Here is a 144179-nt window from a genome sequence, read left to right as displayed (position 1 = left end):
ATACCCTACCTCTAAGCACTTTAAATTATTATTTTAGTGTTTCACTGAGTTTTCCCCATGTGTAGGTGTGCGAGATGTGTGTGTGGTATGTGTGGGGTGTCTCTGTGGGATATTTGTGTGTATGTGCATGTGTGTGTGTGTGTGGTGGAAGGGGGGTGAGGTATGTGTTTGAGTGTGGGTGTGTGGGATGTGGGTGTGGGTGTGGATGTGTAAGGTGTCGATGTGGGGCTGTGGGGTGTTTGAGTGAGGATGGAAGTGTGCGTGTGTGAAGTGTGTGTGGGGAGTGTGTGGGTGTGTGGGTGTGGGGTTGTGTGCATGTGGGTGTGTGTGGGACACACTTGTAGGTACCTAAACAGCCACAGAACCCAAAAACTCTTTTCATAGATACCCTACCTGTAATCACTCAAAAGGATTATTTTACACTATTTTTTTCACTATTTTTCACCTAAGTACGCTCCCTGGTACGCTCCCCGGTGCGCGTACCAGGCGCTCCCCCCGCGAAAATCGAAAAAAAACAATTTTTTTTTTGGCCCACGGGACCCTTTTATGGCCCCCACATCAAACCTAGGGGTTCAGGGGGGTGTACCCTGCCCCCTTTTGCTCATTTCCCCCTTTGATTTTTGCCACCTCTTGTATCTCAATCCTACCGAGACACAAGATGGCGGCCGCTGCTGACTGTTTCAAATGTTTACAGTCACCCGAGAACCAATCAGCTTGCCGTGCGCAAGTCGCGTGGCGCGCCCGGAGCGCTCCCCGGTACGCGTACCGGGGCGCGCTTACAGATATATAATTTTTTTTAAACCTAAATTACTCAAAATCCACTGGAGCACATATCTTGAGACATAGCAAAGGCACATCGGGCTATCAGTCCCTACAATTTTACCAAGTTTGGTGCAAATCCATTCAGCCGTTCGAGCTAAAACTGCGACAGACCGCCCTACGGAAATTAACATGGGGAAAACACGTTTTGGGACCCCCCTTTTATCTCAGCCCCCGCTTGACGAATCCCCCCCAAACTTTCAGGGAAGGAGCGGAGAGCCGCGAGGCAAAGTTGCTAAAAAAATTCAGCCTGATTGCTCAACCGGCGCCAAAGTTATTCCAAATAGAATGTTGCGATTTCCCTATGGAAATCGATCCTAACTATATATACCTACTGGCGACCGCCAGTAGGTAATATATATATATTTTGTGACCAAGAGCCCGTGAGCTCGAAACGCGTCGTTTATGCCCGAATAAACAACCTTCTGAAGTACCTGATGGTGTGGCTTGTCATCCTTGATCGAAAACGAGAGGATTCTTTGGATATATATATATATATATATATAAAATTATAATTATATATTTACACATATTCAGTGCTCTTAGACGTAGATTCTATAATAGTACATCTATACTTACCTATATATACTTGCTTTAGCAATCTTTTAGTTTTCAATATTTAGGCTATGATATTTTCGAAGGAAGATATTGCTGTCCTTATTATTCTGCTAACATAAAAACTTTGCAAGTATATCAAGATTAATTCTTTCAGGTGAAAGGAATGTTCTTGATATTTTTACTGAAGTTTAGATTATCCATAATCCTTTCTCTGACAGCTTGTCTTGATTTCACATCCTGCTGGTCCTTGTTGTACTTATGTCTAACATAGGCTGGGAGTAATTTGGCGGTAGTACAGAAGTGCTGTATTTTGAAATTGTTACTCATAGTCAAGCATGCTTTTAAGTTTGGGCTCTTACAGTGGCCTGCTAACCCGGTGGGTAGATGTAAATTGTGCAGCAAGTCAAGTGACACAGTGGCACTGTGGTCTAGGAGGCATTGAAGCCTGATTATTGCCGTAATATGCTGCCCATCAAACAATCAGATCTATATCTGTACTCGAGCCACAAAAAACTTGCTACACCACTGCTGCTTACTGGGAGAACTATATTAATTTGTTAGAATGTTTTACTGAGAGCTGTTTAGGAATCTACTGTAGGACTTGTGCTTTTGGATTAAGAAGGTCCAGGCATAACATGCTGATGATACTTCTTTAGGGTCAGGCATCCAGTTCATTTCATGTGGGAGTGAGCATTGAGTTTTCTGTTAGGCAAGTGGGAGAGGTGATTGGATTCCCCATGCAGAACATTTCCCACAGCTTTCCCCATCTGTTTTTCTCAACCCTGTGATGCTTCTCCACTCAACAAACTGGTAAGGCTGAGCACAGGAGCAACAGGATACCGCTGTATATAGCTTTACTTGTGCCTGAGCACCAGTGCAGACTAACAGGAAACATTAGGCACCAGCCAGGAATAACACTGGGTAATATGTAAGCGATCCCCCTTGCACAAACAAAAATAATTAAAAAACGAAGCCCTCTGCAGAAGCAACCAGAGGCAAGATTGAATTCAGGCGGAGAGTTCACAGTGGACTGCTTATCCTTCGCACTGAAGACTTAGCATAGACCCACAACCACACCTGCACACCTGAATGGGGATGAATCTCGAACTTGGAATGTGCTGGGTGAGAAGAGTGGGAAAGGATGCTGTTTATTTTGTGATTTGTGGTGCTGAAGGCCAACAACAGACTGCCCTTATCTTACTGGGCTATAATATTTTTCTCAAACATAGTTTGTGTGTCATTTCTTACATTAGGCAAGGATTGCAATCGCTTGCTCTGCCAATTTTTCACACTGCTAAATATTATGGGCCTTATTTATGAAGGCCCTGCGCCGCCGGTGCGTCACTTTTTCCCATTTTAAAAGTGGCGCACCGGCGTCGCAAGGCCTTCATAAATAAGGCCCTATGTATCTTTTCTTTCCATTTGATTTTGGAAGCAGACTTGATGATTAATTAAATAGTTTGTCTGCTTTATTCTAGCATTGCCTTTCCGCCCTGCATCCTTCATGTATTTACCTTGGTCACTAATGGCTTTCTTGTCTCATTCTTTTGCATTCTTTTTTGTTTCCTTGCAAGTTCTGTTTGAGAATTTGATGCCTGTGATTAGGCCTGGACAGAGTTTGCAACAAAAATCTCCTCAAAGCTATGTTGAGTTCCGCGAGCGGCATAGTGCGTTACCTCATGCTGTTCGCACTAATTTTTTACCACCGGGTGTCAGTGGCGGCTGGTGAAATTTGAAAGTTGCAGGGCGTAAAATTATTGGTGGAACACACCGCGGCGTGCGAGCGTAGCGAGTGAGCCTGAACGAACTAAGGAGGGTTCGGGGGGGGTCTACCCCCGAGAACATTTTGAAAAATGAATGGGCAAATGGTGCATTTTCAAGACTTTCGGAAGCCACTGTGCTAAACAGAAACAGGCCACTGCCTCCCCTCAAATTATTGTCAGGTCCAAGGCCTCATGAATGAGCCATTCTAAATTGCAATAAACCACAATTAAAAAATGAGGCTTCTTTTTTAATTCAAAAACAAGTTATTGAAAACATATATCCTTTATTGGCATGAGCACTGACTGCTTATATTCGAACCCCATTGCCAGTGACCCCAGACAGCCCACCCCCACAACCTGTACCAGTAAAATAGATTGTGCAAAAGTTAGAAAACTCCTAGGAATCACAGGAAATCCATGCAGTGCGACATACAGCTAGCTAATCATTAACATTCTTTTGAAATGCTTCTTTTGAAATCTAATGTTTTGGTCCTTTGCCATTTAAAAATAATTACTGTTTACTTGAATAGCTTCACTTGGTCCCAACAGGCGTTTAACACATAGTGAACTTCACAGCACACACAAGCCATCTGTTGTGTGACCTGTGCTTTTATCATTCTGTGTACTGTTAGAAGTTTTTGGGCTGTGAGCTGTTAACATCTAAATAGTGACTGCAGTTTTGTATAAACTCCATGTATGCAATAACTTGAAAGTGGATAAATCAATTTCGGGCTATTGAAGAGCAAGAAAAGCATGAAGAGCATCAACGTAGGAACCACTATATCAATGCCATACAGTGCAAAACAATTGTGAATAATTTACAGCTGTACACTAAAAGAGCCAAGGGCCATACAACTATAACAATGCTTCATTCGAAGTTTAAAAAACAAATTGACTCAATTTAATTTGTCCCTCAAAACTAGCGCCAGTATGGATTTGCCTTGGTGATGCATGCCTTTGTGCACTCATTTTCCATCAGAAAACTAAAGAAGTTGTTTCCCTGCATTAGCACTAAAACTGCAAATCTGCCCTTTCAAAGCACAGGAAATAAATAACAGATGTTGCCAGTACTCAATCTATGGTGCTCAAATAACTATACTTGAAAAGACTGGGATGCTGAGCCTGCCTTGCCTCAATCGAGAATTAAAGATCATTTCAGTTGGAAAGGGAGTGAGAGAAAAAGGCACTTTTTAATATTAGGCCTGCAAAAGAATAATCACACTGTGACACCGGAGACCTACTACTGCAGTTGAAAGCTATTTCTTACACCGAATGCAACAGCCCATAGCGCAGACGCTTAAACTTTGCACTGTGTGTCTGCCCCCTTCTCCCCACCCCGGCCAACATCCATGGCATACATGCAACCACACCCAAGAGGGCAGGATTTCCAGGCACTAGAAAGCACTCCAAAGTAAACCCTTTTTTTTATCCCGACCCTGATCTGAAGCACCAGGAAGCCAAGGCTTCCCAAAGATATTCACCCCGGTCGGAGAGGCATGAGACCATTCTTTCCACTAGGCCCCAGGTAACTCGCAAACACCCAACACAATATCATGAAGAAGGGTGTCACTCTGCCAATTTCCAACAGGCGTGATATGAAACGCCAGGTAAGCCTGCCGAAAAGACCTATATTTAATGTGGAAACCGCAGGCCCACCTGAAATTGATAGAGACAACAAAAGTCCCAGTCATGGGCCACCTGGCCCACCCTCTATAACGGGCCTGCAGCGGACCCCCAGCTGGGTGAACTCCAAAATATTCCCCCCCCATGTGACAACACTTGAGGCTCAGTTCATAAAGTACTGCATGGACAAAAGGCTTACCTCGCCCTCTTACAACAAGCATTCTGCATGAGCGGCAACTAATTTTCCACTGACTTCGCCCAATGGCCTCATTCATTTCACCCAGATATAAACAGAGCACAAAACTTTGCTAAGTTCCAGTATTTACTCTTTTTATGACAACAGCATACTGTGTTCCTATCAGAGCTTTTCTGGCTGCCTACCAGAAGTCCGCATTAGACTGGGCATGACTGAGCTGAAAGATGCAGAAGAAGCCATTGTTACGCAGGACCGAGCTTCTGCTGTAGATCTCAACTGCCACCTGCTGTGCTCACAGACCCCCATGGAGCATCCATCTCCGGTCCCACCCTTGTCCCTAGCTAGCTTCCTCCCTTCTCAATGCGGATGTTGCTTTCTCACCACAGCAGACATTTTTTACTCAGATAACCACTGCTTTCAGACCTATTCCATTAACTATACCATATGTTACTGCTAGAATTGTATAAAAAGCGGAAATAAGTACAACAATTAAATGTGGTAAATTCATGCAGACATTCAATTTGGACTAATATCTGTCGCCTACTTTACTACAGTCAACAAAGCCGGGCCCCGGCAGGCCCCCATCCACAGACTCTTTTTGTCTTATGTTTTTATGCAAAATGCATTTCTTTGCAAAATCTGTAACTGCTGTATTGTTGTAACAGTCGAACTGCACACTCCAAACACATGTTATAGATGCAAATACAACTGCTGTTCATTTTACAGGTTCAAGCTCTGGGTCAGTTATGGTAACCGTGACCCCTAACCCCATAGTGGAGAGGTGTGGCTCACTGGTTAGAGGCGGCAGACCTGTAAGCAGAGAACGGCCCGGGACCAGGGTTCAATTCCCGACGCGGCAGGGTCTTGACCAGGGTCAACGGACTCGATAATTCTCGCCTCAGTGCCTACTCTAACCAGGGAACACACTCGGTAACTCTGGGCATTAAGCTTGCCTCATCTCTACAACGGCCCCCCACAGACGCCGGGGATGCCTGGTTTCACCCTGGAGATACCCAGAAAGGGGCCATCTCACAGGGAAAACCAGGACGGGTTCCCCAGCGGTCTACAGCGCCAGGATACTCGGGTAGAGTAACAGTGCGCTTTACAAGTATCCCACATTTACATATACATTTACATATTAAAGCTCTCTGAAGCTCCTCAAACAATTAAGTTCTGCAGTGTGCACTATTCAAACAAATATAATTGAAAGTTTAAGTTTGCATGACGGCCTTAAGGAGGTCAAATAGGATGGTGCATTATATACTGGCACATTCTGCTGCTGGCACAGTGCCTACTTTGGCTGCCATTCCTGCACCACAGTCGCTTCTGAATTCCAACAGTAACACATGCTGCTGCTCAGAACCTGGAGAGCAATGACTCATAAACCTGGCTTTCTAAAACCCTTTGCCACATCATACAGCAAGGGCCTGGCGCATTAAGAGCAGTTGAGGGGTCTTTTTTGTGACTTTCCAGGAATACTGTGAGCAGGCACCATTTTCCTGAGCACTTTAATATGGAAGAGACCCGTACTTACTATGAAATGACTCACTTCAAGGTATGAATTACAATTAATTCCACTGCAGGCTGCCAGCATATGGTCTGGCCAGAGCACAAATGTACGCTTAAAGCAGATGTACAACCGCAAATATGTTTATTTTGTGCAGAACTATAAATACTACAGAGGTCAACCGGATATTGAACGAGGTTGAGTCCAGGAGCTGGGCTTCAGTCTGTGGTTTGAAAGGAGTATCTAATATCAATGTAATGTCTGATTCCTTCCTTAACCGCACAGTGTGCAGGGACTCGTTTTGTTAAAACACCTGCGCCATAGATCCACCTGAACCTTGCAGCAACACGTACCAATCCCATCCAATGTGACTGCAGGCGGCGCCTTGCCCCCACGAGCTGAATCTGCCACTTTAATCTGCAGGTTGCACACTTGAACCCAAGTAAGGTAGGCAGATTACAGATTCGAACCCCAGTAAAAGAGCTTGCCAAGTTCATGCATGCATGCACTGTTGTTTACACAGCAGGTCACGACTGAACCCTCCCATTCATTGTTCCAGCTAACAATAACGCCTCAATAAAAGAGCGAAGAAGCAATGTGCATTCTTGGTGGGTGCTAAATAAATGGCAACTATTCAACATAAAAAACGTCATCAGTGCACCCTGCCCCTGTTCGATCAGATACAACAGGAAAATAATTTACTGAAAATCGGACAACATTCCCACAATACATCATTATTACGTAGATTTTCAACTTGAAAGGAGTACATTAAATAGACATTAGAGCGAGAATGTGTGTCATTACACATGCATGATACTGCATTGCTAATCTTTGCTCTCTTTCAATTTTGGCGGGCGAGGCAGAAAACAAACTTAAAATTAACTGCTTTGTACTCCAAATGTGTACAACATTACTGGGTGGGGCTGAGCTCTGCAACCCGTTTTTCGTATCTCTGAAAGCATAGAGTAGAGGGGGACAAGCGGGGCCTGACGTCACGATGAGATGGGGAAGACGTGCAGAGAAGAGGAAGGGCAACTAGGATCTTGAAACATAACCCAAAGTGCATTCAAGGAGCTGGAGTGATAAAATACCAATAAATAAAATATTATGATGGTCTTTAGCGAACTGGTCATATAAAGTCATCATCTTTCCTACTGATAGTCACTTAGTAACGTCCTAAACGCTACTGCCAAAAATATTTTCGGGCCTAATGCACCTACTACCATCTCTATATAAACACTTTTTAATCTCAAACAGACTTTGCTTTCTACCGACTAGCATGGCATTGTACCCTAATAATTATTTGGAATTTGGAAGCGGATTTATAGAGCGCGTAGCTACCCTAGGGCGTCCCAGCGCTGTTGAAAGACCTGTGTATCCAGAGGGGAAGGAAAACTAAGGGAAGAGCCATGTTTTGAGTTGTTTACGGAAGGCCAGTAAGTTGGGTTCTCTACGGAGGGGGATTGGCAGGGAGTTCCATAACTTTGGGGCGTTGTATGAGAACAGTCTTCCTCCAGAACGGGTCTTGTGGATTCTGGGGATACTGGCCAGGGAGAGGGCGTCTGACCTCAGATGCCTATTGGACTGATGGGGTTTGACGAAAGTGCTCAAGACCGATGGACCTCTGCCGTGCATTATCTTGTGTGAGATGCAGAGGGTCTTAAAGATGATCCTTTGTTGCACTGGAAGCCAGTGCAAGCTTTTGAGGGCTGGTTTCGCTGAGCATTTTGACTCGGTCCCAGTTAGGATTCTGGCCGCCGCGTTTTGGGCGCATTGTAGTCTATGAATGACCGAGGCGGGGGCTCCCAGATAAAGGGCATTCCCATAGTCCAATCTTGAGTTTACTAGGCCCTGCATGAGCAGCTTCCTTGATTGGGGAGGGAGAAGATGGAGGATCTTCCTCGCTGTTTTAATGAGGCCAATGCATGTACCTGCAGTTTTCCTGGCCTGGGATTTGAAGTTAAGGTCTTGGTCTAGCCAGATACCAAGACTCTTAACTTCTGTTTTGGGAGGGGGATAGGGGCCCATGCAGTTTGGCCATTTGAGGGATGGCGGTAGATTGCGGGGGTTGCCCAGGAAGAGGATCTCGGACTTCTCCCCGTTGAGTTTCAGGCGAGATTCGCACATCCACTGGAAGATGTTTTCCAGGCAGGCTGCGAGGTTGTCTAGGCATTTACTAGATTGGTTGATGGACACCACTAGTTGTGTATCATCAGCATACATAACTGTTTTTATGCCGAATGGTGATGTGATGTCTTCTAGCGGGGACATGTATACGTTAAAAAGTGTGGGGCTCAGGGATGAGCCCTGGGGGACCCCACACTGAAGCGGGAGTACTTTTGAATGGGCCGTGCCATCAGACACTAGGAATGTTCTCCCTTCCAGGAAGGACTTGATCCAGGACAGGGCAGTACCGGACACCCCCACCATGCTTAGCCGATGGATAAGAATCGCATGGTCTACTGTGTCGAAGGCGGCACTCAGATCGAGGAGGATCACTGCCACTGATCCTCCTCGATCTATGATGGTTCTTGCCTCCTCGACCACGGCCAGTAGGGCAGTGTCTGTTCCCTGTCCTGGTCTGAACCCCGTCTGAGAGGGGCGCAAAAGTTTGTTGGACTCAAGGAAGAGAGACAATTGGTGGTTGACGATGCGCTCGGCCACTTTGCTGATGGCGGGGAGGAGGGAGATGGGTCTGAAGTTTGTTGGGTCCAGAGGGTCAAGGTGAGGTTTTTTTAAGAGTGCCCTAACAGTGGCTTTTTTCCAGTTATCTGGGACTATGCCCAGTGCCAGTGAGGTGTTGATGAGAGTGGTGATAGGGGGGACGATCGTATGAGCGACCAGTTTGAGTTTACTCGTAGGGGCTGGGTCAGAAGGAGCCCCACTCTTAACAGATTGCAGAGTGGACGAGCAAAGATCGATTGTAATCTGATCGAAGGTTTGCAGGCAGGGGGCAATTGGACCGGTGGGGGGAGTGGTGGGAGGCATGGGAGGGATGGATGGGGGGAGTGAATTAAGAATTTTAAGGATTTTTGTGGAGAAGAACTCAGCTAGCTGGTTGCATCTCGCGCCGGATGGATCTGGCATAGGTGGGGGGACTGGGGTTTTGGTCAAGAGACGAACTATGTGGTACGTTTCTTTGGCCGAGTTGGCAGCAGCAGAGATTTTTTTCTCGAAAAAGGAAGCCTGGGTGTCTTTTACACATGTCTTATATTGTCTGAGGGCGGTCCTATACTCGTTCTTGCTTTCGGTAGCCCAATCTCTTCTCCAGAGACGTTCGAGTCTTTTACATTGTTTTCTTAGTCTGCGCAGTTCCTGTGTGTACCAGGGGGACTCCGGAGTTCCCTTTTTTCTGGGGAGGGGTTTGACTGGAAGGATGTTATCAAGGGAATGATTAATCCAGTCGCAGAGTTGGGTGTCAGCTCTGGAAGGGTCTGGGTCAAGACTCGGGGTAGTAGAGATGAGAGCTTGAGTCCAAGCAGTTGTGTCCAGTCTATGCCACGGACGGGCTGGTTCTTGGGGGGGAACTTTGGCCAGTGATTCAGGAGGCAGTAGCAGCGTGAACGGGATAACGAAGTGGTCTGACCACGGAACCGGGAGGGGGATACTCGCTACTAGGCTCGCCATGTTGGTAAAAACTGGGTCTAGTAGATGTCCCTTGGAGTGAGTGGGCAGATCATTTATCAAGCGGAGGTCAAGGGAGGCTAGGTCATTTTTTAAGTCTGCGGCGGTGTTTTCCAAGGGGTCATCGAAATGGAGGTTTAGATCTCCTAGGATCGTAAAATTAGGGAGTGCACATGAGAGAGAGGAGGTTGAGTCCAAGAGGGATTTGCAGAAAAGTTTCTGCTGCCCAGGGGGACGATAGACTAGGATCCCTGATATAGTTGTGGATGGGGGCAGGTGGATGGAAAACAAGATGTTTTCGCAGTCCTGGATTGGGCTGTCCTTGAGATGACAGGTTAGGTAGTCACGATAAATGATCGCTAGTCCACCTCCGATTCCGGAGGGTCTGTCATGATGTTTGATGAGATAGCCCGGAGGCAGAGCATGCACCATGTCTGGGTTTGAGTTAGGGTTGATCCAAGTTTCAGTTAGGAAGAGGACCTCATACTCCGAGTTTAGCAGCATCATGTTAATTTCCGTTTGATGTTTGGGCAGTGATCTGCAGTTATGGAGGGCCATCTTGATCCGGCGTGGTTTGGGGGGGAGACGAGGTGTTAACCTGTAGGGGCGGAGTCGACAGCAAAATTGCCCAACCTTTAGTGGGGTCGTACTAAGGCAAGGAATGGGGATAGAATCCTTGATATTGAGGAGGGCTTCTCGGGTATACCTGAGAAGTGTGGGAGTGGCAGAGTCAGGGGCCCTGGGCCTCGGGCTCGGTCTGGCGCGGACGGGCGCAGACGGGCTTGCCTTAGGCGCGCAAACGGCGCTCCCGCTGCGCTCGTCCGCTGCGCTTCCTCCAGTGGCACATTTATGGTGAGGTAGAGGCAGGGGGGCGTGGCCAGAGAGGGGGCGTGGCCTCGTTGCACGCCGTCAATGGCGGCGGCCAGAGGGCGTTTGTCGGGGATAGGGAGGCGCTGCTCGCTTTCAGCAGGCTCCCAAGCTGAAATGACAACGCTCTATCAGGTAGGCTGGTTTTGCTCCAAACACAATGTAATCACACTCAAATGTTAAAAAGTATTTTTAAAACAGTCTTTGCAAACAATAAAATCAGGGCTGCACCTCCCGGCTTTCCGCCTCAGGAGTGACAGTCTTTCAAGCTTTCAAGAGCGCTCGCGTTCATCGCCTTATAAGCTGGGCAGGGGGCGTGGCCAGAGAGGGGGCGTGGCCTCGTTGCACGCCGTCAATGGCGGCAGCCAGAGGGCGTTTGTCGGGGATAGAGAGGCGCTGCTCGCTTTCAGCAGGCTCCCAAGCTGAAATGACAACGCTCTATCAGGTAGGCTGGTTTTGCTCCAAACACAATATAATCACACTCAAATGTTAAAAAGTATTTTTAAAACAGTCTTTGCAAACAATAAAATCAGGGCTGCATCTCCCGGCTTTCCGCCTCAGGAGTGACAGTCTTTCAAGCTTTCAAGAGCGCTCGCGTTCAGCGCCTTATAAGCTGGGCAGGGGGGCGTGGCCAGAGAGGGGGCGTGGCCTCGTTGCACGCCGTCAATGGCGGCGGCCAGAGGGCGTTTGTCGGGGATAGGGAGGCGCTGCTCGCTTTCAGCAGGCTCCCAAGCTGAAATGACAACGCTCTATCAGGTAGGCTGGTTTTGCTCCAAACACAATGTAATCACACTCAAATGTTAAAAAGTATTTTTAAAACAGTCTTTGCAAACAATAAAATCAGGGCTGCACCTCCCGGCTTTCCGCCTCAGGAGTGACAGTCTTTCAAGCTTTCAAGAGCGCTCGCGTTCAGCGCCTTATAAGCTGGGCAGGGGGCGTGGCCAGAGAGGGGGCGTGGCCTAGTTGCACGCCGTCAATGGCGGCAGCCAGAGGGCGTTTGTCGGGGATAGGGAGGCGCTGCTCGCTTTCAGCAGGCTCCCAAGCTGAAATGACAACGCTCTATCAGGTAGGCTGGTTTTGCTCCAAACACAATATAATCACACTCAAATGTTAAAAAGTATTTTTAAAACAGTCTTTGCAAACAATAAAATCAGGGCTGCACCTCCCGGCTTTCCGCCTCAGGAGTGACAGTCTTTCAAGCTTTCAATTATAGCACTTGAGTAAAATGTACAGACAAACTGTCACGTGGGGTTCTAAAGGAGAAGTTCGCTCGCACCCCACTGTGAGAAGCCGGATCTGTGCGTCTTCATTTTTCTGAGTGTGGGTTTCTTTCCTAAGTGTGCTGTTGCCTCGCGGCATTCCCGAAGGCTGCGGGGAGGGTGTATTTATGTCAGGGGAGAGAGGATTAAGGGCGAGCAGTGATGTAGGGGAACGAAAGACAGGAGCAGCAGCGACGGGAATCCAACGGAACAGATGGAGGGGCAAACACGGGAGGGGGCATGTCGCATGATAAACGGGGCAGGGGTCAAATGGCACAAAAGGGGCAGATTTTAAACGGGTAAACCTAGGGTGGAGCGTGGAGGTACAGTCATACTGAGGGAGTAATTAGTTGGAAGGGGCAAATACAAGGGAGAAAGGTAGGAAGAGACGACGGGCAAAGGGCAGGACGGTGAAGAGGTTTGGAATGGGACCCAAAACAAGATGGGGCAGACCTGGGAGCGGCAAGTATTACCTCGTTACTATCAGGACGGAAGTAAAAAAATGCACTCCGACCAGCAACTGTCACTGAAGACTCATGCACGGGACGTCTAAGGTGGTCGAGTCTGCGCAGGCTCGAGTTCTGCTTTCCTTCTGCCACACCCTTTCCCAACTCGTCATGTCACAGGGAGGGTCCGGTCCCACCCACGCCCTGTAACGAGGTGGGAAAGGGTGTGGTGACAAGCTCCACTCTCTCTGATTGACGTGGAGGCTTAGCGATCCCGGGGTTGTTTTCAAAACGCCCGGGGCTAACTTAACCTCCACGCCGTCAGGGGGTGGAGACTGCTCCCTGCAGCTAGGTCTTTGCTGAGCTGATGACATCACAGCCTTCAGGGCTGTGAGGTTCTCAGCCGGCAAACACCTAGGCTTAGCGAGCAACAACAGGACAGGCAGGGTGAGTCACGTGACGCGGTGACGTGAGGTTAATTAACAATTGAATTAATACTACAGCGCTGATACAATACATATTTGTGAGTGAGTGTGTGGGGCATTCAGGGGAGCTTGTAAATCATGGGTATTTTTCTTCATAAATAACTGCTGAGCAAATCCAGCATTGTAACGGGAACGGAGCCCTAACGCCCTTATAGAGAAACCGCCACTGCCGGGTGTTTGTCCAATGCTGTAAAATTTTAAAGCGTGAACGCCATCATGCACAGCGCAAAAGTGCATTGCTTATTTCTGCCACTTTGGTAGAAGTTCTACGGAAGGTTTCTCAACTCAAGCCCGCCCGCATTGAGAACTCTCACTGGGAAGTGGTCTAACACTGGATTTTCCTCGGTCGCGTTTGCCAACTTATGTTTTCAGAACTCTGCGAGCTAAACTTGATTCCAGAAAGTTTGTACTAGTGGACATATGAACAACATGTGAAAGAAGTCAACATTTGGGGAAGAGCAGGTCCAACCAGTGTCCGGAGTGGTCGAAAAACAATTACCTAAAATGGCTGGTGTAAATAAAGTCTATTATAAACAAAAATAATATTTGCGTGGTATTTGCTGCTCTAGAGGTCTTACATAGTTTGGACCAGATGTCTTTCCAAAATAAAATTGGCCAATATACAGATACATCTTTATCCCATGCCTCTTCAATTTTTGTCTTCTGTCTATCAGTGTCAATGCCTTGTAGATGTTTGTAAATAGTAGAGGCTTTGGGTCTGGTCAATAACAAGGCGTGTAGTCGTGAAGAGGGATCTAAAGTGTTAGAGATAACTTGTGTGCCAAGTAGATGGGAATAAGCTTCCGATACAACTTGTTTAAGAATATTGTATTTATGAATAAAGGAATTTGATAGATTGAATGCCTGTATAAGTGAGGTAAAAGGCAAACATTCATAATTTGAGAATAATTGATGGACACAAATCAGACCCCTTTTTTCTCCAAGTCCTCCAATAAAAGGGTTTATTATGAACCAATAAGTCTCTATTATGCCAGATCATGGAGTTCAGAAAGGAATCCTCAGAGTCAAGAGTGGATCGAGAAGGTAAGTAAAGTAGTTTAGAAGTATGTTTCAGGATAGGAGTGGAAATGGACTGCGGCTTTCGTGAGAAAGTGAGGTATTCACAAAATGAGTAAGGGGACATAAACCGGCTTTCAATTGAGGTCCAGAGGGGACAGTCATCTGCCAAGTCAAGCAACCACAAAGAGTCTTGGCGCAATAAGAACACCTTGTGATAAGCCTGGAAATCTGGAAAATTTACTGCACCCTCCGTTTTGGGACGGATCAGTTTTAATAAAGACATACAAGATTTCTTGTTGCTCCATGAAAAAGAGGAGAGATTTGAGTTAAGTTTTTTAATTAATTTGGAAGTAATGGGAATTGGGATATTCGAAATAGTGTATAATACTATGGGTGACAACATCATCTTTATGGTATCCAAGCGACCCCACCAGGACAAATAAAGGGGATGCCAGTTAGAGGTCAGATCCTCGATCTTTTGAAGGCATTTAATTGTACATAATGTAACCGTTTCTGAAATTGAGGGAGTAAAGTGCAGACCTAAATATTTAATACTCCTAACAAGAATCTGGCGATAATGGGGTTACTTGCTTGGTCACTCTAAACAGGCAGTCTACCAAATTATCTGTTGATTACGCTCAACTCCCTTCATAGGTACCGCCAACCTCCCCACAAACAAGTTAAATTCACAAACTAGGAAGGAGCGTACTGATCATACATGCACAAGAAATATAACTGAAAATTTCACAATAAGTCTTCTCCATAGAGACGTCTTCTCAATTTTTCATTAGTTTCTTTCATTCTTTTTAGAGAGTTTTTCAAAGTTCACAATACAATTTCAACAGCCAACAGCCGACGCGTTTCGTCCTGTGATGGGACGTCCTCAGGGCTGTGAAAAAATGTATACAAACAATAATCACAAAATTGTTCTTGTTCGTTCCACAAATATACAAAGATGTGTCTTTAAATAAACTGATTAATTATAACATGTGTCCTCTCTACTTAGAGCAACATGAGCAAACTGTCCGTTGTACTTTACAAAGTGGCTATAACCATCACTACCTGCCTAATGAACAACCTAAACTACCCTAATGGGTTATACACATATTATTATCCTGTCATTTTAAACAAGCTGAATATTTCTGCATCGCTCACCTTTTAGAATTGAAATACACCCAATATAAGACTTGATGAGTCAGTATTTCTCCTCTTTTCTCTCACCTTCTTTTAATATTCCAAAAAATGCACCCTTCTTATCTCTCAGTTCACCATTTTCGTTATCCAAGTGTCCAGGCTATAAATAAAGTCTACTAGACAAAGAAAAAAGATCACTCCATTAACCCACTGCACACCACATTTACAATCTCCCTTCCTACTATACCTTATAATTATATCCTCACCTCTTCTATTGTTAGCTCGTCACCTTCCTCGACATCCTGCCTTCAGCCTGGTTCCATTTCCAATGTTACCTCAAACATGCTGTGCTTATATACCTTTTGAATCACACGTATTCTGCTAATTAGTTCATATAATGACCGCACATTGTCAGCACCTGCTTTTAACCTAGGGTTCCCTTCGTGGTCCGCCTCCTGTCTCGTTTCTTCTCTATCGCCAATCTAATGCCTCGTCTCCTCCTTTACGAGGGTGGCCTGACAGTCGATGACGTATGTTAGTATCGGGTGGTGTATTTCTATCACTGCCCGCTATTGGACCTAAGACTGGATGCAACCCTATCATTGGTTGTAATCCAGCCAATCATATTCCTTCTAACTTGATGGTCTATATACTTACTATTTTGTTTGAGTTCCCTATCGCCAATCTAACCTACGTGTCCTTAGTCCATTCCATCGGGCTTTCAATTCGCATTTGTATAACGGTTAATGCTTTCACCCATTAGCTCTCCGTCCTCCTTTACGAGGGCGGCCGACTTGCCGATACCGTGTGCTGGTATCTAGCAGTATAAATTTATTCTGGCCCGCTATTGGACCCTAGACTGGATACGGTCCTATTATTGTTTGTCATCCTAGCCACTCACAATACCTCTTACTTGCCAATCTGTGTACTTGCTATTTTCTATACTCCTCCGCAAGCAGTCGAAACCATCTATATGAACCAATCATATTAAAAGTGTTCAAGTACTCAATCATATGTCTTCTATATTGATGTTTTATACAATCGTGGATCTATCTATTCTTCGTAAGTAACAACCGTAGTACACCTACTCCAGTCCGCTATTGGACCTCACACCGAATACGACCCTGTCATAGGTTCGATACCAGCCAATTAAAACACGCCTTTTTTCGTTACCTACTATACTCGCAGAGGAAGTAACATCATCCTACCCCGTGTGGATGGTGTCACTATATATCATGAATTAATATATCCCCCAATATAAGCGCATCCACACTAACTTATAGTAAGATTAGCCTAATCCTGTCCTATTTCAATGACTGCATATCTAAAGTATATAGACCAACAATGTGCATCCTCCATGCCCTAGTAGTACACGCTTGTCCATCACTAATTTGTGACGCAATAATACAGTGTACAATAAATTCATCCCTACCATTCTTAATAAGTACACTTCATCATCCACCTATCTATTATGCACAGCACCGAATATCAAAAAACCTTGTACTGAACATCACTGTTTAGATCATTAGAAATGTCTCAAAAATGGGCTAATCCAGAAAATAATGTAACTCAGAATCCCTATTAAGCCCTTGTCGTACCAATCTACATTTACTGATCCACCTTGCTTCCAATTGCCTTATGTTAAGCTCCCAATACCCCCCTTACATTTTGGGGCACCGTCTGGATTCCGTGAAACCTGAAATTCTTTTGCATTTTGTGTTCATTTTCCATATGCACCAATAAAGGCGATTTAAGATCCCCATTTATTACCGCCCGCCTGTGCTCCTGAATTCTGAATTTCAACTGTCTCTTGGTGCTCCCAATGTATATTTTTGAACAATCACAAATGATGACATATATAACGCCCATGCTATTACAATTAATAAAATCATTAATCTGAAACTGCTTGTCGTTCCTGTATACAAAGGTCTTCATTCTATTGATCCCAAGTTCACACACATTACAGGATCCACAAACATAAAAACCTTTCGGGGGGGGGAGGCATCCAATTCCTTGTACTGGGGACCTCTGCTGGGATATAATTCCTGGATATTTTGTCCTTGATCGTCTGACATCTCTTATATGTAACCGTGGGTTTATCGCCTATCAATCCCACCAGACCTGGGACCCCCCTCAATAGGCTCCAGTTTTTATTCAAAGCCTTTCTTATCATGTCTGCTTTGGAGCAATATGTTGTTGTGAAGGATATTTTCCTGTCCCTTACATTTTTATTTCTCTGAACCAGTGTGGATTCTCTACTAATCTTTGATACTCGTTACAGGTAGACTGCCTGTTTAGTGTGACCAAGCAAGTAACCTCATTATCGCCAGATTCTTGTTAGGAGTTTAGTCACAGGGGTTGAGGCACACTAGGGTGAAGTAATGGATGACGACAGAGATAAGATAGCAGCTGAGCTCTTTCAAATGACCAAAACCAGTAGTAGCATGAGCATTAGAGACAATAAGAAAGTCCGTTTACGGGACAAATTTCTGAAATTAGAACGTTTGCGTAAATCTGAACTGTCTAAATGGTGGGACGGGGTAACTCTTAAAAATTACATGGATCAAAAGAGGATACCCAGAGGCCTACGTATTTTAATATTTCCCACCTTTGATGATTTGGAGGATGACCATCTCAAGGAATGGGAAGATAATTTGGACGCTTCATCATTTAATATGATGAATATACTCATTAAGAATGCGGACAGAAAAGTGGAGAAGTTGAGACAGCAGATTTTGAAAGTAGAAAAGGAGATACAGGACATGAATTTACCTGATTTTACTGAAAAAAACGATGCAATTCTTAAGGAGGTAATGAATAGACATCAGGTACAAATAAAGGAGAAGAAATTAAGCAAGCTGAAACGCGATGAACGCGATTATGCCCAAGGGAGAATTTTTACCTTTGCCCGCGGTTACGATGATTTGCCTAAAATGAAGATATCTCAGTCGAGTGGGACAGGGCCCGAGGGGAACTTAAGTAGCACCACCAATTATAGTAGCTCGAGTATATCCTCAGTTGAGGAAACAGTTACAGGGGCAGCAGGGGGCGCACCAACCTCAAGTTCTTCTTTTTGCGAGGAGCTGAAAAGGATAAGGAAGGGTCGGAGAAAGATCATAGGGGGTCCAGAAGGAGGAAACACCGCAAATACAAGAATGGAAACCAAGAGTCAGGACAAGAACAAGAAATAGATCAGGACAGGATTTCTAAGGGAGAACTTGAAGTAGTCAATTTGTCAGATAGGGTACTCACTGTGCATGAATTATCTGTTTTGAAAACGGGATTGTCATATTGCCCCACTAATGAATGTGACTTTGTGGGTTTGGAAATTGATTTATTTAAGTTCACGCGCAATCTGAAATTAAAAAGCTTTTTTTCAATGCTTGATGTGAATGTACAAGAAAAACTACAAAATAAAAATAATTCAGAAATAACCACGTCAGAGTTAAAAAATATTCATTTACTAATGTCGTTATCTGGTGATTCAGATTTAGATATTGATGATATAGCTAGTTTGTGCAATATTGATACTGATTACACATGCGCAAGTGGTTTGAGGCCTAAATCTAAATTTATTCCACAGGGTGATCAGTTTGCAGCCATGAATATTTATGCACACTCTAGAAGAATTTAACAAAATAGAAGATAGAGGTTATAGAAAATCCCCATATACTAACAAGAACCTATCCCACTCAGAGATGGTGGCATTTTCGGAAAATGCCACTAGGCATCAGGGATTGTTTTGGGGGCATTATTATTGTAATAGAAGTGACCCCTTGGGCAAGGGTCGCTTTCTAGAGGGGGCATTTTAGGAATGTTTTTCTGCCCCTCCCCCCCCGGGGGCAAATTGGCCCGTGTTTTCGGACGTTTGCCCCCAGGCAGGGCAGAAAAACACCACTAGGCACCAGGGATGTATTTGGGGGCATTATCATTGTAATGGAAGCGACCCCTTGGGCAAGGGTCTCTTCCTAGAGGGGGCAATTTTTAGGAATGTTTTTCTGCCCCCCCCCCCCTGGGAGCAAATCAGCCCATTTTTCAGCCGTTTTCCCCCCAGGGGGGCAGAAAATGCCACTAGGCACCAGGGACTGTAGTGTGAGTATTTAAATGTAGATGTAAGCGACCCCTTTTTCTGCTTCCCGGGGGCAAATCTGTCTGTTTTTTTGGTTGTTTTGCCCCCGGGGGGGGGGGCAGAAAACACCACTAGGCACCAGGGACTATTTTGGATGGAAGCGACCCCTTGGGCAAGGGTCGCCTCCATAGGGGGGCATTTCCTGTTGATGTTTGTGTGCCGTTCTGGCCCTAGGGATTATGTTTTGTAGTGTGTGGAAACGAGACCTTGGGCAAGGTTCGCTTCCAAAGGTGGTTATATTTTTGGATGTTTTTTTCTGGTCCTCCCCCCCTTGGTGCCTGTCGATCTTTTTTTGTCCTTACTGCCCCCGGGTGGGCGATAGAGTAAGGACAAAAAAAGACATACTGCCACCAAGGGGGGCGGACAGAAATAAACATCTAAAAATATAACCAGTGGCTTGGTGGAAATCCTCACCTATTCCCCATTGGTCTCAGCCCTATTTGAAGGCTCATCTGGCCGAATGTCCAGTTGGGTAGCGGCATTGTGTGTTATAATTTGAATTGTAATATTGTTTGTGAAATTTAATAGTAATTTTTGTAATTCTCTATTTTATTCTAGTTCAAGGCTTTTGCTGTTTGGATTGTTGTAGGTTGCGGTGATGTTACTGCTGGTTTTGCAGCTTGTGTAGTTGCATGTGCTTGGTAAGTGAATTTATTTTGTACTATTTACTCTAATTTAGTTTAATTTCACTACATGAATGTGTTTTTGTAAATGGTGCAGTAATAGCAGTTTGTTTGGCTTCTGTGTTTTGAGTGTCAAAATCTTTTTTGCATTAGTGCTTGATGTGTACTTTGTTGTCTTATGTGTAATTGATTTTGTTTTCTTTCTAGTCGGATATCGTTGCTTTTTGCTGTGTCTCTGCAGAGTAGGTGCTGGTGAGTGTAGCTATCTTTAGTAAGAGTTATATTGTTTTGGAGTGTATAGATCTTTGTGCTAAAGCCTCACTTTGTTCACTACTTACTTTGCACAGTGTTGGTTGTTGTTGATTTGTTTATGCAGTCTCCTTTCTTAGTAAGGATAATGGCTAGCTGCAGGATTACTGCTCAGCAGGTTGTTGGTATGCTTTTTGAGTTTTCCTCTGACCTTGGTTCAGAGACTGACCTCCGCCTACCATACCTCCTTGGAAGCCCCAGGGTGTCTACTTTTCAGAAATGTAGGGGTTTGGTGGGTTTCCCTAGATGGCCGTTGAGCACGGGGCCAAAAACCCAGGTGACACCCCTTGTAAAAGCAGGTGGTTTTGAGATAGGCAATTTTGATGTCACTTCCCTACGTTTTGGGCCCTTGCTTGTCGCGGGTACTTGCGCCTCCCACACAAGAGAGGCACCATTTTTATTGGGAGTCCTGGGGGAGCGCTGGGTGGTAGGACATTTGTGTGAGCCCGGTGATGCCACACTTTCCCACTCGAAAATGTGTCAAAAAACTGATATTGTTCAGCTAAAATTGAGGATTGCAAGGGATTATGGGTAAGGGAACTTTGGGGGATCCACGCAAGCCATACCTTCTTGGAAACCCCAGGGTGTCTACTTTGGGGAAATGTGAGGGTTTGGTAGGTTTCCCTAGGTGCCGGCAGAGCTAGGGTTCACAAACCACAGCTAGGCACTTTGACAGAAAAGGGTCATTTTTCACTTTGAAATTGAGGTATCACCACATTGTGTTTTGGACCGTTTCCTGTCACAGGCACTAGGCCGACCCACACAAGTGAGGTACTATTTTTCTCAGAAGACTTTGGGGAACGCAGGGTGGAAGGAAATCTGTGGATACACGCAGATTCCAGAACTTTCCACTACAGAAATGTGGGTAAAATGTGTTTTTTTTTTACAATTGTTTAGGTTTGCAAGGGATTCTGGGTAACAGAACCTGGTGGGAGGCAGTCAAGTCATCCATTCCTGGATTTCCCTGGGTGTCTAGTTTTCAAAAATGTATAGGTTTCCTAAGTTTTCATAAGTGCCGGCAGAGCTAGGGTTCAAAAACTGCAGCTTGCACTTTGCAAAAAAAGGGTAATTTTTCACTGCGAAGTTGAGGTGTGACTACATTGCATTTTGTGCCGTTTCCTGTTGCAGGCATGAGTCTGACCCACACAAGTGGGGTACCATTTATCTTGGAAAACTTTGGGGAACGTGGGGTGAAAGGAAATTTGTGGATACACGCAGATTCCTGAACTTTCCAGCACAGAAATGTGGAGAAAATTAGTTTTTTTTGACAATTTGTTAGGTTATCAAGGGTTTCTGGGTAACAGAACCTGGTGGGAGGCAGCCAAATCACCACATTCTGGATTCCCCTGGGTGTCTAGATTTCAAAAGGGTATAGTTTTTCTAGGTTTCCCTAGGTGCGGGCAGAGCTAGGGTTCAAAAACTACAGCTAGGCACTTTTCAAAAAAAGGGTCATTTTTCACTGCGAAATTGAGGTGTGCCCATGTTGCGTTTTGCGCCATTTCCTGTCACGGGCACAAGGCCGACACGCACAGGTGGGGTACCATTTTTCTCGGAAGACTTTGGGGATTGCGGGGTGGAAGGACATTTGTGGATACACGCAGATTCCAGAACTTTCTACCACAGAAAGGTGGAGAAAATGTGTTTGTTTTGACAATTTTTTAGGTTTGGAAGGGTTTCTAGGTAACAGAACCTGGTGGGAGGCAGTCAAGTCACACCATCCTAGATTCCCCTGGGTGTCTACTTTTCATAAATGTTTAGGTTTGCTAGGTTTCCCTAGGTGCTAGCAGAGCTAGGGTTCAAAAACTACATCTATGTACTTTGCAAAAAAAGGGTCATTTTTCACTGCGCAATTGAGGTGTGACCACGTTGCGTTTTGTGCCGTTTCCTGTCGCAGGCACTAGGCAGACCCACACAAGTGAGGTACCCTTTTTCCCCAAAGACTTTGGGGAACGCGGGGTGGGTAGAGATTTGTGGATCCACGCATATTTCAGACCTTTCCCCCACAGAAATGTGGAGAAAATTTGTTTTTTTTGTCAATTTTGTAGGTTTGCAAGGGATTCTGGGTAACAGAATCTGGTGGCAGGCAGTCAAGTTACCCATCCTGGATTCCCCTGCGTGACTAGTTTTCAAAAATGTATAGGTTTCCGAGCTTTTTCTTGGTTCCGCCAGGGCTAGTGTTAAAAAACTACAGCTAGGCACTTTGCCAAAAAAGGGCCATTTTTCAAGGCGAAATTGAGGTGTGACCATGATGCATTTTGCGCCGTTTTCTGTCGCGGGCACTAGGCGGACCCACACAAGTGAGGTACCATTTTTCTAGGAAGACTTTGGGGAACTCTGGGTGGTAGAAAATTTGTGTGGGCCCAGTGATGCCACACTTTCCCACACGAAATTGTGTGAAAAAATAGATTTTTTCAGCTAAAATTGAGGATTGAAAGGGATTCTGGGTAAGGGAACGTTGGGGCATCCATGCAAGCCATAACTCTTTGGAAGCCCCCGGGTGTCTACTTTTCAGAAATGTGTGGGTTTGGTGGGTTTCCCTACATGGCCATCGAGCACGGGGCTAAAAACCCAGGTGACCCCCCTTGCGAAAGCAGGTTGTTTTGAGATAGGCAATTTTGATGTCGCTCAATACATTTTGGGCCCTTGCATGTCGCGGGTACGTGGGCTTCCCACACAAGTGATGCACCATTTTTATCTAGAGTCCTGGGGGAACGCTGGGTGGTAGGATATTTGTGTGAGCCCGGTGATGCCACACTTTCCCACATAAAAATGTGTGAAAAAAATTATTTTTTCTGCTAAAATTGAGGTTTGCAAGCGATTCTGGGTGAGGGAACTTTGGGGGATACACGCAAGCCATACCTCCTTGCAAGCCCCCTGGTGTCTACTTTTCAGAAATGTGTGGGTTTGGTGGGTTTCCCCAGATGGCCGTCGAGCAAGGGGCCAAAAACCAGGTGACCCCCTTGCAAAAGCAGGAGGTTTTGAGATAGGCAATTTTGATGTCACTTCACTACGTTTTGGGCCCTTGTCTGTCGCAGGTACTTGCGCCTCCCACACAAGTGAGGCACCATTTTTTATCGAGAGACCTGGTGGAATGCTGGGTGGTAGGACATTTGTGTGAGCCTGCTGATGCCATACTTTCCCACACGAAAATGTGTGAAAAAAAAAAAATTCTGTTAAAATTGAGGTTTGCAAGGGATTCTGGGTAAAGGAACTTTGGGGGATCCATGCAAGCCGTACCTCCTTGGAAGCCCCCGAGTGTCTACTTTCTAGAAATGTGGGGGTTTATTAAGTTTCCCTAGGTGCCGGCATAGCTAGGGCTCACAAACTACAGCTAGGCACTTTGCCAGAAAAGGGTCATTTTTCACAGTGAATTTGAGGTATGGCCACGTTGCGTTTTGCACCGTTTCTTGTCACGGGCACTAGGCCGACCCAGAGAAGTGAGGTACCATTTTTCTCAGAAGACTTTGGGGAAGGCAGGGTGGAAGGAAATCTGTGTATACACACAGATTCCAGAACTTTCCACCACAGAAATGTGGGAAAATGTGTTTTTTTTTACAATTGTTTAGGTTTGCAAAGGAATCTGGGTAACAGAACCTTGTGGGAGGCAGTCAAGTCACCCCATCCTGGATTCCCCTGGGTGTCTAGTTTTAAAGAATGTATAGGTTTCCTAGCTTACCCTAGGTGCCGCCGGGGCTAGGGTTAAAAAACTACAGCTAGGCACTTTGCCAAAAAGGGTCATTTTTCACTGAGAAATTGAGGTGTGACCATGTTGTGTTTTGGGCCGCTTCCTGTCACGGGCACTAAGACGACCCACACAACTGGGGTACCATTTTTCTCGGGAGACATTGGGGATTGTGGGGTGGAAGGAAATTTGTGGATACACACATTCCAGAACTTTCCACCACAGAAATGTCGAGTAAATTTGTTTTTTTTTACAATTATTTAGGTTTGCAAGGGTTTCTGGGTAACAGAACCTGGTGGGAGGCAGTAAAGTCACCCTATCCTGGATTCCCCTGGGTGTCTAGTTTTAAAAAATGTATAGGTTTCCTAGGTTTCCATAGGTGCGGGCAGAGTAAGGGTTCAAAAACTGTAGCCAGGCACTTTGCAAAAAAAGGGTAATTTTTCACTGCAAACTTGAGGTGTGACCACGTTGAGTTTTGTGCCGTTTCCTGTTGCAGGCACTAGGCTGATCCACACAATGGGGTACCATTTTTCTTGGAACCCTTTGAAGAACGCGGGGTGGTAGGAAATTTGTGGATACAGGCAGATTCCAGAACTTTCCACCACACAAATGTGGAGAAAATGGTTTTTTTTTACAAGTTTTTAGGTTATCAAGGGTTTCTGGGTACCAGAACTTGGTGCGAGGCAGTCAAATCAACCCATCCTGGATTCCCATGGGTGTCTAGTTTTAAAAAATGTATAGGTTTTCTAGGTTTCCCTAGGTGCCGGCAGAGCTGGGGTTCAAAAACTACAGCTAGACACTTTGCAAAAAGAGGTTCATTGTTCACTGTGAAATTGAGGTGTGACCTCGTTGCGTTTTGGGCCGTTTCCTGTTGCAGGCACTAGGCAGACCCACACAAGTGAGGTACCATTTTTCTCAGAAGACTTTGTAGAATGCGGGGTGGGTAGAAATGTGTGGATCCACGCAGATTTCAGACCTTTCCACCACAGAAATGTGCAGAAATTTCGTTTTTTTCTCAATTGTTTAGGTTTGCAAGAGATTCTGGGTAACAGAACCTAGTAGGAGGCAGTCAAGTCACCCCATCCTGGATTTCAAAATCTACAGCTAGGCACTTTGCCAAAAAAGGGTAATTTTTCACTGCGAAATTGAGGTGTGACCTTGCGTTTTGCGCCGTTTCCTTTCATGGGCACTAGGCCGACCCACACAAGTGAATTACAATTTTTCTCCGAAGACTTTGGGGAACGCAGGTTGGAAGGAAATTTGTGGATCCCCACAGATTCCAGTACTATCCACCACAGAAATGTAGGAGAAATGTGTTTTTTTGGATTATTTTTTAGGTTTGCAAGGGATTCTGGGTAACAGAACCTGGTGGGAGGCAGTCAAGTCCTCCCATCCTGGATTTCCCTGGGTGTCTAGTTTTTTAAAAATGTATAGGTTTGCTTGGTTTCCCTAGGTGCCGGCAGAACTAGGGCAATAAAACTACAGCTAGGCACTTTGCCAAAAAAGGGTCATTTTTCACAGCAAGATTGAGGTGTGACCACGTTGCGTTTTGCGCCGTTTCCTGTCGCGGACACTAGGCTGACCCACACAAGTCAGGTACCATTTTTATCGTAAGACATTGGGGAACGCAGAGTCGGTAGAAATGTGTGGATCCACGCAGATTCCAAAACTTTCCACCACAGAAATGTGGGGAAAATGTGGCTTTTTTGACAATTTCTTAGGTTTGAAAGGGATTCTGGGTAACACAACCTGGTGGCAGTTTGTCAAATCACCCCGTCCTTGATTCCCCTGGGTGTTTAGTTTTAAAAAATGTATGGGTTTGCTAGGTTTCCCTAGGTGCCGGTAGAGCTAGGGTTAAAAAACGACAGCTACACACTTCGTAAAAAAAGGGTACATTTTCATCGTGAAAATGTGGTGTGTTCACGTTGGGTTTAGAGCCTTTTCCGGTCGTGGACACTATGCCTACCCACACAAGTGAGGTACCATTTTTATCGGGAGACTTAGGGTAATACAGATTTGTAAAGTAACTGTTATGACCTATTGAGTTTTGATGCATTTCTGCCTTCCAAATGAAAGACATTGTGTAAAAAAGAATTCATTTTGAAAAATGACTAATAATTCTCATGCTAGTATGAGTATTCCCAATTTTGAAAATGTGCAAATATGTACTGATTCTAAACTCTATAATTTGTACCCATTTCAGAAACACATAGGTGTCTTTCATACCGATTTTTCCATGTATACATTTTCACACAATAATTGCTATAGACCCGGTAATAATAAAAAGCCTTTGCAAATTGCTACTCTGGGTTCGTCTTGTTCTTGGTGAACCTACAAGTCCTATATATCCCCACAACAAGGAAGGTCCAGCGGATGTAATGGTATGTTGTTTTCAAAGAGCTGTCATAATTACAAGATGTTACTGGTGAAAATGTTCACACAAAAGGCTGTTTTTTTCAACTAATTTTCAATTTTTCCAATATTTAACTGTTAGTTTCTATAAAGAAACCTTGATGGATCTACACAAATGACCCCTTTCTAAATTCAGAATTTTGTCTACTTTTCTAAAATGTATAGCTTTCCAGGATCCTTTATTGCTTTCATACTCATTTTACCATTAACTGTAAGGAGGTTAAAAGCACTAAAAATAGCAAAAATAGACTATGTCCCAGAAACATGCCCAAACTATGTAAAAATATTGGTTCTCTGACTAAAGACTGTCATTCCCTAAAAGCTGGAAAAATGGTTATTTCAGCCCCACAAACCCTTTTTTGATAACATTCGCAAGGAAGAACCCAGACGCTTTCATTAGTAGCCCGTTTTTCCCATTTTTCTGAAAAAAAACAAACATTTTCATGTATTTTGGCTAATTTCTAAACCCTGGGTACCTTTAGAATCCTCATGATGTTGGGAGAAAAGGACGCAAAATTGGCGTGGATACCTTATGTGTCAAAAAGTTACAGGGGTCTAAGCGCACACTACCCCAAATAGCCAAAAAAAGGCTTAGCAAAGGAGGGAAAAAGGCCTAGCAGCGAAGGGGTTAAAACAGACATGCAAATGTTTCTGCGTCAAACTACTTATTGACAGCAGACCATTCTGACATGTGGCAGTTTTCAGAGGAAAGCCTAACACTAACATACTCTACCTGTCTACCCCATATATAATACCCAAGCAGAGACACTAACCAGACAGGCTTTTTTTTTATTTCACAACACCTCTATCAACCAAACAGGAGTTCAGTCGGATTTCAATGTGGGCCTCGTCTTCTCCACTCTCTTACCTATAGACCCCAAACCTAGATGTCCAATGGGAGGCTTCACTATACAAAACGAGTATTCACAGTTTACGAACAGTAAACAAAATAACAAGACATTTGCACTATTGACATCCAATCGAAATAAAATTAACTGTGCAGTTACTTATTATTTGTAAAATTGAGCCCCTAGGTCGATTGCTTAAACATTAGTTCTGCAGACTAACTTTAAACATTGTTTCATTGATTGGAATTTTCCCTGTGTGAATCACCTGACAGCGAATTGAGTAGACTTTCAAAAAAATGTAATTCAGAGGCAAGACGCAGAGGTGATCTGCTGGTCATGGCAGCAAACCAAACTTTTTTTTTTGTTTACTTTAGTTTCTTTTTATTTCATAACCGGTGAATAATTTTGATGTAAGCGTGTACGCAAGGTTGAATTTGCAATGCATTTTAGAAACTTAAATAATGAAGTTCATTATCAAGCAACAGAAAATCAATGAATGATTTTTAGCGTGCTTGCGTTCCTAGTTCTTCCTTTGAAGAAATTAGTTGTGAAGCCCCCTCACCGGTCAAAAAGAAGGACCTAAAAATGTAAACTAGTTTTGTTCAAAACTCCCTTGACTCAATTTCGCTAGCCTACTTTGAACAGAAAGGAAATTCTGAACGAGGTACTAAATGCAATAAAACAAAAGAAGAATACAGTAAAACGAAAATGCATACTCCAGGTTACACTACGAAGTTTAAAATATATGATCACATTGGCACAGAACAATCTAAAAATCGGTGGTGGAGAGAACATTTCAGTTCGAAAACTGTACATATAACAAACAATGGAACAACTATCATGCGATGCTAATCAATATACAAAGATAACAACTTTCAAAAATTATGCTAGTGGAAGTCTGATAATGACTGGAATTTACCGCCCAGGCCTAGTTCAGAGGCTATAAATGAAGGTGTTTTAGACCACATGTGGTCTTTTTTGTGTTCCAATATCTTTATTATTTTAAGAAACACAAGCTAATTCAATTATAATAAAATGCAATACAACTGAGAATTGTGAACCATAAATAGATGATCATTTCATAAAAACAAATATAATATATGTGAATAAATATTATATTTAAAAGATCATCAAATCTGGATAAAACTAGTTGCATTGCTTAGAAAAGTAAGACAACCCAATAAAAGAAGAAAGAAAGAGAAAAAAAAAAGTAGGCTGCACTATGGTTAGCCGCATGAAAAGTGAGCACCCCAGCCGGCAGCCAGGAAGAAAGGCATGGTTCGACCCGCAGTGGTAACAGCCAATCCCCCGCTTCACAGCTGCAGGGATTAATCAGGCCCCTGCAGGGATTAATCAGGCCCCTGCTTGCGGGCCTGGAGGTAGGACTCGTGCTGGGAGAGGCCTGGGAGAAGCAAAATGGGGGGAAAAAGCAAACAAAAGGGAGACAAAGACGGAAAGAACAATAACACTATTGCAGCCAGCCACAATCTATCAAACCAGTGGCAAATACCCTCCAGGGTCCCAAAAACCAGTAAGAACGGTGAGTCCGCCAACACAGTGCATCATTGCAGAAAGCCAACTGTATGAGGGAAATGGCAGATGAAAACAATGCTGTACCACTTCCCGGGCCACAGCAATGGCAATTCCAATAGCAGCACACAAGATGGCCGACAGGTGAGGAGATCTAGCCAGGAGCTCCCGGCCAGGGGTTGCCTTTTTGGCCCTTACTCCCCTGATATCTACCTCCTCCTTGGACCCTTTCACTCACCTGGGGTCATGTTTGAACTGCGGTCCTCATCTCTTCAATCCCCTGCATTTGGGCTCGAGATCCACGGATGAAAGCGTGATCGATCATCTGACTGCGGAGCCCGAGTAATCATGGCCAGTGCCTGGTGGAGCTGCATATACAGCTAAAGGGGCGATTGGCTCCAGTTCAGGGCCGGACTGGCTACCAGGCGTTCTGTCATGCTGTTGAGCTGGGGGCTGATGTCACTGCAGTCGGTGCTAATTCTGTTGATGGAGACCTGTGTGCTAAGAAATAAACAAAGCAAAACGAATTTCATTCAGCACACGCAGGTCCACATCAACAAAATCAGCCCCCAGCTCGGCAGCATGCCAAAACGCCCGGTAGCCAGTCCGGCCTTGCTCCGGCTCCACTACCTCGGCCGTCACCTACCCAGCCTGATATCAGACACTGTTCTCCTCAGCTCTCTGCTGTGTCTCCTTCGTCCCCCGCCTTCCTGATGAAAAACCCGATGATTTAGCAGATCAATGGTCGGCAAAATGTCTTTCTTCCTGGGTTGCTGCTGGTGAGATGACGGGGATCTCTCCTCCAGCTGCTCGCCTTCCTTCTGGACCCTAGACGCCTATCATCCCGCTGCTCAGTAACGAAAATCAACGAGAATGCAGCAAGGAGATCTTACCTTCGCCTACATGCTGGTCCTGTGCCATAGCTGCCTGGCGTTCTGCTGGCACCTTTCCAGGGCTATGACGGAAATGCGGCTGCCCGAGGCCATGCAGTGGCCATCAGGAGGGCGGCCCCTTAGACACAGAGGGCTTCACCCCGCCCCTCTCTAGCCTCTCTCCTCCCCCGGGCAGGCGGAGTCCCGAGGGGAGCTAGGAGGAGCTAAGTGGGCACGTCCGGTGCGGCAGGCAGGGCGAGGGGTACTTAACCCCCCCTCGCCATCTTCCCTGCCTCTTTGCCGCACCGGACGCGTCGTAGTGTCCTCGCGGGGTGGCACACATTTTTCTGCCAGACACGCCATCTAGAGGGATTGTGTGTCATCCCGTCTGTCGTCGTCGTTGTCTCCAGGCCTGGTCTTGCTTCGGGTCCCCTTGCGCGACATCGCATGGTGAGTGCAGCACCTCTGGGCCAGTCCCAGGTTGTACGGGGGACATGACTTGGTCTGCAAGCACGTCTGCGGGGTTGCGGGCACCTCCCTCCCCTCTGTGCCAGACGAGTGCGTTGTCCTCCTGGGCTGCCCCTGATGTTGGTAGCTTGGTTGGGGGTGATCCGGAGAGCGGTTTCCCACCACTCGAGGCGCTGTGGAGGAAGCACTAGGTATTCTGGGCATTTATCTCCATTTGTTGTATGGTGTTTCGAGTGGCCTATCCACAGCACGGTTTCCTTGGTGATTGCGCATCGGTGACGAAACACCTCGAAAAGGTGGCGGCAGTTGTACCCTAACTGAGGTGCCTTTCACTTCCTGCCTCTTACGGCTCCTCGCGGGCATGTTTGTTGGCGGGCATAGAGGGGTGAATTTTGGAGAAAGGGCGATTAAACCGCGGTTTGTGGTGGATAGCATAGTTACGTTGATTGGCTTCTTGGCATTGCGGGTGGCAATGTCATGGCAGTTGGTCAACTTTGGCTGCGGCGTCCCATTTTCCCCACACCCCCTCGACCATGCGTTGTCTGGCCTGGCCCCGCCTGGGCGATTTGCTTGTAGGAGGGGTTGGTTTGTTTGTGGCAGAAGCAGGTTGGCAGGGCTCACGCGGTCGGCCGTGACCCTTCACGCCTCTGACGACTGGGCGCATCGATGTACGGGGCAGCATAGTTCGATCATAGGCCCATTTGTTGTTTTGGGGAACAGCGAATAGCCGCAGTCCACAGTGACACGTGCAGTCAGATCCTAAAATAAAATATCCTCTGCTGCTCTTCTCTGCCTAACTGCTCGCGGGGGGAGGGATGGGAAACTGTGGATGTGTGTTTTGTTTTGTGGCCTTGGACATTTCTCCCCCTCCCCCCATGGAGGAGTAGAACGGTCAGCCATTTGTTTGCAGGTTGCACTGCACGAGATGGGGGCGGGTCGCGGTGTCACTGGGGAGGGGCATGAGGGGGGCCCATTAACATAAGACAGGACCCGACTCTGCCTCCGCAAGCGCTCCTGCTGGCCAAGCTATGGCGGCCCCTCAAACCCCTGTGTCTGCCCCTAAGCGGGTCTGATCCTCTCCGTGATCTCTACGGAGTGGCGAAATAGATAACTGAGCGGCAGAATTTTTGGTACACAGATACAAGTTCTTACTGTGACCTTAATTGCTCGAACGCAGTGCATACTTGTGTGTGTGCACAGGTACGAACAGGCGAAATAAAGGCACTCTGTCCAGCTTCTCTACACGTTACTGCCCGGCCTCCGTTGTTGGAAGGTGACCTGGGGTTGATGTCTGTCTCGTAGCCATTGGGGTACGGCGTTTCAGGTTGCATTGAGATGCTCCGAAGTTTCTGCTGTGAGATGGCTTAGTGTCCCTGGTTTCAAGTCGGTCCCGTGGTCATCGGGTGTGCAGAGGCAGGCGGGTCTCTGGGGTCCAATTTAGCTGTTATTGAAATCCGACCTGACGGGATGAGATGGTTACCAAGGATGGTGAACTTTGGCTCGTGCTGTACCACGCTTGTGCATTGGTTGAGTCTGTGTTCTGGGAGCTGTGGGGGAGTGGGGTGCGCTCCCATTCTGGATTCCCTCCCGTTCTGGATTTGGAGGATTCCACCGGGTTTGGTGGCTTCGCTGTGTTTGACGTGGTTGGCGTTTCGCCCCTGGTGGGTGCAGACCACAGAGCCCCTTTTAAGAATTCCTGCTCAGCGCAGCTGAGGATGTGGTGCGTTCTTGTTCTTTGTGGTCAGGCTACTTGCACCTTACGCGGTTCATGTACAGAACCTTGTGTGGCCGCATCTCGCTTGCAGCTTGCTCCCGAGGGATAGCAGTCCCCTTAGATTGCGGATGCTGCGCGCCAAGACTTTCGGGTCGTGCCCCATACTGTCCTTCTCTAGGTCGGAAACCAATTAGAGGGCGGATGCCGTTATGGTTGATTTAGTTACCCCCACCACGTTTAGAAGCGTGGTAAATCCACTGTTCACTTTTATCTGTGGCACAATGCGTGGTCACACCACCTGGTTTGATGAATATGAGCCGAGTGGCTCGAATTAATTGTATTTGCTTGCCCCCTTTGCGGACGGACACTTGTGCAGGTTGAGGAGGGCTTCTGTGATGCCCAGTGAACTGTCTCGAGCAGTCGGGCGGGGCGCGGTAGTCCATATAGCCAGGCCGCAGTTAGCCTGGGCACTCGTAAGGGAGTTCGGATGGGGCTCAAGAGCGTTTAATGAGGTTTCTCGCTTTAGTCGTCCGGCCATAATCTTTGAATCTTGAGGGACAGGAGGTTCCCACAGGAACGGACAATACCTGCATTAGATCCTACGTGGTAAGGGCTCGCCTAGGCTCCTGTACTTATGTATACTTGCCGCTGGGCAGCCCAGCTTTGTAAGATGTTTCGAGGCGGGTGCTTCCGGCTCGCCCCCCTCTGCTTCGCCATCAGTAATTTGGGCCACATACAGGCCATTTGGACTCTGTGCAGCTTGGGTCAACGCCTTCCCTGGCAGGGGCGCTTTGTTGCGCCATTTTGTGACCTAGGCAGCCAGTGGGCACTGCCCACGCGGCTTGGGCGGCGGGTAGCGTAACGGCCATCTTGGCGACTCGCACTGTCCCCCACCTCGGGGACGTGTGCACCATGGTCCGGCCATTTTCCCACAAGCTCCCATTGGTGGCATGAGGCACTCGTCCGAGTGCACCCACCATACAACTCTTCGTGATTTCTAGTATGCTATTTGCTGCTTTACTTGGGTGTCGATAAAAGGCTTTTCCGGTTATTTTGCTGCGGCCGAGTCTGCACTGGGGCATGTGTATGCATAAGCGGGCGTTCGCTTTTCAGCGGTTTCTCCTTCTGTGCACGCCACCTCTTACTTTAAGACGACATGGGTGTCCTACTTCATGATATCGGGTGCCCTATTATCCGTGAGCGGAGGGAGACGATTTTGCGCCTAGTCTTGGCTTTGTTTCATTGCCCTGAGAGCCGTTGCTGGTTCCATGTGTCGGGATGCCAGTATTTCTCCGCTCCCCCCCCTCTGCTGCCCATTCTGGTCGGTGGCCCTCGCGCTCTCCGATGCCCCAGCCCGCCTGCCTTTCCTTTCTTCGGTGGTGGCCCGGGGTTGCCGAATTGGGTTGTCGGTCAGCAGGATATGGCTCTCACGGTGTTGGAGGCAAGTGGGGCACGCATTGGACATCGGCGCGCTCGCCGCGTGTTTGTCCATGCTCCATTAAACACGAAGTACTTTCATTCTGGAGTTGTTTCTTGTTATGTACAACAGTGTTCACGCTTTGGTTTGTACGTCGCTTCAGTTTCCCGTTGGCGGGCGGGAGGTGGATTTTCTCCCTGTGCATGGGGGTGCCTTCACTCGCTGTGCCGCCGACGCCCGAGCTAACGCGAGGTTTCGCTACCCTGCACTGCCGCTTATTCCTTGGTCACACTCTTGCCAATTTCACGCATCTGTTTGGGGTAAGCGCTGGAACCTGCCAGTTGTGTTCTCGTCAGCCTTAGCTACTTGTCAGGCTATGCAGCAGGCCCCGCTTTTTACCTTTTGCAATACCCGAACAGGCAAGTTTTATGCGGTGCTAGCCTGGTGCTTCTTGCCCCACCAGGGGTGGAGGCTAATTTTAGCAGGGGCGGCCTGGCGGCGGCTTCCTCCTCAGATTTTAAGGAGATGCTGCCCCAGAGCAGACTAGGGAAGGAAGACAGTGCTTCAATTTCTCTTTCACGTGTAGCGCAACATCCATAACTATCATTGGCAAGAGCAATAGATCTCGCATTCGTAAACCGTGAGCTAATTTTATGTAACAATTGTTGCTTGTCTCCAGGGCGGTCCTTTGTAGCTACGATTCGAGTGCACTCATGCCGCTTACCATAAACTGGCCTGCCCACTTTTAGCACGTCGGAAGGGTTAGCACTTCCGGGGGCGCTCCTTACCAGGAGACGAGGTTTCTGCAACAAGGGTCACTCTTGTGTAGGACTACAGCAAGTAAGATTTAGGGGATTGTTGGGCCCAATAAACCCCCATGGGAGACTCTGGCTGCCTCTTTCTTTTGCAACGGGATTGCAACTGGATATTGTACTTGACAGGGGAGGGCAAAAACATACTTTCAACCCCCTTTCAGATCAAGCAAATACTCATGGTGGGGCATGCTGGGAGTAACTGCTCCCGGATAACAATTGGGTTATGCCTGGCCCGGCTGTACCAGGGGGCATCGCTACGATGGCGGATATAGCTTAGCGCACTGTAGTTTGTCGGGGCAAGTCCCTCGACTTGTACCAAGAGTGTGTGTGGCTTACAAGTTGCTAATTAGCTCAAGTGCATGCCTGGCAGGCTTCACATTGGCATCCTTGGCTTTTGGCCATTTCCTCCCATCACTTCACCAGCCAACAAGTAGTGCTTTGGCTTCCCCCAGGGAGAACAGCCTGGTTGTTTTTATGTAGTTGTTGGCCGGGTATGTGTGCCACTTCTTTAAGGGGTTCCTGGGCCGCATGGTGATCCCATTCCTCACTGCTGGCAGACAGGCACACCCAGGACCGAAGGTTACGCAGGCGTTGGTGTCTCTGGTGCTTCGCAGGTAACCATCCCATTGCAGAAGTAGCACACAGCGTGTGACACGAGATTAGTAATAGGTGCATGTTACTACGAGTTCTTAACATTGGTAGAAGATATACTGCTAGTTTACGGACTCGCTCACAGCAAGAACTCACTGGTCAGACACCTCCACACTCAAGGCAAGTAGAATTTTCTAGATTGTAGGTCTGCCATCAGATATGGGAGAGGGCAGGTAGTATCAATGGAAGTGTCTCTTTGGGGGAGTTCTTTTAGGTCAATTTCAAGGCCCACGCCGTTACCTCACCTCTTCACCAGGCGCTGGAGGTACGGAAACAATTGCCCACTTATCTCCTTGCTTGAGGGTAAGGTGGTAGCACTGGTATTGTAACTGATAATCAGGCCTGGCCTAGGTAGCGTGGGGGCACCTACGGCCCTCTTTCTGTGTTACAGATCGGTATATGAGGGGGGGACGGGGCTTCTAATGGTTTTTTTTTCTCTCCAATACAGGACCAAAGTTGGAGAACTGCCCTACCCTTGGGGGGGCCAACGGAACCACCTTCCGGTGAAGGGTTGGCTCATTGGGGGCAGCCCGCCATGGTTTGGGTCTATCTTTGGTTCCCCCCAGGTGTCATTAGGTCCATGTGGCCGGGTAAACAGGTTACACCCCTCGGGTATTACAGTAGTAGTCATCTGGCCCCGAGCTCAGAGGTAGCTCCCGTACTATATTCCTATGTATGCTCTTATAGTACATTGTATGTATCGGGGCTTGTGCTGCTTGACTGGGCCATATTGGGTCTGTGGTCGGTAAGCAGCGCAGCCTGGGGCCAAGCATGCTGACTCGGGCGGCCTCATTATGAGTAACGGAGTGTGAGGCGTCCTTGCCGCGAGCAGAATGGAGTCCAGCCTGGACCTGCGAATTCCTTTGAGGGAGGTGCAAGGGTAAACTCAGGAGATAGTTGCCCGGTCTTTCAGCATGCAAGCGGGGAACCCGGATCTATAACACCTTCGGGGGTCGGCTGCATCCCTGCACAGGGTTGGACTACAGTCCCTGCAGTTCGGTGTTGCCGTCAACTACGCTAGTGAGGTGCGGTACACAGGCCCCTTTCCCTGAGAGCTCGCACTCCTTTCAGTGTGCGTGGACCCGGTGTCCATCCCTAGGACACCACGCGGTCTCCTCCTAGGTGTACACGGAGGTTCATTATATTGCTGGATACTCCTGTGTAATTAGCTATTGGTATTGCCCTTACCAGCTATTATGCAGCCTTTACTGCAGTGCTATAATTTCCTGAGCACCTTAAATTATACAATTTACAGATTGGCTCACGGCGTTATGCCTGTTCCGCTCTTTGGGAAGTGGCCCTCACATTTTTCCCAGCTTTGGCGGGGGAGCTGATTGATCTGTCTGGTAACTTTTCACCCCTTTTGCTTGTTTCACTCAGAGGGGGGGTGGCTTTGCTCAGTGTGTTTCTTTCAGGATTGGGACGCTCGGCGTCACAAACACGTTTACGTGTGGCTGGGCTCCCCTGGACTGTGTCGGAACAGCCTCGTGAGTATACTGGAGTATCCTTAGATTCTCATGGAGCCCCTCCCAATGTGAGCTGTTGGCCTGATGTTTTGATGTCTCCAATTCCTGGAGACACCTTGTACCAGTCTAAGCTATCCCTTACTGGGCGGTTGTAAGTCAACTTTAGACAGGCTATCTTGAGGTAGCATGGACGATGCAGCCTCCGGGCGAAACTCAAGAGGGCATGTGGAGCCAGCTGTTTATTCCTTTCAATCCTGTTATATCCAATGAAGGTACACCTCACCAGTTACTTATTATAATATTTTGGTATTTATCCCTATAATAATCGCCTGTATTCTTCGAGTTTAGAAGCACAAGCTTTAAAGTAATGCACAATGTACGCCAGCCTCACCCTGAAGCAGTTGTGTCTGGGCCTTGGCCGGCAATAATGTATGTTTAACAGGAATCAAGCAAGCGTTGTGGGCAGTTGTATGTGTACGAGGCTCGAGTGCAGCAGGAGTACATGACGCCCTCGGCTCTCGTGGACTGACAGATATCTTGGGCTTTCTAATGCTGTTTGCCTTGGAATAGTGAGATGCCTGTGCAGGCATTAACGTTAAAGATATAGGGTATGCCGCATATCTCACAGTTATGTTAGAGATGACAGGGTGTGCTTCATACTTCTACCGGGGGTCAGAGTATGATCCATACGGAACTCAGCTGCATAACTTCATAGCGCAGAGGGATAGCATTAACCCTTCAGTCTTTTGTAAACTAGGCGTGCACAGCGTAGGATCTACATAGTCCTTCTATGTCAGCTTGAGTGGCTTTGGCCGGCAAGAATGTCTTGGGTAACAGCTTAGGCCTATTCTTGCGGGGATAGGTTCTCTGCCCTCTTGTGGGAGGGACCTTTCTTCTGTCCGGCAGGAAGCAGTCCGGTTATATGGATGCACTGCTAACTGAGAAAGGTTATTTGAAAGACATACATACAAAGGTTGCAGGTAGGAAGGAGGCTAAGTAGTGGGGGGCCCGTCCGGCGACGGTTGCCGCCGGCCGGGCTGTGGCAGAGTTACAGGGCAATCCGGAAGCAAAGAAGTTCAGCACTGGACCTCAGCGGGCACATAGGGGTGCCAGAGCCTAAGACCTGGGGCCTCATGGGAGGTTCTGGGAACACGTGTCGGCGCCCCATTTGTCCTTCGGGAGGTTGTGGGCCTGTGCAACCGGGGGTTTGCCTAGTACGCCCCGCAATGGGCGTGAGTATTATGTTTACCATAAGGGGCAGCACATGGTGGTTCGCCACGGTGCTGCCTGGCTCAACAGGCGGGCAGGTGGCGAGAATGCGGCCTGCCCTTGGATTGCCCGTAAGATAACCCACTATGATTACATAACGTTGTATGTAATAAAATAAACCTGCAGCAGTTTCTTCCCAAATCTAACACTGGTGTCTAGTGTGTTATTTGCGGGATGCATGCTAAGTGTGGGGTGGGGGGGTCCTGTTGCCCTGAAGTGTCTATGCGGCTGCCCGAGGCCACGCAGTGGCCATCAGGAGGGCGGCCCCTTAGACACAGAGGGCTTCCCCCCGCCCCTCTCTAGCCTCTCTCCTCCCCCGGGCAGGCGGAGTCCCGAGGGGAGCTAGGAGGAGCTAAGTGGGCACGTCCGGTGCGGCAGGCAGGGCGAGGGGTACTTAACCCCCCTCGCCATCTTCCCTACCTCTTTGCAGCACCGGACGCGTCGTAGTGTCTTCACGGGGTGGCACACATTTTCCCTCCTGACCTCTCACCCTGTGTGTCAGCTTGTGGAGGACAGTCTGAACGTTTTGATGTTCTAATTTTCGTTGCAGGCGGAGTTACAGGGCAATCCGGAAGCAGAGAAGTTCAGCACTGGACCTCAGCGGGCACATAGGGGTGCCAGAGCCTAAGACCTGGGGCCTCATGGGAGGTTCCGGGAACACGTGTCGGCGCCCCATTTGTCCTTCGGGCGGTTGTGGGCCTGTGCAACCAGGGGTTTGCCTAGTACACCCCGCAAGGGGCGTGAGTATTATGTTTACCATAAGGGGCAGCACATGGTGGTTCGCCACGGTGCTGCCTGGCTCATCAGGCGGGCAGGTGGCGAGAATGCGGCCTGCCCTTGGATTGCCCGTAAGATAACCCACTATGATTACATAACGTTGTATGTAATACAATAAACCTGCAGCAGTTTCTTCCCAAATCTAACACTGGTGTCTAGTGTGTTATTTGCGGGATGCATGCTAAGTGTGGGGTGGGGGGGTCCTGTTGCCCTGAAGTGTCTATGCGAGGGTCATGTTTTCCACAGACAGAGAAGAGTGCCGCAACGTGGCTGCCCTGATCACCGAGTTTGTTTCCCTTTTCCACAGTGACGCGCCCTCCTGACCCCGTAGCTGCCTTCCTCGTCCGAGGCTGCTGCCTGAACTCCTGCATCTTTTTGTCTTTCGCTGGATTATGATGACTCGTGAGTGATCAACGACCACCAGCCTCCTCCCTTCCAGATCCGGTGACTGCCCCCCATTCAGCCCTGCTATTGGGGTAGGTTTTCTTTTTTGGGCTTTTTTTTAACAGATTTGTGTTTGCCTGCCAATAATGGGGTCCTTGAATCTGAATCCTCCATCCTACGAGCTCGTCATACTCCCAGATTGAATGATGTAGCTGATCAGCACCTGTTCCACCTTATTGACTATCACCCTTAATCGACCCCTCTGGAGTCTCCCTCACCCCTCTCATATTGCAAGATCATGGTGGGGCACCCTTTTTGCCCCCTCCCTCGGACCCTTCCATTCCCTAATTGTGACCTGTTGCTTTGAGGAAAGCTGGCTCTAGATGTGCTTATTACGGGATTCCTACCTGTTTGTTTGACTCTGACTTTTGGTGGCCGGTCTGCTATGACCTGATCTGCATTCGCTACCCCTTTTTCTATATTCCCCTCACCCTCTATGCTCCATTAGTCTAATTTTCTATTCTATTTAATGTTCTAGTAACAGATGTAACTTGTAACTGATGTAACTTTGTAGCAATATGTAACCTCATGTAAAGGCTCTGAGACCTCCAGGTCTAGCCAGCGCTATATTAAACTCTTCAAATAAATAAATAAAATTGTGCTTCAGTCGTTTAGTGAACTTGTTGTCTCGGCTAGGCTGTGCCTAGTTGGAAGACACAGGTGAGGAGGCTCAACAACTATTTCCTCGCCACCAAGAAGATGATGGTGCAGTACAGCACTCCCTGCAGCTACCCTAAGCGGGAGAGGAGATTTATAAATGACTTGAACATCTCCCGAACACTGGAGCAGCGGATCACTACAATGCAGTGGTGAGGTCTCTCATCACGCATTTTGACCCACAGCTACATTTGGATTTAGAAAGATTCAAGCGCCACCAAGCCCACCAATGAGAGGGTGAGTCCATTGATGCTTTTTATGCATGCCTCCGCGAGCTGGAGAGCATGTGTTCGGCAGATGATCAACCAAAGCAGGTCAGGGCAAAATCATCCAAAGGTGCTGAAACAAGCCCCTGCAATGTTTAATAATGTGGCAGCTAAACATCCCCCTTGATGATATCATCATCATGGAGAGATCACACATTCTGTCAGCTGCAAGGGGGCACAGAGATAGATATGGAGATAACACAAGTGTCAATTAAGTCTCTCAATGTGAAAATGGAGCACACAGATGCTGTGTCCACAAGAGTGACAACTAACCAAACCAGGGTGTCTATATCCACTCTGGCTCAATCCAGAAACTGTGGCCGAGAGGACCACCCCATGGAGAACTTCCTGGAGCAGGGATGCATGTACTCGAGCTGTGGAAAGCTCAACCATTTCACAAAGGTGTGCAGAAATGGTCCGAGGGGTCAAGGGGCCTGCAGGGAGAGGCCACTGATGAAAGCCATTCAGCAACTGTCCTAGGAGTACCCGGAGCGCCAAGGAGTGGTCAAGCATGCTCCATAGAATTGACACAGCCTGGAAGACTTACATTTATATGAGGAGGAGGAAGTATTCCTCATCTCGTTCACAAAATACCTGAAGTGGCACAGAAGACCCCAACCCACATGGATGATAGAGATTGCTGGATCAGATGTCAAGGCCCTCATTGACACCAGGGAATGTAATGGCCATCCAACAATATTGACACCTCCATCAAAGGTCAGCTTTGTCTTTGTCCAACAGAAAAATCTATATGTACAGAGGACACACTCCATTGCCGCTCAAAGGACTCATGAGGGTGTGTGTCCGGTCCAATGACCTGGAGATCATGGCAGCTTTTCACATGATTGAAAAGAAGCAGTCATACAGCAGAAGACCTGAGCCTAGTGTTTTTTTTACCAGGAACGTTCAAGCATATCAGGTGGATGAACTATTAAATCAGTTCCCAGGGCTGTTTAAAGGTTTGGGCAACCTGCAAGCCAATCCGATCAGTGTGCACATCGACACATAAGTTAAGACAGTAGCCCTACACCATTGCCATGTACCATTTCACTTGTGGCCACTGGTGGAACAGAAGCTGGACAATCTGGAGAGTTTGATGGGTGATTGAGAAGGTGTATGGTCCGACGCTCTGGGCACCCCAATGGTGATTTCAGAGAAGCCCAAGCAGCCTGGTGAGATGCAGTTGTGCATCAATATGAACCTTACAAACAAGGCCATCAAATGGGAGAGGCACATCACTCCATGATGGATGACATCGTAGCTCACTTGAACGGGGCTAGTTGGTTTTCCAAATTGGACCTCAATGCTCAATACCCCAACTCCAGCTATTGGAAGAGAGCTGAAACACAACTTTGTTCTCCACACTCCTGTATCTGAGGAGATGCAAGTGGCTAAGCTTCAGCATATCATCTGCAGCAGAGGTATTCCAGAATGCTATAAGGGAGGTACTGTCTGGATTTCAGGGTGTCATGAATGTCAGTGATAACATTTTAATTTACTCAATAAAAGCAGAGGAATATCACCAACAGCTGTAGGCTTCCCTGAAGTGCCTAAGTAAGGAAGGCATCACCCTCAATAGGGAGAAGTGTGCTTCTTCCAGACCACCATCGAATTATTTAGATATGTCTAACCACAGGAAGAGGTGCCGGTAGACCCCCAAACATTGCATGCCATCAAGCAGGCCCCAAACAATGTCTCTGAGTTGCATAGTTTCTTAGGAAAGGCCAATTATTGTGGCAATTCATTCCCAACTTGGCGACCAGAGTGAAACTGCTAAGTGCACTGATAAAAGTGGATGCTTTTTGGATATGGGGCCCAGGTGAAGAAGAGGCTTTTCAGAGAGCAAAATCAGCACTTCTCAACAAGGCAACAATGCCATGCTTTTACATGAAGAAAAGAATGTAGCTTGTGGTTGACGCAAGCCTCCTGGGCCTCGGGTGGTGCTTATGCAGAAAGTGGAGTCAGGAAGATGGGCACCTCAGTCATTTGTAAGCAAGGCGCTCACACCAACAGAAACAAGGTATGTGCAAATTGAAATGGAAGCCATTGCCATCATATTGGCATGCGTGCATTTTCATTTGTGTCTAAGTGGGTGATCGTTCAGGGTGATCAGCGATCATCAGTCACTGCTGCCACTGTTTGGGGGCACGGCGCCCTATACATTCCTCACATCGAACAATGGGCCATCCAACTGCACCGCTACCAGTTCGAGGTTGTCTACAGGCAAGGGTCCAAAATTCCAGTGGATTTCCTGTCTCACCATCCACCCCAAAGGAATGGAATAGAGAAAGAAGCTGATTGTGCGGAGATGTACGTCCGACTGGTGTTGAAAGGAGCCTGCCCAAAGGCATTGAGCCTGCCATAAATAGAAGAAGAGACTGCTGGTGATCCAGAGCTCCTAAAGTTTCTGGGGACACTGCAGAGAGGATCATGGCATGAACAGGATGCCAACAGCTGGAGAAGCCTGTAAAGGAACATCTCACCTAGCTATGGAGGATATGGCACAAGCTCAGCGCCACCCATGAGAATGTCATTGTGTGGGGCCATAGGCTGGTCATTATTGAGTGTCTGCAACTGCAGGTAGCAGTGCTGACCCATGGTGGCTTCTATTGCTATTCTCAAGGGCGTATTATCAATCCCATTATCGCCACTTTAGCGGCAGTTTTCTGCCGCTAAAGCTGCAATAATTGTAACGCCGTTCCTTGACAATATGTCCCTGCGTTTCTCTGCGCTTCCAAGATTTAATTTAATTTGCAGCAAGTTGATTCTAATCAAGGATCGATCTTTCAGCTTCAAGCAGATCCACACTCAGAGGGTAGGAGTGTAATGCAGGCCCTTTCAACCACTGTGGTGCACAACGGCCCACGCTCATCGGTGAGTCCTCCTTTTCAGCCCAAGTCTACAAACATTGGTAAAGTATGGGAGACTCAGAGAGCCCATCACTCTAATCCACGGGGGAGGTGGGTAAGGATTTTTTCCAGAGGGATGTGATATATTTGCATTACAACACTGTCAAGGGGCTGGTGAGACTGGAGAAAATGTTTTTGGCAATCTGTTCAGTGGACTGTTTTCAGCAGTCCCAGGGACTGCATTGTAGGCAGGGGTTCAGCTAGTAATTTAGGCAGCTATCTTCTTATTTTGTCTTTTCCCCATTTAAGCTTTAATTATTGTTTCAAAAGACTTGGAGTTAAGTGATGAATATTACCTCAATTGTTCCAGTTATAGTCCTCATAGAAGAATTCATTAGACTAAACGGTCATTATTAGCTTTGATTAGTTGGGTTAATAATTATTTGCAAGACCACTTGCATTGTATCCATGCTAAGTGAAATTCGTTTATTCACGTAAGTAATTGGTAAGATGGTTTATTTTACTGACATGCTTTCAGATTCTATACAAAGGATGTATCCTTTTCTCATTTTACCTGGTGCAGCTGTAACCAGTATCCAGTAATAATAAAGGTATATGGCCTCATTTATGAAAAGTGATGCATCGCTGCGTGAAAACAGCAATGCGTCACTGTTCATTGCGCCCTCCTTGCGACACCAATGATGCGTTCTATTTACAGTATGACGCATCATTGCGCAAGGAGTTACAGATACGTCAGTATTTCTGACGTATCTGTATGGCACAAAGTGACGCATTGCTGGAGTGTGTCACAAAAGTGACGCAACTCCAGCAATGCGTCCTTTCACATGGGGCAAGCCCCATGTGAAAGCGCCTGCGTCAGTCTTACACCTGCTGTGAGGCAGGTGTAAGATATTGACGCATATCCTAGAAGTGTCTCAGTGAAATCTTATAGATTTCACTGCGTCACTTCTACGATCCTTTCTTGCGTCAATACGCCCCGCCTTGCATACATATACCTGGCGCAGGTAAAATGTGGCGCAGGGGTTTACAAAGTGACGCATCTACCTAGATGCGTCACTTTGTAAATATGGCGCAACAAGGCGCATTTTTTACGCCACTGGTGCGTCACAAAAAGTGACACACCGGTGGCGTAAAAGTGACGCACAGCCTCATAAATGAGGCACATAGAATTTCATCTTATACCCTGTTTCACATGGCTACAGTGTCCCTACTAGAAACATTGAGTTTGGTATCCCTCCAGATCCTTGCTACAGTCCTAAATGTTAAGTAAACTGCTGACCCCTTTTTTATGAGAAGTAACAAAGTGAATTTTGACACATGTTTTTGGCATTTTTGATCAAACTCTATGGTATCTGATGGTATCTATGGTGGTTTATTCAATCTTATTTCAAATATTATTATCATTCCTAGTAAAAATCTTAAAATGACTTCAAATAGAAGTGTGTGCTATAATGAAAATATGGGTTACCCTAATTGGATTTGTAAAAGTAAAATGTGTATTTTATAAGCTGCATGTTAAGTGTAGGAATTTCACCTTTCCTGCATGGTCACCTCAGACTTTTTTCCTTTCTCTGGACTCTATTTGTACTGGTTTTAGAACTCTTTGCACTTTACAACTGCTAACCAGGATTTAAGTGCTGGTGCTCTCCCTTTAAACATGCTTAAAGTGGCGCATTCTTGATTGGCACCTTTAACTTGACCATATATCCCTGGTATATGGTGTATAAGGTGTGACCAAGACACAGGGGCCAAATGCCACTTTTAGGCTTTATCATCTATTGTGCCATCCATTACAGTGGGAGTGCAAACATGGTCTCAGGCCTACCCTGTGTAGCCTGGCTGCAGCAGTGTCACCTGTCAAAATAAACCCTCCTGACAGGTAAAGACCTCTCTTTTAAATATTAGTGAATCACTCTTATGTATGCCTTGCTGCCCACAAGGCAGTGTGCTTGGTATTCAAAATTGGGACAGAGAAAATTAATATTAACATGTCCCTACAGGGACAGGGACCAAAAAGCTAATTTCACTTTGGTAGGCAAAATTTCCTATGCAAAAAGTCGCCGACTACAATGAAACTTGGAACAAATCCTGGATGCCTGCGGACCAATTGTCATCCTGGTTCACAATAGAAAGAGCCCACAGAACTCTGACCCCAGGTGCATTTCCCAGAATGGAGATTGTTCATATCCTTAACTTCAGAGGCAGAGACGCCATCCTTATGGAGGCCCACTCCTGGTCGAAGCTCTGCAGCGGGACGCCAAGGTTCTCCTCTACCCTTATTATACCCGGGAAGCTTAACAACAAAGCCTTTCTAATCTGGAGCTCAAACAGAAACTCAGGGTGCTTGGCCTCCAATATTGCCTCCTAGTTCCTGGCAGGCTTCGTGTAATCCACGCTAACAAATCCCACTTCTTTGATACCCAGAGTCTGTCTGGCATTGGTTTACAGAAGAACGCCCACTTCTTGATCTTGCAGAGAACTCAATGCGGGGTCCAGACCCACCAGGACAGCTGGAAACACCGGCGCCCAAACCTCAAATATATTTTACTTTCTCATAGAAAAGGCACCACAACAACTGCTTTGAATCCTTCTCACAGTCTCCCCAGGCACAGGGGCAATCTCCTTCTTTATTACACCTTCCCCACTCCTCTGACGCAGGGGAACACTAAATGGATCGAGAGAACCCCCTGGACATAGCATTACCACTACCTACTGATAATCACACAAACACAGACCTCTCTATGAGTCCTGCTCTATAACTATTATTATATTCACTGTTTGTGGGGCACAAAGGCATCCATACCTGAACCTTATCAAACATACTCCAATGGCTGTCCCTTTTCCTTGACTAAGGAAGGGTCCACCACTCCATTCCCTTTTTATATATTGTTTTGAATCTCAGTTTTCTTTTTCAGGGCGACTGATGCTCACTCTGTGGAAGTATGGGGGCATGGAGGGTGTTGGGGTTTGGGGATTCAGTACAAAGGCAATGTTCATTTTGTTGTTAGTTCCGATTTGTTTGTTTTTTGTGTTAACTTGACTCAAACCCACATATAAAATATACCTCATGCCGCACTAACTGAGGCATGGCTCCCTACCATGCACTAAAGGTGCACACTTCAACCCCCAGATGCTATGGGGAGACTTACTCTCCCTATTCCTGACTGCTTACAAACACCTCTACACCCTCTATGGCACCCTTTAAAATGTTGTCCTGGAATGTTAATGGTCTCCAGATCCGGTGAAACTACCACTGTCCTCAACTTTGCTCACCCACACCTCACTGAGGTCCTACTACTCCAAGAGAATCACCTCATCTGTAACCACTGCCCCATTTTTGGTGCACAAAGACTATGACAGGTTCTTTCACTCAGGTTACTGGTGACTATCCTGCTGCGGTGCACCTTCCCCCTGTCACTCTCCCGCGATGTTAGAGACTCACAGGGCAGCTTCCTTGCACTCACCAGAATAATTGAAGGCTTGACCATTGGTGCGTGTTTATGCTCCCCCAGTGGCCCTCAGCATCGTTCTACATGATCTTTTCAAGATCCTCCCACAAGATGTAACCTTAATACCTGGTGCGTGTTTATGCTCCCCCAGTGGCCCTCAGCATCTTTCTACATGATCTTTTCAAGATCCTCCCACAAGATGTAACCTTAATAGGTGGTGACTTCAATGCGGTTCCTTACCCGGAGGCTGACAACACTGGGCCGCCCACTGTATCTAGACACTCAGTAGCTTGTCATCTCTCGGATTGGGCCACCACCCTTGGCTTCTGTGACACATTGAGGATATGGAACCCACAGTGCCATCAATACACACACATCTGAGCCATACATCACACCCACTCACTTATTGACCTTGTCTTTATGCTCGCTCTTGATTGTTGAGCCATCTCTCAAGCTCAGATTCTCTCCCTGAGTATATCGGACCATGCTCCTCTCCACCTCAGCTCCCCAGGAATGGTGTATGTCCCATGTGGTGACTCAATGCATGGTATCTTAAATACAAATCCTTAGTTCAGGCACTTGTCGTTGAACTCCAAGCATACTTCCACAGTATGAAGGCTCAGTTGCCGCAGTTGGCTCCCTCTGGGTCACCAGTAAGGCGACCATCAGGGCGTTTGTTAGTGGGCACATTTGTGTGCAGGAATGCACCTGCGACATTCACATCACTCAGCTAGAGGCCCATGCCCTCCCCTTGGAAAAAAAGGTTGCTACAGACCCGTGTGGTGACACCTCGCAGCAACTGGGTCTCTTGTATGAAGAAATACGTCTTAAGTCCCTAGAAACTTCTAAACAATTTTGGCATGCCACAGCGGTCAGAGTCTACAGGTGGGGGGATGAAAACAGGGAGCTCTTGTACGGGCTTGCCTCCCCTCTACAGGCAACCAGAATTGTGCCTGAAATCACTGATGAAGAGGGCAATGTTTTCCATGCCTTCCCTGGGATAACACAAGCATTCCCCCACTTTTATGATCGCTTATACAGAGCTTCCCCAGAGGACACACAGACTCCCCCTCCCGTTCTTTAACAATATACCTCTCTCTCGACTTTCCCAGACCTATAGCCTGAATGCTGGACAAGCCTTTCACAGCCGAGGAGATCGGCGCTGCCTTGTCTGAGGTGGCTCCCATACATCTTCCTGCCCCGACTGTTTCCCTTCAGAGTACTGTACAACATTTTGTGATATCCTGACCCCTCAACTCCTGGCCTGTATAAGGAGGTAGGACAGAAAGGTTACTTTCCTCCAGAAATTGCAATTATCATGGTGATCGCAAAAACACATCCTCCTTCTACAGCATGTGCTGAGAACCATCCAATATCCCTCATCAATGGGGAATTTAAGATCTTTGTCAAACTTGTGGCCACCCGTCTAAAACAGGTCCGCAACTTACTGATAAATCAAGACCAATGTGGCTTTATGCCCGCCCATAGCACAATACATTGCCTTCAGCGCCTTCATGTGGCACTGGCCCACCGCCGTCTCCTGCCTCCTGACTTAGCCTTGTTTCTTATCGAGTTTTAAATGGTGTTTGATATGGGGTACCTACGGTTGGTGCTGATACATGCCGGAGTCGGACCCCGCTTTTGTGGAATGGTTCAGATCCTTTACTCCAATTCCACGGCACAAGCCTAGATCAACAGTGTTCTCTACCATGCCTTCCCCATCAGACAAGGCCCTAGACACGGCTGCCTCCACTCCTCTTCGCACTGCCATTTGAACCACTAGCGCAGCTCATCTGTAACTAAGCTCAGCTACGCAGATGGAGATGGAGTGAGGATCACGAAGATAGCATAGCCTTATACTCGGAAAATGTCCTTCTTTTTCTTTTTTCTTTTCTTAAACAAAAGCAGCATTTAATTTAACAAAAAAAACACAATGACTTTTATCGACAACTATTTAAAAAAAAAAAAAAGACAAAGAAGCTGTGCCACAATGGCCTCCATGACATGACAATTTACAATGGTCCTTAGAAATACCAAGGACATACCAGTTGACAACAGCCCCTCCAGAGCACCAGGGCAGAGGGATGCAATCCAGCAATTGCCCCTCCCACCCTGGGGCGCCAATACAGAGACACCAGCCAGGAAAACCCCAAGGGGAAATATTTTGTTATCGTTTATTATGAAGTTAAAAACGAGCAGTAAAAAGTAAAAATTTGAGCATACAATTGTTTTCGTCTTTAATCTCGTCTTCAACAGACGTTTAAACAAGACAGACCAGACCAGTCCAAGCAGTGGAAAATGGTGTTGTGGGATGGAGTAAGGGCATCAAGAGGATTTGTTCTTTCCAGATACCTTGTCCACGGAATGTTCCAACTCTAACTAAAAGTAGAGTTTGTTTAAAGTTTATTTTAAAAACAAAAAAAACAAAAAAATGCAGTATTAACCTGAAACTGTCCAAGTTTCAGAAAAGGGCTGACTTTTGATGTTTTGTGAGGGTCTTTCTATCTTCTACAACTGGCTCAACATGAAGGGGGGGATCCAGATTTTAGACGTCAAAAGAGTAACCAGGGTTCCTAAAATGTAAAAAAAAAAAAAAATCTCTAGATATCACCTTTTCGGACTGCTCCCATCCCACCCCAGGACTTCTCTGCAGCAGCGACCGTGCTCTCCAAAACCTCATGACTGTCACAGATGGGGAGTCGTATTCAAGTCACTGAGCCTGTTGTCCCTGTTGTGTGGGAGAGGGATGTGCAACAGGGGCACCCGGTGCTTGTTCACAGTAGGTCGCTTGTTGCCAACAGTATTCTGCCCACGCCGCACTGTAGTCTGGCTGAGCACCTGGTGGCGCCGCTGCTGGTGCTGCTGCTGCTGGAGCAGGGACCACTATTGCTGCTTGAGCTGCCGCTTGTTTCTTATAGTATTCCTCCCACGCTTTTGTGTAGTCCTGCTGGCCTGCGGGCTGTGGATCTGGCTGACCCTGCTGCTGTCCTATTTTCTTGTAGTATTCTTCCCAAGTTTTGGTGTAATCAGATTGTCCAGTTCGAAACTGCTTTGGGGGTTCTCCCTGAGCGAGTGGTGCTGCCACAACAGCAGGTGGCTGGCCTGGCAATGGTGCTGGAGGCTGTGGGTAATAGTGGGTTTAGTACGCTGCCCAAGCTGCATTTGGATCCGTTGGTTTGCCTGGGTCATGAGGAGCTGGAGGCTGTCCCCATTGTGGCTATGTGCTTCCCCAGCCTTGAGGAGGATATTGGTGTGGTGGCAGCGTCAGGGTTGTAAACAATTGCTGCGCCCTGAGGTGGACTTACAGCTGCATGCGAGGCCTGAGGAGAAGGCCCAGGCGGCCCTGGATTGTAGGGGCCTGGGTTAAAGGGGCCAATAGGACCTGCTGGATCAGGACCTCCAGGTCCTCCAGGTTTAAGAGGGCAGAGGGGTGCCTCAATCTTCTCCTCAATAAGCTTCTTAGTGCGGTCAATTTGTTGGGGTGCACTTAGATGATGAAAAGCTTAAAGTTGAGGTCACCAATGGGTGGGGGCTGCCGTGAGAGCTCCACAAACACCCCCGTTTGCTGATTTATAGCTTTAACATTCTCTCCACCTCTCCCAATGACTAGGTCACACTTGTGCGTAGGAATGGCGAAAGTCATCTCCCCTCCAGGGGGCCCCCAGCTACCTTGGCCTCGTCCTCTACCTCAACCACCAGGGGGCATCCCTGGACCTTGGGGACCAGGTGGCCCAGTCCAAAGGCTCTGTAAAAGGTCATTAATGATGTGTGCGGCATGGTCATACCTATCTGGCGGACCCATTATGTGTGCTATCTTCTCAGGGCCAGTACCATAATCTTGTTGGAACTGTATGCGCACTCCTGCATTGTTCTGTATTTTCTTAATCATTTCACCACTACGGCCAATAACCACATCAACTGAATGCCTAGGCACCGGGCCATCTATTCCTCCACCACCTCCGCCGCCGCCTCCTCCCCTTGAACCGCACTCATTTCGGTAACCGCCAGTGTGGCGGGCGCATCCTAATTGCCCCCACGGGACCGCCGCCCTTATGGCGGGCAGTCCCGTTTTATGTCGGGATGGCTTGCGGACAAAGTCCGCCCGCCATCCTAATGGGCCCCTAAGTGCTAACAAGCACGCTCTGTATGACCAGCTGTTTTATGTTTTTTGTTTGTAAAACACGTCGACAATTAAATGCTTTAAAATGAATAATTATACACCTCAGATTTATTTTTCTAGCTTTCATTTTAAAAGCCAGATATAATTAATCAGTCTTGTTAAAACATGATGTTCATCAGCTGCCGAGTCTGGGATCTTTGAATGTCCTGCATACCAAGACTTGACTCAATTAAGAAAATAGATAAGCAACTGCCAGGAGATTCCATTCAAGCTGCTGCATAAATGACACAGGTGGTCAGTGCGTAGCAAGGGTGTATACGGCCCTAATGCAAGTAAGGAAAACCATCCTCCTGCTTACAGGTTGAGTAGTCAAATGCAGCCATACTACAGTGCAGTGGGCCCATCACGCCTCTCGGCACTAGTTCACTGCACCAATATTAGCTGTACCCCTGAGCCTGGTTAAGTCTTATAGCGCTCTTACAGACGGCCTCGCATACTGCTTGTTTAAAAATGGCTTAGGCCTTCGATACATTTTTGTAAGGTCACTCCATGTCAATAGGAATGCAGTTTTCCACCTTTAATGTTCTATTTAAAACCTAAGCAATTATTAGCATTTTCTTTTATCACATCAATTAACGCTGAAAACAATGACCTGAATACACTACAAGTGCATCGCGTGCTTTGTGAAAGGGGATCAACTAGTAATTTTACCCTTTTGTGAAATTCTGAGAAAGTTTGAAGGTACTGGCATAGGTTGGCATTCAAAGAAGCATCCTGCATTTTGCTTTTTTTTGCTGTTTTAGGACCTTTCTTTAATGTGTCTTCTACTGTTACATACCCATTCTACTGGGGAAGCTGGTTTATTTGAGGTGTGTCACATCAGATTATCATACCCAGATACAGATCCCCTATGGGTAAGTAGCGTAAGAATAGCCCCCGCAGTCTCCGCGGTGCGGGGGGGGGGTCCCCTGAGGCCCAGGTACCCCCCTCTGGCATTGTGGTCTGCATCATGGGGGCCCCTTCATGTAACTTGCAGGGGGGCCCCCTCAAGTTTTCCTACGCCACTGATCATCCCTACTATCTTTTTTATAAATGGGAACTATCTCTGCACCCTTCCAGGCTTCTGGAATGGGCTGTCCCCTGACTGCTGCATTACATACTAAATTTATGCATGGAACCCACACTTCCAGGGCATGTTTTAATAAGTCCCCTGGTATCTTATCAGGTCCAGCCGCCTTTGATGACTTAGTAGCAGTTATAGCAAGTGTGGTGTCTTCAATATTAAACTGTAAGAGCGTTGTTTGTGCTAATATCAGTAGCCCCTCAGTAGCATTTAAAGGATCTGTGTCTGGCTCATTTGGGGTAGCATATAGGTCAGCAAAGTATCTCTGCAATGTACCAGGGTCTGATATATTTTCAGAAGCCGTCTTGTTTAGCTTACTGCCATGGGCAATTATTCTCCAAAACATGGATTGACCCACGGTTTTTGAAGCTATTATAAGATCTTCCCAACTAGCATCTTCCCAGTTTCTAAAGACTACCTTCTGGGTTTTTCTACATTCTGTTCTTTCACATCTGATCTCATTTATATTTTTAGGCTTTAGAGCCCTGATAAGCCGTTGCTTGGCCAATGCACATTATTTGTCAAACCAAGGATTCGACGGCTGTGCTATGGCCCTATGATTACCTGTTCCTATCTGGGGTTTAGTTAGATAGAGTTTTATGTTCTCCACCAATCTCTGGTGGATTTGTGTTATCTGTATATATTCTGGGCCTGACTCCAAATAGGAAGTTGAAAGTTCATAAAAACATTATATATATTGGTGAGGGGCTAAACTTGGTCCATTATGACGGGCCACTTGACTGACCGCCGGTTAATGCTTACCAAAGGCTGCATAGTCTTCCCCCAGATCAGTTGACAGAGTTGGGTGGATGGGTTTGGTATACATTTTAGGAAATACAATACATTATTTTACATTAATATTTAACATTAAAATATACTACTTGTTTTTAGGTTTAATGTTTTTTTTTACATTAACCTATACTTTACCATATAGAGATCTCCTCCCAGGTGGCAGAGCACTCTGCGTACATGTGAAAAGTTACTAGTAATAAATATACACTTGGACATATGGCTCCATTCCTTGGTTTCAAGGGGTGGGGATATATAAGTGAAAACTTTAGAGTAACTTTATATTCGGAAATGGTGAATTGCCAAAAGTTGTAAAGTTACTTCAAGGTGTAAGAATAAATCCATACAAGAGTCAATCTATACATGTTAATGTATCTTTGTGAATAGGGCCCTCGGCTTTGGAAACAGTCTACTGCTTTCAATGTAGCCACTATAACCATGCAGGATTCAGTATAAAACAATAACAATATTCATCTTATACACAGGGTAATTTTACTCCCCTAAACACAGTACAAATGCCGAAAAATCTAAACATTTATATTAAGCTTTTCGGATTTATCTAATGCATATCTCACTACTTATGAGTTTTCTGTTTATTTACCAAGTCCCATATTGTACATGGCAACAAACATGAACTTTTTATGTTCCTCTTTAGTAGCAAATTAACAATTTATATGTCAAGTTCAGTACACCATGCTTTTTTGTTTTGACATACGATTTGCAAACTATATACATTTATTTTGATATTTAACATGCTTACATCTGCCTCCAGCAACGTACTTTAGACTTTTTGCTCACGTACTGCCTTGCTGTTGTTTGATAAAGGACTGCTGCTATGAACGTGCAGCACATGCTCAGCTTTTTAAAGGAAATCTACCTTGTGTCTACCGATATAGCACTGACCTCGCTTGTGCTCACTAGGGAAATTCGAAAGCTTTTAGAAGTCTGAGTCTTCTTTTGCCAATTAATGACGAACATTTGTCTCACTTACTGTATTGTCCCAAAGGAAACACGGGCCTTGCAGCGTGGCAACTCTGAAGGGCAATGAGGCAGCTTTCTGCTTCTGCGACTAACCCATCATCCACGTGTCAAGCAGGGAATCAGAGCCTCTCTGTACACTCAGAAGTTATCATTTTTAAAATAAGCCTTCTGGAACTATATTAGCTTTAGAATACTGCAACATTTATTTTCTAACGTTCTTCCTCATATGCATTCGTCTATTTCAAGGAGTCACTTTATCCTTTCTCACGCATTCCTGCCTGTCAGAGGGTACACAATGCGTGAAGATTGGCGCTGACATGAAATTATTGAGATAAATGAAGTTGAACTTTAGAGCCTCTACGACAGTCACTTAGAGCTGTGCGCAGTTTGAATACCACAAAAAAAGTTTATTTGGTCGTATTCCAAAATGTTAGCACGAGTGCTCGCACAACGTGAGGCAAAGCAGTTGGGTGCAACTTTCTATTTTGCAATGCAGAGTAGTTTTTTTTTATCGAAATTTGAACGGTGCAAAAAAGCGTAGCAATGGTCTGAACCTGAAAGCTGCAAAAAAGCGTACCAATGGTCTGTGCCAGAATCGTGTTAATGTATTTGAGAGGGGTGCGGGTTTGAGGTTGAACCAGTGGCATGCGCTTTCAAAATCAACGTACTAATGTGACCCTGAGTCACGCAAAGTACCACTGACACTATGGAGAAGATTTACTAACATTTTTTGGCAGGTTTAATCGCAAAAGTGTTGCAAACCAGTGCAAAATATTATATTTGCGCTGGAAAGTAGCCTGAAAGTAACGAAAAGTAGCGCTATGTGTTGCTTTTTGTTACTTTGCATAAAAGAGGAATCCCACGGATGGTACAAGGGCATTGCCACTCAACCACTTCTCATTTTGGATGCAAACCCCTTTCGGCTTAAAATTATACATCCGGACGCCAGCGGGACTGAAATTAGGTTCACAGTGGCGAGGCGTTCCCTTTGAAATTATAAAGGGACGTGAAGAATAAGCCAAACTGAGCGTCTATGGGGCACGCTTGCTCTTCTGACAGAATGGTATCCAGTCAAAGTGCAGGATCACCGAGTGCGGGTAAAACCGCGAGTTAATCGAGGGAAGTTAGAAAGTGTAACTTTTCCTCTTTATCGTCCTAACTGTGTGGGCACTCCTTAGCGTGGGTGGAGCCCCGGAGGACGTATTTTTCTATCACAATTTTATGGTCCTGAAGAAAGCTGAGCTAAGATAGCATAACACAGCAGGAACATGTCGACCACTTACACTAGATCACCAGTGCTTTAATTTCAACCCTGTAGTGATCTCACTATTTTAATTTGAACAATTGGACCTTTGAATAAAGTTGTTGCGGTCCTGTTGTGATCTTTTAATGTCACCACTCATTCACTGTTTTTTCACATATCACAGTTGACATACCAGCTCCGCTGCAATCGCAGGCGTTGAAGCACACAGGGGGATACTTGGTCTCCCCTGTGACGAGCCCTATGATGAAGCATGTCACCACTAGGGTGAGTGAGGGTTCTTTTAGAAAATAGTTTTTTCTTTTCTTTTCTTTTTTCTTTGTCCTGTTAGTTTTTTGACCACCCATTTTTTAGGTTTAATCACTGTGTTTTTCATAACTTGGACACATTGTCTCCTTAGGAACACACATAAAGAGGCTCTCTTTTGTTGGTAAAAAAAGGCTAAAAATTGTAGACAGGGTTTTGCACCACAATTTAATACAGTTTTGACATTGGTATTTGCTTAAAAAATGCTTTTATCCATCAAAACGTTTCGGACTGTATGTGTTCTGAACTGCACAGCACGCATTTGATAGTGGGAAAGGTTTTCAAGTTTGTCTAGGCATAGTATTCTGAACTGGAAGGGTATCCTACCAGTACAAAACTGATGCTAGACATGATGCAGACACCTTTGCTCTATAGTACAAAGATACGTGCATGGCGTTAGGCAGCCTGATTGTGCATTAGTGCTAGGAAGAGAACAGGCCATAAAGATCTCTCTGCAATGCAGAGAAGCAACTTAGGTTGCCACCCTAGGTGTATTGCGTCTTTGTAAATCTAGACCACAAAGTGTACAAAATCGCGTATGCTACTTAAAGAAGATGAAAAAGTTTGAGCAAGTTCACAAATGCTCAAAAAATTAACGAGCTCAACAGTTACTTAGGGGCATATTATTAAGAATCGGCGTTAAAATTATCGCCGCTTTAGCGGCAGGAAACTGACGCTAAAGCTGCGATAATGGGCTTGATAATATGCCCTTGTGAATTACCATAAAAGCCCATGTTCCGGTGTGAACATGGGCTTCTATTGGAATTCTCCAGGGCATATTATCAAGCCCATTATCGCCACTTTAGTGGCACTCTCCTGACGCCAAAGCGGCGATAATTTTAACGTCGTTCTTGATAAGATGCCCCTTGGTTAGAAAACAAATATGGGATCATTATTTTGCAACACAGGCAGCACCTTTTGCAGTTGTCATCAGTAGAAGACAGAGGAGAAAGAAAACCTTCAGATTGAGCGTCACACTCTTTGACCACCATGATGTTCATTACAGGGCTCCGGCTCCCAGCTATGATCTGGTGAGAGAACAGTAAACAATGCGAGGTGCAAAAAGCAAGAACTGTTTTGCTCTGTTTTCCAGAACAAAATGTGTCATTCTAGTGCAAAACCACAGTAAGAGCACGCGGTTTATATTAAATTTCTTACTGTTTTTAGACTTAATGGCATATCTGGCAAACAAAAGCACATTTGGAAAACTATAAATGGCAAGAGCATTAAAAGGCATAGAAAGGTTTTCTGTGTTTGAAACTGCCCAGTGTATATTAATTCCATGAGGAAGTTATCCTGTTTCAGAATGACAAAAAAATTAAACTATTAATTTAATTAAGAGGCTGATTCACAGTTTCTTTTGTCCCTGTAAATCACATCTCAACAAAAGATAAAACTGATTGTCCTTGATGGAGCAAGGACTCATGTAAAAGGGACTTGCTTGGACACAATCTTCTCATATAACCCCGTAATGAAGTATTAATAATGTCTGTAATACTAATTTGCACAACATTCCATATATTTCTAGAAAAGGGGAAGCTTGCCTATGTGTTTTACTAACAAGTAACCCGAGTATATTCAAAGATGGCTGCTAATGCGGGAAAATTAACTGCTCTTGCGTCAGCTGCATGACATCTTAACGCTTGGTGAGAAAATTCTGCTTCTGCCCAATAGCATCTAATATGGCCGCTTGGAAATGCATGTGTTAAGCATCTGCTTTGCTGAAACTAAACCCAGTTATATACCAAGTGCTAATGCATAAATAGTTTTTTATAAGTATATGGGATTAGAGTAGAGATAGGTGGTATACAGTGAAATCATTTTATATTGAATTTAATACTTTCTCTTTTGACCTTTCTATTAGTTCGTATTTGGGCCTCTGAACGATGCTAAAGTCTGACACCCACGTGGGTTTGCCCGAATGCGTAGAAGGGGCAACTCCGGAGCAGTGAGCTCAAGTCTTGGGACTCGTCCAAGGACATTCTCCACACATGTCCTGGGAAGCAGCTGAACATCCTGAAGAATCAATGGTCAACTGTCAAATGTATACATTGTTATTGGTGAAATGTGTGAATATGGGTGGGAAATAAAGCTTGGGAGAACAAATTAATGGGCGGGAACTTGAAAAAATGGAACTTAAGAAAAGTATTAAAACTTAGCATGGTGTGATGATCATCCACTCAGCTCGTCCAATCAAAAATAAGAGTTTCAGCAGGTTGAAACATTTAGGGGTGGTCCATGCCATTAGAAAATATAATTAGGGTAGTTAGTTAGATTAGACAGAGCAGTCACAGCCAGAACGCTGGGAGATAGAGATGCTGTCCAAATGCTAATCGAATACCTGAAGAAGCAGACTGAGAATTTCCAAAAGCAAAATTAGAACTAGAAGAAGAGCGAGGAAGAATCGAGAAGGTAATAGAATCGAGGAGGAAGTTAAGATCAGAGAGGGGTGAGACGCGGGCAAATAATCCAGAACAGGTCATCGTTCCTGTCCTGAAGTACCTGTCACTTGAACTTTCTAGAGGGCCCATTTACTCGTGGCCAGAGGGTCCTGATGTTCGCACCATCTCAGGTAAATATAATTCTGTGTATTGTGTCAATGTGCTTTCTCTCTCTATCCTCTTTTTCCTATGGTACTAGTTGTTGTGAAATCATATTTTAATTTGGATAGACTGGTCTACTTCTTTTGAAAGATGGAGTTAACATTGTAATTTGTTTTGCTCTTAATATTAATAGATAAATATTTAAACCTTACCCAAGTCTATGGTTATTCAATGAGAAAATCAGTTAAATGAACTTATGTTATACTCATTAAATCCTAATCAACTAAAATGGATCCTTAGTTATAGAAAGGACTTCGAATCAGTAATAGATTAGAGAATTTATAAGCAAATGAACTTACAATTTTAGCCCTATAAACTTGATCCCCAGCGGTGTTCACCAGCCAATATGAGTGAGTGTGTTTATGGGCCCAGATTAATATATATAGTGATATATGTCCGCAGGTTGGTAGCCCGCTGGATCATCCTGGACACCACTGACCTTGCCCAAACTGATTTTATACCAGAATCTAAATGCTGGAATTGTAATTCTCTGCAATTCTATTTTACATATTGTTTGATTACCCTGATGTTCTATTTTCACAATCAGTAGAGCGAGATAAAGTTGCCCAGTGGCATTCTCCCTCGTTAACTGCTTTCACATAATAAGGCAACTGGGCAAAATAAGATAAAGGAAAGAAATAATTGAGGTAGACGGGTAGGGTCCAGAAAGGATACTGCTTCCTGTGTCAGCCTGGATATCCAAAGATATTGAAAGAGGTGCCTCACTCACTTTATTGTGACATGCTTCATCATTGGTGCCTATCCACACCATTGTAGGGTGGCATCACCAGGGCGGACTCAACCAAAAAGATTTACATTTTTAGATAGATTCTTGCTCAATAAGCAGGGATCCAGATGAAAATAGAGAATCTAAAATACGTAAAGAATTTCTTTATTGGTAGGGTACCCGGGGCATACTTAGTTTTTTTTTAAATTAGATTGGTTCAAATAACCCTAGTATATTCAAGCCAACATTTTTCGGCCCACACTGAGAGCCCATCGGGGTCTGGGCCCTTCGTCAGGGCTACATGTATTCTGTCCCTGCTATACACGCATTCCATGCACATTTGTAAGGCTTAATACTGTCACCTGTGTTCTATCTTCTGTCATTGGGGATACCTATGAGATGAAAAGTGTGTCACAGAGAAAGGAAGTGATTATCAAATAAACAATATATTTTTCCATTTGATGTCTGGCCCTCTTGCATGTTTGTGAAGTTCAAATAGTTGATGAATTCATTGTATGGGAGCAACATTTTGATCTATGGATCGTCTTGCACTCATGGAAAGGCAATGATTGCAAAACAATTCCATGCAAAAAAAGGTAGCCTTTATTGAGGAGTGAGAGGTGGGCTCCTTCCAATGCACTGTCAACTAACATGAAAACGTTTGAATTGGCCTGGGCACAGCTAATAGTGCGACCTACAATGATACACAAACTCACCAAAGAAGCAGGCTAAGGTGGATAACTTTATCCTTTCTTGAAATCCTGAAATAAACACCCTTTGCGATAAAGCAAGCATAAAAAGAAGTAATACAAGTCCTGTTTTTTTGTCATGGTGCAGTTAAACAAATGTCATATCACTGCGCAGCCATAGCTGTGCCAACTTTATACATGAGTAGGGAATGTGTTGCTCCTTAGCAGTAATGTAATTCCTGAATAACAAAGGGGTTTATTATACATGTGTCCAAATTCATATGCACTATAATGAGGTAATGCAGGGCTGGTATGGTCTAGGCAGACTGAAAGTGATATGGATGAAGTGATACAGAACACCCATAAGGACTATGAAAACTATGGGAGAGTGGGTGAGTGAGATGCTAAAAATGCAACTTGTACACCACAGAAAGATATAATGTAGTGCTCCCAGTATACCCCGAAAAACATGCAAACTGAAAAATAGGGAATTTGATACTCCAAAGTCATCAACATGTCTAAACAGATTTAGAGAAGATTGGATAAACTGGTTCAGAGTCCGCTAGGGGTCTAAGCCGATGAAGAGGCGGGTGAAACAAGAGAAGCAAAACTAGCATGTCTGCAGGCATGGAGAGTGTGAATGAGCTGATCCATAACCAAAATGATGTATGTACAGACTGAGGGAGGAACGACTAATAGTAGCGTATCTATGATGCTCATGCATACCCTCATCACTACTTGCTTTTCATTAGAGGTCACAACCTACTGCATGACGGCCAAATGGGCTTTAGGTCAGCTCATGGTACTGAGTTGATTTTGCTAACATCACAGAAGACCTCCTTTATTCACTTTAACACGTATCCATTGTCTCTTTTAGTCCTTGATATAACTGTCATTTACTGTATAGAGGAGCACAATAAACTAGGCTGACACAAAGTCTTGGCTGAAAGGCTATTGGTGAATGATATTGCTTTAACCCTTAAGTACAAATCACATCCCATCCATGTTTGAAACACTGTGGGGCATATTATTAGAACACACCCAGTAATTAAGAATAAAGTTGTGAGAGTGGTGTGCCTGTTGATTTTAAGCACTTTTTGTCACTAATGGAGTGAGATCGTCTGTCGCTCCATTGCACTTACACATTCTTTTTCTTGTTTTGGACACTTTTCTTTTTTCTTTTCTTTTCTGTGACAACAAAAATGACTGCCTAAGATGAGAAAGGTGGCCCAATCTGGTGAGTACCTGCCAGTTACCTCGAAGGTGGTGCGCCCGTGAGGGGTCATTTTTGTCCTTCACACATTTTTCTCACTTTTTGATGTACTGTTGACTATCTTTGCAGACATCGATAGTGTGCATCGTTCCTTTTGACTGTCATTTGATACTTATAGAAAAGGTTTTTTTGTCTTGAATTTTTAAAAAAAATAAAGGGCAACACACTGGAAACACCCCTATAAATTAATAATAAGAGGGGTGCTGTAGCAGAAGAAATTGATGTGATACTTCCTTCCTGCAGTAACAAAAGAGATATATTGATCGCCCATGCCACAGGGTTTTTGCATATTGATGTGCATATTATCAGGACAGGCAATAAAATTATTGCAGTTTTAGCGGCAGAAAACTGCTGCTAAAAAGGCAATAATGGGCTTGATAATATGCCCTATGGAATTCCAATTGAAGCCCATGTTAGATGTCCTTCACATTTAAAATGGGCCTTCTTCACCCTGACATTTGGTATTCTGAAAGGTAGCAAAACCAACTTGCTTCTCGTCTTGAATACTGATTTCATTCCGCAAGGTCATGGCATACTAAAATACACAAGGGCCCCATTGGGAGCACAGTGACATATTGATGGGAGACTGCAACAAATGCCTTTGCTCTATTGCAAAGTGGGCTTCATCCTCAGGAGAGATACCAATGAGGTACCAGTCAGAAGGTCAAAATCTACGCTTTTAAAACTACCTGTCCTAAATGTATTCCTGAGTGGGGATCATGGCGCAACCACAAGACGCAATTAGCAATATCTTGTAGAACAAACCAGACATTTAAAGTAGTGGCTGCAACACAACCAGCACACACACAAACTCTCTTTTCCATCCTTATCTGGTACCTCAGGGGAGCTGAAAGCTCAATAGAAGCTGGAGGTATTTACTGGAAAAACAGAAATATGGTAAGTGCTGTCCAAAGCAACCAATGCCCTTCGCCCTCAAACTACTGTTCTGGCCCCCACAATGGAGCAAAAATTACACTAGACACCAGACATGTCAGACTGACTGTTCCTCAGATGATTCTTACAGCTTAGCTCACTGGCTGTGCCACTGAGAAAGAGAGTTTGGGTCCGGTGACGTTCTGCCCTGTGCCATTCTGACGTGTTCTTTCCTAGCATTCAGAGATGGCTCTTCATTTGACCAAAGGGGGACAAGGTTGGGGAAACGTATGAGATCTGGCACATTCAGAAAGCTTGAAATGGCCTTCTGGATGCTGTAGTAACTTGTGCTTAGTAAGAAAGAGCATTAGTGTCCGTCACAATGAGTGACTCCACTTAACCCCTTCACTCATTTTGCTTTGAGCTCCCCTTTCACAGCAGATGGGGTTTTACTCACTCTATGTGAGAAAGGGAATTATTAGTTGGGATGGAAGGTAGTCCAGCACAAAATTAAGGTCACTATCTTGTTAGATCCAGTTAAAGAATTCAACATTTTTAACCTGTGCTCAACCCCTGGTAGCTATGGCGCAGCACTGACAGGCTTAACTTTAGAAGCCGATAAAAGTACCAAAACCGTTAAAAAGTCAAATACACAGCACAAGAAAAATCCACTCTAAATAATAGAAATGGAGAATAATGTAATGAACAAAATGACACTAAAATAAAAAAAAATAAGGAGAAACAAAAATATGATTTTTTTAAGTTTCAAGTAAAAATAGTACCAAAAAGTGCAAAGTGTTAATTGTAATCAATGGCTGCAGAAGACTGAGACCTAAGCATGATTTCAGGCTGACCACGAAGGACGAAAGGATGAGTACACCAACCAGGTTCGACCCAGTCAGAGGTTTTACTGTGGAACTTAGGGGCATATTAGCAAGAACCTGGTTAAAATTATCACCGTTTTAGTGGCAGGAAACTGCCGCTAAAACGGCGATAATGGGCTTGCTAATATGCGTTATAGAATTCCAATAGAAGCCCAGCTTAGATGTCCTGCACATCCAACCTGGGCTTCTATTGGAATTCTATAATGCATATTAGCAAGACCATTATCCCCGTTTTAGCGGTAGTTTCATGCCACTAGAACTGCGATAATTTTAACGAGGTTCTTGATAATATGCCCCTTAGTCTTTTTCTGGAAGTTAATATACATTAGAGGGGCCAGGCATCAGGCTGTATTTGAGAGGACGTATGATGTCAGATAGGTGTTACATTTGCTCCTTGTCAAGTCATTGGTTTTGGTGAGGAAAAACACCAAACAGGAGATATTCAAATTTCACTCTCAGGTAAGTCCTTTTGCTGGCCGTTCTGTGCCTTCACCCTGTCAAGATTTCTACCTTTGGACTCAGTTTATTTTTCGGAGCTTTGAATTCTCCAGGGAGCCAAGGGAGCAGACTCAATAACAAAAGGGCTCTACGAGTCTGGCTACCTTCTCTGTGATGTGCCACTGAATTGACCTTGCTTTTGCGGAGAAGCTCCAACCTGGGAAACTCTTTTCTTATGCCCAGCAGCAAGCCACCATGGTCAGATCATCTTGGCAGGCTTGTTCAAGTTCTCTTAAAGTCTTTGGAGCAAAAAGGTTTTTAAGTCCCAGGTTTTTAGGGATATTAGAAGGAGTACACAGGTTCCCAGGAGGTCCTCTGGAAGGGCTCTCTCGTGTCAAGATTCACTCCAGGAGAAGACCCCAGCAGGGCCGAGAGTAGGTATAGTTGAACATTTTCAGAATAAGGCTTCTTGCAGGTTGCTGTGCTCCTGCAGCTTAACAGGAGGCCTGCTATTTTAGTCTTGGTGTCCAATTCTTTGTCTTGGCTATGTGTGAAGGCAGATCTAGCCCTTTAGGGCTCTTCACAGTCCTCAATAGCAGATGCTGTCTTTCTCTGACATTCAAAGGTCCAGCAGATTCCCTTTCAAACAGCGGCAAAAGACTGGGGATACACCCCGTGCGATCCTGATTTGTCTGAGTAACTTTTTAGCAAGGGAAAAGTTATGTGATTTAGCAAGGCCGGATAGGAAAAGGCGGGGCAAGGGTTGCAATTTTGTTTGTTCGGCCAGATTTTTGTCCGGCGACAGTGGAACAGAGGTGGCAGTTCCGTCAGCTGATCGCCCCCTTTCAGGCGAAAGGGGCACAGGTTTTTTTGCTTTTCCCCTCAAAGTTAAAGGTTATTCAGCAAGGGCAAACAAAATTTTTCTCATCTGAAATTCAGGCAAAGGAATTCCTTTCTACAATTAAAAAAAAAAAAATCTTTTTCTGTGGTTCATTGGGGAGTAGCCGCCTTTTGGATCACTAACTTTTTTCTTAGGGTAAAGAGGGGGGGTTAAGAGGCAGGCGTTGGTAGGATGAGTGGTCAACAATTTTTATGTTTTTTTTTAAATCTTTGGTTCGGATTTGTGTTTCCATTTTTATTATTAGCGCTTTTGCCCTTAGTCCTCCTTCCTTTTTTTTCTTTTGGTTTGCTGTGACAGGGAGAAGGAACCCATGTGGAAGTGAGACTCCAGCTCTTTCCATCACAAGGGATGGGGTGCTGAAGGGGGGGTGGGGCTGCGTGGGGGGGGTCGGGGTAGGGAGGGGGTTTGTGTAGGGGGTGTGAGGCAGGGATAAGACTAAGAAGGCTTATGAAACATATTGCGGAATTGCAGTAAAATTTGGTCAAATGAATGCATGTGTATTTTTTTGCATATTGAAAAGGCTGGGAAAGGCACAAATTAGGCTGATCTTGGGTTGCTCAGATGGGGTAGGATAAACTTGCTATAGGCACGTGGAATGTATGTGGCCTTAAAGACGCTAAGAAGCGGACTCTATTTTCTAAAATCTTACAAATTATGCAGTTAGACATACTATGTATACAAGAGACGCATATACCATGGGGGAGGTGGGAGTGTCTCAAGTTCCCGGGTTTTGAGGTGATAGTATGCTACAAACAGTCCTCAATGATTAGAGGAATGGACATACTCATGAAGCGAGGGGTGGGGGCCTGTAAAAGGGTTTTGGAAGATCGAATGGGTAGGTGGGCCATTGCCGAATTGTCAATTGGTGGTAAATCATTAACTGTGTGTACTGTTTATGGCTCGAATATAGATGATCCTGAGGTGGTCAAGCACTTAAATGTCGAATTAGCTGCCTGGCCTAGTCCACTCCTTCTTTGCAGGGACATGAATATTAATACTTTAAGTGATTTTAATCTTGCGAAGGACTCAAATTATGTGGGTAGGAAGCCAAAAGTATTTAAAGCACTTCAGGCTCTACTTCAAGAACATGGTATTGTAGACTTATGGTTCCTGCAAAATAAATCGGATGATGGCTTCACGTATTATTCGGTCCCTCACAATAAAAATGTTAGGTTAGATTATGTTTTTCTTTATGAGCAAGTGGCAGCTGTCTCTTCTAATTTCTCTCCTCCCCGGATCCTCTCTGATCATGATCCATTGATTGCGGAATGTCCTTGGCCACGAATAAGAAGACCTCCTAGGGAGTGGACATTTGAAAGGAAATTATTATTAGAAGAGGCTTACTGTGCTCATATTAAGAAATGGTTAGTTGCATTTTTTAACTTTAATAGGGACACTGCAACAGACCAGATAGTTTGGGATACTTTTAAAGCGGGTTTACGGGGGGAGACCAAAAGTATTTCTTCATATAGGTGGAAGATAGAGCAAGAGCAGATTAAGAGCCGTATAAAAGAGTTAAGGGATGCGGAAAGAAAGCTTGCTTCCAAAATCAAGCATGGTCATGATATGGAGTTTAGTCAGCAGGAGGCAGCAATTTTGAAAGCTAGGCTGCTGGAGTCCTTCGGACAGGATCTGGCCACAAAGTATTTACAATATCTCACGGAGATATTTGAGTTCGGGGAGAACTCTGGACGAGTTCTTGCCAAGTGACTCCACCAGCGAAGCATACAGAGTCGGGTTATAAAAATTCTAGATCAAAGGGGAATAGTACATGACACTCAGGAGGGTGTTACTGAAGTGTTTATGAATTACTACACTACTTTATATAGTGAGGATACCTTTAGTCCGGATATAGAAATAGCAGCGGAGAACTTCTTTGTAGGGATTGATACTCCTAAGCTGTCTCAGGAGCAGTGTGAATTTTTTATAGCTCCTATTCAATGGGATGAGGTGGAGCTCACGGTAAAGTCTTTAGCGAATGGTAAGGTCTGTGGCCCTGATGCAGTTCCACTTGATGTTTATAAGGCATTCTTAGGGGAGATTCGGCAGGATTTGTATGAGGTACTTAGAGCTGCGCAGAGGGGAATAGTGCCCGAATCATGGCGAGATACTATCATAGTTTTGTTTAAAAAAAAGGGCAAACCTGAGCTACTTCCGTAACCTTTTTGACCGATCTCACTCGTAAATAGTGATTCTAAAATGTATTTTAAAATTATGGCAGCCAGGTTAGCCCAAGTAATTACCCCTTCGGTTTCTCTGCACCAGCACGATTTATTCTGGGGCGGGATACTGCGGACCATGTCAGGCGTATTATTGCGTTATTAGATTGGACACAGGTCACGGCTTCTCCCCTCAGGGTGATTCTGTTGGACGCCGAGAAGGCGTTCAACAGGGTCTCCTGGGGGTTCTTGTGGGCCGTGCTCAAGTGGAAGGGATTTCCTACCGAATTTGTACAGGCGATCTGTGCGATGTACTCCTCTCCAAAAGCCGCACTTCGGATTTCTGGTCAACAGGCTAGCTCTTTCTCCATCAGTAGGGGCACGCGGCAAGGGTGTCCTTGTTCACCCTTGCTGTTTGCCCTGTATATTGACCCATTTTTGAGTAAAATAGAGTGCAATCAGCGTATAGTACTGATAAGAGCAGGCAATACTATGTATAATATTTTAGCTTATGCAGACGATATAGTTGTCATAACATCTGACGTTCCATCTGCATTCAGTGCGCTTAAGGATTTAGCTGAGCAATTTGGGGTAGTTTCGGGGTATAAGTTAAATGTATCTAAAACACAGGTGGTTCAGACCCCCGATATGCCATTATCAGATGCCCCAATGGTCACAGAAGCCATGTATTTGGGGTACGCATAACTGCCGCAGTTGATACCATTCCGGAATTAAACGTTCTTCCGGCGATAGACACGGTGAATACTAAATTAGAGCGACTTGATCACCTGCATCTTTTTCTTTATGGACGATATAGTGTACTTAAAATGTTAGTACTGCCTAAGTTCTTATATTTATTTAGGACTATCCCTTTATTATTGTCTCAAAGTAGTTTGATTAAGGCAGATAAGGTCTGCTATAGGTTTCTGTGGGGGTATAGGCATTCGCGTAGGGCAGCTAAGTGGATGAGCCTTCCACGTAATCGTGGGGGCTGGTCTGTCCCAAACTTGGTTTTCTATTACTGGGCAGCGATGGCTCGATTAATGGGAGTGTTAATACTCGGAGAAAAAGCTGCGGTACCAATATGTAATCGTCCAACTATTTTTGAGATAGGTTTGGGTGCGGCGGCTAAGGGTATTCTGGTGGAGGTTTTGGAACCTAGTTACTATAAAATAACTAGATTCAAGGTCGTCATCACCGCATTCACAATTTGGCAGAAAATAAGGCGGAAATTAGTTGTTCCAAATCTCAATATATATAGTCCTTTTAAAGCCGCTCAACTTCTGCCTGGTATTTTTCAAGACCAAACTATGCTTAGATGGCAAATGCAGGGGGTGCGGGTGTTAGGCGATCTGGTTGGGGATGGGTAAGTGTTACTATTTGTTGTTATATAGGACAAATTTCAGTTGTTATCACAGGATTTTTTCAAATATTTACAGATTCAAAGTTTTTTTTATAAACATTTGAAGGTTACACCTGGTATGTTAGATAAAGTGCCTATCATAGAATTGATCCAAAAAAGAAGTAAAATAGGAATGTTTTATCAGTATATATTGTCTGTTCTTCCTGACGATTTGTCTGCTCAAAGTGCCAAATGGGAAGGTAAGCTCGGAAAGACAGGCATTGATTTAACACCAGTGTTAGAATTTGCCAGTGAGGTCATTGTGTCGGGTACACTTAGAACTCAAGCTATATGGCAATGCTGGATTTATATTACACACCTGCAAAAATTTCAAAATGTGATAGTAGAAAGGGAGACTCTTGTGCAAGGTGTGGGCTTTTCGTGGCTGACGCTATTCATATGTTTTATTCTTTTCCTTCCCTCACTAGTTTTTTAGATGATATTGAGCGCTTTATCAATACTAAACTTAAGATTAGGTGCACTCTGACCCCAGCATTAGTGATATTTGGGTTTGATATCTGCAATAATGAAGATGGTAGGAATACGCGAATTGTATCAGCTTTTATGTTTATAGCTATGTCACAGGTTCGGTTGTGTATAACACCCAATGGCTGTCCTCTGAAGCTCCTACTTTCTTGAATTGGAGAGCTAGATTGTTAGCTATACACAGGCTTGAATTCTCAGTTTTTTTCTTGTAAAGTGTTGAGGAGGAGACAAATGGCATCTAAGATCTGGGCACCGGTTGCAGAATGGATCAACTGAAATGATAAGGTATTATTTTCTTTTTAATACATATGAATTTATGTTTGTTGCAATGAATGTAAATTTACCTTTCTTATTTTGTATTAATGCCATTTCTGCACTGTATGGTTGAAAATCTCTGTCAATAAAATTAAAAAAAAAAAAGGTCCAGCGGTATTCTGAAGAGGGTGCCTAGAGGTCCCACATTTATGCCTGGCACTATCCTGTGGGCGGGGTTGACTCTTGGTCCTTCCCTAAACAAGAGGTAAAATATTCCCAGGAGTAACCCTACCCACCTTTGCAGCAGTTCATGTGTGCCCTACTGTATGGAATCCAACAGTGCCATTCTCTCTCCAAATCCAAGATGGTGACATCCTTCTATTCTTGTGCAAAGCCTATGTGCTCACCCCAGAGGTATGGCCAGAAAAGGGAGCAAACTTCAAACTAGTGCTGAGGGCTGCTTCCTTTCCACTAGGATTGGAGTCTACATGATTGGGGGAACAATGAAAGGTGACTGTCCACGTGTCATCTGACATCTGCCTGTGACAGAGCAGCCCACATTGAAATAATTATGTTCCTGGGCACTGCTCACATAGACTCCTTGCCAGTGGTAGAGAAACACACCCTGGGAGCAGTGTTTGCACCTCATGCAGGTCTGTAAATTAGCCTCTAGAGGCATTAGTAATGGAAAAAGTTAATTTATAAAAGAAGGACTTCCTTAACATTTAGGAAAAATCCAACTTCATCTGTGAATTGGGGTTTAATACATATTGCAAGGAGTCCAAGAAAGAAATATCTAGGTGGGTCCTAGTTAATGAATGCATTATTAACTTTAATAGTGATATTTAACTTACAGGCCCTGGGTACAATTTGTACCATGGACTATGGACTTATAAGTGAGTCAAATGCGCCAATTCAGAGAATAACCAATTGTGTCCTGTTTTAGAGGTTAGAGCACATGCACTGTGGCCTGGTTAACAGAGTCCCAGTACACAGAGTAAAAAAACAGCTGCATCAGTCTACAAAAAATAGGAGTAACCACACAAAAAAAGAGACACTTGCCTACACCCTCTCTCCTCATTTTACCTGTAATTTTACAGTAATAATATGGAATCACTTTTATTAAACAAAAATAAGATTTGACATAGGAAGTTGCACCTCTTGAAACATAGCTTGGCTCCCGCTGATATCAATCCACTGTTTGTATTTGACATCTGATGTGAAAGAAGGCTTTGCAGATTAGCCCCCAATTCACATCCCTCCTGAAACCTTATTTTTGTCCAGGAATCTTTTTGCAACAAAAAAAGGATTGAGGAGTGGGATTTCCATTCATAGGGCATATCTTTCCCTGACCCAAACACAACATCTATACTGCAGAAGCCTGTGTGGGTTTCCTTTTGATTCCTTCACCTCTGGATGCTCCAAAAGTATGATGCAGTACAGGGCATATTTTCAGCAAAAAAGTTTAAGAGTAGGGAGACAGGTCTTCTGGCCACCCACCCCCCATTTCCACCTTTTCAGTTCCCCATAGAAATTAAATTTGAAAAATGATATCCAGAGATACCCTCTTCAGACTAGCTGTTAATATTCTGGGCTATTGAAGAACATCTTATTTTCAAGTGAACATAATAACCATAGTGAGGAGCAGGGATTTCTGGCACCGAGAGTAGAACCCTCAGAACCAAAACTCCTATCAGACTTTCCTCTCCCTGGGAAACCACACCTTGAAATCTGCTCGGTGGTATGACCCACGTGAAACTTGAAATCCGCCGTCATACCCAGAATGATTATTTGAACAAGAAAAGAAACAGGTTTGTGAGTGGGGTATTTGTTTTTTTTTCACTTCAAAGCTCAGTTTGCATTTCTGTTTCCCTTATGAAGCAGATCAAGAGTTGTATACCTGATCTGAAATACTGAGGTAACTAAGTGATCCCAAGGAAACAAGCGAAATAAAAAAAAATAGACAGAGAATTTGCCCATCTATCACCAATGAGCAGATATAGAGGCCCAGATTTAGAAACATGTAACTGAATGCCTGGCAACACCCAAAGTTGGTGTGCTGCATTTTGTTGGAGGGAGAGAGTAGGAAAGGGTCATAACGAGTAAGATTTGGCACTGTCCTGCTCTCTCTCTAGCGCTGGCACACAATTATGCTGCAGAGCGCCACTCATACACACATATCTAGCATAGGTTCTGCACAAAAAACGTACTCTTTCCAACAGTATGCCTAGATAAACTTGAAATCTTTTACCACTTTAAATGTAGGTGGTACAGTGCAGCACAAATGCAAAGTTAGAAATGATTGAAGAATTAAAAGCATTTCTCACTTGAACATCTTCCTCAAAGTGGCTTTATGTTGGTGCAATTCCCTTTCTACTATTGTTAGTAGATAGGGTTTTGGACCAAAAACTACAGGAGGTTGCATGGGAATGCCCATCAATTACCCACAGAACCCCCTGTTGATGCACAGTAACATAAAGCAGGGCTTTGCACTGCCTTGCGTAACCTTGTGGTAACTTTCCAGAGCAAACCTAATTTTGAGTTGTAATGTAAATCCAAAAGGTTTGTGCCTGTTTGCGTAACGTTTGTTGTGATGCAAGCTGTGAGAAATTGGGTTACTGGTTGAGAGGGATGAAACTCTACTGAAGGAACAACCACAATCCCTGACAGGGTGAGGCACAAGCAAACCCCAAATTAACCTGTGCTCTACCTCCAGAAGCTTGGCACAAGGCAGTCATGATTAAATTAGAGGCAATGTGTAAAGTACTTATGCAGTCAAACAATAAAAAAGGGAAAACCCAACACAAAAAAATCCCACCGTAATTTAATAAAATAGAGCAGAATGTAAAAAATACATCAAGACCAAAATGATAAATATCAAATCAGTATATCCGGAGACATGAAGTTCTAAAGATTTAAGTAAAAATACTGCCAAACAGCCTAAAGCACCATTTACAGCTATGTGGTCTTGTGAGACGGGGAGAAAGTGACAGGTTCAATCTGACCTCGATGGAGCGTTGGTCAGATACAGGGAACAGATTAATCCTGCTGAAACGTTATCTTTTTAAGGGCCTGTGTAACAAAGGTAAACTAAGACTTTTGGTTTAAACTTAGACCAATCGTCTACGTTTACAACTTTGGGAATTCACAAAGTGAATTTTTGAGTACTATCTTTATGGCTGCACTCAGGGTAGAGATCCGGTTTGAGTGCAGACATAAAGATGATAATCATAAATGCCCTTTGTAAATTCCCAAAGTCATGAACGTAGACATTTGGTCTGAATTTAGACAAAGCGACTAGGTTAACGTTTGTGAATCAGACCCTCAGTTCGGTGCAAAGAGTCCCATTTGCAGTGGAGGGGGCAGCAGAGGAGCCATATAGGCGATCGTCGATGTACATGAAGCGCAGGCCTTGAATCACAGATGGTCGCTGCTGTAGCACAAAGATTCTATTTTTTATTGTGAGCAAGATGCCAGAGCTTCACAGTTCTGCTCTCCAGTAGTGATTGATGCTATATCGCGAAAAGTCGGGTTGACACTACATTGCGTTGGCAGGCTGTGCAAAAACATCAATGTAATGTCTCTGAGGCCACACTAAAGGTCCAGGACCTGAGGGGCACTACTTGGGATCAGGGGCTTACTCCAGAAGGATCTGGGAGCCGATGCAGGTGGTTGTGAGCCTGTAATGTCTCTGAACAAGTGGCCAGCAGACTAGCCCTGGAGTCACTCTGGGAGTCCTAGGTTCAGGTATAGTCCAATCGCTCTGACTCAGGCAGAAGAACAGCAGGGCAGCAATCCAGCAAGGCAGCAGTCCAGCAAGGCAGTTGTCCAGAAGGGCAGCAATCCAACAGTGTGGCAGTCCTTCCAGCAGCACAGCAATCTTTCTATCTGCCAGAGTGTCCACAGATGGCTGAGGTATTATATTTATGCTAAGTGCCTCCTTTGAAGTGGGAGAAGCTTCTAAAGGTTTCCCGTTTAAGTGCACAGGTTCCTGCCTTCCCTGCTCTGACTCCAGACTAACAACAGGGTTTATGCAGCCCTTTGTAAGCAGGCAAAGCACACCCTATTCAAGTGTAAGTAGGGCCATGGCCAGCTCTGCCCTCCCATCCTGCCAGTCATAGCCAAACCAGAAACACGTTAGCTCTCTGTTGTGTGTGGCTTTCTGGGAGGAATGCACAAAGCCCGACAGCCAAGTACACTCAGTAATGTGACCCAGAGACAGGCACTAAATGGCTAAAGTAGGATATGAGAACTTTCTAAAAGTGGCATTTTCAAAATTGTAATTTAAAATCTGACTTTACCATAAGAAAGGACTTTTTATTAGAATTCTAAAGATACCACCAAACATGAACTATTTGCCGGTTCCCATTGGAAGTTACAGTCTATTAAACATAATACGGTAACTGTAATGCCATCCTGTGAGAGAGGAAGGCCTTGCAGTAGTGAACAACAAATTTAAGAGTTTTTGACTACCAAGACATGTTTAAATACACTGCACCCTGCCCTCTGGGCTGTCTAGCGCCTGCCCTAGGGGTGACTTATATGTATTAAAAAGGAAGGTTTGGCCTGGTGAAAGGTTTCCTTTGCCAGGCTGAAATGGCAGTTTAAAACTGCACTCCCAGGCTACAATGGCAGACCTGAGACATGTTTAAAGAGCTACTTAAGTAGGTGGCACAATCAGTTACTTTACTAGGGAATTAAAAGTAAATTAAATGTGTCAATTGTATGGAAGCTAATTTCACCATTTGTTAAAGAGAGACAACAAACACTCTATCACTGATTAGCAGAGCTAAAATGTGCAGAGTCCTGAAAGCCAACAAAAAGGGGTTCAGAAAACAGGGGGGTGAAGGCAAAAAGTCTTGGAATAACTATGTAGGCAGGGCCACATCCAACACTAGCCCTGTGAAAAATATTTGTAAATCTGCCCTAGAGTTTCCCCCCCCCCTGAAATGTCTGCAGCAGTGGGTGAAATGCTCTGTACAAGAAGAAGAATTTTTCAATATAGTATGGGGCACAGCTCCGTTTCCCCTTCTGACTCAATGACCAACACAGATTATATCTACCCATTCATCAGAACTAATCAATAAATACACATGGTAGCCATGACTCCTAAATCAAGGGTTGGTTCTCCTTAAAATCAGCATCTGCATTTTAATTTTCCTGGAGGATCAATGGAATATGGGGCTGAATCGTCTGGCAGAAAGGCCATGTCTTCTCTGCTGGCAGAGAATCTCTTGTGGCAGAGAATGCTAGTGGATCTCTGGAATAATTCTTTTTCAAGAGAAAGAAAAGCAACAAAGAGGGAAACTGGACCTCCAGGCACAGGAATAGCTCTCTAAACCCAACCAACCTTGTTAATTTCAGCCTCCTTGGAGAGAAGATTATGAAAAATAGTACACTGATCATTACAGAAATGGACGATGGAATCCATGGATTAAACATTTTCCTTAAAAAAAAGAAGCAGAGTGGAAGGTATGACATTCTGGCACTAGGCTCTGTTATATTGACTTGTATACTACACTAATCATCTGAGAAGATATCCACGCACTTGTAGTCTTCAAGATGCTTATACGAAGAGCCAGGTCTTAAGCTTCTTGCGGAACTTAAGATGTGTTGTGGGAGGCTCTGATGTGTTGAGGTAGGTCGTTCCATGCCTTGGGTCTAGGTGCGTCTATCTTTGACACCCACCCACCATCCGCACTGTAACTGTGTGAGGGTATGGAGTGTTTTCACTGCCTTAAGAACCATCATCATATCATCTCCCATCACTGAGCAGGCCATGGGGGAAATTTTGGATATTTTAATTTTTTTCAGTCCACACCTTGATCAAATTTATTTTTGCGCCTTTTCTTATTTCATCACTCATCAGGTCAATCGCTCACAGTTCTCCTGTCAGACGCATTTGCATCATTAAAGTGTTATACTATAACCAGTCCATAAAATTATTTCTTTTGATGGGCTCTTCAGATTATTCTGAAGAGTCAATCCTGTTTACACAATGGACCAGGGCAGAAAATGATTGCACTGACAAAAATGTTGCTGCAAAGGATTTAATTATATGAACTATAAAAAGAAAAACAAAACCTGAGAAAGCTAGCCACCATCACAATGTACTTTCAGAAAATGTTTGTTTAGTTGTCCTGTAGGATGGACCATCAATGCAGTGGAGTAGCAAGGGGGGGGCACTAGTTTTGGGGGTGGTGGCATCCCTCTCCACTCTTACCTGTGGGCATCGGCGGTGCTGCACAACCACAAGCAACCCCCACTCTTACATTCTGCCACCTTGGGCAGCAAACGCAGGGGCCACCCTGAATGGCATAAGGTCTAGCTGGGCCACTGCATCAATGACTGCTTACTTATTTTATAATGTCACTGCTGTGTTAGTTATTGCAACTTTGAGATTTTCATTTTGCCAACATATTGCAACATGCAGCAGTCTCATGTTCAAGCATGATTCTTCTTCAAGCTTGAAATACGTAATGAAACAATGATGATACACGTTTGGCTGCAAAGTTAAAGCCCAGGATTGTGTCTACTTTTTGGTACACAGCATGTAAGCAAACTTGAAGGAATTGTTCCCCAGCACTTCATTAAACAATAGACTATAAATGACATTAATGAAACAGTATTAAAAATGCAAAGCCATTGTCTAATAAAGCCACATTTTAAATAATTACAGCGCAAGGAGCAAGCTTGGCCACACTGCCTACGGAACAGAGATAGAAGAAAACAATATGCAGGGAAATCATGCATGAAAGCTAATTAAAAAAATGTTGGAATAAGGACTTTCACATTTTTCATTTGTCTCTAATGGCTCACAGGATATAAGAACAGAAGCTACCAGAACTACAGAAAAAAATATGTGTCTGATTAGAATATGCAAAGGAGAGAGTGGAAAACTGTGTGCATAATAGATTTCACATCCTTTTAGAAATCAGCAGGAGAAATATTTTGCGTTTCTTTTAGTCTGCATGGGTATGCATCTCTGTTTTGGTTTCTGGCTCACAAACACAATTTAGGTATTTTTTTTAAGGTCCTTTAAGACATTATGTCCCTCATTGCGATGTCGGTTGGAGTTGCCTCGAATTGACACCGTAGCGGATTGGGAACCAACCGGCCTCATGTTGGCGGTTCCAACTGCATTATTTGGATGTGACCACACATGGTGAGGTAGAAAACGTCAATTTTTCAATGGGAGCATGTGCGATGGGCTGAGACCGCACGCATCATAATCTCCCATTGGAAAATTGATCGTTATAAACATCCCTGCACCGTGTGACAGACACCTCACAGTGCCTGCCACATGGCGCAGGGATGTTTTGTGGGGGCACCATAGCTGCCCCCAGGGCCAAATGCAGAGGGCCGGAGGGAGCCCCCAAAGTCAGTTTCAGACAATCAATGCATGTCGAAAAGGTCAACATGGATTGGCTGTTGGAAACCAGCATCATAATACCAACGGCGGAAACACCATCCTCAGGGGATTATGAGATCTTTCCGACTGCCTAATAGGCTCAAACTCCGACCACCATCATCATAATATGGCGGTCACAGTTTAAACCTACAATGTCGGTCGGAAAGCCTCTGACCACCAGAGGCTTTCTGACCGACATTGTAATGAGGCCCTATATGTCTTTCTTTTGAAACAAAGTCTGAGAGATAAAGAGTCATACAACTTTACTTTCCTAATGATTGATACCTAAGGAAAACTTTGCCTTGGGGTCAAATTTGGACCCCTGTGAAGGCACTGAAAGTTTTAGGTGGCTGCACAATAATATATTTTTTTACAAACAAACTCCCAAAGCAGGATTTTGTTTCTGAAAAAAAATGAAATGACCATCACGCCCTGAGAATCTTCTAACAGGATGAGAGGGTCATTATTTTCTTTTTGTATTTTGTTTTTAATGTCCATGACTGATAGGTTTTTTCAGGCATGGTGGACAGAAAAAAAAAACATCAGACCATTCACTATAAGTATGCAAGCAATCAGATTACCTTGCTGTAACGGCCCTGTGAGGCCTGTCATCCTTGGGTGGTAGCCCCTTAAATATTTGTCTTCCACCCTCCTGTTTGCTGAATGTTTTTTTTTTGGCTTTAGGACTTTGTGCACATTACCATTGCTAAGTTGAAGTTAAAGTTGATGTTAAAAGCATTTATTGAGCGCGCTAACACCAAGAGGTTTCATGGCGCTATGACTTGACCTAGAGAGGAAAGGGGGGTGAAAATTGAGGGAGAGGCGCGAACGGTTATTGCAAAGGAAAAGCTAAAGAAAAGAGATGAGTTTTAACAGCTTTACGGAAGTCCATATAGCTAGGCAGGGACCGGATGGTGAAAGGAAGGGCGTTCCAGAAGCTGGGGGCAAGAATGGAGAAGCGTAGGCCACCCTGTTTTTTCCTCTTAAAGCGAGGGACCACCAAGAGAGCTTGGGTTGAGGAGCGAAGGCTCCTGTTGGGAAGATAGGCCCGGATTTTGAGTTAACAAACCCAGGAGCAGTGCCTGCAAGGGCCATGCAAGTGAGGCAGCCTAGCTTAAAAAGGGAACGCTGGGAAATGGGGAGCCAGTGGAGGGATTTAAGAAGAGGGGTTACGCGATGGTACTTGGGGAGCCTATAGATGAGGCGTGCCGCCTGATTCTGGATGAGTTGGAGGTGCCGGAGCTCATACGCCGGGATCCCTACATAAAGGCTATTGCCGTAGTCCAGACGGAAGACAATCATGGCCATGATGATGAGCTGGAGGGCATCAGCAGAAAAAAAACGAGAGATTTTACCGATGATCCGGAGGGACAAAAAACAGGACGAGACAAGGGCGCTAATCTGAGGGCGCATTGTTAGGTCTTGGCTAATTAGGATACCTCGGGTTTTTGCTTTGCTGGAAGGTGAGGGAGGAGGACCAAGGGCAGGGGGCCAGAAAGCAGGAGACCAAGGGCTGGGGAGGCTACCAGTGAGTATCAGTTCTGTTTTGTCCGGATTTAATTTTAGATGGTTATAGTTCATCCAGTCAAAGATGAAAGTGAGGACAGTGCAGAGGTTGGACCTAGAGTCGTGGGAAGAGGAAAGATTGAAGATAAGCTGGAGGTCGTCCGCATAATTGTAAACTGACACCTCCATGTTTTGTAAGGCAGAAATGAGAGGGTGGATATAAAGATTAAAAAGAAGAGGGGAGAGAGAAGAACCCTCAGGGACCCCACAAGTGACCGGGCAGGGAGGGGCAGAGAAGCCATCCAGGTGGATGGCTTGTGTCCGATCTCTTAGGAAAGAAGTAAGCCAGGCCAGAGCAGTCCCCCGGATGCCGGCGCCTCCGACACGGTCGAGAAGAATGGAATGGTCGACCGTGTCGAAGGCGGCGGACAGGTCAAGGAGAACCAAGGCCTGGGAGGAGTTGGTGTCCGCACACTGCCTGAGCTCGTCCAAGACAGAGAGGACTACGGATTCCGTCGAAGGGACTTGACGGAAGCCGGCCTGATGAGAAGCCAGGAGATGGTTATCCTCAATGAAGGGCGAGGTGAGGAGGGGTGGAAGAAAGAGGGTGAGTGAAAAGCAAAGTTTTAAAATCAAAAATTAAAATGACCTACTCCCGGCTTCCGCCTCAGGAGTTGTGGAGTCTAAATCTTGTCGGCGCGCGAGATGCTGGGGCGCGACTTAAGTACAGGCGGGAGGCGGGAGGGTCTATCAGCTGCATCGCCAACCCACGACTCCCTCCCTCCAAGATGGCGGCTATTCTCGCTGTACCCGATCCCCTGCTGCAGCCCCAAATCGGCTGTGCGAGGAAACGGATCGAGGTGAGGAGGGGTGGAGGAAAGAGGGTGAGTGAAAAGCAAAGTTTTAAAATCACAAATTAAAATGACCTTCTCCCGGCTTCCGCCTCAGGAGTTGTGGAGTCTAAATCTTGTCGGCGCGCGAGATGCTGGGGCGCGACTTAAGTACAGGCGGGAGGCGGGAGGGTCTATCAGCTGCACCACCAACCCACGACTCCCTCCCTCCATTGCTAACCATTGCTAACCAATGCTAACCAGTGCTAAAGTGCTTGTGCTCTCCACTTCAAACATGGTAAAATTGGTTTATACCTGATTGATACATTTAACTTACTTGTAAGTCCCTAGTAAATGGTACAACATGCACTGAGGGCTTATAAATTAAATTCTACTATTGGAAAATAGCACTCATTACAGACCCACTTAAGTAGCCTTTCAAAACATTTCAGATTTGACACTGAAGCATCTAATTAAGTTTTAAACTGCCATTTTGGATTAGCAAAACAAATCTTTGCCAGACCTAAACCTTCCTTTTTAACACTTTAAGTCACCCCTGAGGTAGGCCCTGAAAGCTTGTAGGGCAGGATGCATGGTATTTAAAAAATAGGAAATGTGGGTTTTAGTTTTGGCAGTGAAAAACTTCTCAATTTGTTTTTCACTGTTATAAGGCTATCTCTCCCAATCAGAAAACACTGGGTTGATTTATTAGATTTTAATAAGTGCTAAATTTACATAGGGAGGAGATAAAAAAACGGTGTTTATTCTCAAATGAACTATATTTGTGTGACGGGGTCAAGAGGAATCGGCAATAAGCGGGTTTTAGTTTTAACGGGCTTTATTATATTGTACAAGTGATCAGTACATGTTCTCCTTAAGGATGTGTTCCGTCGTGGAGATCTACTTCTATTGGGCCGTCTGTGGTGACATTCAGAAGGGTCGAGTCGACGAAAGCCTTCTGGACTCCGTCGTGGCCTTTCTTCTTCCGGGTCCGTTTTGACTCTCGGATTTAAACAAATAGAAATAATCTTTCGTAAGACGGGTGCTTTACATTTATATATAAGTGAGGGGAAAAGGAGTGAGGACGCAGTAACCCGTGTAACACTCTTTTGGACGTAACGGCAAAGGTGCAAGATAGTGCTCGGGAAAAAGGTACACCGGGTCCAGGAGGTTGAGATTAATTATGCGAACCTCCCTTATGTCCCACCCAGTTCTGGATAGTTTCACGTACCTGGGTTAGCCACACACCTCCCCTGGATGTGTGGCTGGGTGACTCGTAAAGCCGTTGGCGTCCTGGCTTCTCGTCCGCTCTTGAAGCCGTAACTTCCCCGCCCTTTGAATCTTCCGTTCCTTCTGCTTCCACGTCCGTAGTCCTTCGCACCTCGTTAGTTTCTTTCCGGGTGAACAAGCACACCTGGTTCTGGCGTTCCTTCGTATAAGACGTCTCCGCCTCACCGTACAGCCCCGCCCATTCCTCTGCTGTCTCATCCTTAAAGGGCCAGTCAATCTCCTCGTTCTCCTGTGTGCTGGCTTGGGCACTGATGTTCTGTGAAGGGTAGAAGAGGGGTGTTGAGGGTGGAAAAACGTCCCGTAATATCTCTTGACCATTGACTTGGTTATCCTGTACGGCTACTCCGTTACAATTTGACAATTCATCTTCTCTTTAATGGTAAAGTCAGATTTTAGGTCCCAATTCTGAATTGGCACTTTCAGAAAGTTGGCATTTGTTTTCTCAAACCAATTGTGCCTTTCTGTCAATAAACAGAGTCACATGGTTGTTTCTTCTATGATGGTTTATCGATTCCTTCTAGGCATGGGGCCAAAGGTGGTTTCGGTATGGACAGAATGGACCAGCTTGACAGGATGACTGGGGAAGGGGATGTGCCCAGCCTCACTTACACTTCAATGAGCTTTTGTCACAATTTGCTCCCTGTGCTCTTGTGATCACCACTAAGGGCCCTAATTGTGGGACTCTCCAGTGTTCTAATCAGATTATGGACCTTCCACTGTATGCCTATACTGATTTCTAGACTCCTGGACACTATTCAGAAATACCCATCCAGTTCCGTCCATTCTGGGTTTGGGGGAAGCCAGTCTGCTCATGCTAAAAACTCAATTTCCTATAATTTCCTGCTTACTGCTTCATCTCCACGCCTACAGGCCAAGGATGTAGGTGGAGGAATTCAGCACACCTGTGGCTGCCAGCTGCTAACTTGCTCACACCTGATGCATGTGATCATTGTGAGCTCTTTTAAGCCCCATCTCCCTTCAGTCCACCGTTGGTCATTGTAGCAGTGTTCGTGTTTGGCTGACCCCTTGTTTCCTGAGCTTCTGATACCCTTGGAGCAAGAGTTCCTGAGCTAAAGTTATTGCTTTTTCCTATTCCTGAACTGTAGATATTTGTTTGTTCTCGAACTGGCACTGCCTTCAATTCTTCCTTGATTCTTGAGCTGTTGCTAATCCTTGCTCCTGAGGTAAGACGACCTACAGTGCCAAATTGAATTTTGAGCTAGCACTTTTTTAATGCACCCTTGAACTCTCTGTCCTGAATGTATTTACCTGTTTCTCCTGTGCCTGCTTTCTTTCCCTTTCCCTTTATTTCAGTTTCTAGTTTGCTAGTTTCCTATTCCTTCTGGCTTAGCTTCTAGTTTCCTTGTGTGGTTGTTACTTGCTTTCTGAGAAGTCTGCCCTTTGTTCCCCCTATTTCCTGTTAAGCACTCCTCTTTTTTTATCTTACTGTCTATTGTGGCTGTGCATTTAGTTCTACACCCTTGCTGTTACTGCCTTGCGTGTTCCTATTTGATCACCAGGATCAATGGGCAAGGCTGACAATCTAGCTGGTGTTTATTGTTCACTGTGAGTATTGTCTTTGAGTTACTTTCATAACATCACCAAAGGTATCAGCTCCACAGACTCTGAGTCTGCATGTATTTCCTATATGTAGGCATTTGCAGTCATTATCTGTAACAGCAATGTTGGGTGAGGAACTTGCTGAGTTTCAGTCTTGCCATGTGGAGCTTACTAGTAAATTACCTGACATTTCCTTTATTGTTAATGTTGTTATATCCATCTTGCAGGTCCGTCCCGGGTGTTAGCTAGTCTGAATGCCAAATTGTCTCTTGAATGCCTGTCCTTTCTGAGCATTAAATCTCTTGTTCCCTTGTCCAGAGCTTGGCCTTTGAATACCATTTCTCGTCTGACTCTCTGTGTGGTGTGATCTTTGGGCAGCCCTTACCCTGTATTATACCTACTTTGTCTTCACTGCCACCAGTCCTTGACAGAGTCCCTGCTACCTTTGCCTAGAGCACAAACAAGGGAAGCTGGCACTAGGCCCTGCCCTGTCTTTTGTCACATTAGACAGAGAGAAGAAAACCCCCCAAAAATCAGTGAAACTGGACAGAACTAGTTTTGAAAGGGGCTAGGGGTTGCCCCTTCAAAAGCTGACACTGGTGATAAAGGTAGCACTCTCAGTTCTCTCATCAGATCATTACTGGGCCCATGGTAGATTCAGAAGAAGGGCTACTATCCTGCTGGCTGCCATGCTGTTACAAGGACTGCCTCGGTGCCCTGCTGTTTGAGGTAGGAATACTGGACCTGCTTCCTTGAACACTGGACCCCAGAGTAACTACAAGGGTTAGTTGGCTGGCCTCCTCTATAAACTACACAGATAACAAAAAGCTTCCAGAGGCCTTCCTACAACTACCCAGCTGACTAGCACCAAGTGACCCTGCTTGGACTTGCCTGAGCCCTGCTGCTGGCCTCTGCTGGAATGTGTCCTGATCCACACGAGTTGCCCCCAGATCCTAGACCCTTGGTTAACATCAGTAAGACCTCCTTGTAGTAAAGAGGGACCACGCTGAAGATATTAAGTCGATACAGAAAAGGGGGTGGTGATGAACAGAGTGTCTGAATTAAGCAGACCACTCTTACCCAGTCCAAAGATCAGGGCTTGATCCATCACCGTTATTTATCTCACTGCCCCATCCCAGCTCAGAACCTGGCTATATGCAAATTAGTCTGTCCCTGGCCCAGTGCATCATGGGAACAGGGCAGACCAAACTACCAAGCCAATTCTTCACCAGAAAGGAGACAAGCTACCGGGGACCGGTTTCTGGCATTTCAGCCTCTTCACCACTGCTCACTGCACCATCAGGATTCAAGCAAGCCGGGCCGAAGACGGCTGTAATGCCAGAAACCGGTCCCCGGAAGCTTGTTTCCTTTCCAGTAAAGAATTGGCTTGGTAGTTTGGTCTGCCTTGTTCCCATGATGCACTGGGCCAGGGTCAGACTAATTTGCATGTAGCCAGGTTCTGAGCTGGGATGGTGCAGTGAGCTAAAAAACGGTGATGGATCAAGCCCTGATCTTTTGACTGGGTAGGAGTGTTCTGCTTAATTCAGATACTCTGTCCATCACCACCCCCTTTATGAATAGTTTTGGCCACCACAAGTGTGGAAGGGTATGCTCAGATGTGAGTCCCTTGCTCACTGCACCATCAGGATTCAAGCAAGCCGGGCCGAAGACGGCTGTAATGCCAGAAACCGGTCCCCGGAAGCTTGTTTCCTTTCCAGTAAAGAATTGGCTTGGTAGTTTGGTCTGCCTTGTTCCCATGATGCACTGGGCCAGGGTCAGACTAATTTGCATGTAGCCAGGTTCTGACCTGGGATGGTGCAGTGAGCTAAAAAACGGTGATGGATCAAGCCCTGATCTTTTGACTGGGTAGGAGTGTTCTGCTTAATTCAGATACTCTGTCCATCACCACCCCCTTTATGAATAGTTTTGGCCACCACAAGTGTGGAAGGGTATGCTCAGATGTGAGTCCCTTGCTCACTGCACCATCAGGATTCAAGCAAGCCGGGCCGAAGACGGCTGTAATGCCAGAAACCGGTCCCCGGAAGCTTGTTTCCTTTCCAGTAAAGAATTGGCTTGGTAGTTTGGTCTGCCTTGTTCCCATGATGCACTGGGCCAGGGTCAGACTAATTTGCATGTAGCCAGGTTCTGAGCTGGGATGGTGCAGTGAGCTAAAAAACGGTGATGGATCAAGCCCTGATCTTTTGACTGGGTAGGAGTGTTCTGCTTAATTCAGATACTCTGTCCATCACCACCCCCTTTATGAATAGTTTTGGCCACCACAAGTGTGGAAGGGTATGCTCAGATGTGAGTCCCTTGCTCACTGCACCATCAGGATTCAAGCAAGCCGGGCCGAAGACGGCTGTAATGCCAGAAACCGGTCCCCGGAAGCTTGTTTCCTTTCCAGTAAAGAATTGGCTTGGTAGTTTGGTCTGCCTTGTTCCCATGATGCACTGGGCCAGGGTCAGACTAATTTGCATGTAGCCAGGTTCTGAGCTGGGATGGTGCAGTGAGCTAAAAAACGGTGATGGATCAAGCCCTGATCTTTTGACTGGGTAGGAGTGTTCTGCTTAATTCAGATACTCTGTCCATCACCACCCCCTTTATGAATAGAAGATATTAAGTCAACATAGGTTTATTCAGGTAGCAGGTAGGCAGGTAAACAGGTAGAACAAATCCAGGTATAATGCCACAGCAGCCCCACCGGGAGCAGCCTGCTAGCTGCTCAGCCCCATCCATCAACTGGCATCCCTCATTCAGTCACCCAAGCATTCCACTCATAGCCCACACACCAAAAATTCCATTCAGAACACTCACACAGGCTGAGCAGCCAGGCAAAGGGAAACATGGGAGACGCAATCCTTAACATCAGGATACTACATACCTCTTCCCTAATGAACAGAAGAATGATGTAACGTAAACAAAGTATAAAAGATTAAAAAAAAAATATAGCTATAAACATAAAATTACAGCAACAGGACAACTCCATACCTCTACCACCAACATGAAGTTCCAGCAAGACCTTTTCTTCGCCCCAACATAGAACGTCCTTTACAACCAGTAACGTGACATCTGCACTGCACCGATAGTGACTGCCCGTGATGATCCACCCCTGAAAATGCTCCAGCCGTGACCAGATTTTCGCGCTACAGTGATGGCCATCAGCAACAGTTAACCTTCTCTTTGTGCCAGTAGCCTTCTCCTTGCATCCTCCTCCAGCGCAACTGGAACTCTTTGTGCCAGACTTGATTAGGTAACTCTTCAGCAGGCCTAACTTAGTCTCCATCACGTTCAGCCTACACTTGTGCCTTTCCAATGGTCTAGAATGACTAGGTAACTGCGAGTGGCACTTTCTGCTTCTTGATGCAATTTTCACTGAAAATGTTAGCATCAATTTCTCAGGTTCAACTGATTGCATTTGTATTTTTCTGGTTTTTATTTACTAAAATGTACCCTGCTTTTCTCAAGTAGTTTGGTATTTTTATATGTTTTATTTCTCCTTTGCTACTGTTTGTGTGCTGCATAACTACTTAACACATTGCTTTAATTAAGCCTGACTGCTTTTGTGACAAGTTACCAAAGGTTAATGTAGTGACTTGTGTGGTTGACCTTAATAAGGAGTGTGGTTGTTACGTGAGTGGGAATCATCTAATAACCACATTATTTAGGCCCTTACTCTGCAGGGCTGTAGGAGCAAGTTTTCCAATAGCAGAGGGGAACTGCGATCAGATAACTGACTCAGAATAGAGCAGACATACGGAAGGATTGGTGGAGAGAATACTTTGTCATGTTTGTGATGAAGTGCCCGGTCTGCAAAACTCAAAAATCATGCCCTTAATTCTCACATACAAAACCACTGTGTGATGTTGACATACACTTTTATTATGCTTCATTATGCAGCACTCCATGCAGGGTAATATAAATAATATGCTCAACATACTTGTCTTTCTTTATTAACGTCACAATGCATACGTCCCAAGTAGATACTGGCAGGCCTATTTATGTTATTTTGCATAATCACTTATAAAGGGTCCCAGGTGCTGAATGTGCGGCTGGATTTGACTTAATTTTAACAGGAATTCTACATGGTGTAACAAAGCAACAACATGGATTAGATATTTCTGGTGTTCTCCTTCGAGCCTTATAGTTTTAGTAATTTTTCCCAGCTTCATTGGAGCAAAGTTCAAGGAAATCAGTGAAGCACATTTTCAAGGTAATCATCATGAAATTGCGCCCTGTATGCATTCCCTGACTGTATTTCTTTATAAATCTATTTCTACATGATAAATGCAACAATTGTGTTGTCTACAGTTAAGGTCTATGCGTGTGGTAAACTAGAAAGATCTGGTTATGAAGCTCTGGCAGTGGTACAATGGGATCAGGGACTAGCTCTGGGCATAAACTATCTAAGCATCAATTTTAAACAACTTTTCTCCAAAAGAGAACATCCGAAATTAAATTGAGAAATAAATCAAATAAAATATACTGTTTTCTAAAATATTTGGTTTAGGCACTGTAGAGTTGGCGGGCGCTAGGCCCACATACTCATAGAATGATCACACAGACACCAATAGCATGGTTGGATAACTGGCCCAGTGTCCGTGCGCTCGGCCCCTTTTATTGTCAGGGTCACCTGAATGGTGACGCCTGTGGTGGGTGGGTGCTCAGTGTATGTTACAGTGTATGTTACAACATGCTGAAACACTAGAATGCTGATCGGACGATCACTACATCCCTTCCAAACTTTATTAAAGGTCAAAACAATGAAGTCCAAACCTGTGGGAGAGAATATAATAACGCAACATAATAATAACGACTTCCACGTAGTCTTCTCTGCTCCTGGCCAACCGCCTACGAGGGTATCCTTGCAGCCGGAACCACCAGTTCTCCTTGGCACAATGTCACGCTGCCTTGTGGATGCAGTCTTTCTCTGGCTTGCAACCTGGAAGTGGGATCTACAGTCTCTCTCTTCCTGTTCCACATTCAGTGAAAGTGCAGATGGAATGATGGTGGATCAGTTATGTGTTATTTCCACTGTACAGTCCTGGGTGAAGTACTTCCTCTTTCTATTGATTCTCTTATCCCAACGGGATTCACAGTTGCAGGACGTTCCTCTCACGGATGCCCCTCTCTCATGGGTGTCCTCTCTCACCGGACGACCCCGAGGCCCTCTGCTGCCAGGCTTCCACTGGACCGATGGACTGCCGCCTTGCCGCTCCAACTGTGTTGGAGGAATTGCTATGAGTCCTCTCTCCGTGTCCGAAGCTCCTCCTGAAAAGGGTGTTGTTGGCACTTGTTCCTTTGCATGCTACCTTTGTTCTCCCAGGATTTCCAGAGCAAAGCTTCAACAGTCCATCTCTCGTGTTGGGACCCGCTGCCACCGGTGTCCCAGAGGCCTCTGCCCCTTGGATTTCCGCTGTCCTGTGTCCGCTCCATCCTAGAGGTGGTTGTTATCAATGGACCGGCTTGCTTGCCTCTGTTGTCACCGGGTGATCTTGGGATTAGCAAGTAGATGTGGGCTTCCAGTGATACTGATGTTTTCCAGGTACCATGTTCTCATGTTCTTGCACCTTTGCACTTTCTTCTTCAGGTGTTCCCCTTCTGGTGTGTGTGTTGATCTGTCACGCACACCTCTTTACTCTTCTCCTCTCCTTTTCATCTTTCGCCATGGCATCTTGCCACTCAAATTCGCTTTATTTTTTTCACTATGGTCTGGTCTGCTCTCATGCCTGTTTGCTCTAACCAGGCTTCTCCGTGTAGCGTGCACTCCACATGTTTCCCCCTGGTCTTTTCCAAGCACTAGGACACTGAATTCACTTTGCTTTGTGACTGGACCTGTCATCACGACCTTCTTTCATTTGATTACTTCTGACTTCTAGTTAATGTCATAGGACTTTACTTCCGTTTCTTCCTGGTCCTCTTCGCGGACCTCTCCTTGGTCCTCTTCATGGACATCTCCTTGGTCCTTCTCTTCACAGACCTCTTCTCCATTCTTCTTGTTGGACCTCTTGTCCGATCACTTCATTCGCTGACCTCTTGTAGGTCGGTGTCATCCTTGCGACCATCTGGCCTGTCGGCTTCTTCCTCCTTGCGACCATCTGGCTGGCCGGCTTCTTCCTCCTTGTGACCATTTGGCTGGTCTGCTTCTTCCTACTTGCGACCATCTGGCTGGCCGGCTTCTTCTCCTTGCGACCATCTTGCTGGTCAGCTTCTTCCTCCTTGCGACCATCTGACCGGTCAGCTTCTTCCTTGCAGGTCTTCGTGCTTCTGGTGGTCTGCACAACCACTTCTTCTCTGTGATCGTATTGCTTTGGCGCGCTTCTGACTGCGCCCTTCGGTCCCTTTTGAGGCTTGCTGGTTTGGGCTGTTGTCTCGGCCTCTGCCCAGTGTCCGTGTGCAGTGCTCCACTGTCGTCCTTACTGCTGCACCAACCACCTATGGTTAGTAGGTGTCGCCTCATCTTGCGCAACCTTGGCAGTGGGTCCTTTCTGCGATGTCTTTACAGGCGCACTTGTGGTGTCTGCCACATCAGTGTAGGCAGTTCACAGTTTGTCCGCTTTGCTTTACTGTGCCATGGTTTTCTAAAAGCTGCTGTGCCTTGCATCTGGCACCGTTGCCTTCCTTACTTTTCCTTCACTTCAGGAGCTTAGATCTGCCTCAACCTACTCAGTGCTCCAGTGAATGCTGCCAGGGGTGCATTCACATTTTCAGTGGAACAGCAGCCTTGACTTGGCTGTGTACTGATAGTCTTCACCTGGGGATCTCTCAACACACGGGCACGGCCTGGTTACTTTTCCTGCGGTTCCACCGGCAGCCCTCAACACAGCTAAGGAGGCCCACTCGCCAAAAGCGGTACAAAAGCAGCATATCTTCCCAGCTCTTGGTAAGTTTTCTTTCTTTACTTTTTGTGTAGTTCAGTCGGTCCAGGGTGGGAGGGTGAAGCAGGCAGGCTAGCGCCAATCCTCACTGCTTGTGCGGGCCATGCACATCGTGCCCACTCTTGCTCAGTAGATGGTATGCTTCTCTCACTTCTCTCGGCACTGCAGCCATCTTTTCACCACGGGCTGCGCAGGGGGGTGCTGGCGCCGCTCCCATCGTCTTCTTTCTGCGACCCCTTCCACCCGCCGCAGCTTCATTCAGATCGCCCTCTGCGCGGGGTGGGGGTCATAGCTACAGCCTGGGCATTCCATACCCTCACAACAGTTCACCTTTTGCTGTGATGGAGCGAGATTTAGAAATATATTTATTTCAACTCTTAAAGTTAAACTTCCATGATAAATAATAATATTAACATGTGTGAAGTGAAAATTACTAATCAACTTAGATTCAAATTGTAGATCATTATAAGCGGGAAACTAATATGTGTGCTCATATATGTGCTTTATGTGCAAATGCTTGTTTGTTAAAAATAATAAACTAATACTGTCTATTGTTTTGTCAGTATTAAATACGGCTGTTTTATTAATGGCATGTGCTTATTTCTGTGTGCTCACATTTTGTCTTTCCGTTTTAAATTTTGCACAATCCTGTTTGTTGCTTTATTTGCTTCTGCTAGGTAACATTTATTAATGGGTTAAGAATTAGTAAAGGTGGGTGGGTAACAGAATGATTTCTAATTCTTGCATTAATTATTCTTTTGTGTTTGTTTGAATACTAGTTACTGAGAAAAAGGCTTGAGGCCTAGCACGTCTTTATTACGGAATTGGCAAAATCCTGCTCAGAGAAAGCAAGAGCCCAGTGTGGAAAGTTTCTGTCACGTTTTAAGAAAAATGCAAACTTAATTGAACAATGAACTATTCGTGCTCTTGGTCGGACTAGCCAAGGTCGGAAACCGGCAGAGAGATTGTCAAGCTAAGGAAGTCACGGACTCTTTTTAACAAATGTTTCAAATTGAAGGAAGCTGCGTGACTTGAAAATAAGGGACAAAAGATCTAAGTGAGAGTCGGATCTGGGCTTCGAAAATGCGATGACATATTGTGTCTGACGTTTGTCAGCCAATCAGAGTTTTGAATGACAGAGAAAAGTATTCATTTTAGTTACTTTAGTTAGTTAGAAAAGGTATATAAACTGACTCCTTTAGAGGGAGGGGGCTGCTGCTTCTCGCTTTCCAAATCCAGAAGGGCGTGACGTGCTGACGGACACTTTGGAGCACGTAGGGATCAATAGGGCTAAATGACTTTTATTCTTTATTTCTTTTAGGCAAAGTGAGTTTTAGATAGGGAAATAGGGTTTAGGTGATGGAAAAAACTGTTTATTCTTCTTTAAACATGCTATTTGATTCTGCTTGAAACTGACTGAATAATTTGCAATTCCTCAAACTATGCTGCTTGAATAAAGATTCTAATTAAAATGCACTTTTCTTTGAATAAATAGTTAATAAATAAGAATTTTGAAAATACAAGCTGGACTTGTTATTTCATGAGTTTTAGTTACCATCAGCAGATCCATTTGCCTAAGTGGCTTAATTAAATGCAATATTTACAAAAACTATGGTGAAGTCATTATACCGCAGTTGTATATAAATGTGTATATAAATTGTGAATAGGTTTTATTAATTAGGTCACATGATTCAGTTGCTCAAAAATATGTCTTGTTAGTTTATGGGCCTTGTGAGTGATTTATAATTAATGGTGAGTATTATGGAGTTGGGTAGCGTTGTTATGACATATTTTCTATAGGGGCGCTGGATCAATTTCGCTGATAGCAGAGTTACGGTTGCTATGGTAACTGACATGCTACATGGTAATTACATAGGATCGCTGTTTAACAAGTGTTGAGTTTGTTCACATGTTACATGTAGTCGAAAGGTTTTTTTCAGCAGTGTGAAAAATCCTAGCTTGCCGCGGCATTTGAGTGGTGTAACAAGAAGTGAAGTTACACAGTGCATTTGTTCTGTTTCAAAATAGTGGTATTGTTATCACTAGTGTTGTGGGCGTACAACACAAGTTTAGGGATTTTAGGTGTGATAGGTAGAATGTATAGTGAGGATTGTCTATGAAATTGTAGCTTTCGAGTATAGGGACTCACCTTGTTTTAAAACTCACTGTGAAAAGAGTAATGAATTTTATCCAAACTTGAGTGAAGGGTAAAGTAGTGTCGTCTATTTTACTGGCAAATGTGGATTTCTATGGCTGGTTAAAGTCCTGCCAGGATTTCATGTATGTGTGGTTAGGGAAACTTTCCGTTTGAAAGTGCGTAAATGATTTTGTAATTTCGTTCGAGTCAAACTTTGAATTATTACTTTATGTGCATTCAGAGGGAAACGAGTTCGATATTACCTGTTTGAAGGGTAGAGTAGTCATACTTTATCAATGATTGAATATTCTGTGAGAATAGCGTCGTCTATTCCACGCAAAAGAATACTTGTATGTCTGTAAAAGCTATCACTCATTTTAGCGAAATAGACAAATGGTTTGTTTTTCTGTTGTCATTAATAATAATTCATTGAAAAGTTTTCTTAAAATGGCGCTGTGAAAAGATTTTGTGAAGGAGGGGTAAGCGCTAGGAGTGGGATACGAGAAACTGCAGCGGCTGTGTACGTCACAGGTCCGCGCTGTGATTGGCTAGCATACGTCACAGCTAGCGCACTGATTGGTTCACGTGACTCTGACGAGCTGTTAACTGATTGGCTCTTCTGAAAAGCAGCAATTCTATTGGTTGAGCAAGGTGGTGACGTAGCTTAACCTGATTGGCTTGTTGGTGTGTTTCGCGCACGGATTGGTTGGTTTAGCGGAACAACCAGGAAACAATTACGATCATTCTAAATTAAACAAATTTGATTAAAACATGAGTTATTATTACAGAAAAGCGGAAAAGAAGCTTACTTGGCTTCAGAAATTAAAAAATATACATTCACCTGACAAGAAAATTGAAACGTGAGGTGGAAAATTACTCCATAAGTACAAAACACCTGAAGCCTATATGGAAGGTGAATATGGTTATCATACTTGCCTTTGGTTTGATGTATGAATGGATTATACAAAAAATGATGGTGTTTTAGCTTGGCCGGAGGATGGCTCATTTAATATGAGAAATTTGAAAAACTTGAGAGAAAAAATGATGGCTCTTGTGCTGAAGCCTAGACCTACACAATTTGAAGCTTTAGTTGAATGGGAGGATGAGATGTTTGAATTGCAGCGAGAAAGCTGTGGTATAAAAAGACCTCCAAAATCGAATTTTAAACAAGAAACTCAAGAAGATAGAATGCGTCGATAGAGACAGGCAGACATCTGTGATGGTCTTTACCCAGTGAGAGTAATGATTACTGAAATACCAGGTCAAAAGAATACTCAAAAGAAAAATAACATTGTAGAAAGTGAATTGGAAGATCCAGTTTTAGAAGAAATTTATATGACAAATAAAAAACAGACTCCTTTAAAACCAGCTTGTTCATGGTCTACCCCGATGGTTTCTACAGGAACCACACCAAGTGCACCTCCATTAAATGAAGAAACACCCAGATTTTACCCGAATAATACAGAAACGCCTGAAAGGTTAGAAACGAGAACTAATTCTAGTGTTTATGGTGAAAGTAGAAATTTTCCTGAAACTCCAGTTTCAAGAAATGAGATTCCTTCCAAAAGTCTAATGGGTGCTGGAAGAGATGTGGATACTCCAAACACTTCAGAATATTTACGATCAAAGGAAGAATTAATTCGACAATTAACTAAAGGCATGGAAGCAGTAACAGTTCCAGTAACGATTGATCCTGTTCAGCCTGTTTTTGATCAAGGAGAAATTAAGCAACCAGGTTTAACAATCCCATTAAATGCAGAAATTCAGAAAGTGGCTAGAAAATTTTACTCAGAATTAACTGAAATACATCGAGAGAAAACAATGATGCCTGATTTAACTTTTAATCCAGGTTCATCATGCAGAACACCAATGGATGCAGAATCAGATATTGAATCTCCAGAAAAGAGTGTTAAAAAATCAGATTCATCTTCAAAGCTTGATGTTGCAAGATTAAAAGCAGATTTAGAGGAATTAATTATTGGCACAATTGGTCCTGACAGTTTGAAGCATTATCAAGATGATGAATTGTTATTCATTTGCAAAAGTGTACAATGGAAAACGTAGAATAAATATGACCAATTAGAAGAATTGGCTGCAGAATTAGAGATTGATTTGAGTAGGCAGAAGAATTTGGGAAAACATTATAGATTGGATTTTATTGAAAAAGACATTGAAAATTTTAATACAATGGGAAGAATTGTGCATATAAAAGATTTGATTGTGTATATTAGGAAATTGGGTGACTTGAGTAAATGGAGAGTTAAGTGGACCAAGAAAAAAGAGGAAGAAAAAAAGAGAAAGGCTGGCTAATCAATACCCAATGAGAGAAATTGCAGGAGGTGGTTATGTTCATGTTCCCTGGTCCAGACAAGACATTCCATTGTTCACAAATAATTTTCCTCGGCTGAGAGAAAAGCCTGTAGAATGGTATCAACAGGTGGACAAATTTATTAAAATGTAAAAAGTTCTGTGGATTGATCTTGATGGATTCTTTGACATTGTTGTCCCATCAGATCTTTGGACAGAATGTAAAATTGCTGTAAGTTGGCCAAGAGTAGAACCAGCTCGAGATACAGTGACAGGTGCTCCATCATCAGACGTCCTGGGATTGTATGACAAAGTAATTTACTGGTTGAAAAATAAGATTCCTCCAAAAGAAGTTGATTGGGTTAAAATAGACAGAACAAATCAGGAGCCAAAAGAATCAGTTCATTCATTCTATGAAAGATTACTGTTGGTTTTCAAACAGTACAGTGGCTATGAAAAATTAAGTGAAAAGGGCATGAGCCACTTTATTTACAGATTTGTCTATGGTCTCAGACCTGAAATTGGTGAAATGATTAGAAATGGTTTTGTCGGATGGTAATCACTCTCAGTTGATGACATACTGAGAAAGGCAAAATACTGCAGTGATGAGATAGACGCCAGGCAGAAAAAGTTAAAGGAAAAAGCTATGTGGGCACAGGTGAAGGTAGCTGAACAGCAGATTGCAAATTTAGAGAACAAAAACGTAAATTTTAATCAGAATCAGAATCAGGGTCAAGGAAAATTTAAGGGTATTTATAATAAACCAAAATTTTATGTTAATATTGTAGAGCATAAACAAAAACTACCTTGCTTTAATTGTGGCAAAATTGGACACTGGAAGCGTGAGTGTAAAAATACGCCCAGAAATTTAAAAAATGCATCATTAAATCCACAGATGCAGAATGATGTAAATCTGCAGCAACAGCTACAGCGACAACTAAATGAGTTGAATCTGCAGCAACAGCTACAGCGACAGTTAGCGAATCAACAGAGTCAGATTCCACAACCTCCTCTCCCTAACTGTGTGAATGGTCAAAGGTATAATTCGGAAACAGGATTCAGCGGAGGTGAACAGGTAATCAGACCAAAAAGAGTGAATGTGCCAAATGTTTCTCAACAGTTTTTGATGACAGAAAATGGAGGAAGTGATTCAGAGGATTATTTATGACGGTGCCTGAGAGAGGGGGAAGAGTGTGTACTTGGAGCCACTCTTGAGATTGACCAGTCTGGTCCATATGTAAATGGTAAAGTGAATGATGTAGAAATCACTTTTCTTGTGGACACTGGTGCTACTCGTTCTACTGTTAGATCAGTGGAAATTGAAAACCTGCCTCTCTCTGGTGACACCATCCAAGTAGTTGGCGTAGCTAATCAGCAAATTAAAACTGATTTGACAGAGCCTGTAAAAGTAGAAATTGGCAAATTTAAAGACAAACACAGGTTTGTAGTTTGCAACAGCAGTCCTGTAAACTTGCTGGGAAGAGACGTCCTATGCAAGATGAACTGCAAAATATATTGTTCACCGGAGGGTATTGAGCTTCAGACTTTAGAGGAAGATGGGATGTATAAATTAACAATGTTGATGGTTGAAGCAGAAGAAAGTAAATTATTTCCTGCTTTTGATAAAGACAATTTACCTGAAGAATTGAAAAAGACAGTCAAAACTGAAATTTGGGATTTGGCAGGAAGTGAGATGGGCTTGATGAAACACGTTGATCCAGTTAAAATCACAGTGAAACAGGGAATAGAATTTCCAAACATTCCTCAGTACAAAATGAAAGCAGAAACAATTGAAGGTGTCATTCCTGTAATTGATAAATTTATAAAGCAAGGTGTTCCAAAAGAATTGAAAGCAGTCCTTGTAATTCACCGATCATGGGAATCAAAAAAGCCAAACGGAACGTACAGAATAGTTCAAGACCTGGGAAGGGTTAACCAAATAGTTGTTCCATGTTGTCTAGTTGTTCCAAACCCAGCAGTAATGCTTTACCAAATTCCGCATGATGCAGAATGGTATACAGTCATTGACCTTTGCAATGCGTTCTTTACTGTTCCATTGCATCCAGACAGCCAGCAAATCTTTGCGTTCCGGTTCCAAGGTCACACATTAGCATGGTGTCATATCCCTCAAGGGTATACAGAGAGTCCTATCTTTAATCAGTTGTAAAAGAAATCTTTGGAGAATTTAGATTTGCCAGGAAAGTCGACATTGGTCCAATACATTGATGACTTACTTGTAGCAGCAAAAACGCGAGATAACTGTGTCACAGATACAATTACTCTTTTGAATCATTTGGCAGATGAGGGACATAAAGTGTCACCTGCAAAATTACAGTTTTGCAAACAAGAGGTAAAATACCTTGGTCACAGAATTGCAAAGAGAATAAAAATGATTCAGGGAATGCAACCTCCAAAAACACAGAGACAGATCAGAATGTTTCTAGGAATGGTTGGCTATTGTCGCCAATGGATTAGTGGATTTTCGGTAATTGCGAAGCCTCAGCAGAGATTAACAAATTCGGATATAAAAGACCCAATTGTACTCACAGAAATTGAAATGGAAGCTTTTGAGAAGCTAAAAAGAAGCTTGTGTGAAGCTCCAGCCTTAGGCATGCCAGACTATGAAAAGGATTTTGAGCTGTATTGTAGTGAGAGAGAAGGATGTGCATTGTCCGTGCTAATTCAGAGACATGGAAAACTTAGAAAGCCAATTGCATACTTCTCAGCAGTACTTGATCCTGTTGCAAAAGCACTGCCAGGCTGCTTAAAAGCAGTAGCTGCAACTAGTGTAAGTCTTGAGCAAAGTGAGGGAATCATCATGGGATTTCCTGTAAAAGTCTATGTACCTCATTCAGTTGAAATTCTCCTTACCAGAAGTAAAACGCAGCACTTAACAAGTAACAGGCTTACCAAATACGAGAAAATTATTCTGGGATCAGATAATGTCTCAATAGCAAGGTGTGTGAATTTAAATCCTTCCACATTATTGCCTGATGGTACTGTAACAGAGATCAGAAATGAGAATGATGTCGATCAGGAGTGCTTGGATGTTTTGGAATATTGTACCAAGCCAAGGCAAGACATTAAAGATGTTCCTTTGCCTGAATCAGATTTTGTTTACTTTGTTGATGGCTCTTGTCTAAGAACAGATGAGGGTTTTCTGGGAGCAGCATATTCTGTCTGCACAGTTGCTACTGTGATCGAAGCATCATGTCTCGAAGGAATTCGTTCAGCTCAAGTAGCAGAATTGATTGCTTTGATTTGTGCTTGTGAAAAAGCAATAAATCTAAAAATCACCATAGTAACTGACAGTCAATATGGATACGGAGTTGTGCATGACTATGGACAGCTTTGGTCCCAAAGAGGTTATTTAACATCTGCAGGTACTCCCATCAGAAATGCAAAATTAATTAAAAGAGTGATCGATGGCATTCAATTACCAGAACAAATTGCTGTTGTGAAATGTTCAGCTCACAAAAAAGGTGAGGATTTTATCACCAAAGGAAATGCCTATGCAGACGAGATGGCAAGGTACTGCGCGAAAAACAATTTTTCAATTAATCTGGAAAAGAATGATGAACATATTTTGAGTTCACTTATGCTAACATCAGTAGTTGAAACATGGCAGGGAGTTAAAGATTTACAAGACGAAGCAAGTGATGAGGAGAAAAACACATGGTTGAAAGCAGAATGTAGACAGTGAGATGAGGATGTAATTTGGACTTACAAAGATGGCAGACCAGTTTTACCAAATAGCATGATTGCTGACATGGCTAGAATGTATCATGGTCAGGGTCATGTTGGAAGAGATTCTATGATCAGACTATTCAGACAGACTTGGTTCAATCCAAAGTTCAGAATTATTGCAGAGTCTCTCTGCCAAAGGTGCTTAGTTTGCCAACAAATGAACCCCAACAGAAAAACAGTTGTGAGCATGGGAACAATAGGACGGGAGGGTGGTCCTTTTACCAGGTTGCAAATGGATTTCATTGACATGCCACCACACAACAAATTACATTATATCCTTGTAATAGTCTGTCTGTTTTCAAGATGGGTTGAAGCGTTTCCCATACGTCACAATGATTCAATCACCGTGGCAAAATTGCTTTTAGGGGAGATTATACCTAGGTACGGTTTCCCGGTGACTGTGAAAAGTGATCGTGGAAGACATTTTGAAAACAGATTATTACAATTGGTTTGTGGAGCTTTAAATATAGAACAGAAGCTTCATTGTGCATACACGATACAGAAAAGGGGGTGGTGATGAACAGAGTGTCTGAACTAAGCAGACCACTCTTACCCAGTCCAAAGATCAGGGCTTGATCCATCACCGTTATTTATCTCACTGCCCCATCCCAGCTCAGAACCTGGCTATATGCAAATTAGTCTGTCCCTGGCCCAGTGCATCATGGGAACAGGGCAGACCAAACTACCAAGCCAATTCTTCACCAGAAAGGAGACAAGCTACCGGGGACCGGTTTCTGGCATTTCAGCCTCTTCGGCCCGGCTTGCTTGAATCCTGATGGAGCAGTGAGAAAGGGACTCATGTCTGAGTATACCCTGCCACACCTATAGTGGCCAAAAACGATACAAAAAAGGGGGTGGTGATGAACAGAGTGTCTGAATTAAGCAGACCACTCTTACCCAGTCCAAAGATCAGGGCTTGATCCATCACCGTTATTTATCTCACTGCCCCATCCCAGCTCAGAACCTGGCTATATGCAAATTAGTCTGTCCCTGGCCCAGTGCATCATGGGAACAGGGCAGACCAAACTACCAAGCCAATTCTTCACCAGAAAGGAGACAAGCTACCGGGGACCGGTTTCTGGCATTTCAGCCTCTTCGGCCCGGCTTGCTTGAATCCTGATGGAGCAGTGAGAAAGGGACTCATGTCTGAGTATACCCTGCCACACCTATAGTGGCCAAAAACGATACAGAAAAGGCGGTGGTGATGAACAGAGTGTCTGAATTAAGCAGACCACTCTTACCCAGTCCAAAGATCAGGGCTTGATCCATCACCGTTATTTATCTCACTGCCCCATCCCAGCTCAGAACCTGGCTATATGCAAATTAGTCTGTCCCTGGTCCAGTGCATCATGGGAACAGGGCAGACCAAACTACCAAGCCAATTCTTCACCAGAAAGGAGACAAGCTACCGGGGACCGGTTTCTGGCATTTCAGCCTCTTCGGCCCGGCTTGCTTGAATCCTGATGGAGCAGTGAGAAAGGGACTCATGTCTGAGTATACCCTGCCACACCTATAGTGGCCAAAAACGATACAGAAAAGGGGGTGGTGATGAACAGAGTGTCTGAATTAAGCAGACCACTCTTACCCAGTCCAAAGATCAGGGCTTGATCCATCACCGTTATTTATCTCACTGCCCCATCCCAGCTCAGAACCTGGCTATATGCAAATTAGTCTGTCCCTGGCCCAGTGCATCATGGGAACAGGGCAGACCAAACTACCAAGCCAATTCTTCACCAGAAAGGAGACAAGCTACCGGGGACCGGTTTCTGGCATTTCAGCCTCTTCGGCCCGGCTTGCTTGAATCCTGATGGAGCAGTGAGAAAGGGACTCATGTCTGAGTATACCCTGCCACACCTATAGTGGCCAAAAACGATACAGAAAAGGGGGTGGTGATGAACAGAGTGTCTGAATTAAGCAGACCACTCTTACCCAGTCCAAAGATCAGGGCTTGATCCATCACCGTTATTTATCTCACTGCCCCATCCCAGCTCAGAACCTGGCTATATGCAAATTAGTCTGTCCCTGGACCAGTGCATCATGGGAACAGGGCAGACCAAACTACCAAGCCAATTCTTCACCAGAAAGGAGACAAGCTACCGGGGACCGGTTTCTGGCATTTCAGCCTCTTCGACCCGGCTTGCTTGAATCCTGATGGAGCAGTGAGAAAGGGACTCATGTCTGAGTATACCCTGCCACACCTATAGTGGCCAAAAACGATACAGAAAAGGGGGTGGTGATGAACAGAGTGTCTGAATTAAGCAGACCACTCTTACCCAGTCCAAAGATCAGGGCTTGATCCATCACCGTTATTTATCTCACTGCCCCATCCCAGCTCAGAACCTGGCTATATGCAAATTAGTCTGTCCCTGGCCCAGTGCATCATGGGAACAGGGCAGACCAAACTACCAAGCCAATTCTTCACCAGAAAGGAGACAAGCTACCGGGGAGTATTCTGCTTAATTCAGAGACTCTGTCCATCACCACCCCTTGTTGTAAATATTTTTGTCCACCCTAAGCGTGGAAGGGTATACTCAGATGTGAGTCCCTTGCTCATTGCACCATCAGGATTCAAGCAAGCCGGGCCGAAGACGGCTGAAATGCCAGAAACCGGTCCCCGGAAGCTTGTTTCCTTCCCAGTGTAAGAATTGGCTTTTGTAGTCTGGTCTGCCCTGTTCCCATGATGCACTGGGCCAGGGACAGACTAATTTGCATACAGCCAGGTTCTGAAACTGGGATGGTGCAATGAGCTAAAAAACGGTGTTGGATCTAGCCCTGATCTCTTGACTGGGTGAGAGTATTCTGCTTAATTCAGAGACTCTGTCCATCACCACCCCTTGTTGTAAATATTTTTGTCCACCCTAAGCGTGGAAGGGTATACTCAGATGTGAGTCCCTTGCTCATTGCACCATCAGGATTCAAGCAAGCCGGGCCGAAGACGGCTGAAAGGCCAGAAACCGGTCCCCGGAAGCTTGTTTCCTTCCCAGTGTAAGAATTGGCTTTTGTAGTCTGGTCTGCCCTGTTCCCATGATGCACTGGGCCAGGGACAGACTAATTTGCATACAGCCAGGTTCTGAAACTGGGATGGTGCAATGAGCTAAAAAACGGTGTTGGATCTAGCCCTGATCTCTTGACTGGGTGAGAGTATTCTGCTTAATTCAGAGACTCTGTCCATCACCACCCCTTGTTGTAAATATTTTTGTCCACCCTAAGCGTGGAAGGGTATACTCAGATGTGAGTCCCTTGCTCATTGCACCATCAGGATTCAAGCAAGCCGGGCCGAAGACGGCTGAAATGCCAGAAACCGGTCCCCGGAAGCTTGTTTCCTTCCCAGTGTAAGAATTGGCTTTTGTAGTCTGGTCTGCCCTGTTCCCATGATGCACTGGGCCAGGGACAGACTAATTTGCATACAGCCAGGTTCTGAAACTGGGATGGTGCAATGAGCTAAAAAACGGTGTTGGATCTAGCCCTGATCTCTTGACTGGGTGAGAGTATTCTGCTTAATTCAGAGACTCTGTCCATCACCACCCCTTGTTGTAAATATTTTTGTCCACCCTAAGCGTGGAAGGGTATACTCAGATGTGAGTCCCTTGCTCATTGCACCATCAGGATTCAAGCAAGCCGGGCCGAAGACGGCTGAAATGCCAGAAACCGGTCCCCGGAAGCTTGTTTCCTTCCCAGTGTAAGAATTGGCTTTTGTAGTCTGGTCTGCCCTGTTCCCATGATGCACTGGGCCAGGGACAGACTAATTTGCATACAGCCAGGTTCTGAAACTGGGATGGTGCAATGAGCTAAAAAACGGTGTTGGATCTAGCCCTGATCTCTTGACTGGGTGAGAGTATTCTGCTTAATTCAGAGACTCTGTCCATCACCACCCCTTGTTGTAAATATTTTTGTCCACCCTAAGCGTGGAAGGGTATACTCAGATGTGAGTCCCTTGCTCATTGCACCATCAGGATTCAAGCAAGCCGGGCCGAAGACGGCTGAAATGCCAGAAACCGGTCCCCGGAAGCTTGTTTCCTTCCCAGTGTAAGAATTGGCTTTTGTAGTCTGGTCTGCCCTGTTCCCATGATGCACTGGGCCAGGGACAGACTAATTTGCATACAGCCAGGTTCTGAAACTGGGATGGTGCAATGAGCTAAAAAACGGTGTTGGATCTAGCCCTGATCTCTTGACTGGGTGAGAGTATTCTGCTTAATTCAGAGACTCTGTCCATCACCACCCCTTGTTGTAAATATTTTTGTCCACCCTAAGCGTGGAAGGGTATACTCAGATGTGAGTCCCTTGCTCATTGCACCATCAGGATTCAAGCAAGCCGGGCCGAAGACGGCTGAAATGCCAGAAACCGGTCCCCGGAAGCTTGTTTCCTTCCCAGTGTAAGAATTGGCTTTTGTAGTCTGGTCTGCCCTGTTCCCATGATGCACTGGGCCAGGGACAGACTAATTTGCATACAGCCAGGTTCTGAAACTGGGATGGTGCAATGAGCTAAATAACGGTGTTGGATCTAGCCCTGATCTCTTGACTGGGTGAGAGTATTCTGCTTAATTCAGAGACTCTGTCCATCACCACCCCTTGTTGTAAATATTTTTGTCCACCCTAAGCGTGGAAGGGTATACTCAGATGTGAGTCCCTTGCTCATTGCACCATCAGGATTCAAGCAAGCCGGGCCGAAGACGGCTGAAATGCCAGAAACCGGTCCCCGGAAGCTTGTTTCCTTCCCAGTGTAAGAATTGGCTTTTGTAGTCTGGTCTGCCCTGTTCCCATGATGCACTGGGCCAGGGACAGACTAATTTGCATACAGCCAGGTTCTGAAACTGGGATGGTGCAATGAGCTAAAAAACGGTGTTGGATCTAGCCCTGATCTCTTGACTGGGTGAGAGTATTCTGCTTAATTCAGAGACTCTGTCCATCACCACCCCTTGTTGTAAATATTTTTGTCCACCCTAAGCGTGGAAGGGTATACTCAGATGTGAGTCCCTTGCTCATTGCACCATCAGGATTCAAGCAAGCCGGGCCGAAGACGGCTGAAATGCCAGAAACCGGTCCCCGGAAGCTTGTTTCCTTCCCAGTGTAAGAATTGGCTTTTGTAGTCTGGTCTGCCCTGTTCCCATGATGCACTGGGCCAGGGACAGACTAATTTGCATACAGCCAGGTTCTGAAACTGGGATGGTGCAATGAGCTAAAAAACGGTGTTGGATCTAGCCCTGATCTCTTGACTGGGTGAGAGTATTCTGCTTAATTCAGAGACTCTGTCCATCACCACCCCTTGTTGTAAATATCATTGTGCATACAGACCAGAAGCATCAGGTGTTGTGGAGCAAGTGAATGGAACTATTAAAAACAGAATTGGAAAAATGTGTTGAGCTACAGGTATGAAGTGGACAGATGCACTTCCACTTGTTTTGATGTCACTGAGAAGTACACCTGATAAAAAGACAGGTTTAAGCCCACATGATATTCTCATGGGCAGAGTTATGAGACAGGCATTTATTCCTGTAGGAAAGTTGATCACTATTAATGATAGCGTCATTTTGGAGTACTGCAGGAACTTGTCTGACGTCGTGACTTCTGTGTCCAATCAGGTGGGAACTGAAGTGCAAACAAGAGAAAAAGAGCAAGCACATGATCTGTTACCAGGTGATTGGGTGAGGACAAAAGTTCATCGAAGAAGAAATTGTCTAGTACCCAGGTGGCAAAAACCAAGACAGGTTATTCTAGTCACAACAAATGCAGTAAAGTGCAAAGGTTTGAAGAGGTGGATTCACGCAAGCCATACTATTCGTGTACCTACATCTGAAAATTCTGACGAAGAGAGTGACACTACTGCTGATTCAGATTCTGAAGAAGAACCTGAAAGAAATCCAGATCCTGAAGATCGACAAGAAAGTCGACATCTGGAGAGTTTGAATGGAAATGAAGCACTGAATGAAAAAGATTTGGAAATTGTGATACAAGACTCAGAAAATGATGAAGATCTGCTAAAAGAAGAAGCAGAAGGAGAGTCTGATCAAGTTGTGAATCAAGACCAGGAGAGTATTGAAAAGCAGAAAAGAAGCTCTGAAAGCAGGAACAGGAATTCTGAAACTGGGAAGTTGAAGGTAATTGAAGAAGATGAAGAAGACGAATTACCAAGTACCAGCTATAAAGATGATGTTCCTAACGGAGTGAAGCTGCCGAGTAGAGAAGTACCTGAGTCTAGAATTCAAATTTCTGACAGTGAAACAGATGAGAGTGATGAAGATTTTCAAATAAGAAATATCAGAAAAAGAGCTTGAAGAACAGAATGTAATGTGACTGAGCCAAAGAAGAAATTACCAAGAAAAGGTGATAACTGGCCAAAAGAAAATGAAGGCCTGAAATTTAAATTGGTACACAGATCAAAGGAGCAAACTAATGAGATATCAAGTCAAAAGGATCCTGAAAAGAAAAGTGAGGCAGGAAAGAAAATAGAAGTCATTAGTAGAAGGGCAAAGTGAATTGTGAAACCAAATCAAAAATATAAGTCACCTGAATGGACATATATAATTATTCCACCAGTAGTGGAGATCAACAGTAGTAGTCAGGAAGAAATAGATGACAATAGTGACAACGATTGAAGTATTTTCTGTTAAATTTTTGGGTTTTCGTTTTGGCATAAGGCTGAAGAAATTGTGTTAGGTGACACAAGGTCGAAGAAATTGTGTTAGTTGGAAAACAAATTGTGACATGAGGTCGAAGAAAAGCTGTTAGAAGGTGGGGTTTTCTGAAAAAAAAAAAAATTAAAATAGGGGGGTGTTAGAATTTAGAAAATTTTAGACATTTTAAAATTTTTGAATTTTGTTTTTCTTCATAAATCTCAGTGAAAATGCCTTACGTTTTTGTAAATAACAGTTCAAGATGCTCCATCTTTAAGAGATGCTGTAAGATGTCTTTGATTTGTGTGGTTTTAATAATCTTGTTATGGTTAGTTCTAGCTGTCATTTTCCCTTTTGGAATTGATAAGAAAATGTATAAGACTAATATGACGAGCAAAGCTTCAGTTAAACAAGATAAACATAGTACAACAGGCAAACCTAACAGAGTTATTGATCATAATCCTGAGATTCACCAAGATAGATCTGTTAGTGCTTTTTCTAGCAATACTTTTTCAAGACTCCTGGCTGAATATGTAAAGGTCATGGAAGTCAATGATTGTTATATATGTGTGAAATTGCCTGCTTCTGTTTCGGAGGGAGTCACTTATAATATGCTTCCTCTTACTTATGGCATAACTTGCAGTGTGATAGCTAGCTTATTTTATCAAACTGGTCGTTTAGAGTATTATTATTCTAATTATGATGACATTTTTGCAAACCTGAAAATTGGGAAAAGTCTAAATAAGCACAAGCAATCTAAACAGATGAGGGAATTCTTTATTGTGACTAATGAACTCACCTATGAGTATGCTTTTAGAAATAATTTGACATGTAAATTGATCAGCTGCAGATGCGGGGTGGGCTCTCACTGGCCTCATATCTTCCGGGGTCGCTTCTCTTGCACTTAACGGCCCCACAACACCTTCCCCCTTTCTGCGGGCTCACCTCCTGCCCGGCGGAGCTTTGCGACCTATGCGGGTGGGCTCTGATCGGCTCGCTCTTCATTCGGGGCACTTCACACTCCCCCACAGGTTTTCACATCGGTGCGGAGTGGGCTCCCGATCACCTTCTCCAACTCACGTTAGGCCCAGGGCTCTTCACATGCCCCGCAGTCCCTTAGACGCGCGGTGCGCCTCCTCACATGGGGCCGATTTACAACAGGCACATGAGGTGTAGGGTGGGCTCCCGATCACCTTCTTCGTCATGCAGGCCGGGGGCTCTTCACACACCTCGCATCCCTTTAGGCAGTGGCGCGCCTCCTCGCAGGGGGTGCCTTTTCCACAAGGCAGCTCTCTATCCCTTTTCCTCCATCTGCTGGGCTGCTGCATGCACAGGCACAGCCCCCTCATCGCCAATGTAGAGTTTGCGGGCGCTGGGCCCACATACTCTAATAAAGGACTACACGGACACATATAGTTGGGGTGGATAACTGGCCCAGAGCATGTGCGCTCGGCCTCTTTTATTGTCAGGGTCACCTGACTGGTAACGCATGTGGTGGGTGGATGTTCAGTGTATGTTACAACATGCTGAAACACTAGAATGCTGATCGGACAATCACTTCAGGCACCACATTCTTAAACAATACATATGAGGTGGTTTCTCTATGCGGACTGTTCAGGTATGAGGTAGGTTACTGTGTAATCAATTTTAGTGAAGTTCGAGGAAAAATGGTGTCTGCGCTAGGTTATTCCTGAGAATAAAATGCATAAATCTCTCACCACCATCCCACCTAGATTAAGACAGTGCTTTTGTCTTTTTCACAAATTGCACTGTACATCAGCATCTGCTCGGGGCATTAAAATTTATATTCCAGGCACATTGAATGATTTCTATTAGAACACAAGTTTGCTTTATTTTGCATTTTATAAAGTGAGCAAGCTGATTCCACCTCTTTACTTATGTGGCATTCCCACTGATCTATTGGTCAGGCCGCACGCTCATGCGAATTAAAGCAACATGTGACAAAAAGCTTCGACGTTTTCATTTGGAAAGAAACAATGGGGCATATTTACATGCACCTTGCACCGCCTCACTTTCTTGTAAATAAGATCCAATGTTTTTCACCTGAACAATTTCAGCCCGGCTGTGCATTAGTTTAAATGGCAAGATAAACTAAGCACTTAATAATACTGCATGTTAAAAACAATTTCACGCCACAGTTTCTTCTGTGGCAATCATATTTTCACTTCACCCAGTGAGAGAAACGTTTTTTTTTCTAAATCGCACTTGGAAGGCTTTGGCAGACCGATAAATGGGAATTCCAGTTATTATAGCACACAGTTCATTTTACAAGGCACACACTATAATCTGCTTCATTTGCCTCGTTTCTGAGAGCTTGTCTTTGGGCTACAACCAGAAAAATCGAAATCACTTTGAAGTTTCAGGACACATGGTTAATGTATCTCACAAAAAAAAGCAATAAATGTTGCTGTTAAATCCTGATGTGCCTCAAAATATTCATGAAAATGTTTCACCCTTGTCCTAACAAGAAAGCGGGTTAATTGTTTGCTCTCAGATTACACATGAAAGGTTCAGTTCTTCTAGGAACTTGGTATCATTTTGAACTATGAAAACATCAGTGGCTGAAGTTGATGCTGGCAAGCCTGCCAGTTTGAAGTCATTGGTTTCTGACCTGAAATTGTAGCAATTCAAAAAAGTAAGCAAATCTGTTGCTTTTCCAAAAGCCCTGACATCTGAAACTGCAATTATAGCGTATGAGGAGACTCAGTTTTATTTGTCCTTGAAGATAATGTTTATATAGTTGATGACAGCAGTCCTAGTGGGGTGCTTCTGTTTTCACCCCATTCCCAACCCTATAAAATAAAGTTAATGGAAACAGAAGGTTAAACATGAGTTGACTTTCCTTATGAATCATTTGGCACAAGAATAGAGTACACTCTGCGTGTAACCCCTCCAAAAATCCGTAACAACCAGCACAAGAACAGCCCCCTTTCTCAGATGACTTGGATGGAAAGGTTAAACAGCAGTCTAATGAAATGGCTGTCGCCCCTCTAGAAACTTAAATGAGAGAATTAATGCTACTCAATACAGTAGTCAATCAATCAATATAAACTTTATTCGCAAAATATAAATCGCATAAAAGTATATATAGCACCATCATTTAAAAGATGCATATATCACCATAGCGTGAAGAAATGCAATAATTCCCACATTCTTAAAATATTTTTTAAAGTGGCATAGTTAAAAACATACTAAGAATTTAAATACCCACAAATTTCCCATTATAGTACATTCAAAATTGATATAAAATTCATTAAAATATTGCATCTTGTAAAAAACTCAAGAACCAGAACAGTAAAACCAAAAAAGAGAGGGCAGTGGATAATGCTATATGGCATTGTTTAGAACCATTTGTCCATCTGATGACTTAGGGATAAATATATAGTAAGAGCTACATGTTCCTAAACCCTGTCCCCTTTCTTATAATTAAGCTCTATCCTCTGTTTTCATACTGCCCATAAAAAGGTGGGCATAGCAGAACAAACAAGAGGCTTGTCGAGGCCTTGACGATGTTGAAACAATTCCCTGCAATTCATTAACTACACACTGCTCAAATAGGGAGGCAATTTTTTTTACCTTTGCTGGCTATACATTTGAGCAGAAAAACACACTGGGCCCAATTATAAGTTTCGGTGGTGCTGGGGTGGGTGGTACTCTACCACTGTGCCCACAAACCACCAAGGCTTGCCACCGCTTGCCCGCTAGATTACAAGTTCACAGGATTGCACCTCTTTTAAAGGCTGCAGTGCCTCTGATAAAGGTACCACAATGGATGAGCTTTACAAGGTTCCCGCACAGCATGAACTCAAAAGTCCATGGAGTGCAGGAACGTTTGTGCATGCACACAGATGGGTACATGTTTTGCACCCCTGTGTGCATGCACAAGCAGAAGAGGAACAGGGCTCCCTTTGTTTCCTCTCCACCAATGTTTACATGGAGGAGGAACCTCCATGTAAACTCTGGAGAAAGAAGAACTCGTAATATGCTTGGCGTCCCACCAAGCATATTGTGGCCCTGACCACCACCTCCAGGGAACAGCGTTTCCCTGGTGGTGTCAGCTGTTCCTGGGCAGTCCGACAACACAACTCATAATGGGATAGTCAGGCCACCGGTGCAACAGTGCTGAACCACCAACACCGCCCCACCATGAGTTTGGCAGTCCTTGGACCGCCAGACTTGTAATTAGGCCCTATTTGCTCAGTAGACTGACTGGATACCTCACTACAAACACATTGAGGTAAATTGTATTTACCTCAATTACCATGAGTTTGGCAGTCCTTGGACCGCCAGACTTGTAATTAGGCCCTATTTGCTCAGTAGACTGACTGGATACCTCACTACAAACACATTGAGGTAAATTGTATTGGGAATTAACATTTACAAGCATCAGCTGAATCAAATTCAATCAGAATCTAGTCAAGATAAAATGATGCTGTATGCTATGGACGAAGCCCAGGTAAGATTGTATACCCTGTACCACTGGGTGGATAGAGTAATATAATATAACAATTCTTTTCTTGTTTTTAACCCCTCTTTCATTAGCTGCATTTTCCATAAAGGACTGTTTTAACTTCGATTTGGATTTTTTTTTACAGATTTCTGGAGCCACACATAAAACACTTAGACCCAGTTTGAACAGTGTTGGAAAGTGGGTTATTGGTAGTGGCAAATTTAGGTCTGCCACTGGCAATAAAGCCTCTAACACATGATAGGACTCCACATAGGTCTTAGAAAATTATTCCTATGCTCAACCCTTGGTAAAAATGGCTGCAAGCAGATAGGCTTAACTTCAAAGATAGGTATGTAAAGCATTCAAAAACACAATTTCAGTAAATAATTAAGGCACAACACATAATAAGAATCCAACACCAATTCATAAAATAGGAAATATTCTTATCTTTAAAATGACACCAAAACAACAAAAATCCAATGTAGGGACTCAGAGATATGAATTTTCAAAGTTTTAATAAAATATAGCACTTAGTAGATTATAGCACCATATTGCGATACCTGCTCATGATAGACAGGGGCAAAGTCAAAGTTTCAGGCCGGGGGAAATGGAGCCCTGAGCGGCTACAGCTCACGGCAGGTCCCGGTCTCAATTTCTACCTCCACACTTGAGAACTTTTCTGGAGCTTTTCTCCTCGAGGCCCTTTGAAGGTCCCAGCCAGTCCAGATTTGGTGAGGTTTCACGGGCTTGACTAGTGTTGAGGTCCCAGTCAACTTCCCTGGAGCGGACTTGGAAAATTTCTCAAGATCGCTTCAGTGGGGCAAACCAGGAATCCAGGCCGGCACGCAATGGAAGGCAGGCGGCTTGGCTCCCGCGGTTGCTCCCGGTCACCTTTTCTACGAGCGTACTTAGAAACTTTTTGGGAGATTTTTCCCATGGGGTCTCTCGATGCTCCTTATGTAGCTGGATCAAGTGAGGGTTTGCCAGCTTCAGATTTTCTCTAGGCCCGGTTAATCTCTGGAAGTTGGAGCGATGGTGCTTTTAGCGGGACAAACGTAGTTGGTTTGGCCGGCTCGCGGTTGAAGGCAGGTGGCCAGGCGGGCCAGGTTGAGTCGATCCCTCTATGGAGTTTTTTTTTAAAGTTGGTCCAAAAGGCTCCAAACTTCTTGAACCTCTTCCTGAATTTTCTCAAGGGGTCCCAAAGTGTCTCAAACTCACTCCAAGGGTATGGAAGCTCCAAGATGGTCCTTGAAAATTGAGGACATCAGTTCCCACAATCCACTGGTACAAAACCCTTACACGTCCACTGATGGTTCTCCAAGGTGTAAATTTAGTTGGTGATGTTCCAGATGAGGTCCTTTAACCTGTAGCTTCCAGGGAGTCCACTCTTTAGTTATTTTCCAGCAAGATAATCCACAGGGCTGTATTTTCATATGGTGCAGTCTTCAGAGATCAGGCTTTAGAAATCTTTGCACAGCAAAACTTCTCAACAGGGCACTTCTCGCTTCAGTAAGTTTCAAGCAGCAGGTCTGGAGGGCTCTGTCCCTCTCAGGTACTTATTCCTAGTTCTCTGGGTGGTCAAGCAGGAGGTCACTTCTGACCAATGGGATCAGGGTAACTCCTCCAATAATTGACCACATCCTGTAGAGTGTGGCATTACTCTGTCCCAGAGTGCATCAAATCTTCCAAATCCACAATGGCTGGTTTTCCAGCAAGGAGGTAAGATCTGCCTAAGCACACCCCTATGATGGCTAATTTACTTAGACTCCCCCCCTGCATCTGCTCATACCTTCCTTAATCCTACCATCTGCCTAAGGTGGGAAGTTCAGAGATGTAAATGACAATAGTCTCTAGTCTTCTCTTTGAAGAACATAGTTTATGACTCCTCCCCCTGGCCTGGCATTCATATGGAACAGGACACTGCCCTACCAGCAAAGCTGGTTAATCCCAGGGGCTCTTTATCACCTCTTCAAGGCAGCCTGGCTAATTCACATAACTCTGACCAATCAGGGCAGACTACTGGAAGGCTGAATTTGGACTTATCATCAATAAAGTCTTATAACTTCCTGTATGTACCCTTTAGGAGAAATTCAACAATATGATATTGTTGGATTTCTTAATACCATTCTAGGGAGTCTTTGAATGGCATTTCTTTCCCTCTCCTATCAAGAGTTATTAATCAATAACTTCCTACCATGTTAACCTATGTAACAGGGGATTTGCAAAGGGAAAATGACCTGGCCCATTTTTCCAGGACTTACAAATACATATTTTATAAGTACTTGCCTTATGTCTACAGGAGCCCTACCCCATGAGCATCTAGGGGAGACTTTAGGGGATCTGAATCTGTAGAAATATTGCAGATACTCCCTCCACAGTGCTCCTAGCGTCAAAGTCCAATTTGAGCAGCACTTTACCACAATTGTTGAGTGAAATGTGAAATTTCACTTTACCCAGGCATATCAAAACTCATTTTATAAGTGTGTACCTTATAAATACCTGCCCCCCACCCCTGGGATACCTAGGGAAGACACGGGGGTCCCTAATATGCCAAAACATTGTAGGCTATCCATTTTTAAGTGTCCCAAATACCAAAGTCGAATTTGGGCACAATTTACTTTTTAAAAGCAGTCCTGGCACCCAGAGCTGTGTTTAAACTGACCTCAGGCTTCAGCAGTGCACACATGCAAGGCAGAAAAAGCCTGCTGGCCTCTAAACTGCCATGCTGAAGGGTACTGGGGACTTCTAGGTAGTTTCAATCCCCCCGCCCTATTATATACCATGGGCCTATAGGGGAGGTCATGCCAACCACAGTGTTACCCCACCATACCATTCTGTACCCTAGTTTATGTAGGTGTTTCAACTTTATTCTAATGTGTCTCTTCCAGCATAGCACTGGTGTTAGGCCTGGTTAGGCAGAGCCCATGGTCAGTCCAAATCAGTTACCACCAGTATCAGTCAGTAAAATGTTGGGGGGTGCCCAGGGCACAGGATGACTTTGCAACAAACAGCATATTTCCCACATATTTTAGCCACTATATCTCTCTCTCGCTCGATCCATTGTAAGGCAGTCCCGTAATACAGCTTGATTCAATGGCACCGACTGCCTTCTCCATATGGAATGCCACAATAACAGTGGCGCCAACTGTAATTCATCGCCAATATATGGAAGTCTTGTTTCGGTATGACATATATAATTACAGCAGCTTTTAGGTCTCTTAAGAAATGTGTCCTCTAAGCGTTGCAATTGCTCCTCTAGGGATGACTATAGACAAGAGGCCAATACACTCCAACACAAATTGATGGAGAGAGGGTATCCCAGGAAAATAATAAAGGACTCGAATAAGAGAGCGCTCAACAACCATAGAGAGGCCCTCCTTGAAGTACATCAGAAAGAACGTGATGACTTGATTACCTGTGTCACCAGCTTTACTAGGAATTCCAACTTCATTAAAAGGACCATTAACAAACACTGGGGCATCCTCAACGCAGGGGGAACTGCACTACCTAAACCGAGGTTCGCCTACAAACGTACAGCAAACCTCAAAGACTCCCTGATTCACACACGCCCTAAGAAACAACATAATACTGGGCAACAGACATTATGGCACCTCCCCCCAGTAGTTGGACACTACACGTGTGGTGGCTGTGCAGTGTGTCCTCAGTCTAGACAATGTAAAGAAATCATACTTACGGACTCTTTCACATGGAAACTCAATAAACACACCAACTGTCTTAGCACTAAATGCATCTACCTACTGATTTGCCCCTGTGACAAGCTATATGTAGGCATGACTATGAGACAGGTAAAATTGAGAATAACGGAGCACAAAAGTAACATACGGTGCTCGAGGACCCACACAAGACTGTATGAACACTATCAACAACATAACCACTCGGCAGACAGTCTCCAGTGGTTAGTGCTTGAGTCCCAACCAGGCATGTCCAGACAGGCACTATTTAAACTGGAACAGAGATGGGTGCATCGACTTCAATTGGACACAGTAGGACTGAATGATGCGGTCCCTTGGGCCACCGTCTCTAGGTGAACCTCTGTCTAAGTCTAGCACACCCTGTTTTCACGCCTGAATTATTCCAGTGGTCCTGAGGGATGAGTGGCCACGTGACTTCCAATCCCCAGCAATCCCAAACCTTGCCACGCTTATCCTTCCTCCCTCCTGCTGGTTCAACTGCCCCCACAACCTATTTGCAAACCCCAACCCAAATCGCTCCCCCTAAACACATACACTGGCACTCACCGGATATGCAGTCCTCCTGCATATGTATCTACCCGGTCGGACCCTATTTTCACCACGTTACTTGTCTGAGTAGGAAATAACGCACTGTGCGCCCTAAGACAGTCCATATCGCTGATTAATGAAAACAACATAATTATCCCATTCAGGGCTGCCACGTCCAGTATATACAGCTAATTAATGCTAGCATAATTTACCTCTCAATCATGGCCTCCGACAAACCCCAAACTACAACACGGACCTCCCTAGTTCCAGGGTCATCGACGCGCATGCGCCTCGCGCACGACGCTGATCATTCCATCATGGCCGCCACGCTTGCCATTCACTGCATCCTGTGGAGCTCTAGTCTGCTGATGTGTTGTAACGCGCGTTAACTGCCACCGCACCAGTGGCGCGGTCAGACACACCCTACTAGGATCTATATAGGCGGAAATATTCCTGAACCCTCCACCAGTCGCTCCGCACCCTGACCAGGTGCCGCGAGCGTGAGGGGTAGGTGTTTCCTGTGTCCCAGTGCCCGAATTGAGGTGAGCCCGCGCGCGCCCGTCCTTTCCCCCTGTTCCTTCTCCCTGCCTTCCCGCCCCCACCCTTCCACTCGCTACCCTCCCCGTGTAGCCAGCCTTCTGCCCTGATGGTTACACCACACACTGGAAACATCGCTTCAGTTAAGCGCTGACCACACCAGTACTCTGTTTGAAGTGAGCCCGCGCGCGCTCTCTCTCTCCCCCCCTTTCCCCCCTGCTCCTCTTCCCTGCCTTCCCGCCCCCACCCTCCCACTCGCTATCCTCCCCGTGGAGCCAGCCTTCCGTGTTGAACACTACACACTGGAAGCATCGCTTATAGTTAAGCGCTGACTACACCTTGTACCCCAGTTGAATTACCCCCCGCTCTGAAAGACACGCCACACGTGGGCAGCCTCAGATACAATCAAGCGTTGACTCACTGTACAGCTCTGCCGGGTGGCCCCCTGCCGCCTTGCCATAAAAACGGACGGGGTCACTGGCGATAGGGAGTACTCGCCTGACATAAGTCCCACCCAGTCTCTCTCATGGGAGCCCTGCCTGCATTCATGGTGTATCACATATTCTGGCCATCTCAAACACATTCCCGCTCCTTTACATCCTACAGGCATAACCACCAAACAGCGCTGGCCTCACGGGAGCAGACTGCGAGGCCTTGTTAATCGCCCTTAGGGTAAGAAGTTGCTGGGTTGTTTCCCTGTGTGTCCCCTTGGCTAGGGTGTTGCATGGACGGATTCGGCTACTTTATTTTATTTATTTTCTTTATTCTTCATTTTTAAACTTGTATTCATAACATTCTGAGGTCTCCAGTACGAGATTAAACCGAATATGAATGAATTGTATGAATGCACCTCCTGCACGTGTTTGCCCCCCCACACCCCACTAAGTGGAGAGTATTATATCACAGAGTGACCTTACACTTTATTAGAGTACAATAATTAATTTGAGTTATGCTTGAACCTGCTTTTTTGTTCTTTCTGTTTTTTACCCCATAGGTCGCATAACTAGAGCAGGACTTTAGGCCCTCTTCTCAACCGACCCAGTGAGGTTGTATCTGAGCTTTTCATTTTTTATGTTTAAAACCCCCCCTTTTTACGTGTAGTACTTTTTCCTGGTCCTGACGAATCGCCGGATGGCGAGAAACATGTTGACCACACCAGGGGGTAGAGTTAGGTTCTGATACTTACTACAGTCTCTAGCTCCCCTCTCACCCCCTTTTAATCAGGGAAGCAGCCACGCTAATAAATCCTATTGTGGACTGGTTACCCTTTTTAACATCCATACATTTCACACCGACTACACTTATTTCCTTCTGACTCACACACACCATCGGCAAGGAATAAAAGACCTCTGTCAAAAGGGTGCTTCCATGCACCCCGTCAGACATTGCAGCGCCGGTCTGACGAGGAGCAGTGAGCCAATGATGACACTGGACACCCTACGGTCAGGGTGTGTTTCACACCTAAACGCCCTGGGTGTGTGAGGCTCTCTAATTCCGATAGAGGAACTACTTAGTTCCTTGAGTGCACACTCTGTATGATTTTCTCTCCACTCAAGTAAAACCATACCTCACCCCTTCCCTCCCCCCGGGGGAACTTTGTACCCTTCTGTGCGTTCTTGTCCTGGACACGTACACTGGACCCCATTTAAATATCGTCCATCCTCGAGTTCCTCTTGTTGTTGAAAAAAATTTTGCGTGGGTTCCCCCACGGAACCGTTTAGGCTACCTCCAGCAACAATAGCTGTGAGGCCCACCAGGTACCCTGAATTACTTTTGGCATTCCCGTGTACCGCACTATCCCTTTAACTCTTAACCTCACCCCACATTCAATTCCTCGTGAATATAAACCTCCCTGGTGGACGAACCCACAATGGAGGATGTCCCAGGTATTAGTTTCGACGAGGAAGCTATAGCCGAAGCCCTGAGATCAGCACCCGCACTCCTTGGAGCACCAGAGGCAGCTGCCACAGGCTCTTCAAATGACGATTGGACAACACTCACCATCCTGAAAAAGGAATGGCTGAGAATAACTATACATGGAGTAATCATGACGGAATACCTGAGAGTTAATATCGCCCCTCAAGGCCTTATAGTCAACGTTTTTCCAAGACTTTTCCTTGAGGACACCCAGTTCAAGGGGGACTGGTGTCAGGTCTCCTGGAAATGTACGAAAGACCTCCTTTTCTTGATTGTCAAGACAGCCAAGAGACTGGCAGATGCCCTTCTGGATAAAATCACAGCGATAGAGACAACAATGAGGGCAGGAGTCAGTAAAAATGTTAAGGCAGGCTTTATTTCAAAGCTTGCAGAAATCAACCAGGACATTGCTGACAACCAAGAATATCTCCTGAAACAGAAACTGGCTAAACTTCAAAAAGACCTAGATAAATTTGAGAAAGAAAAAGTGTATCCCTTCCTCAAAGAAGGATACTCAAACAAGAAATCCGGATACTCCTCAGATGAGAACTCTGGCACTGACAACCGTAGAGGATCGGCCAGTAGTGACTCTAGTGGGAGCGCGACTTCCAACTACAACCGTCAACAACGCCGCCCAAACCAGAACAGAGGGTACCATCAAGGACCCATGTTCCAGGGACTACCTCATATGCCACCCCAAATGTTGCCCCCGTGGCAGTACCCCTTTTATCCACAAGGGCCCTCACAATTTTACCCCACAAACCCCCCCCCTTTTCACGACAGAGGTTGGGGCAGAGGAAAAGGGCGCAAGCGGGGCGGTGGAAGAGGGGTACAGTGGCAAGATCAGCCGTCGACACCTGTCCCAATAGAAACCAGGAGTGTAACCAGGGGAAGGAGAGCTTAATAGTCAACCTCTCCAAAAGAGCGCTCAATCCCACTGAAATAGGCATTCTTGAGAAGGGATTGGGCTTCGTGCCGACCCCCACCCCAGACAACTTCACGGAAATCTGTGAGATCAAACAACTTTTCCGCAAAGTACGCCTTAGGGCCTTTTTCCAAGACCAATCAAAAACTGATAAAACCGACACAGGACTACGAAACCCCTCCACCTTCACCCCTACGGATGGGATGATTCCTCCAGAGGTACTAACATTTGAGAGAGCAGTAATGAGGTCCCTGGAGAATAGACCCCAGACCAGCAGCTACAACAACTTGAGTAACGCTGAAAGAAATGCAGTTCTAGCCCTAGGGAATGACACCTCCATTGTCATAAAACAAGCCAACAAATGGGGCGCGACGGTAATACAAGATGCCACTGACTATGACACAGAGTGTAAATGTCAGTTGGCTAACACCACCCACTACAGACCCCTACCGGCTGATCCTACCAGTAGGCTGACTACAGACATTTCTAGCCTAATCATTGAAGGTGAGACCAATGGCTGGATCTCTAAAAATGAAGCAGATTTTCTCCTAATGACGGACCCAGTGGTCCCTTACTTCTACACCTTACCCAAGATCCATAAGGGCACTAGTCCAGTCCCAGGGAGACCCATAGTCTCCGGCATTGGCTCACTACTGGAGCCACTGTCGAAGTTCTGTGACGTATTCCTCCAGCCCATTGTTAAGAAAATACCTTCCTACTTACAGGATACTAGAGATGTCCTACGTCTGATTGACTCTATTGATGGCAGGGAAGACGTGGACCTCCTCCTCACACTCGATGTGGAGGCTTTGTACACCAATATCCCTCAAGCAGCCACACTAGAGGCAGTAGAATCTGCTTTAATGCAGGAAGAATGGTCCTCTCCAACTCCCATATCGTTCATCATGGCATGCGCTAGCGTTGCCCTGACAGAAAATGTCTTTCAATACGGTTCCCAATTGTACCATCAAGTGAGGGGCACGTCAATGGGTTCTACTTTTGCTCCTAGCATTGCTTGTATCTATATGGCGGCCTTTGAGAACCTGGTCATATATCCAGAATCCAATCCCTTCAGAGAACATCTGACACTGTGGCGTCGCTACATCGACGACATCCTGATACTATGGAAAGGTGATCGAGACAGCTGCACCCAATTCTGTATATGGATTAACCAACAGAATCCATATCTCAAATTTACAGGCACCATGTCCGCTACGGACCTCCCTTTCCTAGACCTCACGATACGGCTCGGCACAGCCGGATTGAGTACTACCCTTTTCCGTAAGAATACTGATAGAAACAGCCTACTCCTATTCAATAGCCACCACCCGAGAGCTTTACGTGAGAATCTACCCTTTGGCCAATTCTTGCGGGTACGCAGAAATTGCTCCTCTAGGGATGACTATAGACAAGAGGCCAATACACTCCAACACAAATTGATGGAGAGAGGGTATCCCAGGAAAATAATAAAGGACTCGAATAAGAGAGCGCTCAACAACCATAGAGAGGCCCTCCTTGAAGTACATCAGAAAGAACGTGATGACTTGATTACCTGTGTCACCAGCTTTACTAGGAATTCCAACTTCATTAAAAGGACCATTAACAAACACTGGGGCATCCTCAACGCAGGGGGAACTGCACTACCTAAACCGAGGTTCGCCTACAAACGTACAGCAAACCTCAAAGACTCCCTGATTCACACACGCCCTAAGAAACAACATAATACTGGGCAACAGACATTATGGCACCTCCCCCCAGTAGTTGGACACTACACGTGTGGTGGCTGTGCAGTGTGTCCTCAGTCTAGACAATGTAAAGAAATCACACTTACGGACTCTTTCACATGGAAACTCAATAAACACACCAACTGTCTTAGCACTAAATGCATCTACCTACTGATTTGCCCCTGTGACAAGCTATATGTAGGCATGACTATGAGACAGGTAAAATTGAGAATAACGGAGCACAAAAGTAACATACGGTGCTCGAGGACCCACACAAGACTGTATGAACACTATCAACAACATAACCACTCGGCAGACAGTCTCCAGTGGTTAGTGCTTGAGTCCCAACCAGGCATGTCCAGACAGGCACTATTTAAACTGGAACAGAGATGGGTGCATCGACTTCAATTGGACACAGTAGGACTGAATGATGCGGTCCCTTGGGCCACCGTCTCTAGGTGAACCTCTGTCTAAGTCTAGCACACCCTGTTTTCACGCCTGAATTATTCCAGTGGTCCTGAGGGATGAGTGGCCACGTGACTTCCAATCCCCAGCAATCCCAAACCTTGCCACGCTTATCCTTCCTCCCTCCTGCTGGTTCAACTGCCCCCACAACCTATTTGCAAACCCCAACCCAAATCGCTCCCCCTAAACACATACACTGGCACTCACCGGATATGCAGTCCTCCTGCATATGTATCTACCCGGTCGGACCCTATTTTCACCACGTTACTTGTCTGAGTAGGAAATAACGCACTGTGCGCCCTAAGACAGTCCATATCGCTGATTAATGAAAACAACATAATTATCCCATTCAGGGCTGCCACGTCCAGTATATACAGCTAATTAATGCTAGCATAATTTACCTCTCAATCATGGCCGCCGCCAAACCCCATGATACAACACGGACCTCCCTAGTTCCGGGGTCATCGACGCGCATGCGCCTCGCGCACGACGCTGATCATTCCATCATGGCCGCCACGCTTGCCATTCACTGCATCCTGTGGAGCTCTAGTCTGCTGATGTGTTGTAACGCGCGTTAACTGCCACCGCACCAGTGGCGCGGTCAGACACACCCTACTAGGATCTATATAGGCGGAAATATTCCTGAACCCTCCACCAGTCGCTCCGCACCCTGACCAGGTGCCGCGAGCGTGAGGGGTAGGTGTTTCCTGTGTCCCAGTGCCCGAATTGAGGTGAGCCCGCGCGTGCCCGTCCTTTCCCCCTGTTTCTTCTCCCTGCCTTCCCGTCCCCACCCTTCCACTCGCTACCCTCCCCGTGTAGCCAGCCTTCTGCCCTGATGGTTACACCACACACTGGAAACATCGCTTCAGTTAAGCGCTGACCAAACCAGTACTCTGTTTGAAGTGAGCCCGCGCGCGCTCTCTCTCTCCCCCCCTTTTCCCCCTGCTCCTCTTCCCTGCCTTCCCGCCCCCACCCTCCCACTCGCTATCCTCCCCGTGGAGCCAGCCTTCCGTGTTGAACACTACACACTGGAAGCATCGCTTATAGTTAAGCGCTGACTACACCTTGTACCCCAGTTGAATTACCCCCCGCTCTAAAAGACACGCCACACGTTGGCAGCCTCAGATACAATCAAGCGTTGACTCACTGTACAGCTCTGCCGGGTGGCCCCCTGCCGCCTTGCTATAAAAACGGACGGGGTCACTGGCGATAGGGAGTACTCGCCTGACATAAGTCCCACCCAGTCTCTCTCATGGGAGCCCTGCCTGCATTCATGGTGTATCACATATTCTGGCCATCTCAAACACATTCCCGCTCCTTTACATCCTACAGGCATAACCACCAAACATCGCTGGCCTCACGGGAGCAGACTGCGAGGCCTTGTTAATCGCCCTTAGGGTAAGAAGTTGCTGTGTTGTTTCCCTGTGTGTCCCCTTGGCTAGGGTGTTGCATGGACGGATTCGGCTACTTTATTTTATTTATTTTCTTTATTCTTCATTTTTAAACTTGTATTCATAACATTCTGAGGTCTCCAGTATGAGATTAAACCGAATATGAATGAATTGTATGAATGCACCTCCTGCACGTGTTTGCCCCCCCACACCCCACTAAGTGGAGAGTATTATATCACAGAGTGACCTTACACTTTATTAGAGTACAATAATTAATTTGAGTTATGCTTGAACCTGCTTTTCTGTTCTTTCTGTTTTTTACCCCATAGGTCGTATAACTAGAGCAGGACTTTAGGCCCTCTTCTCAACCGACCCAGTGAGGTTGTATCTGAGCTTTTAATTTTTTATGTTTAAAACCCTCCCTTTTTACGTGTAGTATTTTTTCCTGGTCCTGACGAATCGCCGGATGGCGAGAAACATATTGACCACACCAGGGGGTAGAGTTAGGTTCTGATACTTACTACAGTCTCTAGCTCCCCTCTCACCCCCTTTTAATCAGGGAAGCAGCCACGCTAATAAATCCTATTGTGGACTGGTTACCCTTTTTAACATCCATACATTTCACACCGACTACACTTATTTCCTTCTGACTCACACACACCATCGGCAAGGAATAAAAGACCTCCGTCAAAAGGGTGCTTCCATGCACCCCGTCAGACATTGCAGCGCCGGTCTGACGAGGAGCAGTGAGCCAATGATGACACTGGACACCCTACGGTCAGGGTGTGTTTCACACCTAAACGCCCTGGGTGTGTGAGGCTCTCTAATTCCGATAGAGGAACTACTTAGTACCTTGAGTGCACACTCTGTATGATTTTCTCTCCACTCAAGTAAAACCATACCTCACCCCTTCCCTCCCCCCGGGGGAACTTTGTACATCGTCCATCCTCGAGTTCCTCTTGTTGTTGAAAAAATGGCTCTACATCTGCCATGCCCTATACTGCTGCCCCATATGTGGTTATGGCCTTTACCTTTGCCTTATAGATAAGTAACAATTCAGGTTGGGTTTATTCCCCACTTTGCTGGAAAAGGTGAATAATGCTTTAATACTTCTTTCCACCTAAAAGTACTCTCTTTGAGACAATATCTTTCCAGAGGTATTTACCATCAAAAGAAATCCTAGATATAAAAATGAATCCACTACCTCAACCCTCCACTGTGATGTGATATATAAAAACCCAGTTGTTTCTTCAGAGATGGGCCAGTGATCACAATATTTGATTTGGACTCGTTAACATGTAGACCCAACAAGGCCATGAAACTAGTGCACTCCTCTATGAATCTCTGCAGGGTTCATGGAATTCTCGCAAAGAGCTTAGAATTGTCACCATAGAGGAGAATCGGGAGAGGGGATGACTCAATATATGGGACATCTATTGTGCGCGCCTTTAGAACCTCTTCCACCTTTTTGGTATAGAGAGAGAACAGGAATCGGGCAATCACACATCCTTGCCTCACTCCTCATTCTATAGCAAATGGGTTTGTATATTCCCTCTCCTTACCATATCTAACGTAGTCTTTGGCCCCTTCATAGAGCTTTCTTATAAAATGTATTATCCGCAAGTCTAGTCCCATGGCCTTGATGCTGTCCCAGAGTTCACTGTGGACCACACAGTAGAAAGCTGATAGGTCCATAAAAGCCATTTACAAGTGACCACGTTTTGCTTTTGTATATTTAGCTACCACCAAGCTCAAATTCAGGCATTGATCTGTTGTCGCTGTGCCTTTCCTGAATCAATACTGTACCCTAGTCAATCCTTTTTTGTCCTCAAGCCAATCTTTTTTATCTTCTTTAACAATAGGCAACCCATCAACTTAGCAGTGCTATTAATTAAGGGTATTAGTCTGTTATTCTTCGGATTACCCTTATCTCCCTTTTTATATATTGGGTTAATTATGGAATGTTTCCACGAGTCTGGGGGAGGTACTTTTGCTCTAGCATTAAAAACATTCAGCAGCAAGGGAATCTATGAATCTTGTGTTTCCGGAAACATATCTAACGGGACTCCATCTGGACAGGGATCTTTTAAGAGACTTGATTGTGCAATAGCACAAGATAACTCAACCTACTCAAAATTCAGAAACCCATTACCAATCCCTTCAGGAAAATTCAAATTAGGGGTCATTATTTCCTTCGGATTTTGAAAAATACTCTGAAAAAAGGAGACCCATCCTTCTTTCTCAATATGGGTCTCATAGTAGGGGTCAGCCACCTCATTTTAAAATGGGGTATTCACAACCTTCCAGAAACCTCTGGAATCCTCTCTCTAATCTGTTTGTAATTAGCCCTTACGGATCGGACCATAGAGACATCTCTGGGGACCATGTGTAGGGACTTTGAGAAAGCCGATAAGGCTTTTGTACATGATGTGTCAAACCACAGAACTAAAGGTTGATTTTTGTTAGGGTGTGGTCTTACCATTTAGGATTTAATTTCTATTAAAGTATTTTCAAACACTTGCCTAATAGGACCAGGGTTCCCATAAGGATCTACACATGCATAGACTTCCTCTTTTTTCCTCTGCATCACCTTAGAGAAGAAAATTTCTTTATCCACTTTGGTCCATTTTAAAACAAACCCATTTGTCTTTGCTAACATTGGTTTCGTTACATTGGCCCTTGCTCTTCCTCAAGTGCCTTCTCCACTCTTAGTGAACTCAAGGATGGCCTGATCACTAAACCCTAAAAATGAAGCCTGGGTTTTTATTACTTGCACATTAAGTACTTCTGAAGCGATTACATTATCAGTTGTTGAACCCTTGTCTGAACTACGGAATGTTGCATCCATGGTATCAGTTATAGCATTGATAGAATCTAAAATCACCAAATTCCACTTTATTAATACACCATTTTAAGCATTCCCATATAAACTATGTCATAGTAGATCATGTTTTCTCCTGCAGGATCTGTTAGCCCACACTCACACACTCCTGTCTATCTTTATTTAAACAGGTTCCAACATTAAAATTACCATTACACAATATATCCACACCCTTGTAATGGTTAGAAATGATGTCACTCAATGCCTTTTCATTTTTTTTTCTTTTGTTTTTTTTATATAAATGTTCTTTATTGAGATCAGCAAGATACAGAAACATTGATAGTGCATGACAATTTATGGCATCTCAAATCGATGAAAACCATTCAGTAACAACAAAGAGCGAAACCCCAGCAATAAACAAGGTACAAGAGCATTTTATGAAAAGGATGACAATGACTTGAGAAGTAGACTACATCAAATGCAATTGCTTGCATATTTTGTACAGTTAATCAAGGACTGTCCATGTTATACATTCCTCAGTATCAAGTAACAAGCCGCAGCCTATTGTAATCTCCAGTTATCGCACTACGGCTATCTATAACTACTTGAGCATTTTAGCCTCCATCCAGGGGATATGTTGATAAGTAGTTCTTCAACGGTTGCCAAATATCCTGCAGGCGTGAAGTCGGTGGAAGCAGGGTGAGCGTATATAGCGTGTTAGGATCTAACTTGGCCAATAATTTTGGGGTTATATAAGTTCGATTTATATATTTAAATTCAATATTTGTGGCAATGTTTATTTAAAATATAACGCATTTGTGCACAGCAATAATGCCATATGTCGTCAGTTATTGATACACCCATGTCCCGTTTCCAGGCAGTCCGTGCCTTGGCACCAACCGTGGGGCAAAGAGATAATGAGAGACGGAACAGGTTTGAAACCAGGTGGATTCCATCTGGTGAGGCTATAACGAGCGTGAGGGGGGAGAGTTCGCCAGTTCTGATGGAGCGTCCTGGATCGCTCCATTCAAGGATCCATGGACCCTTTAGAGAAGGAATGTGTCCATATATGGAGTGTCTCTGTGTGCAAGGACTTCTGCCGTGGTACATGGAAGTGACTCTTTGAACAGGTCACCAACCATCTGGACTCACTCAATGCCTTTACCAGTGGTACCTCCACTTGGGATTTAGTCCCCTTAGAATCATCAGAGAAATTTGCAAGAACCATATCGCTATCCCCAGTCCCCTCACATATCAACAAGTGAAAATATGGGGATGGTGTTAAGAATTGTACTGCTTTAATCTCGAGTGTAATAGCAATTAATGTCAGTATTCCCCCTTTATCCTGTCCCACACTGTCAGGTATGGCTGATGATTGAAAGGAGCGAAAGCCATCAACAAATGCCGGTCCTACCTCCCATGTTTCTTGGAGGCAAAATATATCATATTTTCCTATCTCCCTTATCCAGTCCAGATTAACCTTTTTGTTTTTAAAACCTGCTATGTTCCAGTTTGCCATCCTTATGAGATCTGAAGGACTGCCCACTTTAGCCTTATCCCTCGGGAGCTAACCTAGTTTCCCCCAGCTTCATTATCCTTTTTGCCATAAATGGTCATTCAATCACAGTCCTCCCAATTTGACAGTGGAGCATACCTATTTTCCAGCAAGATCAAGTTGCTATTCTTCAAAGAGTTACAATGCTGGTCAGAATAGCCCATGGAATTCATCAAACCATGTGCAACTTTCTTTGCAGAACTTGGTTAGAAAAGTGGGCTAAGTGCAGAGCGAATATCTTTGATTTCTCAGATGATGCAGTTGGGATTTGATAAAGAATATTGTTCGCTAGTCTAGGGCTAAAAAAATTCACCACAACACAATCCCAAAATATGTTTTTCGGGGATGCTCATACTCACATTACTCTTCTAGCCATGAGATTGTGCCTGTGCAATTGAAAAGCTTCTCTTGTAAACTTTGAAAGCCAAAGTAACACCTTTCCCATTAGTTTCTCTGTAGTCTCAGTCTGCTTTGGTGTAAGTTCTGGCATATTAGCCAGATCTCCAGGGGTAGATCTAAAAACTGTTCCCTTCTCTGCTTCCCTAATTCACTCCCTTTGTGGCTCTAACATCCCAGGGTCTTTTTCTTCCACCCGTAGCTTGGAGCGTGACTCTAACTGTACTGGGTTGGAGTTAATTGGATTAAGGGTTGGCCTTCTGTAGATTGAAGTATTGACGAGGAAGAGATGATGTTATCACTACCTAGCTGTATTTGAGAGCCCCCTTCTCCTTCCTTAGAAGTTAAATTACTAGGGTGTCCCAAGTTGTCTAGCTGGGATTGCACAGCTTCATTCACTCGCCTAGTTGCATTACACCGACCTTGAGTTAGCGCAAAGGGATTGGCTAGTGAGTTCATTAGAGCGACAGTGTTTCCAACTAATTAATTCTGAGGAGGCCCATTATTATTGTGAAACTGAAATAAACACTGCTCTATTACATCCAATCTATTCAATATGGGTTGTAAATGTATGTTCAAAAGGGTCTCTAGTCTGCAACAAACCTCTTCAATGTTCACAGTAGGCGGTGATTGTAAATTATGATCGTAGTCTGCCATCTTCTTTGTTTTCTTAGATTTGGGTGCAGTACTTTGCTCTTAGACCCACCTCTTTTCCTCTTTACTGAAGGGCCTCCTGAACTCTCTGGTAGCCCTGTGGGTAAAGGCAAACAGTTATCAGAGGGACAGTCATTGGGAGCCCTCTCCATCTCAGCCTTCAAGATCAACTCAGAGTCAGCAGAGGGGGGAACTTCATTGATACACTTGCCAATCCTTACCTCCTTCATTGAAAGCCTCCTCTACATAATCTCAATGGGCCCAATTCACAAAAGTAATCTGACAAAATCCTAACTATACGACTTTCACTATTCACAAAAGGCATTTATTAGTAGTAAAGTTAGGATTCCTAACTTTACTACTACTAAATGCCTTCTTGAGTCTCCTTGTCATCAGAGGTTTTTCCCTATGTTTTTTCTCCCTCTTGGGACTCCTTCTGGAAGGCACTGGCTGCTTAGGCTTCTCACTGTCTGCGGCACTGTGGCTACCGGAAGGGGTCCCCCGTATCTCAGACAAACCAGACTTACAAGAACAGAAGCCCAGAACCATCCCAACATCTCAAGACTGGTAAGAAAGTCTCCAAACGTGACTGTTTGCAACACCCAAAAATCCGCGCTGATCCTGGTGCCATGGATCTTTCACAGCCTTCTCCTTCCGAAGGATCAGTGGAAACAGCACAGGCATTAGTACAGACGGTTCAACAACAAGCTCAAGAACTACAACTATGAGAGGAAAACATAGCCTTGTGCCATGTATTGGCTGCTAAAAAGTCTGATGTGCCAATGGTCTTTACCTCCACTCCTCGGGATTTTGGTGATCTGAACAAACTGAAGGAATTCATTAACTGTGTTTTTTGCCTTTTGTCCGACTTAATTTTCTTTGGATAGAACGAAAGTGAAGTATCTTATTAGCACCGTGTCTGGTCCTGCATTAGCATGGACAACCAAGTAAACATCCTTTACCACGAATGAGTTACAATGATGCCATTACCCTGCATTTTTTACTCCGCAAAATATTTTTACAATGCAGGGCTTTACACCAAAAACCATTACAACGCATTTCCCAAAGTAAGGCCCCGGTTGAGTTAGAATAGTAAATTGCGTAATTGGAAATGTGTAGTAATGGTTTGTGTTGTAAAACCCTGCATTGTAAAAGATTTGTGGAGTAAAAAAATGTGGGGTAATGGCATGCATTGTAAGCGCCTGTGGACTAAAGTGTCCTATTTAGGCAACACCCTTGGAGGCCACAGAAGATCCCGACTATCAAATTATGCGTCCTTTCTTATTGCCTTTAAACAAATGTTTGAGGGGCCCGGTCTGGACACCTTGCAGAAGAACCCTTGTGTGACATCCAGCAGGTGAGTCAGGATGTTTGCAGTACAACACACACTTTAGGCAACTAGCCGCAGAGACCATTTGGGTGGGACAAACATTAGTCACTGTTTCCACAGAGGTCTGTGAGAAGAAATTAAAGCTGAATTAGTACATTCACCTCGTGCAGAGACTATGACTGAGTTAATGGATTTACCATTATCAGTTGAACATCGCCTCAATGAACGTCGACAGGAGAGACGAAAGTATTCAGGATTAACTCGACCTTGTACTCAGAAACTCTCATATCCGACTTACTGCCTTCCACATGAGTAGAACCACTGCAGATAGGTCTTGCAAGGGGACACCTGTCCGAAGCTAAACGAGAATATAGAAGAAAACAGGGACTGTGTCTGTATTGTGGGGCTTCGGGGCACATCTTTCGCACTTGTTCTACCCGCCCTCCCAGGCAGTCGGAAAACAACAAATCCCATCCTCTTGGAGAAGTGAGAGGACAGGATGGTCAATCCCTTTGATTTGTACTTCAAAAGAAACATGCAATTCTCTCTTTCTTTTGCCTAGTCTCTTACGGCTACCTATCGGTGTGAGAAAAAACTTACTAGCCTTGCTAGATTGTGGTGCTAGCGGAATGTATTTGGATGAAGTATGGGCTATGGAGCGACAAATATGTTGCATTCCTAAGAAAATCCCTGGACAGGTACATACTCTGGATGGAACCCCCCTCACTTCTGAACCAGTCAAAGGCATGATACGGGTATTACAGTTAACATTTCGAAAACACCAAGAACACTTGTCCTTCGACCTGATCGCCACCCCCAGTCATGTCATGATTTTGTGGATGCCGTGGCTGATCAGACATAATCCGTATATCAATTGGGAGACAAGGACCACCTCCCTGTTGTCACATATCTGGCAACAGTTCTGTTAGCCTTCTGATGAATACTTGTCTCAGAAAGAAATGCCTATGATGAGAAAGGAAGCTATTAACTTCGTCCGGGGAGTGCCTAGTCACTGCCAAGCATATGCTGATGGCTTTCAGAAGCCAAAGAAGGCAACACTACCTCCTCATAAGGAGTTTGACTGTGCCATGCCATTGGAAACAGGAACAACAGTACCCTTCAGAAGAATATATTCTCTCACTGAACCTGATAAAGAAACCCTCAAACATTATCTCAAAGAAAATATTCAGAATGGTCTCATCACTCAATCCTCATCACCTGCAGGGGCACCCCCTTCTTCGTACCCAAGACGACCAAAGATCTTCAGCTCTGTATGGACTTGGGAGGCTTGAATATGGTCACCATTAAAGACCGCTATCTGTTGCCCCTGATTAAGGATCTCCTGGAGTCAGTAGGAGGGGCACAGATGTTCACCAAGTTGGATCTGAGGGGCGCCTACCATCTCCTTTGAATCAAGGAAGAGGACGCATGGAAAACCACATTTCGAACTCCATTGGGGCATTTTGATTATCGAGTTATGCCCTTTTGGCTGATCAATGCTCCTTCCATCTTTCAGAGATTTATGGACAATGTATTCTTGGATCTTGTTAACCAGATTGTGGTAATATACTTGGATGATATTTAGTCTACTCAGCAGCCCCTGAGTTGCATCATTCGCACGTCATGCAAGTCCTGTGAAGACTATGTCAAAATAGACTTTTTTGTAAACCTGAAAATGCGAGTTTGACAAAACCGAGGTGTAATATTTGGGTTACCGAATTAACAAGACTGGGATAGCCATGGATTCAGAAAAAGTTAAAGCTATTTTAGATTTGCCATCACCTTAGACTATTAAAGAAACTCAATGTTTCTTAGGCTTGACAAACGTTTATCGTCAATTCATTAATAGTTTTGCTCACCAAACAAGCTATATATCTCAAATGTGGAAGAAGGAGAATATCCGACAAGTGTTCAAGTGGACCGAAATCACTGAATGGTCCTTCCAGTCAATAAAAAAGGTGTTCCCACAAGCACCTATTTTACGTCATCCTGATACAACAGAATAATTTTTTTGTGGAAACAGACGCATCAGACAGAGCTGTTGGTTTGTCCTCCTCCAACAACAAGAAGACGATGGACTGGAACTTCCTGTTTTTTTTTTTACCTATGACATGTTCTATTAGACTCTGAAAGAAACTAGTCTGTTCTTGGACGAGAACTATTGACCATTATGTTGGCCTGTCATGAATGGAAACAATTTCTGATGTGTACCAAGGAACCTTTCGAAATCAGAACAGACCATAGAAACCTCCAATGTCTTTGTAACATTCAGTGCCAAAATAGTCATCAAGCCCGGTGGGCTTACTTCTTTAGCCAGTATGAATGAATGAAGTCATTTATAGAGCACCCAGCTTCTCAACAAGAGTGTCCCTGTGTATGACTGTGTCATTTCATGTATACCAGGATCATGATTCTCCCATCTACCCATTCTACCTGTTCCATGGCATACCATATCCACTAATTTAATTTCCTCTCTTCCTCCATCCGCAGACAATCAAGTCATAATGGTGACAGTAGACTCCTTCACCAAGATGGCACATGGCACATTTTACTGCTCTTAAGAAAATACCTACTGAAAAGGAACTTGGAAGAATCTTCATACAGGAGTTATATCGTCTTCATGGTCTCCCACAGGTAATTGAATCAGACCAAGGCCCTCAGTATATATCTCGCTTCTGGAAACATTTCTGTAAATCCCTTTGCATTGAAGTTGCCTTGTCCTCCAAATTTCATCCTCAGACCAATGGTCCAACCGAATGCCTAAATCTAGGACTAGAGCAATACCTCCGCTGTTATTGCAATGAAACCCAAAGCGATTGGTCCTCCTATCTACCATTAGCAGAAAATTCCTATAATAACACTGTCCGTAGTGCATCCAAGACTACCCCATTCTTTTGTTTATACGGTTTCCATTCTAGGACCTGTCTGTCAGTTCTTAAAGATACCGTTTCTGTTCCAGCAGCAGCCTCCTTTTTTCATCATCTCCGAGCTGTAAGACTAAAGGTACATGCCAACCTCCAAGAAGCCAAAAAGAAGATGAAAGACACCGCTGATGTCCTTCGCTCTCAGTCTCTAGCATAACAGATTAATACTAAAGTTTGGCTGTCTTAAAAGTATTTACCTCATCAACTATCAGGCAGTAAGCTCAAGCCACGCTTTTATGGTCCTTTCAAAATCATCCAAATGGGAAACCCAGTGTTTCTTCGCCCTCAACTACCACGTACTTGGAAAAAACATAGTTTTTCTTACATCCCACCTGAAACCCTATGTTTCAGATCCTATAAGAAGGTTTTTTTTCCTGTCCACCTCCTGTTTTGGTTAACGATGTTCCTGAATACGACGTTCAGTCAATATGTGACTCTCGATTCTTTAGGAAATGATTGCAGTTCCTTATCCATTGGAAAGGCTATCCTCCCAGGAAGAACTCTTGGGAGGATGCAGACTCAGTCCACGCTCCTGTTCTTGCCAGCCATTTTTGATGGCCTTTTCCTAGCAAACCTGGAGCTTCAGGAGGGGGGCCTATTGTTTCGCCACGGGCCAAACCTCCACCCGTGACACTGGCCGTTTCCTCTTCACAGTCCACAGTGCAACACACGACATCTCTCTCTCCTTTTTGAATGTGTCGAGGAGCAACACGGCGGCCCGCTATTACCATTTTGGCATTGCGGGTGCGCCCCGCGAGGCCTGCTGCCTCTTTTCATCGGGCACACCACAGATTTGTGTGGCAGCCCATTGGATGTTCCATATAATATCTTAGGAATACCGAAGTTCCCAGGTGAAGACTGCGGCTTCCTATGCTAATTATTTGGGGACATTTGCACATACCTTTGGCTTGGTAGCATCCTGTGGGTCATCTCCTTTGAGGTCATCTTGTTACCTGTCTTCCATCTGTCCTTCATAGTTGTGCTCCCAGAGGGCTTGGGGAAAAGTTGTTCTACCTTTCTAACATGTTGTCCTTCCTATTCTGCTCTTTACTCCTTTCCCTATCCATGATGGCAACAGTCTTTTTTCTGTTTTGTCATGTCCTGTTCCTGTTTTGCCACTTGCTATTTGTTACTTCCTGTTCTTGAGTATAAAAGGGGGCAGAACATGTTCCTTCCTTGCATTGCAACACTCCTTGTTCCTGTTGGCGTGTCCTCAATCCTGTTAGTTACCTGCTCCAGTTTTTGGTGTTCCTTTCCATCCATTGGTGCTCTTGTTCCTTTGGCGCCTCCTGCTCCAGTTTGATTTCCTGTAAACCTCCTGCTCTATCTTGGACTTCTGTTTTTTCTGTATTTCCTTGCTCCTTTTCTTCTCCTTCATTTCTGGAATCTCCTCATCATCAGAGGTTTTTCCCTGCAGGGTTTTTTTCCTCTTGGGACTCCTTCTGGAAACACCTGCCTGCTTAGGCTTCTCACTGTCGTCAGCCGGAAGGGGTTGCCCATATCTCGGACAAACCAGGACTTACAAGAAACAAAGCCGGGAACCATCCCTACATCTTAAGACCAGTAAGAAAGACTCCAAGGTGTCGATTCCGATCCGGTAAAATGCGCTCCGAATGGTCGTACGGAGAGTTTTTTCCCCGTACGAATCGTATCCGTAGACGTCCCGTACGTAAGATGAAGTACGATCCGTACTAGGTGCCGAACTCCGTACGAGTCGTACAGGACTCCGTACGACTCAAATCTCCATACGAATCTCACTCGGAACCCGCTGTACGCGACATCGCGGCACGTTTTTACGACCCAGCAAGTACGATTCGTGTCGGGTACGCGCCGTACGACCCTTTTCCTACGGGAGCCGAAAACAGTCGTAAACGCAGAGTTCGCGCTGAAACAGGTACGGAACGCCCCCCCCCCCGGGTACGGCACGTACCCCCCATGATCGCAGGGGTACGCGGCGTACCCCTCTGGTCATGCGGGGTACGTGCCGTACACCCAGCGTACATGGGGTACGCACCGTACCCCATGTACAGTGGGTGTACGGCACGTACCCCATGTACGCTGGGTGTACGGCACGTACCCCGCATGACCACAGGGGTACGCCGCATACCCCTGCGATCATGGGGGGTACGCGCCGTACGGTGTGTAGGTGATCGTGCACTTTTCCGTACGAATCGACGTGTACCGTACGAATCGCGTACGGGTCGGCCGATCGGGATCGGAATCGTCCGGTCGTACGGCGTCTGTACGAGTCGTACGGAAACGGCTCCGGATACGATTCGTACGCCGGATTATTTTACCGGATCGGAATCGACCCCCAAATGTGACACCAGTAAACACTGTGCTCTCACGTAAGTATAATGTACACGTGAAGAGCAGGTATCTGCAAAGAACAGCCACTGATTGAAGGAAAAAGACAACAGGCAGAAAAATCCCACAGAGGATGGAGAAGAATTCCAGAATGTAGTTCAGGTGTGTAAAAGAGGCAGCGGTTACAGCAGGCACAGAACAACAATGAGGGACAAGCACAAGGCTAAAAAGCTACTACATATTTTCTTGCAAGTGCAATCCACTAAGAGATACATAAAGTAATAAAGGTTGAAGAAGGGAGCAAAACACTTGCCCAAAATACTGCATTGTGACAAAGTGATAGAGTGATCTCAGTTCCTTTCCAAGGGAAGAACAGAAAGCAAGAAGTAGTAGTGCCCGTAAGGAAATCTAGCACACAATTTATATTGGTCTTTCCTAACAATCTACAATGAACATGCAGTATTCTTGAAATCGATTCATTGGTGAAAAGTAATACTCAGTTGATGTTGCTGGATGTGGCATGTAAATATAACTCCACGTTGCTGAATACATGACATACCCGCATAATCCTAGAACCTGACCCATCACACCACTACTACTGGCAACAGGTCACTGCTGCCGCAAGAAGTTTCCACCACATTATCCACATCTCTACTAAACAGCTATCATTTAGAAGTAGAGATCTGCAACAACACAATTATGCCACACCACAGAGGTAAGCCAGGCTGGTGCTGAAAGTGTCCGTCAACCACATTACTGCCACTGCGAACCATAACATTTTCTCTCAGTGGACCATCCTGTCCCTGGAGAATCGCTAATCTGTGGTTATGGTTATCCCTGACTGCTCCTCTTCATATTCTCCTAGCCTTCTGTGAACTACTACTTGCACCAGCTATGTTCCCTATCTCTCTGAGGAGAAATGGGGGCATATTAGCAAGAACCTCGTTAAAATTATCGCCATTTTAGCAGCAGGAAACTGCCGCTAAAACGGTGATAATGGGCTTGCTAATATGCGTTATAGAATTCCAATAAAAGCCAAGGTTAGATGTCCTGCACATCTAACCTGGGCTTCTATTGGAATTCTATAACACATATTAGCAAGCCCATTATCGCTGTTTTAGTGGCAGTTTCCTGCCGCTAAAACGGCGATCATTTTAACGAGGTCTTGCTAATATGCCCCATGTTTCCATTTGGATTGATGTTGGTATGTGCCAACTTAAGACTGCTTCGTTCAATTTTGAGATAGTTTTAGAAGTGCACATCTGTTTGTCGGGTTAAGAAAACATTCAATAAAGCAGGTACAAATATCCCACAAACTTATTTTCTTTTCAGGACCCTTGACTTGGATTTTTACTGAGGACCCATCACTAAGGCCTGTATTACTGAGTACTCTTCTTCAGCTTATGCAGAAGTACACAAATTTCATTCATCACAGAAGAGGCGCACTGATAACATTAGGAGTATAACAGACTGACAGGAGTTTTTATACTGAATATGGGGGTTTCACTAGAAAGCGTTCCTGTTTGTGTGAAAAGGTGCTCCTGCAAAGCAGAACTCAGCATTTACCTTGGGCTTAAAGATACATGTTAATTTCTTTCTATATGCTTATTTCTACCATTTGAGGACACTTCCAGCAAGTGGGAATCCTAAAGCCTAACCTATAGACTACAATTCCACTTTCGCATCTCCCTGTTGTCAGACAAACATTACTAAAATTCTAAGTTATGTACAACGTTACCCTGAACTTATGAATCGGAAATGATCTTGTTTCTGAATTGTCAAACGTCGTACATTGTTGCTATTGTTCAGTCAGCCAGGAATGATGAAGATTCGTTTTGTACAGTGCAATCTGTGTCCTATTTAACGTACATGGGAAAGTGTTGAGGTGCTGACCAGCCAATCACCCCCTGGAACTTCTAATTAGTCATCATTGCAAGAGTACTTTTCTAAAAGGAGCTACATGTGACCGATGGCTCTGCTCCGTGGGGGTGATTTTCTCCCTTTCCCTGACTCATGTGTGACCTTTAAAGTAACATAGTGGAAGCAGAGTACACCCTTGAGATCCGCTGAAAAAGAAAACATTTTTTACCACTTTGTAATTGGAAGGGAAAGAGCAATGTGGCCGTGACATGCCAAATCAAATTTGTCAGGATTTATGACGTGTTAAACCATTGGCTATTTAGGGCGAATTATAGGTAATTATAGGTACACTTGTGCAATTTGCAGTGGGCATTTATTTCCAATTTCCCTTTCAGGTTAGGTTTTTCTACTGAATGACAGCCTCAATCGTGACATGTATATTTTTTCATTTAAATGGATACACATTTTCTTTTACATTATTTCACATGGAACATTAGCATTTCCTATTTTTTTAGAAGGGGAATCATAGTCAATGGAGGCTCTTTACTCAGCCTTTGCTTGGGCACTTGTGTGGTGCAAAGGGACATAAACAACGCGTCGGTGTATTTACCAGTCTAAAAGCCCGTGGGCACAGGACAGAATTGCGCAGCGTAGCATGAGTGCCTGAGGAAACCTTCGTAAATCCAGGCCATTCACTTAGTACTGGGCAATTACAGCATTCTCTCCAGCAATCAATTGGATTACAGAAGTTGTAAGCAGACAACCTCTTTAATATTCATGAAGGCTTACTGAACTTTCTTTTGCAAAATCCCTAGAGAAAGCAAGGGCCGTTTTTGTCAATATAAATATGAATGATCATAACACAATAAATACACTTGCAGTAAATGGTAAACAGTCATAATATCGATTCCAAAATATAGAATGGACATAATATCGAAGTAAAAATATAGAATGGACAAAATATCGAATGGACACAATATAGTGGTTAAAAATATCGAATTTAAGGTAAGTAATATCGATTTTCAAAATATAGAAGTCAAAATATCGAAGTATACAATATAGGCATTAAATATATCCATTTTTTAATAATATAAATTTTTTAAAAGTGTTTTGTATGTTAGTATATGTGTGAAAAGTGAATATTAATTTTTGTACTGTATGTTTAATGTATTTTAAGTAATTAATTTTATGTCATTTTATTTTTGCGTAATTTAATTCTGTAGCGGGTTGTGGGTTTATAGGGGAATAGGGTGGGAAGTAATTTAATTATATTCAATTAAATATTAATTTTTAGCAATTATTAATAATTTTTAATTACATTTTGCTTTTTAGTTCTGTAGCAGGTTGTGGGTGTATAGGGGAATAGGGTGGGAAGTAATTTAATTGTAATTAATTTTAAAAAATTATTTATTTATTGGTATTCATTTTGAATTTATTGTTATTTTTTAATTGGTAATTAATGTGTATTAATTGCCAATTAATTTGTATTAATTGATTATTTTAATTATGTTAATTTTTTAAATTAATTTTATGTAGCAGGTTGTGGGTTTATTGGGGAATAGGGTGGGAAGTAATTTAATTGTAATTAAGTAAATATTTTTTTTCATTTATTGGTATTGATTTTAAATTTATTGTTAACTAATTTTTAATTGGTAATTAATTTCTATTAATTGGCAACTAATTTTTATGAATTGGTAATTATTTTGTATTAATCAAATATTTGATAATTATGATAATTGTATTAATGTATTTTCTGTAGTGGGATGTGGGTTTATAGGGGAATAGGGTGGGAAGTAATGTCATTCTAATTAATTACATATTAAAAATACTTTTTGTGTATTGATAATTAATTTACTGTTAATTTTTAATTGGTATTCGTTTTTATTATTAAATAGTTGTTGTTATTGAAAATTAATTAATTGTTAATTAATTATGAATAGGTTATTAATTTTTAGTAACTAATATGTAGTTGTATTTCTAATTAATTATTACATAATATTAAATTGGTTATTAATTTCAATTAATGTTTTATTGGTATTGATATTTAATTTATTTTTCATAATATATTAAATCATTACTTTCCCTACTGTTAAACTCACTGGAGTGGGAATAGTAATTTTCACCCTCCCGCTATCCAACGCTTTCCCTACTGTTGCACTCTCTGGAGTGTGAATAGTATTTTTGACCCCTACGCTATCCAACGCTTTCCCTACTGTTGCACTCTCTGGAGTGGGAATAGTAATTTTTCCCTCTACGCTATCCAAAGCTTTCCCTACTGTTGCACTATCTGGAGTGGGAATAGTAATTTTCACACTCTCGCTATCCAACGCTTTCCCTACTGTTGCACTCTCTGGAGTGGGAATAGTATTTTTTACCCTTACGCTATCCAACGCTTTCCCTACTGTTGCACTCTCTGGAGTGGGAATAGTAATTTTTACCCCTACGCTATCCAATGCTTTCCCTACTGTTGTATTCTCTGGAGTGGAAATAGTAATTTTTACCCTTCCAATATCCAACGCTTTCCCTACTGTTGCACTCTCTGGAGTGTGAATAGTAATTTATACCCTTACACTATCCAACGCTTTCCCTACTGTTGCACGCTCTGGAGTTGGAATAGTAATTTTTACCCTCCAGCTATCCAACGCTTTCCCTACTGTTGCACTCTCTGGAGTGGGAATAGTAATTTTTACCCTTATCCTATCCAACGCTTTCCCTACTGTAGCACTCACTGGAGTGGGAATAGTATTTTTTACCCCTACGCTATCCAACACTTTTCCTACTGTTGCACTCTCTGGAGTGGGAATAGTATTTTTTACCCCTACGCTATCCAACGCTTTCCCTACTGTTGCACTCACTGGAGTGGGAATAGTATTTTTTACCCTCCCGCTATCCAACGCTTTCCCTACTGTTGCACTCTCTGGAGTGGGAATAGTAATTTTTACCCTTACGCTATCCAACGCTTTCCCTACTGTTGCACTCACTGGAGTGGTAATATTAAATGTTACCCTCCTGCTATCCTACGGTAAAATATTGTATATTATTAATAACTTAAATTAATTATATCTTAATTTTAAGGTTATTTGAGTATTTTTAAGTATGTTTTAGTTAATTATATTTAATATTTCTTTAATTTTAAATTACTGTTAAGACATTTAAAAAAATTCGATATTTTGACTGACTATATTTTTTACAGACTATATTTTGGATTCGATATTTTTGTACTTACCTGTTTGTAGATAGGAATTCGATATTTTGGCATTCTATATTTTGGTGACTATATTTTGGTAAGTCTATATTTTGTCATTCTATATTATGTCAGTGATCCGCAGTAAATACGCCATAAATTCACCTGAATCAATTATGGGAACCTTTCAATCTGCTTTTAATTGGTGAATGCCTTTAAAATTGTGATTGTGTGTAACTTTGATATTTGGATGAAATCTTCTTTGCAACCTAAAATGAAAAAACTTGAGCGCATCATAGATACTAATAAGTGAAAAACATACCCAAAGGAATACAGCTTAGACCTTATTTGGTTTAAGGATTTGCAAGTTTAACACAAGTATCATCTTCCTATTTGGTTTCCAGACCAGTGTATGCTTAATCATACGATCGGACTATCTAAAGATCATTCTAAATAGTCGGTCCATTCAAAAATACCGCCAAAAGTAAATGTTGGTTTCTGATATCACTAAAATTGCAGATGATATACAGCTAATCTGCTGTGATCACACAGTCAACATATTGGGCAAGTTCATTGTAACAGTGTTAGATCAGTGCAGTAATAGTACCCCCATGCAATAAAAAGAAAGGTAGCCCTCCTTCGTTTAGCCCCACATTGCAGAATACCATATATCAAGTCTGACCACATGATAAAAGAGTAAACTCAAAGGGGACCATTTTGAGTTCAAAATTGTTTATTTGGAAAATAGCATTCCTTAAAAATGTACAGTTAAAAACATTGTTGGAAAGATAACTCCACACTATCTGTTCACACTTGGTGGAATTTCATATGTGATGAACATCGAATTGCCATTGCCTCCTCTTCCTCTTCTATACCCTTGAAAATTAAATCTGATCTTCTCTGGCTTCCCCTATCTAACTATTTATCTTCTCTTTCCTCCGTCTAATTCTTGTACCCTCTTCTCTTTCTTTCTACCTTTCCCTTCTCTTCTCTTCCTACTTCTCTCTTTCCTTTCTAGCTTTCTTTTCTAATTTCCGTTCTCCCTTCCCCCCTCTCATTCCTAAATGTTTTATTCTTCATAGTCATTTTATATCATCTTTATTGCCTTATTTGATTGATATATGTGACTTGTTATAATTATCTTGTATGTTCTTAAAACAAAATAAAAATTTCTTAAAATGAAAAAAAAAAAAAAACATTTTCTCCAGACAACATATTATAATATTAGTCATAATAAGAAGGATAAAACGGATAAAAAATGACGGTCACATAGATGTATTTTCACATTACAAGGAACACTGGGGCATATGTACAAGCCTCTATCACCACTGGAAATTCACTTTTTGTGACGTATCTGTGGTGATAGGAGCTTTGCCTTATTTACAAGGCAGCGTTAAGCCACTTAATGTGTAATTAAGGCCCCCTTTCACGCTATGCTTACCGTTAAAGGGGTGGTCAGTGGGTGTGGTGGTGGGCGTTCCACCGCAATACCCATTGATCTTGAGGCTGCCCCCTATTTACAAGGGCAGAGGAAATAAGAGGTAGCGCCAGTATTAAGACCAGGGAAACCTGGTCTTAACTTGGCGAAATGAGGAGAAATGCTTTATTTTCACCTCGTTTTTGCTTTTTGCAGCACACATCTTGGATTATTTAAATGTAAGAAGGTGACCCTTCCTGCACATAAACACTCCTTAAAAAAAAATTCATTTATTTAATCTTTATTTCGGTTAACATATAACCATAAAAGATATAATTTTTAAAAAACATTAAATTTTCAGTACTTCCTCCATGATTTCACATGTGATCAGAAGCGGGTAGGACACAAAGGACGGGGCATTGATCTTAATTCTACAATAAAATTTAAAATACACAGCCTCAGCTTCGCCATAAAACGTATCTAGTCCTTAAATAACATTAAAAAGCATGCTGGCCATCTATTTACAAAATTAAAAACCTTCACATCATTAAAAATATACAAAAGTAGGACGGATGAATCATACAATCTTGACCATTTGAAAGTGCAAATGCTTGGCTTGGCCTATGTTATGAACTAGGGAGCAATAATTGTACTTGTTTTACTTTTATAGCTTTAGCCCCCTTCTCTTCCCTGTCAAGAATACATTAAATAAGAATCTGCATACAGCAAAAACTAATATGTGCACATCATTTTCCCTTGCTAGCTTTGTGCATAGAGGGCAAAGGTCACTTCCCTTTTCTCCTTTCTCTCTGTTCCAGCTAGATGTATTAGCGCCTATTTGCAAAATTCCATACCTGAATTGTAGAAATAGCGATTTTGCCAGTGGTGGTTCTATCTCATCTAAAAAAGGTTTTCGTTTAGCAACATCTTTAAAAGCTAAGAACCTCAGAGTTAAAGAACCCGCAGTAGCACTGTTCAGCAGGCTATTGGCTATATAACTCCAATAAGTCCATTTTAGATTCTTTTTGCAAAGTGGCGTACGTTTTTGAGGGTCGCTCCAGTAGTTGGACAGGCCTAATTTTTGCATCCAGGACATTACATGTTTCAGCCATGGGATATCTCTTGGTCTGTTCACCTTTGTAATTTCCTCCAGGCCAACTTTGTAATGGATTAGTTCTGGGGTCACCCAGATCCTTGTCCAGAACAATAGTGGTCTTAATACAGCACAGTGATCTGTGCGTTTAATATTCAAGTCCATTATAACTGGCAACAAAGGTGTCCTATTTGGAAGTTTTAACAATTGTCTAAAGTATTTATTTTCCTTCCGCTCGAAGTTCTTTTTACAATGAGATCCCCAAATCTCAGCCCTATAAAGTGCTGCCGTTTGGGCTTTACATTTATATACTTCCAAAGCTGGTGAAACAGCCTTGGAAGTACTAGCTTTATGCTTTTTTAATATGGGGATCGAGCTCTGGAGCAGTGTTATCCTACTTTTTTCTAGTTGTCCCTTCCAGGCCATTTTGCTTTCCAGAGTAATTCCCAAATAATTAAAACTTTCAACATACTCTAATTGCTGGTTACTTAACACCACAAGTTTTTTTTAAAAGACTTGAGGGGTTCAGAGCCATATATTTGGTTTTGGATGGGTTTATTTCAAGACCTTTATGTATACAGTAGCTATTAAAAGCATCCACCAGTCATTGTAGTCCCTTGGGGGTTTGTGAAATTAAAATGGTATCATTGGCGAATAATAAAGCCGGAACTGCTTCATCTCCCAGGTGTGGAGAGTCATGCTTACAATTTAAAAGGAACTTGGAGATATCATTTACATAGAGTGAGAAGAGGGTCGGTGCCAATACGCACCCCTGTCTAACTCCTCTTCTCACCGGGATTGGTTCGGTTAATTCTCCCTTTGGTCCTCATCTTACCATTGCATAGTTCCCTTTGTGTAGCCTAATTAGTTGCCTTAATAACTCTGACGGTACCCCGATTTCCTTTAGTGTGGCCCATAATTGGGGTCGGGGAATTAGGTCAAATGCAGCTCTTAAGTCTATAAAAGCTATATATAAGCTGCCCTCCCTAAATACTACATATTTCCAATAAATACACAAAAACCTAAAAACTTGGTCAACAGTACTTGTTTTTGGTCTGAACCCAGCTTGATACTTTGTTAAAATCTCCTCCTCATCCATCCACTCTAGTAATCTATTTAAAATGTGCCGAGCATATACTTTTTGTAAAATATCAATTAAACTGATAGAGCGATAATTAGCTGGGTTGTGGCGATCTCCTTTTTTAAAAATGGTCACAATCTCTGCCCCTTTCCATGTGTCGGGGATTGGTGTCCCAGCCGCTATTGAATTGCATAGGAAATTAACATAGGGGCTCCAAACTTCTGGATCGTGTTTTAACAGGTCACCTGGAATCTTATCCGGACCTGGCGCCTTCCCTGGCTTGATAGTTGCTATTGCTTTTTTTTACTCCTCTAAGCTAAAAAGCAATTCTGTGTCAATAGATATTTCTTCTTCTGTGACATTCCTTGGGGCAAGTGTGCCATTACTACTTTCTTGGTAGAGGTTAAAAAAGTGGGCAACCCAGGTTTTCTCATCAAGGAAGAGATCCTTAGGGCTTTTCCCATACCTGTTGCCCTTTGCAAATAGGCTCCAAAAGGCTACCTCGTCTTTAGATTTTGCAGCAATGAGTAGATCCGTCCATATATCATTGTCCCAGGCTTTTTTTTACTCTACTAATAGCCTTTTATATTTATGCCTACTTGTTCTAATTTCTTTAGGGCTCTTTGTTTTAATTGTCTGAATTAACTCCAGCTTTGCTCTTCTACAATCTTTATTAAACCAAGGGTTGGCCATCTTATTTAGATTACTACTACCTCCTTCATCCTTTTTATATAACTTTGTCAGCAATGGATGGAGGGCTTCTACCAAAGTATAGTGTAGTTTTAGCACATCATCATCCCCTTTTCTTAATTCACCAAATGAGCTAACAGTTTTGGAGAAAGTATTGTATATGTTTATCATGGTGGCGTCTTCAGTCAGTATGTAAGGCCATTTCAGTGCACGCCTTAAAAAAAATTACATTTTGTAAGTTCCATGTGTGCTGCATTAAGCAGCACACATAGAAGTGACAAAACAACATTTAAAGAGGGACACCTTCCTACACATAAACAATCTTCCCCTGCACGTAGACACCCTTGCACTATGATGCAAGGGTGCCTGCATTGGCGCTACACTGCTAAGATTTATTTATTTTATTTAGGAAGGAAGCACTTTTGAGGATCCTAAACCGGGCTAGGGGCCCGCAACCTGTTATTTCCCCTTTTTGCGCTCCAGTCTCTCCTGCAACAGTGAGTACATTGTTCGTTTCACACCGGGCTAGGGGCCCGCAACGTTTTATTTCCCCTTTGCGCTCCATTCTCTCCTGCAACAGTGAGTACATTGTTCGTTTCACCCCTTGTACACCTGACCTCCCAGATTCCTGCCCTCCTATCTATAGTACACCTGGCACCCCAGTTACCCCCCCTACCTGCAGCGCACCAAGGAGGTACAGATGGTCCTGCCCAGACCCAACCATGAGGAACATACTGCCCCGAAAGGCCCGGCGCGCTCCTTGTACGAGCCGAACATGTGCTCATGTTAGATACATGAGACACGGTAGGGCGTCACCGTAGCCTATTGAATCAGTCAACAAAGAAGTAACGCTAGCCTTTCCACAATCTGTGGCCCAACTCGGGCACTATGACTGCTTTAAACGCTCAAACTCTGCCCTCTAACAAAGCTGGTGCCTCAGGTCCATACCTTCTAGCCCACCTCTAAGCAAGGAAGTGCAGCCTGACTCACGCTATCGGAAAGCAGGGACTGTCTGCCCGATCACATGTTAACATGATCGACGCTCCCCTGCCTTCCCGTGACCCCAGGACACCTCCAGAGCGAAACTTACAGGTACCGGAGCAACCTTCAGCCGTCAACATCGCCCTCCCCGCAATCCTCTAGTTGATACTGGATTGTCTACAATTTGCCTGTCTTCAAGGACTCTCCGGCTCGCGGACACCAGATACAACCTTGGTGAGTCGCGTCACCTAGCGCAACACCGTAACTAAACTAAGGTACTCTCACTCCCTTCACTACCTTCAGGATGGCTCGAGACCGACCTTCCCCTTCCCCTCAAGTATTATCTACCCACCTGAAACCCCACAGCCGTAACTCCTTCACCATCATCTTCCCCCCTCCTCTCTACTAAATCGAGACGCTTTTTCAAACAGAAACGTATCCGTCAACATAGGAAAACCCTAATCACAGACATCTACCACTCGTCTGCAAATGATCCGACTAAGATGGACCTTATATTCCATACTGAGAGACCTGATTACTGGATCTCCGTGATCAGAACGCAACTAATTATCGCCAAAACCACATCCACTCCCCATAGTTGCAAACTTACCACTATACTCCCTTTTAGATCGGTCGGTAGAGGCTTCACTACGATGACCATCTACACCAACGGCACGGTCCTTATCCAGGCCAATAACGAGAACCTTGAAGCCTTCGATGTCCTTTTCCCCACATTAAGATCAACCTCCCTAACCCTACCTCACCACGCCGCAACACCCTCTCCGCCCTCCCTCACTACTAACAGAGAAGACTATGATCCTCTCCTCCGTGATATCTTTCCTGCCTGCTACGCCCCCCCTCGCCCCGTTGTCTCACAACTGGCATTTACTACCAATCAGCCACAACAGGAAACTCCAACCCCTCCTTCAATCCCCTCTTCCAACAGCCACACCTCCCCCAGTTACCGCCTCCCTCATCCCCCCACTGACAATACTTCCTCGCCTCCAGGAACCTCACGCCCCACGAACTTCATCCCAACTCACAGTCACTCAAAGCCTCCCCTGTCCCTTCCCCTCCCCGTCCTCCGTCTTCAGTAACCCCCCTCCCCTCGAGTCTCATCCCTGCTCACAGTCACTCAAAGCCCTCCCCTGTCCCTACCCCTCCCCTTCCCCCGCCTTCTCCCCTGATCCCTCAACCTGATCCCATCAACCGCACCCTGATCCCTCAACCTGATCCCATGAGCCTCATCCCAGCTCACAGTCATTCAAAGCCTCCCCCTGTCCCTTCCCCTCCCCTTCCTCCGCCTTCAGGAACCCCCCTCCCCTCGAGTTCCATCCCAGCTCACAGTCACTCAAAGTTCTCCCCTGCACCTTCCCCTCCCCTTCCCCCGTCCTCTCCCCGGACCCCTCAACACCCCAACCCGAACCACAATACACCTGGCGCTACCCCAGATACCCCCATCCCCTCCCTCAACTCTGTGTCACAACGCCTCGCGTCTCTCGAAAACCAGACTGTCACAATCACCCAGGGCCTACTGGAGATCCTTTCTAACCTAGGTATAGCCCGCATACCCTCCAAATTCCCCCCGCTGATGGCTCACTCCGGCAACGCTAACAGCTCTCCTAGGCCCACAGAAACCTCTAGTACCCAGCGTCACTATCCCCCCCTCAAGATCTCGGAATCCTGCCTACAGCAGACTGCCAAAACCGGAGACCCCTTCCCTAAATCCAAGACTCATACTCCTTCCCACACTCCTCCAAACCCCCTATCAGACACCAAACACTTGACTTCAAGGCCTTTAAGATCAGCAGCACCTATGTCAGACAGCGAAGCAGCCCTACTAGCCGCCACATACAACACCCCCACCTTAGATTCTCCCAAATCCAAAATCCAAGTAATCACAGGTCACCAGAAAGTCCCTCCCAGCACAAAACCTCAGAGATACCCGGTCCTCACCGCCATACCAAGGGAGATCAAAGATAAATCGGCCAGCAATCAGGAGCAATTCTCCAATTGCTTGCTAATCAACTGTGGATCGGCCTCACTGCACGCAACAGAACTAGCTGAAGCCATCCTCACTCACGATATTGACATTGCGTTCCTCACAGAGACCTGGCTAAATAAGATATCCCCTCCCTGCCTTGACTTGCTGGTACCACCTGGCTTCTCCCTCATTACCAAAGACAGGATAGAGCATAGGGGAGGAGGGGTGGCTATCATCCACAAGGACAGCCTGGACATCTCGGAAACCACATCTTTTGACTACGATACATTCAAATGCCTATCCACCATCATCAAGACCAATGACAAAGACTCTCTACGGTGTCACCTGCTCTACCACCCCCCAGGTAAAAACAACCCTTTTGGAGAACAACTTTCCGACCTGATTGCACAAGGCGCACTCGGCGACTCCAATAACCTAATTCTTGGGGATGTAAATCTTCGCTGGAATGAGACACACAATCCCCTAATCCAATCGTTATCCAGCCTCCTTCATGATAACAACCTGCAACAACATTGTACCGAGGAGACTCATTACAAAGGAGCCACACTGGATGATATCATCTCACAAAAGAAATCAATCACGATCAACCACATCCTTCCCGTCGACTTGTCAGACCACCACATGATCCTCTTTCATATCAATCTCCCCATTACCTCACATAAACCCCCCCAAGACCCCCCCAAATGGACAAGAAACCTCTCTCAAATACCCCTGGATATCCTGGATGATCAGTTAAGCTCTCTTCTTCCGGCCAATAAAGCGCACCTTTCCACCAATGAGCTCATCGACTGCTACAACTTCGAGCTAGTGTCCATACTCGACAAACTTGCACCACTAGAGCTCAAAAGAAGCAGAGTTATCCCTTCCAGAACGTGGTTCAACGCTGACCTCAACGCAGAAAGGAGAACTCTAAGAGCCAAGGAAAGAAAGTGGAGAAACAACCCAACGGCCATCCTTCGTGATCAACTGAAAGCAGCCCGAAAGAAATACAACAACCACATCAAAAACAAAAAATCCAGCTTCTTCCGCGAGGCTCTGGACAAAGCCAAAAATAGACCGAAGGAACTTTACAACATCATCAGGCAACAAACGTCCAAACCACTGTCTTCTTCTGTGCTAGCGTCCAAAGATCTTTGCGACAATTTTGCCCACTTCTTCAACGAAAAGATCACAAAAATTGAACTTTCACTTGACCCCAACAATTCACACCCCAAGAAGACCAGTTCGGCTGCTCCTCAGGCTCTCTCTCCCGGCTCTTTGAGCACCCCCTGGCTTAGCTTCCACCCCGTCCCAGACGCAGAGATAATCTCGCTGATCTCGTCCTCCAAACCATCAGCTCATATCTCTGACCCCTTTCCTCCCTCACTAATCATGAAAATGAAACACTCTCTTGCACCTATATGGAGCAACATCATAAACAGCTCCCTAAAAAACGAAGTGGTCCCTGACTGCCTAAAAATTGGGCAAGTTACCCCCCTGCTAAAAAAAACAGGTCTTGACTCAACAGACCTGAACAACTTCAGACCAATATCTAACCTCCCTCTCCTAGCCAAAACATTGGAACGCTGTGTACTCCTGCAACTGACTCATCATCTGGACAACATCAATCTCCTAGACCCCCTCCAGTCTGGCTTCAGACAAGGATGCAGCACAGAAACAGCGATGCTGAACATCATAGATGATATCCACGGATCTCTGGATTCAGACAAATGCTGCCTCCTCATTCTCCTTGACCTTTCTGCAGCATTCGATACGGTGGATTACAAACTCCTCACCAAGGCTCTTCAAGAAAGAGCTGGCCTCGGCGAAGTAGTTCTCAAATGGTTCTCCTCATTCATACACAACCGAACACAAATAATAAAAATCAAGAATTTCACCTCCGAAATCCAACAGGCCAATAAGGGCGTCCCCCAAGGTTCGGTGCTCTCGCCTCAGCTCTTTAACATCTATTTGGAACCACTCCCCAAGCTACTCAGAAAAGCAAACATCCACTTTCACCTCTACGCGGACGATACACAAATCTATCTGGAAACTTCCTCTCTCACTGACATACATAGACTAAATGATGTCCTGAAAGATGTTCAACAATGGCTGACAAACAATCACTTGAAACTGAATCCAGACAAAACTGAGACACTCCTCATCTCGAACAAGGAAGACAACCCTCAAATCACCGAATGGCTAAAAGCTATCGATGCGCTTAAAGGAAATCTTACTCTAGCCGACTCTGTTAAATCTCTTGGCATCATCATAGACCCCAAACTAAACATGGTAAAACACATCAAGAATGCAGCCAAAGGTGCTTTCTTTAACCTCAGACTGTTGAACAAGATCAAACCCTACATTCCTAACAAGGATCTCAAACTGGCCACTCAATCTCTGGTATTGTCAAGGCTAGACTTTGGGAACGCAATCCTAACAGGCATCCCGAAATCGAACTTGGCACCGATCAAAACAACACTACATGCTGCAGCTAGAATGATTACTGGCATCAAAAAATCGGATCACATCTCCCCAGCACTCAAGGAACTCAAATGGCTCCCAGTAGAAATGCGTAGTAACTTCAGAACGGCCTGCCTAACACACAAAGCCCTCCATACCGGCAAACCCGAATACCTGGCAAATAAACTCAAAAAAGCAGGCCAGGCCAGGAATCTGAGAAGCTCTAACTCCTTCCTGCTCATCCTACCCAAAACC

General features: G+C 44.6%; 1 pseudogene; it reads right to left on the bottom strand.

Moving 5' to 3' along the window:
• Positions 1-48679: 48679 nt before the first annotated feature.
• LOC144820320 (far upstream element-binding protein 2-like) lies at positions 48680-86293 on the bottom strand (annotated as a pseudogene).
• Between the last annotated feature and the right edge of the window lie 57886 nt (positions 86294-144179).

Source organism: Lissotriton helveticus, chromosome 2_1, assembly GCF_964261635.1.
Source record: "Lissotriton helveticus chromosome 2_1, aLisHel1.1, whole genome shotgun sequence".
Taxonomy (NCBI): Eukaryota; Metazoa; Chordata; class Amphibia; order Caudata; family Salamandridae; genus Lissotriton; species Lissotriton helveticus.
This window is presented reverse-complemented; position numbering and strand designations above follow the sequence as displayed.